The 140778-nt window shown below is 56.0% G+C and overlaps 2 protein-coding genes and 1 long non-coding RNA gene across 8 annotated transcripts; 2 read left to right on the top strand and 1 right to left on the bottom strand.

The window, feature by feature from the left end:
- COMP (cartilage oligomeric matrix protein) lies at positions 40646–48482 on the top strand. 2 transcript variants are annotated; one of them, XM_018051452.1, is made up of 19 exons: positions 40646–40754; positions 41002–41087; positions 41490–41541; positions 41972–42141; positions 42842–42979; positions 43254–43328; positions 43424–43582; positions 43670–43774; positions 43859–43966; positions 44172–44331; positions 44871–44989; positions 45231–45283; positions 45376–45557; positions 45760–45938; positions 46060–46108; positions 46346–46542; positions 47256–47428; positions 48051–48190; positions 48273–48482. In XM_018051452.1, the coding sequence occupies exons 1-19, from the start codon at positions 40676–40678 to the stop codon at positions 48317–48319; spliced, it is 2271 nt and encodes a 756-aa protein (XP_017906941.1). In that variant the 5' UTR covers positions 40646–40675; the 3' UTR covers positions 48320–48482. The 2 variants fall into 2 exon arrangements, with proteins under 2 accessions (XP_017906941.1, XP_017906940.1); XM_018051451.1 differs by lacking the exons at positions 40646–40754; positions 41002–41087 and having other exon boundaries at positions 41238–42141; positions 48273–48473.
- On the bottom strand, positions 48844–134448 carry CRTC1 (CREB regulated transcription coactivator 1). 5 transcript variants are annotated; one of them, XM_018051456.1, is made up of 16 exons: positions 134264–134448; positions 82314–82430; positions 81112–81159; positions 79470–79607; positions 78334–78395; positions 76404–76498; positions 74387–74472; positions 71068–71108; positions 70371–70591; positions 65808–65941; positions 63520–63672; positions 63361–63411; positions 61224–61328; positions 56212–56298; positions 55473–55653; positions 48844–54155 (listed from the first exon to the last, which is right to left on the bottom strand). In XM_018051456.1, the coding sequence occupies exons 1-16, from the start codon at positions 134387–134389 to the stop codon at positions 53944–53946; spliced, it is 1857 nt and encodes a 618-aa protein (XP_017906945.1). In that variant the 5' UTR covers positions 134390–134448; the 3' UTR covers positions 48844–53943. The 5 variants fall into 5 exon arrangements, with proteins under 5 accessions (XP_017906945.1, XP_017906942.1, XP_017906946.1 ...); XM_018051453.1 differs by having other exon boundaries at positions 63361–63672; XM_018051457.1 differs by lacking the exon at positions 81112–81159.
- LOC102191786 lies at positions 134569–136958 on the top strand. The gene is made up of 3 exons (XR_310113.3): positions 134569–134808; positions 135405–135531; positions 136308–136958. It is a non-coding gene; the product is annotated as an uncharacterized LOC102191786 (long non-coding RNA).

Raw genomic sequence — 140778 nt, 5'->3', positions numbered from 1 at the left:
CAACTTTTTCACTCTCCTCTTTCACTTTCATCAAGAGGCTTTTTAGTTCCTCTTCACTTTCTGCCATAAGGGTGGTGTCATCTGCATATCTGAAGTTAATGATATTTCTCCTGGCAATCTTGATTCCAGCTTGTGCTTCTTCCAGCCCAGCGTTTCTCATGATGTACTCTGCATAGAAGTTAAATAAGCAGGGTGACAATATACAGCCTTGATGTACTCCTTTTCCTATTTGGAACCAGTCTGTTGTTCCATGTCCAGTTCTAACTGTTGCTTCCTGACCTGCATATAGGTTTCTCAAGAGGCAGGTCAGGTGGTCTGGTATTCCCATCTCTTTCAAAATTTTCCACAGTTGATTGTGATCCACACAGTCAAAGGCTTTGGCATAGTCAATAAAGCAGAAATAGATGTTTTTCTGGAACCCTCTTGCTTTTTCCATGGTCCAGCGGATTTTGGCAATTTGATCTCTGGTTCCTCTGCCTTTTGTAAAACCAGATTGAACATCTGGAAGTTCAAGGTTCGCGTATTGCTGAAGCCTGGCTTGTAGAATTTTGAGCATTACTTTACTAGTGTGTGAGATGAGTGCAATTGTGCGGTAGTTTGAGCATTCTTTGGCATTGCCTTTCTTTGGGATTGGAATGAAAACTGATCTTTTCCAGTCCTGTGGCCACTGCTGAGTTTTCCAGATTTGCTGGCATATTGAGTGCAGCACTTTCACAGCATCATCTTTCAGGATTTGAAGCAGCTCAACTGGAATTCCATCACCTCCACTAGCTTTGTTCGTAGTGATGCTTTCTAAGGCCCACTTGACTTCCCATTCCAGGATGTCTGGCTCTAGGTGAGTGATCACACCATCGTGATTACCTTGGTTGTGAAGATCTTTTTTGTACAGTTCCTCTGTGTATTCTTGCCACCTCTTCTTAATATCTTCTGCTTCTGTTGCTGCTGCTGCTAAGTCGCTTCAGTTGTGTCTGACTCTGTGCGACCCCATAGATGGCAGCCCATCAGGCTCTGCCGTCCCTGCGATTCTCCAGGCAAGAACACGGGAGTGGGTTGCCATTTCCTTCTCCAGTGCATGAAAGTGAAAAGTGAAAGTGAAGTCACTGAGTCATGTCCAACTCTCAGCGACCCCATGGACTGTTAGGTCCATACAATTTCTGTCCTTTATCGAGCCCATCTTTGCATGAAATCTTCCCTTGGTATCTCTAATTTTCTTGAAGAGATCTCTAGTCTTTCCCATTCTGTTGTTTTCGTCTATTTCTTTGCATTGATCGCTGAAGAAGGCTTTCTTATCTCTTCTTGCTATTCTTTGGAACTCTGCATTCAGATGCTTATATCCTTCCTTTTCTCCTTTGCTTTTTGCTTCTCTTCTTTTCACAGCTATTTGTGAGGCCTCCTCAGACAGCCATTTTGCTTTTTTGCATTTCTTTTCCATGGGGATGGTCTTGATCCCTGTCTCCTGTACAATGTCACAAACCTCAGTCCATAGTTCATCAGGAAATCTACCTATCAGATTTAGTCCCTTAAATCTATTTCTCACTTCCACTGTATAATCATAAGGGAGTTGATTTAGGTCATACCTGAATGGTCTAGTGGTTTTCCCCACTTTCTTCAATTTAAGTCTGAATTTGGCAATAAGAAGTTTGTGATGAGCTACAGTTAGCTCCCAGTCTTGTTTTTGCTGACTGTATAGAGCTTCTCCATCTTTGGCTGCCAAGAATATAATCAGTCTGATTTCAGTGTTGACCATCTGGTGATGTCCATTTGTAGAACCTTCTCTTGTGTTGTTGGAAGAGGGTGATTGCTATGACCAGTGGATTTTCTTGGCAAAACTCTTATTAGTCTTTGCCCTGCTTCATTCCGTATTCCAAGGCCAAATTTGCCTGTTACTCCAGGTGTTTCTTGACTTCCTACTTTTGCATTCCAGTCCCCTCTAATGAAAAGGACATCTTTTTTGGGTGTTAGTTCTAAAAGGTCTTGGAGGTCTTCATAGAACCGTTCAACTTCAGTTTCTTCAGCGTTACTGGTTGGGGCATAGACTTCGATTACTGTGATACTGAATGGTTTGCCTTGGAAATGAACAGAGATCATTCTGTCGTTTTTGAGACTGCATCCAAGTACTGCATTTCAGACTCTTTTGTTGACCATGATAGCTACTCCACTTCTTCTCAGGGATTCCTGCCCGCAGTAGTAGATATAACAGTCATCTGAGTTAAATTCACTCATTCCAGTCCATTTTAGTTCACTTATTCCTAGAATGTTGACATTTACTGTTGCCATCTCTTGTTTGACCACTTCCGATTTGCCTTGATTCATGGGCTTGACATTCCAGGTCCCTATGCAATATTGCTCTTAACAGCATCGGACCTTGCTTCTATCACCAGTCACATCCACAACTAGGTATTGTTTTTGCTTTGGCTCCATCCCTTCATTCTTTCTGGAGTTATTTCTCCACTGATCTCCAGTAGCATATTGGGCACCTAATGACCTGGGGAGTTCCTCTTTCAGTATCCTATCATTTTGCCTTTTCCTACTGTTCATGGGGTTCTCAAGGCAAGAATACTGAAGTGGTTTGCCATTCCCTTCTCCAGTGGACCACATTTTGTCAGACCTCTCCACCATGACCCGCCCGTCTTGGATGGCCTCACGGGCATGGCTTAGTTTCATTGAGTTAGACAAGGCTGTGGTCCTAGTGTGATTAAATTAACTAGTTTTCTGTGATTATGGTTTCAGTGTGTCTGCCCTCTGATGCCCTCTTGCAACACCTACCGTCTTACTTGGGTTTCTCTTACCTTGGACGTGGGGTATCTCTTCACAGCTACTCCAGCAAAGCACAGCCACTGCTCCTTACCTTGGACGAGGGGTATCTCCTCACCGCCGCCCCTCCTGACCTTGAACGTGGAATAGCTCCTCTAGGCTCTCCTGCACCTGCGCAGGCACTGCTCCGTGGACATGGGGTTGCTCCTCCCGGCTGCCGTCCCCGGCCTAGGGCATAGGGTAGCTCCTCTCGGCCGTTCCTGCGCCATCGCAGCCTGGCACTCTCGGCCGCTGCCCCTGACCTCGAATGTGGGGTAACTCCTCTTGGCCACCGCCCCTCGGGCATGGGGTCCTCCGGCTTCTGCCCCTGACCTTGGACGTGGGGTAGCTCCTCTCGGCCTCACTAAGTGTGCCGGTCACAGCCAAGACAGCCCTCCACAAAAAAAAAAAAGAAAGAAAGAAATCTTCTCCAAAATGTCAATAACTCTGAGGTTGAGAAACCCTGGTGTGAAGCAGACACAGGGATAGCATTGCTTGACAACCAGCACCTCAGAAATTCGGAGAGTAGGAGGGCTGCCCATCTTCCAGGAGTGGAAACAGGCTCAGAGCAGGCGCAGCAAACCCAGGGGACACTGAGGGTGGGATTCACTTGGTTTTGTTCTTTTTTTTTTGATCATCCAGGATAATCTGTCCCAGAAGGGACAAAGGGGCTTTTCAAAAGGACCTGGGCTACCCGCTATGGGTGCAGGCATCTCAGATCCGTCTCCAAGGATCCCAGCCGCCACCTCTGACGGACCCTTAGCCTGGAGAAGAATGTGGGCAGAACCAGGCTTTTGCATCTTAACACAACTCCAGGAACTCTGCTCAGCGTTCCGTAATAACCTATATGGGAAAAGAGTCTGGAAAAGAATGGATAGATGTATATGTATAATTGAGGCACTTGGGCTTCCCTGGCGGCTCAGTGGCAAAGAATCCGTCTGCCAAGGCAGGAGACATGAGCTCAATCCTTGATCCGGGAAGATCTCACACGTCTCAGAGCAAGTAAACCGGTCTGCAGCAACTATTGAGCCGGTGCTGCAGAGCCCACGTGGTACGGCTACTGAAGCCTGCACGCCCTGGGGCCCGTGCGCCACAGGAGAAGCCTCTGCAATGAGACGCCCGCACACCGCAACTAGAGCAGCCCCCACTTGCCACAGCTCAAGATAAGCCTGCCCAGCGCTGAAGACCCAGCACGGCCAAAAATAAATAAAATAAAAAATTTACAAAGTTAACCACTTCACAGTACACCAAAACTAACACAGCATTATAAATTAACTATATTATAACATAAACTAAAATAAAAACACACTCTACGCAGAGCACTTCTTTACAATATCACACGAAGAGGATGAAAAATAAAATAATACTTGATCTAGCCACATTCTCACCACTGGAGCATCCGTGGCCACTTTTGTTTATTAGGTTACTAGTCATTTTTAAAAGCCTATCAAGCAGCCATTGGTATTTGCCCCTCCACCAGGCTGTCTGGTGTTCCCCCAAGAGATATGTCCAAGCCTTCACCTCCAGAATCTGGGAATATGCTCTCCTTTGGATAAAAGAGTCCTTGCAGATGTAATTAAGTGAAAGATTACAAGTGACATCACCATGGATTTAGAGGGAGCCCGGAACCCAGCGACAAGTATTAGGAGAGACAGAAAAGGAGGAACACAGAGGAGGAGACCATGCAATAACGGAGGCAGGAGCCACAGGCTCAGAAATGCCTGGAGTCCCCAGAAGCTGGAGGAAGCAAGGAAGCCTCCTCCCCGAGAGCCTCCAGAGAGAGCACGGCCCTACCAGCACCCTCATCCTGGACTTCTGGCCTCCAGAACTGCGAGAGAATAGAAGTCCTGTTGTTTTAAGCCATCCAGTCTGTGGTGGCTTGTTACAGGACTCCCAGGACATTACTGTTCCACCCGATGACCCTCATTTCGAGCCCCCTGTTCAACCCTTGTACTGTATGCTTCATAGTTCTAATAATTATTAAAAACGCATATGCACCTTTACTTTCATTGTATAAAAGGGCATCAGGCTGCCTGTGACCTTGAGGTCACTCTTTTTCTATTTCTGAGCTGTGGCCATATTGGCACTCATCCCTCCGGGCATACTTTTTTTAAAAATTATTTTTATTTATTTATTTTTTATCTTTGGCTACACTGGGTCTTTGCTGAGGCATGTGGGCTCTTCGTTGCTGCCTGGGCTTTCTCTAGTTGAGGCGAGTTGGGGTTACTCTCCAGTTGTGTGCAGGCTTCTCACTGGCAGCTTTTCCTCTTGTGAAGCACGGGCTCTACTTGCAGCTCACATGCCTTGTAGGTGCCGCTCTAGAGTGTGGGCTCAGTAATGATGGCACACGGTCCCAGTTGCCCACACGCCCAGGAGCATGTGGGATCCTAGCTGCCAGACAGTGACTGAACCCACATCCCCTGCACTGACAGGCAGATTCCTAACCTCTGGACCACCCCGGAAGTCCCCCTCCAGGTTTGATTTTTTATGGCTGTATAATATTCCACCACCACTATCCAACATTCAGGCAGATTCCAGGTGTGGACACCTTCAATACGTCTAGCAATTTCTCCAGTATGCGTCACAAGGCATGTGAGTATTCCACTTGAGGAGGAAGAACAGGGTGGCCACTACAACATGACTGCCCCCTCAGAGCTTTCTATGAATTTCCAAGAAGCCCCATTCCCACCACACTGGGCAATTTTTGCCAACGACTAAGGTCCGTCTAGTCAAGGCTATGGTTTTTCCAGTGGTCATGTATGGATGTGAGAGTTGGACAGTGAAGAAGGCTGAGCGCCGAAGAATTGATGCCTTTGAACTCTGGTGTTGGAGAAGACTCTTGAGAGCCCCTTGGACTGCAAGGAGATCCAACCAGTCCATTCTGAAGGAGATCAGCCCTGGGATTTCTTTGGAAAGAATGATGCTAAAGCTGAAACTCCAGTACTTTGGCCACCTCATGGGAAGAGTTGACTCATTGGAAAAGACTCTGATGCTGGGAGGGGTTGGGGGCAGGAGGAGAAGGGGACGACCGAGGATGAGATGGCTGGATGGCATCACGGACTCGATGGACGTGAGTCTGAGTGAACTCTGGGAGTTGGTGATGGACAGGGAGGCCTGGCCTGCTGCGATTCGTGGGGTTGCAAAGAGTCGGACACGACTGAGCAACTGAACTGAACTGAACTGAGCTGGATGCAGCAATATATCTCAGGTTATTCTAAATTTTTAAACGCAGTTCACTTAACGTAAAATTCACCACTTTGGCTATTTTTCTTAAACGGCATTTAGTAGACTTACGCTGCTGTGTGAATATCAACTCGCTCCAGAACGTTTTCATCACCTCCAAACATACCTTCAATGCAACTTTAGAGCAAAACTAAGCTACTGTTTGATTGGTACTTAATTCTGTTTTTATACTTGAGTTTCTTTCTTATTAGTTTATCTTTGGCTGTGTGGGGCCTTCCTTGCTGCACAGGCTTCTCTCTAATTGCAGCAAGCAGGGGCTACCGTTGGCTGCAGTCCCCTTGCTTCTCCTTGCAGGGGCTTCTCTTGTTGCAGAACGCAGGCCACAGGGCACGTGGGTTTCAGTAGCTTTTGCAGGTGGGCTCCATAGTTGCAGCTCCTGGGCTCTAGAGCAGAGGGTCAATAGTTGTGGCACACGGGGTTACTTGCTCCAAGGAATGTGGGATCAAGGATCAAAACCGTGTCTCCCATATTGGCAGGCAGATTTGTTACCAGTGAGCCACCAAGGAAGCCCAGTATTTAATTCTGATTTGTTTTTCCTGTTTGGGAAAAAACAAAATGTATACATGGGGTAGAGGATCCTTGACTATAAAAGTATCATATTACTGATGCTGGAAAAGAAGATAATCAGACAAAATAAAAAAGTAGAAAGAATATAAAACCACCTGGAGTCTCAGAGCACAGTGCCCCCCATGACCCCCTCCCCTAGTTGGCCAACATGAATAAGACTGACACCAGCAAGTGTTGGCGAGGACCGGGAGGAACCGGAACTCCCATCCAGGCCACTGGAAACGCAAACTGCTGCAGTCACTTGGAAAGGCGATTTGGCGGGTTCTTCAACAGTTAACTTGAGTCAGCCACTCCCTTTCCTCAGGATTTACCGTAGAGAAATGAAGGCAGGTGTTCACAGAAGACCTGGTATACGAATGCGCACAGTGGCTTTATTTATTAGCAATCACACCAAACCGGAAATAACCCCAAATTTCACCTTCAGGGGAAGAGATGAACACACCATGGAATACTTCCCAACAATGAAAAGGTGTGAACTGTCGACACTCAAGCCACCGGGATGCACCTCCAGCCCATTATGCTGAGTGAAGGAATCCAGATGCCAAAGGCTACGTGCTGCGCGATTCCTTTCATATGCCATCCTAGAAAGTGCAAAGTAACGTAAACTGACAGAAAGCAGGACAGAGGCTTCAGGGGAAGGGATGAGAGGGAGAGAGGGATGTCAGGGGCGGGAGAGAACCTTTCGGGGTGCTGGCCGCGTTCACTGTCTAGACGCAGAGACAGCTTCACAGGTGTAAGCATATATCAAAGACATCAAATTGCACACTTTAAAAATGTGCACCTTTTTGTACGTCCGCTTTAACTGAATAGTGCTGTTTTAAATAGCAATGTCCTTGAGAGTATTATATGAAAAACGTATGTGGTAAGAAATGTGTCGGAGAAGACAATGGCATCCCACTCCAGTCCTCTTGCCTGGAAAATCCCATGGAGGGAGGAGCCTGGTGGGCTGCAGTCCATGGGGTCGCTCAGAGTCGGACACGACTGAGCGACTTCCCTTTCACTTTTCACTTTGATGCATTGGAGAAGGAAATGGCAACCCACTCCAGTGTTCTTGCCTGGAGAATCCCAGGGACAGGGGAGCCTGGTGGGCTGCCGTCTCTGGGGTCGCACAGAGTCGGACACGACCGAGGGGACTTAGCAGCAGCAGCAGCAGCCAAGAAATGTGTATGGTAAGGAAAAAATTATAACAAAGGAGACTTCCCTGATGGTGCAGTGGCTAAGAACCTGCCTTCCAATGCAGGGAGCACGGGTTTGAGCCCTGGTCCAGGGGGACTGCACGTGCTGAAGAGCAACCAAGTTCAGGTGCCACGGCCGCTGGGCCTGCACTCTAGCGCCCACAAGCAGAAGCTGCTGAGCCCACGTGCCGCAACTACTGAAGCCCGCTTGCCTAGAGCCCCTGCTCCCCGGCAAGGGAAGCCCCCGCAGTGAGAGGCCCGTGCACCACGATGAAGAGTAGCCCCCACTGGCTGCAACTGCAGAAAGCCCTTGCCAAGCAGCGAAGACCTACCAGCCAAGGAGAAATAACTAAAGAAAAGAAAGAAATGTAACAAAGGAATTCAAAGTTGCGACTCACAGATACTTGCATGCGCGTGTTCATAGCAGCCCTGTTCACAGTGCCCCGAGGGTAGAAATAACCCAACTGTCCATTAGTGGATGAACGGGTAAAGGAAATGTGCTCTGTCCACACCATGGAATATTACTCCGCCATAAAAAGGGATGAAGCGCAAATACACCTTAAAAACATTGTGTTGAGCAAAAGAAGTCAGACCCTAAAGGCTGTGTGCTTGCATGTTGTGAGATTCTATTTCCATGAAATGTCCGGAACAAACAGATCCGCAGGAACAGAAAGCAGGTATTAAAGATTAACTACAGGGGAGGAGAGGGGGTGATGGAACTTATTGCTTAATCAGCCCTGGAATTCTATTTGGGGAGATAAAAAGTTTTGGAAGTATCAGACGGTGATGCTTGCAGTACAGTCCATGAATGTACTTAATATTAATACCATTGAATTGTACAGATAAAATGGTGAATTTTATGTTAGGTATATTTTTCCACAAAAAAAAGAAGTCTAAAAAGAGGGCTTCCCTAGTGGCTCAGTGATAAAGAATCCACCTGCCAACGCAGGAGATGAGGGTTTGATCCCTCGTCCAGGAAGATCCCACACGCAGCACAGCAACTGAGGCCGTATGCCACAACTACTGAACCTGTGTCCCAGAGCCTGGGAACCATAACCACTGAGCCTACGTGCCCTAGAGCCTGCGCTCCGCAACAAGAGAAGCCCCCACAGTGAGAAGGCGGCACACCGCAGCTGGGGTAGCCCCCGCTCACCTCAACCAGAGAAAAGTCCGCACAGAGCAACGAAGACCGGGTGCAGCCAAAAATAAACATATAAAGTCATTTTTAAACTTAAATTTAGGTAATTTCAATCACCTAGGGTAATCGAACAAGGTAAATTTCAATTCAAAAGAATAATACTTACCTGGTGGTCCTGCGGTTGAGACTCCACGCTCCCAACGCAGAGGGTCCAAGTTCAACCCTGGTCAGGGAGCTAAATCCCCCATGCCACAACTAAGACCTAGCGCAGTCAAACAGATAAATATTTTTAAAAATGCAGTACACGGCTGTGTTGATGGATTTGGGGTAACGAAAGCAAGTCTGGGTTTACATTCCCACTCTGCTCTCGGTTTGCTGTGCGACCTCTCCCAAATGTCTTGGGCTCTCTGCGCCTCACCTGTGGAATGGGATTCTAGTGGTTCCAACACTGCCGCAGTGTGTTCCTCAAAGGGGGGCAGCAGCCATCAAGCACCAGTTCTCAGTTCTTTTCTTTGTCTACATTTTAACAATTCAATTGAAATATTTTTTTAAAAAGGGACTTCCCCGGTGGTCCAGTGGTTAAGGCTGTGCAGAGGCTGCAGGTTCAATCCCTGGTCTGGGAACTAAGAACCCACATGCCACGTGGTATGGCCAAAAAAAAAAAAAAAAGAAAGAAAAATTTTTTAAAATTTATTTCAGACCATGCCAAAGTCCTGACAAGCCTCCACCACAGCTCAGGCTGGATTCCAGGTAGATCTCAGCCAACCCCAGGGCTGTCCCACTCAGTGACTTACCCCAGCACAGATCACACTCCGGAATTCGCTTGCCAGTCCTGAATTCACAACTCTGCCCCACATCTCAGTCAAGCTCCTCCTTGAGTTCCATGCCAGCCTCCAAGTCCAGGAAAATGGAATTCTTCTTTCATACCAAGAGAGGTCCCTCGAGGGTAAGCAGCGGCCATGGCTGCTCTAGGGAAATTCCATGACTTTTGGGGAAAAAAAGACATTTAGGATCTTAGCTTTCCCCCAGCCCAGCCTCTCTGAAACCCCATCTGCTGGGGTCTTGGCTCCCACACAAGTGGCCCTCACCAGCATGCCTTGCTGAGTTGTGGCCAGCCCGGGCTGACTGTGGACCCCACTGGGGGCTCTCCCCAGGAACAGTGGGTGCTTGTGGGTTTCCCTGGCACTGCCCCCCCCCACCCCGCGGCCCCATTCTTGCTTCAAAGGAGCCTCTTGTGGGACACGGATCTGTGGCCAAAGCCCCAGTGATGTTGGTAGGGAAAGAAAAATAGGCCTGTGTGTATGTTCTCTGGCCTTCCTCTGCTCTCTGAACAGCCTCTTTGAAGGTGACGATGGGTCACAGCAGGCCTTGGGTGGGGGGGACAGCAGGCGGCCACCTTGATTCTAACTCAACCACAGGCTGCTTTTTTGGGGGATACACTGGGATGTCTGGAGAGGTGGGTTTTGGCCCGGCCTCAAAGGTCCAGTTCCCAAAGAGACTCAAGGCTGCTATTGTGGGTGGCAAGGCTCCGGGGAAGAAGGCAGCCTCCAGGGACCCCCATCCCTTCACACACCAGGCTGCAGGCTGGGATATATTTGGGGTGGAATTTCACTGTGGCTGTTTTAGAAGGTGTTGGGGTGGGAAACGAAATAACATCTCCCAGTGGGCCCCGACCCTGGCCCCTCTCCCCACTTCTCAGATATAGCGCAGCTGCTGCAGAAAAGTTCGGCTGTTCCTCAAAAAGATAAACACTGAACTGCCGTATGACCCAGAAATCTCACTTCTGGATGTATATGCAAAAATACTGAAAGCAGGGTCTCAAAGAGGTGACTGCACACACGAATTCACAGCAGCTCTAGGCACAGTCTCCAAGAGGTGGAAACAATCCGAGTGTCTGATGAATGGATAAACAGAAGGTGGGGCCTCCATACGGTGGAATATTACTCAGCCATGAAAAGGAGCAAAGCTCTGATACATGCTGCAGTGTATTGAACTTTGAAAATATTATGCTAAGTGAAAGCAACCAGACATGAGAGGCCACACGGCATGTGAGTGTATTTCTATGAAATGTCCAAACAGGCAAAGTCTAGACAAAGCAGGTCAGTGGCTGCCAGAGGCTGGGGGAGGGGATATGAGGAGTGACTGCTTAGTGGGTACAGGGTTTCCTTTTGGGGTGATGAGAATGCTCTGCAACTAGAAAGAGATAACGGTTGTACGCATAGTTGATGTATTAAGTGGCACTGAATTGTCACTTTCAGTTCAGCCGCTCAGTCGTGTCTGACTCTGCGACCCCATGAACCGCAGCACAGCAGGCCTCCCTGTCCATCACCAGCTCCCGGAGTCCACCCACACCCATGTCCATTGAGTCGGTGATGCCATCCAACCATCTCATCCTCTGTCGTCCCCTTCTCCTCCTGGCCCCAATCTTGCCCAGCATCAGGGTCTTTTCCAATGAGTCAGCTTTAAGTGGCTAAAATGGTCAATTTTCTGTCGTGTATTTTACCACCAGAAAAGAAAGAAAGGAGGTAGGGAGGAAGGAAAAAAGAAAGGACTTCCCTGATGGCCCAGTGGTTAAGACTCTGAGCTTCCAGCGCGGGGGCTGTGGGTTCCAACCCTGACCAGGGAACTAAGATCTCACATGCAGCACTTTTGTGACCAAAAAAATTTTTTTGTTCAGGAAAGAGAGAAGAAACTAGGTCCCTGAGGGGTAAGGTGGATACCTGGAAGTAAGCTGTGTGCAGAGCCACTTTCAGAGCAAGGTGTAACTGCAAATCCCTGCCCAGATGTGCCCAGAAGGTGAGCGGATGGAGTTAGAGGAGACTGCGTGAGTTTCCTGCAGCTCCTGTAACAAAGTATCACAAACTGGGAGGGGGTGTTTAAAACAACAGAAATTTATTCTCTTGCAATGAGGGAGGCCAGAGGTCCTATTCTAAGCGGCAGCACAGTCACACTCGCCTTGAGGGCTCTAGGGGTAGTTTCTTGTCAATTCCAGCTGCCGGGGGCTCCTGGCCTCTTGGCTTGCGGGCTCCAGGCCTCTTGGCTTGTGGCTTCATCACCCTCATCTCTGCATCTGTCTTTACATCACATCCTCTTATTCTGCCTCTTATAAGGACACTTGTCACTGGATTTAATGGCCACCCAGATAATCCAAGATGATCTGATCTTGATATCTTCAACTTAATGGCACTTCCAAATACCTTTACTCCAAATAAGTTCACACTCACAGGTTTTGAATAGACATGGCTTTGGCAGCGGGACCACCATTCTACTCTCTAAACTGATTATTGCTTGCATTTACGGAGGGATATCCAAGACTCAGAGGATAGAAGCTATTTCCTTGGGGTCACTCTGAAGCGTCTCACTCAGACCTGGGCAACATTGAAGTCCCTAGGAGGTGAATGCAAGGCCCAGTGACATTCACAAATTCAACGTGACTCCCCTAGGGCTGTCCACTGAAGCTTGAGGCGTGGGTTGGTGGTGGCCTGCTGCAGGGTTGGGGGCATTGCGTGTGGCAGTGTGTACACGGGAACTTTTGAAGAAGGCCACCATTATCTTCATCACCTCCGCCATAGTTTGGTCTCAGGTCAAACAACAAGGAGGGAACACAACCTGTTTTCAACAGAAAATTGGATTAAAGATTTTCTGAGCATGGCCCCGCCCATCAGAACAAGACCCAGTTTCCCCTACAGTCAGTCTCTCCCATCAGAAAGCTTCCATAAGCCTCTTATCTCTATCCATCAGAGGGAGACAGAATGAAAAACACAATCACAGAAAACTAATCAAATTGATCACATGGATCACAGCCTTGTCTAACTCAATGAAACTATGAGCCATGCCGTGTAGGACCACCCAAGACAGATGGGTCATGGTGGAGAGTTCTGACAAAACGTGGTCCACTGGGGAAGGGAATGGCAAACCACTTCAGTATTCTTGCCTTGAGAACCCCATGAACAGTATGAAAAGGCAAAAAGATAGGACTCTGAAAGATGAGCTCCCCAGGTCGGTAGGCGTCCAATATGCTACTGGAGAAGTGTGGAGAAATAGCTCCAGAAAGAATGAAGAGCCAAAGCAAAAACAGTGTCCAGTTGTGAATGTGTCTGGTGATGGAAGCAAAGTCTGATGCTGTAAAGAACAATATTGCATAGGAAACTGGAATGTTAGGTCCATGAATCAAGGCAAATTGCAAGTGGTCAAACAGGAGATGGCAAGAGTGAACACAGACATTTTAAGAATCAGTGAACTAAAATGGACTGGAATGGGCGAATTTAATTCAGATGGCCATTATACCTATTTCTGTGGGCAAGAATCCCTTAGAAGAAATGGAGTAGCCCTCATAGTCAACCAAAGAGTCTGAAATGCAGTACTTGGGTGCAGTCTCAAAAACGATAGAATGATCTCTGTTTCCAAAGAAACCATTCAATATCACAATAATCCAAGTCTATGCCCCAATCAGTAATGCCAAAGAAGCTGAAGTTGAATAGTTCTATGAAGACTTAACAAGACCTTCTAGAATTAACACCCCCAAAAAAGATGTCCTTTTCATCATAGGGGACTGGAATGCAAAAGTAGGAAGTCAAGAAACACCTGGAGTAACAGGCAAATTTGGCCTTGAAGTGCAAACTGAAGCAGGGCAAAGTAACAGAGTTTTGCCAAAAGAACACACTGCTCATAGCAAACACCCTCTTCCAACAACACAAGAGAAGGTTCTACACATGGACGTCACCAGATGGTCAACACCGAAATCAGATCGATTATATTCTTTGCAGCCAAGGATGGAGAAGCTCTATACAGTCAGCAAAAACAAGACCCGGAGCTGACTGTGGCTCAGATCATGAACTCCTTATTACCAAATTCAGACTGAAATTGAAGAAAGTAGGAAAAACCACTAGGTCATTCAGGTATGACCTAAATCAAATCCCTTACGATTATACAGTGGACGTGACAAAGAGATTCAAGGGATTAGATCTGATAGACAGAGTGCCTGAAGAACTATGGGTGGAGTTTCGTGACATTGTACAGGAGGCAGAGATCAAGACCATCCCCAAGGAAAAGAAGTGCAAAGAGGGCAAAATGATAGTCTGAGGAGGGCTTACAAATAACTGAGAAAAGGAGAAGCTGAAGGCGACAGAGGGAAGGAAAGCTATTCCCATTTGGATGCAGAGCTCCAAAGAATAGTAAGGAGACATAAGAAAGCCTTCCTCAGCGATCAACGCAAAGAAATGGAGGAGAACAACAGAATGGGAAAAACTAGAGCTCTCGTCAAGAAAATTAGAGATACCAAGGGAACATTTCATGCAAAGGTGGGCTCCATAAAGGACAGAAATGTATGGACCTAATGGAAGCAGAAAATATTAAGAAGAGGTGACAAGAATACACAGAAGAACTATACAAAAAAGATCTTCATGACCCAGATAACCATGATGGTGTGATCACTCACCTACAGCCACGCATCCTGGAATGCGAAGTCAACTGGGGTTTAGGAAGCATCACTACAAACAAAGCTAGCGGAGGTGATGGAATTCCAGCTGAGCTATTTCAAATCCTCAAAGATAACAAATTTAGACAGCATTTTAAAAAGCAAAGACGTCATTTTGCCAACAAAGGTCCGTCTAGTCAAAGCTATGGTTTTCCCAGTAGTCAAGTATGGGTGTGAGAGTTGGGCCATAAAGAAGGGTAAACACCAAAGAATTGATGCTTTTGAACTGTGGTATTGGAGAAGACCCTTGAGAGTCCCTTGGACAGCAAGGAGATCAAAGCAGTCAATCCTAAAGGAAATCAACCCTGAATACCCATTGGAAGGACTGATACTGAAGCTGAAGTTTCAATACTTTGGCCACCTGACGTGGAGAACTGGCTCATTGGGGAAAAACCCTGACGCTGGGAAAGATTGAAGACAAAAGGAGAAGAGGGCGGCAGAGGATGAGATGGGTGGAGAGCATCACCGATTCCCTGGACGTGAGTTTGAGAAAACTCCGGGAGATAGTGAAGGACAGGGAAGCGCATCACTTGGGTCATTTCATTCACTCTCCTTGGCCAAGCAAGGACTTGCATAATCAGCACTGTGTAGGCAGAGACTGAAGCTCAGAGAGGCAACGTCACTGGGGCCACACAGCTGGGAAGTGTCTGTGGTGGGAAATCACTGCAGATCTGTTGGAGTAAGAATGCCTTTAGCTTCCAGAAATTTCATGCTTGTCAAATGTCTTGTGGAAACTACAGTCTCATTACCAGCTCCCTTCTCCTTTCCCCAGAAGACCTTATTTCTGTTCTTCAAAAGCACTTCTGGTCTCAGGGCCTTTTCATAGGCTATTCCCTCTGCTTTGAATGGTGTTCCCCACATCCCTGACTTACTAACATCTTCAGATCTTGGCTCGGATGTCAGGTTTCAGGGAAGCCTTCGCTGGCTTTCCCAAGATGATCAAATCACTCTTTTTCGCATGTATCATTGAACTGATTCTCTCTTCTCCCAGATACAACTTTATATAGTGTGTCTGTCTTTCTCCTGCCTCCCTTCCCCTTGTGAAGTATTGTGAAACTCTAACCTGAAGTCTGTGAGTTTCTGGAGGCTGTCATATAAATGACTACAAATGGTGGCTTCCAACATGAGAAACTTATTCTCTCACAGTTCTGGAGGCCAGAAGTCTGGAATCAGCATGTCAGCACGGGGGTGGCTCCCTTTGAAAGTCTTAGAGAAGGATCTTTCCTTGCCTCTCCCCGATTCTGGAGGCTTGAGCCTGGCTTGGCTTGCGGCAGTATCGCTTCAGTCTCTGTTTCCATCTTCACATAAAGTTCTTCTCTGTATCTGTGTCCTCTCCTCCACTTTTAAAATTTTTATTTATTTGTGTACGGCTGTGCTGTGTCTTCGTGGCTGTGTGTGGGCTTTGTCTAGTTGCGGCGCGTGGGCTTCTCGTTGCGGAGCACGGGCTCTAGAGCACGTGAGCATCAGTAATTGTGGCACACGGGCTTAGCTGCCCAAAGGCGCATGGAATCTTCCCGCAGCGGGAGTCAAACCCGTGTCCCCTGCATTGGCAGGCAGATTCTTAACCACCGGACCACCAATGAAGTCCCTCCCTGCATTTTATAAGAATAGCAATCATTGGATTAAGGTCCACCCTGCTCCAGCATGACCTCATCTTGATGACAGCTGCAAAGATTCTTTTTCCAAATAAGGTCACATTTGTAAGTGACAGGGGTTAGGATTTCAACTTATCATTTCCCAGTCAAGTTCAGCCTATAAAGAGGTCTACCACACAGTCTGGCTCTCTGAACGTTGGTTGAACAGGTAAGTAAATGATATTGTATTAAGACTCCTTTCCAAGTTCCCACTAGTCCTCAGGGCATGGCCTTAGAGTTTGGCTCTGTGTGTGAAACTCGAGGGCTGCTCTCTCCCCAGCCTGAGTGAATTTCACGAATATCTGAACTATGCCTAGAGGGCAAAAACTAGCCCCCACCCCAAACCGGGAAAGACTATGAACCAGTACATCATAGCAACAGTAATAATAATGAAAAAAGAGGGCTGAGATCTAAAGCAAGATAAAAAAGCAAACAAATTGAAAGGCCAGTGAGAGGCGTGACTGACTTTCGCATTAGCCCTCTTCTAAGTGTGAGAGATAAGGCTGAATGGCTGGGGATGCACTGATCGACTCCGTGTGTGTGAAAGCCCCGGTGGGCAATTTGGGAAAAGGGACTCAACGTAGAGATGCACAGATCACTCAGCTGAGGCTTTGCACATCCAGTCATTTACTCAGATGAAGTCACATGGCCACCCACGGGGTGCGGTACTGGGATCTCTACTGCCGTGTGGGAAAACCAGAAGCTACGTGTGCAGAAGGTGCTTAATCAGAAGGGTCTGGTGAGTCAACTGCTGTGTGCCCTTACAATAGAATCTTATGTAGCTTTCAAAAAGGAGGTAGACGGACTTCCCTGGTGGTCCAGGGGCTAAGACTCTGAGCTCCCAAGGCAGGGGTCCAAGTTCCATCCCTGCTGAGGGAGCTGGATCCCAAAGGTGGCAACTAAGAGACTGCATATCACAACTGAAGTTCCAGCACGCTGCAGTGAAGATTGAAGGTGCTGCACGCTGTGACTCAGAACCGGCGCAGCCAAATAAATAAAACAGAAATAAATATTTTTTTAAAAAGGAAGTAGAGAGATTGTCCCTGGTACTTTGGTGACTAAGAATTCACCTTCTAGATGTATCACCCACTGGTGATACACTGGGTAAGAATTTGCCTGTCAATGCAGGGGATCCAGGTCCAATCCCCGAGCAGTTAAGAGTCCACCAGCCAAAACCGCTGAGCCCATGTCCTGCAACGGCTGAAGCCCATGTGCCAGAGCCTGTGTTCCACAGCAAGAGAAGCCTCCACAGCGAGAGGCCCACGCAACGCACCTGGAGAGCAACCCTCACCCTCCGCAGCTAGAGAAAGCCCTCGCACAGAAACGAAGACCCAGTGTGACCACCGATGAAATTAATTATTAAAAAGAAATAAATGCCCTGCTTAACCTTAACAGAGGAAAAAGAGTTTCCTTTCCCGTGCATGGGAAGTGGGTTTGAGCCCTGGTCAGGGAACTAAGCTCCCACATGCCTTGGGGCAGCTACGGTTGCCCACCACAACTAGAGAGCCTGCATGCTCTAACTAAGATCCAATGGAGCCAAATAAATAATTTTTTTAAGGAGGTAGAGAAGATAAATAACTAAATAGGTGGCAAGTTCCTAGAAATGTTAAACCCAGTGACTGCATGCTAAGCCACTTAAGTTGTGTCTGACTCTTGCGACGCTATGAACTTGTGGCCCACCAGGCTCCTATGTCCACAGGACTGTCCAGGCAAGAATACTGGAGTGGGTTGCCACACCCTTCTCCAGCAGGTCTTCCCAACCCGGGGACTGAACCTGCCTCTCTCGTCTCCTGCATTGGCAGGCAGGTTCTTCACTTCTAGCACCACCTGGGCAGCCCAACAGAGCTACCAGCGCTTCTGCTTCTAGCAACAGGTTCCAGAAGAACCGGGAACAGGGGCCCTGAGAAACACCTGCGAACAAATGTCCATAGCAGCACAAGCCGTAAGATCCAAAAGTGGGAACAGTCCAAATGTTCATCGACAGACAAATGAACAAACCGTGATGTGTCTGTGTGTGAGATAATAGAAAGTGTGTAGATAGATTTCTGCCACCGTTCCTGGCACAGGAACAGCAACAAGAAACTCCTGTCACCCACTAAGTGATAGGAGCACCCGGAGCATCTTTTGTTCCAATGAAGTGATTCTGGTTGGGCTCCTGGATGGCAGCTGATCACCAGAAAGATGGAGCCATGAGTAGAAGATTGGAATTTTCGATCTTACCCTCTAAGCTCCAGAAAGAGAAGGGGGGCTGGAAACATAGTTAACAATTGACCATGCTTATGTGAGGAAGCTTCCATAAAAATTTCAACAGTATGGGGCTCAGGTTCCAGGTGTGTGAACACATCCACACAGAGGGAATGATGCATCCTAACTCCACACAGACAGTTCCTGTGCATAGGACCCTCCCAGACCTCGCCTACGTCTCGCTTCATCTGGCTCCTCATCTGTGTCTCTTATCATAACCTTCAATAAACTGGTAAATGGATGTGTTTCCCTGAGTTCTGTGAGCTGCTCTGGCACAAATTGAATCCAAGTGGGAGAAGGTCATGGAAGCCCCTTCTAGTCGAGTCAAACAGAAGTTGTGGGTAGCCTATTACTTGTAACTGGCCTCCGAAAGGAGGGGCAATCTCATAGAACTGAGCCCTTAGCCTGTGGGATCTGATGTTTTCTCCAGACTGACAGTGTGAGAATTGAGTGGAACTGTAGTACACCCAGCTTGTGTCACAGAATTGCTCAGTTTGCGGAGGAATGATGCATAGAGCTGGCTGTCAGAAGTGTTGTATGATTGTAGTGTGTGAGTAAAGGAGACATACAGATGGACTGGGTTTTTTTTCTTGTACAACGTACAATCCAATATTATTCAGCCGTCAAAAACGAGTGGAGACTGTCACGTGCTGCAGCATGGACGGAAGCATCATGCTGATGAGAGAAGCCAGACACAGAGTGTGTTGTTCTACGTGTATTAAATGCCCAGAACAGAGATGAAAAGCACGTCAGTGGTTGTTAGAGCATGAGGGGAAGGAGGGAGTCGGGGGTGGCTGTTCAAGGCTACCGGGTATTTTGTGGGCTTGATAGAAAATGATTAGAAAGTGGAGAGAAACAACTTCCCACCATAAAGCACGGGAATTATATCCAATATCCTGTGATAAACCATAACAGAAAAGAATATATATATATATATAAGTGAATCACTGCTGCACAGCAGAAATTAACCCAGCAGTATAAATCAGCTATACCTCAATAAAATTAAAAAGAGAAAGCAGAGAGAGCTGGTGATTGCACAGCATTGTGGATGTACTAAGTGCCCCCTGAATCATCCACTTTAAGATGGTGAATTGCATGTTAGGTGAATATTCCATGAAAAGGGGAGGAGCAGTGCTGTGAGATGTGATAGGGACTGACTTCTGGGATATGTTGTAAGTGAAAAAAAAAAATCACAGCACAGAACAGGGCACACGAGGTCTACCCCTGTTACCCCACGCGTGCAAACAACAGGGAGGTGGACGAGTCCCTGAGAATATGGGTATTTGTGGAAGGAGCGTAATCCAGGGACATCGAGAAAGGATTAGATGTGCTAGAGGTTTGTTGGAGCCCCCAGAGGCCATCCCAACAATGCAGGTGTCACCCTGAGAGAAGAGAGGGAAGGAAAGGGGATGAAGAGAGGCTCCAGTAGGAGCAAGGAGAAGGTTCCTGCCAGGTCAAAGTACTCTTCCCTTTCTTAAAGATTTTATCTTGATGTGGGCCATTCTTAAGTCTCTTTAATCTGTTACAATATTGCTTCTGCTTTAATTTTTGTTCTCTGTTTTTGGCTGTGAGGCATGTGGGATCTTAGCACCCTGACCGGGTATCAAACTTGCATCCCCTGCGTTGGAAGGTGAAGTCTTAATCACCTTGCAAAGTCCCAAAGGACGCTTCCTGATCCAGTTCAGTTCAGTCCAGTCACTCAGTTGTGTCCAGCTCTTTTTGACCCCACGGACTGCAGCACGCCAGGCTTCCCTGTCCATTACCAACTCCCGGAGCCTGCTCAAACCCCTGTCCATCAAGTCAGTGATGCCACCCAAGCAGCTTATCCTCTGCCGTCCCCTTCTCCCACCTTCAATCTTTCCCAGCATCAGGTTTTTTCCAGTGAGTCAGTTCTTTGCATCAGGTGGCCAAAGTATTGGAGTTTCAGCTTCAGCATCAGTCCTTCCAGTGAATATTTCTGATTTAGGTCCTGCCTGATGTCAGCGTTACCCTCTGTTGCTGATAAGCTGGAGCATTCCAGATCATCACAGTAAATGGCATGAACCACGTACCACTCCTTCTCTGACCCATGGTCCTTCTTGTCGCTTGCCTACCACGTGACAAATGACAAAGGCGGCTGACGTTAGCTGGCTGGGTCCCGTGGTCCGTGTGGCTGTGCCAAGCCTTCATCACGGCGGGTGATTTCCGTGCGCTGTTGATGCTGATACAGGAATTCCTGTGCTTTAGTCCACTCTTGACTGTCCATCGATGCCTCTACTCCAGACCTCCTTGACTTTTTAAAAATTAATTAATTGATTAACTTGGCTGTGCCGGGTCTTTGCCGCAGTACGTGGGATCTTCTTTACATTATGCAGGGTCTTTCGCTGTGGCACCGGGCTCAGCTGTCGTGGCTTATGGGCTTAGTTGCTCTGTGGTGTGTGGTATCTTAATTCCCTGACCAGGGATCAAACACTCACCCCCTGCATTGGGAGGCGAATGCTTAACCACTGGACCACCAGGGAGGTCCCCTCATTGCAGTTTTGATTTGCATTTCTCTGATGGCCGTTGAGCGCCAATACATTTTAGGCCAAGTATTTTCCATGTAGGGGCTTCCCTGGTGGCTCAGCGGTAAAGAGTCCGAATGCAATGCGGGAGATGGGTGTTCAAACCTTGGGTCTGGAAGATTTCCTGGAGAAGGAAATGGCAACCCACTCCAGTATTCTTGCCTGGAGAATTCCATGGACGGAGGAGCCTGGCGGACTAGAGTCTGCGGGGTGGCAAAAAGTCAGGCGCAACTTAGCAATTGCACCACCGCCACCAAGGAGAGACTGAAGTGAGAGTGAAGTGAAGTGCAAGTCCAGCTCTCTGCGACCCCATGGACTGTACAGTTCGTAGAATTCTCCAGGCCAGAATACTGGAGTAGGTAGCCTCTCCCTTCTCCAGGGGATCTTCCCAACCCAGGGACCACACTCAGGTCTCCCGCCTTGCAGGTGGATTCTTTGCCAGCTGAGCCACAAGGGAAGCCTGACTTAAGGGAGATGGCAACCAAATACAGACTTTGTCTGGAACCTGATTCTAACACACCAGGTGTAAAATGTCATCTTTTGCGACAGCTGGGGAGATTGGGAGATGGGTGGTGCAACGTGGGAGCCTATGGAAATTCCCATTGTTTTTCGAGCCAAGTGGCAGAGGCCTGGGAGTGCTTTAAAATAAAGTAAAAATACATTGAGAATAGAGTAACCTTGAAAACATCATGCTGAGCGGAGGAAACCAGCCACGAAACCCCACATCATGTATGATTCCGTTTATATGAAATGCCCAGAACAGGCCAATCCACAGAGCTGGAAAGCCAATTAGCTGTTGCCAGGGACTGGGGAGGAAAATGGGAGGGATTGCTCATGGGGATGGGGTTTCCTTTGGGGGATGAAGGGAGTGTTCTAGAATAGAACTTAGAGAGAGGTGATGACTGCATAACACTGTGAATATATTAAACATGTTGAATTGTACACTTTGAAGGGCTTCCCAGGTGGCACTAGCGGTAAAGAACCCCCCTGCCAATGCGGGAGGCATGAGAGATGCAGGTATAACCCCTGGGTCAGGAGGATCCCCTGGAGGAGGGCATGGCCCGCTCCAGTATCCTTACCTGGAGAATCCCATGGACAGAGGAGCCTGGTGGACGAGTCTGTGGGGAGGCAAAAAGTCGGACACGACTGAAGCCACAGCACACACATGCCCGTTTGAAAAGGATACATTAACTAAAAATTATGGTGAGGTATCACCTCATACTGGTCTGAATGGCATCATTAAAATGGCTACAAATAACAAGTGCAACAGAGGGTATGGAGAAATCGGAACCCTCCTACACTGTGGGAGGGAATGGAAGTTGGTGCAGCCACTCTGGGAAACAGTATGGAGTATCTTCAGAAAGCTAAAAGTAGAGTCGCCATACAATCCTGAAATCCCGCACCCGGGCGTATATTCAGACAAAACTCTAATTCAAAAAGGTGCGTGCACCCCAGTGTTCACTGCAGTACTATTCACAACAGCCACAACGTGGAAGCAACTTACGTGTCCATAGACAGATAAATGGATAAAGAGGTGATACATGTGCTCAGTGGAATATTACTCAGCCATAAGAAATGAAACAATACCGTTTGGGGCAGCATGGATGGATGCAGAGATTATCATCCGAAATGAAGTAAGTCAGAAACGGAAAGGCAAATACCATATGACATCACCTATATGGAATAAAATACGACACAAATTAACCCATCTATGAAACAGAAGCTTCCCTGGTAGCTCAGTTGGTAAAGAATCTGCCTGCAATGCAGGAGACCCTGGTTTGATCCCTGGGTTGGGAAGATCCCCTGGAGAAGGGATAGGCTGCCCACTCCAGTATTCACAGGCTTCCCTTGTGGCTCAGCTGGTAAAGAATCCTCCCGCAATGCGGGAGACATGGGTTTGATCCCTGGGTTGGGAAGATCCCCTGGAAAAGGGAAAGTCTACCCACGCCGGTATTCTGGCCTGGAGAGTTCCACGGACTGTGTAGTCTATGGGGTCACAAAGATTCAGACACGACTGAGTGACTTTCACGAAACGGAAACAGACTCACAGACGTAGAGAACAGAGCTGTGGTTACCAAGCAGGAGGGATGGGACAGGAATGGATTGAGAGTTCGGGGTTAGCAGATGCAAATCAGCAAATACAGAGTGGGTAGGCGAGGCCCCACTGTACAGCATGAGGAACTATATTCAGTGCCCTGTGATGAACCACAATGGAAAAGAATACGTAAAAAAAGACTGTATTATATGTATCGGGCTTCCCTAGTGGCTCAGACAGTCAAGAATCTGCCTGCAATGCAGGAGACCTGGGTTCAATCCCCTGGAGAAGGGAATGGCAACACACTCGAGTATTCTTGCCTGGAGAATCCCATGGACAGAGGACCCTGGCGAGTCCATTGGGTTGCAGAGTTGGACACAATCGAGCGACTAACACACACACACACACACACACACACACACACATATACATGCTGCTGCTAAGTCACTTCAGCCGTGTCCAACTCTGTGTGACCCCATAGACAGCAGCCCACCAGGCTCCCCCATCCCTGGGATTCTCCAGGCAAGAACACTGGAGTGGGTTGCCATTTCCTTCTCCAATGCATGAGAGTGAAAAGCGGAAGTGAAGTCGCTCAGTCGTGTCAAACTCCTAGCGACCCCGTGGACTGCAGCCCACCAGGCTCCTCCAACTCCTTCCAGGCAAGAGTACTGGAGTGGGTTCCATTGCTTTCTCTGATATATATACATATATATATGTATATATATATAAAACTGAATCACTTTGCTGTACAGCAGAAATTAACACAACATTAATCAACTATACTTCAGTTTAAAAGAAGAGTGCATTGTAGGTTGTGTGAAAGCTGTTTAAAAATAATGAAGAGGGTAAAGGAAGCCTGTGAGGCCAATGCTTGACAATTTAGAATCTGAGAAATGGGTCCATGGTGCGGGTAATATATGATTCTCTCAATTTGGCGGTATGTTTTAACATTGCCTGGAGAATCCCATGGACAGAGGAGACTGATGGGCTTACAGTCCATGGGGTTGCAAAGAGTTAGACATGACTGAGCGACTAACACTTTCACTTTTTCACTTTGAACATTTTTATAATGAACAATGGGAGTACGTCATGGAGGATGACGGACATCATTAAACCAGTGATTCTCACCTGCTCTAATAGAGCAAGACCCAAGTGGCTGGCAGCCCTCAGTGATACGTCCTGGCAGGAGGTGGACCAGGGGCTTAGTCAGGGCCTCAGGCTGGGCTGACTACAAGCTGGGGCCAGGACCCAGACTCCAGTCAGTAGGACAGGACAGCAGTCACTCAGGCCTGAGAATTCCCTGTGCCAATGGAGTTTCAGCAGAAGGTTTGCCAAATCATAGAGGGAATTAACGTGGACAGTTCCTGGGCACACGGTCCTGGGGCATTGTCAGCTGATTTCCTGGCTACCTGGTTCTGGGTGGGTCAGAGTGGCTTCTTGGGTCTGAATTGTCCAAAGATGGGTTCATGTGTGCCTGGTTTACCAAACTCAGAGTAATGAACCCAGCTTTGCTGCAGAAAAGGGGGCTTCCCTGATAGCTCAGTTGGTAAAGAATCTGCCTGCAATACAGGGGACCCTGGTTCGATTCCTGGATCAGGAAGAACTGCTGCAGAAGGGATAGGCTACCCACTCCAGTATTCTTGGGCTTCCCTTATGGCTCAGCTGGTAAAGAATCTGCCTGCAGTGTGGGAGACCTGGGTTCAATCCCTGGGCTGGGAAGATCCCCTGGAGAAGGGAAAGGCTAGCCACTCCAGTATTCTGACTTAGAGAATTCCATGGATTGTATAGTCCATGGGATCACAAAAGAGTCGGACATGACTGAGAGGCTTTCACTTGCTGCAGAAAATAGGTTTGAGGTTTATCAAACAGTTCCACATGGAATTTCTATATGATCCAACAATTTCAGTTACAGGCATAGACCCAGGAGAAGTGATGGAGAAGGAAGTGGCAACCCACTCCAGTACTCTTGCCTGGAGGATCCCATGGACAGAGGAGCCTGGTGGGCTACAGTCCATGGGTCACTAAGAATCGGACACGACTGAAGGGACTTAGCAGCAGAAGCAGGAGAAGTGAAGACACCTGTTCAAACCAAAACTTGCACACACATATTCAGAGTGGCGCCGGTATGGAGACGAAACAGCATCTACCAAAAAGCCAGTGGGTCGGACTTCCCTGCTGGTCCAGCGGTTGAGAGGCTGCCCACCAATGCAGGGGTTGTTTTTGTCGTTCAGTCGCTGAAGTGCCCAACTTTTTGCGATTTCACAGACTGCAGCACACCAGGCCTCCCTGTCTTTCACTATGTCCCCTGAGTTTGCTCAAATTCATGTCCATTGAGTCGGTGATGTCATCCAAGCATCTCATCCTTTGTCGCCCCCTTCTCCTCCTGGGACACGGGTTCAATCCCTGATCCGGGAAGATCCCACATGCTGTGGGGCAGCTAAGCCTGTGAGCCCCAGCTACTGAGCCCGCACATGGCAACTCCTGAAGCCCGTGCTCCACAACAAGAAAAGCCACCACAAGGAGAAGCCCAAGCGCAGTAGCCCCTGCTTGCAGCAACTAGAGAAAGAAAAAATAAAGAAACTAGCTTGCCTGGAGAATCCCAGGGACAGGGGAGCCTGGTGGGCTGCCGTCTATGGGGTCACACAGAGTCGGACACGACTGAAGTGACTTAGCAGCAGCAGCAGCTTATAAGAATGCTTTATTAAAACCAAAACCAATGGGCCAATGATGAAATCAAAGAGGAGATCTTAAAATATCTTGAGACAAATGATTACGAAAACACAGTCGTACAAAATCCATGCAGTCAAAGCAGTTCTCAGAGGGACGTTCATGGCAATCTAGACGATAAAAGGGGATGAAGCCCCAACACACCTCACATCGTGGATGGACCTCAAAACCATTACAATGAGTTTAAAAAGCCAGACACACAAGGCTGCATGTCGTGTTACTCCATTTATGAGAAATATCCAAACAGGTAAATCCGTAGAGACAGAAAGCAAATTAGTGGTTGCCAGGGGCTGGGGGAGAGGGCTGGGGAGTGCCTCTTAATGGGTGCTAAGTTTCTTTCTGGCATGATGAGAAAGTTCTGGAATGAGGCAAAGGTGGTGGCTGCACAACATTGGGAATGTACTAAACGCCTCTGAATCGTTCACTTTAAAACGGTGATTTCTACATTTTGGGAAGTCGGCCGCAATGAGACAGAAGAAGGTGGCTTTGGAACTGCTCTGCCGGTGTTGGGTGCTATGCCTTCTCTTACTTCCTGTATCATCTCAAGACAGCTGCCTCCTTCCCTGACCTCCTTTTTTAAGTTTTGGCCATGCCACGCGGCATGTGGGATCCCAGTTCCCTGACCGGGGATTGAACCTGCACCCTTTGCATTGGAAGCTCAGAGCCTTAGTCACAGGACCGCCAGGGAAGCCCCCTGGGCCCCTTTGGAGCCCTGTGACCTGGGGGTACTGTAGCACACTTTCCCACCTGATTCTGGTCTCCACTCAAGGACAGGACAGTCCCCACTTATTCCTATGTCCCCAGCACCCAAAGACACCAGCACACAGTAGGGGCTCAGCAGGTATTTGTCGAATGAATAAATGTTGGGAAAAGCACGAGCTCCCAGCTTTACCCTGAGCCTCTGCTTTGCTGGGGACTTTCTACCCCCATCTGGGGGACAGAGGTGAATGGGGGGCTTTGCTTGGCTAGGAAACCCTGATAGAGCCTGGGCCTCTAAGGAGGGCCCAGGAGGCAAGCAGGGTCCGAGCCGCTCTGCTGAAGGAACTGCGTCATGACACGGCCTTTCCACTCTGCGGTCAGCCTCCCAGCCCCTAGAACCATAAAACAGCCCTGCTCGGACTGGAAACAGTTTCTTTTTAATATATTCCTGGAGGCATTGGCAGGGCCTGCAAGGAAAATTCCAGGGGAGTAAGGAGAGAGGTCTTTGGCATCCACTGAGGGCCTGGAAGGGGTAGCCAGGCCTAGGGCCGGGGGGACCCAGCTGTCCTCAGGGGAGGCCGAGGGGCAGCAGCAGGGCGATGATGCTATCGGGGTGTTATCTGGGCCTGGGAGGCTCCTGAAGACCAACCGACCTCCCTGAGTCCTGTGGTGGCGCAGATGGCAAATGGCCTGGCCCGTCAGAGACAGTTCTCCACAGGAATTCATATAAAGCTGCTCTGAGATGTTCCCAGCAAATATGAGCAACCCGCAGGGTGCTGACGTCTAAGGAAGGAGCCTCCCAGCGCCCAGCACAGCGCAATGGGGTCCACACACCTCCTCTGTCTTCCTATTGCCCCAGGATGAAGTCTAGACTTCATTGTCTGGCCTATCTCCCCAGCCCCCTGCGCTCCACCACACCCAGGTCTGGGAACACAGCCTTGTTCTCACCACCCTCAAGCTTTTGCCCACGCTGGTCCCCCCAACCTGAGCAGCCTTTGCAGCCTCTGACTGGTTTATTCTCATAGCTCCTTCAGCTGGAGCTTAGATGTCCCCTCCTCCTGGCCCCCCCATGGCTGCACCCCAATCATATCTCCAAGCATCCAGCCATGCATTGAGAGTGAAGTTCTTGGTTCTAAATCCTGGGGCATTGCTGGGAAGGTTACGGGGCCTCAGAGGGGTAGATGTTCCTGAAACCTTGACATTGGGGCTGGTATATCCCTTTGTCCTCGAGAAGACAGCATCCATTTACTGTGTTGGGAGTGATGGTGCAGGCTGGGGATAAAAGACTGTATTTCTGTGAACATACACACAAAGAAGATAATTTCAAAGAGTGAAGAATGTTTGGAAGAAAGTTGAGTGAAGGTAATTTTGCTCAGGAGTTGAGGAGGCCTCCTGAGGATGGTGACATTTAAGCTGAGATCTGAAGGGCAGGAAAGTACCTTGTAAATAGGAAGAATGAGAATTTCAGACAGAAAGGATGGCTCGTGCAAAGGTCCTGGAGTGGGAAAGGGCGTAGCTGTTGGCAGAACAATGAGGAGGCCAGTGTGGCTGGAACAGGGTGAGGGAAGGAAGAGATAGGCGGGAGGGATGGGATGAAGTCGGATCAGGTGGGGCCTTGCAGGCCACAGACAGGAGGTGGAATTTATTCTGAGAGTAATAGGGAGCCATGGAGGGTGTGTGAACCAGAGAGGAACAGGATCTGATTTATGGATCGGAGACATCCCCTGCGGCTCTGCTAGGGAAGTGGGGGCAGTGTCCAGGTAGGAGTCAGCAGGGCGGAAACCAGGGCCAGGCTGCAGGGAGGAGCACATTGCTTGGATTTGTATGTTTTGGAGGCTGAGGGGACGAGGGCTGCTGACAAACTGAGCGTGGTGGGGGGTGGAGGGAGGAGTATCAGACGCGGCCCAGGCCTTAGGCCCAGCGTGGAGTGGATGGTGAGGCCGCTGGGAGACAGACGGCCTGGGAGAGATGACATCACGGTACCAACAGCCGTGCCTTGGGCATGCGGTCAAGGTGTCTGGTTGGCACCACATGCCTGGGCCAGGCTGGTCGGGCTCCAGGTAGAACCATGGGCCCTGTGGGCCAAGAGTGGCCTTTGACATCAGGCCTGGAGCAGCTCCACCTGGGAGAGGCAGGCAGGGGCGCAGACCCGGCCGTAAACCCCCAGGCTTTGTGCAAGCAGGCAGGGCTCAAGTTTTCTCCATGCGGATCCTTTTGTTCCAGCTGGAAACTGGGACCAAGTCGAGAAATCCAGACGTGGAGTTGGAGGCAGCCCCGGGACCGTGCGGTCTGGGGAGGCCTGGCGTCCAGGCATCCGGCGGGTCAGGCCTCCGTGCGGCATCACTGGGCATAGCCCGGTCGGCTGTGGGGGGCAAGAGCGTTTCAGCGTCTGGCTGCAACTGCAAAGGTTAAAAAAATAATCACCAGTGCTGAGGCCTCACCCCTCTTGGTGTCAACCTAAGCGCTTGGTGGAAAAACAGGCCGCGGGCCCCCCGCCAACCCACAGAGCTGAGACCCGCCCAAGGGCCTGTTTAGGAGTGGTGACAGGGGTCAGGAGGGCAAAAAGCTAGGTCCCAACATTTCTCTGGCCATGAACGGTGACTCAGTTTCCCATCAGAAATGGAGGCATTGCTCTGCACTTGCAAGGCCTCCTGAAGCACCAGTTGCGCGTCCTACCCAGGACCCTGCACTGGGGACCAGCCCCTCAGGCCAGCCAAGGCCCACCCTGTCCAGAGGCCCTCCCGGGCCCATGGGGCAGGGTCTGAGATTCCCTGGACACGGACTGTCACGTGTCTGGGCCTCAGTTTTCTGTCTCTGCAGGAAGGAGAACAGCAGCCCCCACCCCAGGGTGTCAGCATTATCCCCATGATAACTTCCTCAGGTCAGACCATTCACAACCCAGCTTGGCATCCCGTGGACGAGACCCCAGCGGTCCTAAACCTTCCAGAACAGGGGCACAAGTCAGCGGCTTAAAACCAGGTGGGGTGAGAACCAAGTTGGAATCGCGTTCCAGTCTTCTGATCCCAGTTGCTAGGAGGAAGTGGTTCAAGTGTGGCTTAAGAAGTGGGGACAGGGGCTTCCCTGGTGGGTCAGTGGTAAAGAATCCACCCACCAATGCAGGAGACACGGGTTCAATCCCTGGTCCCGAAAGATCCCACATGTCACAGAGCAACTAAGCCCATATGTGCTCCAGAGCCCGGGCACCTCAACAAGAGAAGCCGCTGCCTGAGAAATTCATGCACGGAACTAGACAGCAGCCCACACTCTACCCCAACTAGAGGAAAGCAGGCCGCCGCAGCAACAAAGACCCAGCACTGCCAAAACTAAATTAAATAAATAAAATTATTTTTAAAAAAAGAAGTGGAGACAAGTGGCGGGGGCAGGGGAGGGATGGGGAGTTACTTAACGGGGACAGAGTTTCAGGTTTTCAAGCTGAAAGTGTTCTGGAAATGGATGGCAGGGATGGTTGCCCAACAACGTGAACACATTTCATGCCAGCGAGCTATACACTGATCATAATGGAAAGTCTTATGTGATGTGTTTTTTTCCGATCATTGTTTCTGGCTGCGCTGGGTCTTCATTGTCGTGCGTGGGCTTGCTCTAGCTGCGGCGAGCTGGGATTACTCTCCAGTTGTGGTGTGTGGGCTGCTCATTGCAGTGGCTCCTCTTGCCGGGCTCTGGGGCACAGACGTCAGCGGCTGCGGCACGTGGGCCCCAGAGCACGCGGGCTTCGGTAGTTGTGGCAAGAAGGCGCCGTAGTTGCAGCCTGGGGGTTTCGTTGCCCCATGGCACGTGGAATCTTTCCAGACCAGGGATCAAACCCATCTCCCCGGTGCTGGCAGGCAGATTCCTAACCCCTGGACCAGCAGGGAAGTCCGTGTTACATGTTTTTACTACAATAAAACATAATTTTAAAAACAGAGGGGTGGGGTGGGGGGTGGGGGGAAGGAGGCTGAAGACAAAGAGGCCGTATACAGTTACGACTGGTTCAAGTTGCTGTATGGCAGAAACCAGCACAACATTGTAAGGCAATTATCCTGTGGTTGGAAAGAAAATGGCGAAGACTAAATCAGATCTGCTTCTACTTTACTGTGTGGCCCTGAGCAAATATCTTGCCCTCTCTGGGCTTCTGTTTGCTCCCTGCTTCCTTCTGTTTTCTGCCCTGGATTATGGTCGCAAACCCGACCTTCATGATTCCTTGTGATTCTGTATTATCCCATTTCAATACCTCAGGGCTTGAAGTGGAGCTGGGGGAGCGAGGGAGACAAACCTCAGGTGAGCAGCCTTGGCATGAGCGATGGGAGGAGAAATCGGTGAGCGCGGCTCCCTCTGCCACCGCCAGCTGTTTTTAACTAATAAGACTGGTGGCAGCAGCCGTTCCAGGCAAAGCCTGTTTCCTTGTGATGTTCAAGGTTGCCTGGTACCCAGGGGAGGTCAAGAGGCCAGCAGAGGAAGGAAGGGCCTGGGCTGGGCTTGGAGCTGCCCCCAGTGGCAGGGTTCCAGGGAAGCCTGGGTCAGAGCTAGGACCGCCACCCTCCCCACAAGCAGAAGGTAACAAGAGGCGCTTTGAACACAGCGTTTGGAAATGGAGGCAGAGGATGGAGGCTTGGTACAGTACCAGGGTCACCTCCCTTACAGATGGCATCCGACAGCCTGTAATCCCAGAATGGCTACTAAGGCAGGAGGCAGGTAGGGGGTCCAGTGTCCACTGTTCGCCTCTGGTGGCGTCCAGGAGGGGCTGACCCCTTTCCCCCACCTCGAGAGGATGACTTCAGTGTGTGGCCTCTCCAGTCAAAGCCCTGCACCTACAGACAGAACCTGAACTGGGCCAACAAGCTTCAGTCCTAAGGTCTCTACTAGGCCTCGCGGGAGAAAGGTGCTCTGTTCCTGCTGGATGGTGGGGATGGGGAAATTTAAGCCTGACCCATCTTTGCCACTCCAAGAAGCAGGAAGAAGGCTGATGAGGGAGAAGCAAATCAGAACCACAAGGAGACATCACCTCACACCCACTAGGATGACCGTAATCAAAAAAATCTAAAAACCAGGTGCTGGCAAGAATGCGGAGAGACGGAAACCCTTGTGCATTGCTGGTGTGTCACGTGTTGCAGCCGCCGTGGAAAACAGCACGGCGCTTCCCCAGAAAGGGAACGGAGCTCATCATAGAATCGTAAGACCCAGCGGTGTCACCTGCAGGCTGAAAACAGGTGTTCAAAAACTTGCACACACATGTTCACAGCGTTCTGTATTCACAACAGCCAAAAGGTGGAAATCACCCAAACGTCCATCAACTGGTGAACGGATGAACACAGCCCGGTCTGTGCGTCCAGTAGAAGGCAATTCTGGCACAATAAGGCATGAAACTCTGATACGCGCTACAACGGGGCTGAGCCCTGAAGACAGGCTGAGTGAGGGAAACCAGACACAAAAGGACGCATGTTGCATGATTCAATTTATACGAAATGTCTAGAACAGGCAAGTCCACGGAGAAAGCAAGCAGAGTAGTGGCTGCCAGGGGCTGGGGGCAGGGGGATTGGGAGTGACTGATTCTGGGGACGGGTTTTCCTTTGGGGAGAAGATGAAAATGTTCTGGAACTAGATAGAGCTGATGATTGCCTGATATCACAAGAGTACCAAAATCTACTGAATTGTACACTTTGAAATTTGTTGAAATGACTTCCATGTCATGTGTATTTTTTGACAATTCTTTGAGGAGGAAGACAGCTGACAGAAACAGATCTTGAAGGTATCATCTGGGGTTCTGGATCCAGCCATACCTGAAGGTAACCCTGATGCTAACGTAAGGCAGCAAGGGATGAGCTTTCTCCCCTGTAACTTGGTGTTTCAGAAAATCCGCTGTTTTTGTTCACACCCATGTCCCCATCGTGACGAGAGCTGCCCTCCCTGCAGGTGCCGGGGGCTTCGGGAGGGCTGGAATCCCCTCCCTGGCCCTCTGCTTCCCCATCTGTAAGACAGAAGGAAGGGAAAGTTCTTTCATGACAGCAATGCCAGGCCCAGTGAGCACTCACTACGATCGTGTTTGGTCCCCACGGCAGCCCCATGAACAAGAGGATCTGAGTTCGGCAAAGGGAAGGAATTGCCGAAGCCCAGGCTCCCACCTTCCATGCTCAAGCACGTTGAGAAACAGGAGGATGGGGCTGGGGAAGCCCAAGAGGAAGCCCGTTTTGGTGGTGGCAAGCTCACTCTTGCCAGCAGGCTTGGGTCTGGATCTCAGCTCTCACCCTCGTGATCCGGGCCAGCAGTCTTCACCTCTGGGCCTCAGTTTCCCTCTCCAAAACAGATTGGTTATTCCGGGCTTCAGGTGTCAGGTCTGCTGGGTGAACAGCCCCTGGAGAGTCCATTAATGCACGGGTATGTCTGGTGCAATCCGAGCTGGGCTGTGACTCCTGGCGTGGGCAGAAGCAGTGCTGGGGGGCTGCTTCCTGTCGCCGCCACCCGGAGGCGATGCAGCCAGGATACAGCCTCCCCCCCGAGTCATGTTGCTGTTGGCTTTTAAGAGGATGTGGATGTAGAAGGAGCCCGTTGATTCTTTTTCCACTTGCTGCTGAGCACTCGGCGTCCCGGCGCGCCTGGCCGGAGGCTGGCACTGGTTTTCGGCACCTGGACAGCCTCACTTGGCCCTGGCAACAGGGGACTCGCTGAGTGTTTGGCGGCTGGCTGGCTCCAGGCCTTGATGACGGCGTGGTCCTTCTCTCCTGTGGCTGCCCTAGGGGTGGAGAGAATGTGCCTCCAAGCTTCCGTGGCCTCTGAGAGCCTCCCTGGCCGGCCAACAGGTGAAGGTGGAGCCGAGGCAGTGTTTCTGATGGGCTCAGTTCTGAGACTCCATCTGACGGCACCTCCTATGTGGGATTTCTGGGTGCTGTGTCTCAGGCCCCCTAGGATTCTGTGGCTTCCGCCATCCCACGGTTCTGAGCTCCTGTTGACTAGAGGCCGCATCCCCTGAGTCTGTGGGCTTCGATCACTGCAGTCCCATGGCCCTAGGATCCCACAGTGCCACGGCTCGAGCTTGCTGTGGTTCCAGGGCTCCATTAACTCTCAGCGCTGTGCCCCCACCATTCCTTAGCTCTGTGACTCCTGTTCTGCGGTCCTGGGATGCCTGGATTCACGGGAACTTCCTGACTTTAGAAAAGAGTAAGTCATTCAACTCAGCAGGAAACAGTCAGGAAAACTCATGGAGTGGGTGTTCCAGTGACCCCTCTCCCAGCACCCTGTGGGCCAGCAACAACAGCGGCATCACCCCTTTTCCAGAGGGCTCCATGCACTGCTCAAAGGTTACCCCAAGAGTTGCTGTGGTTTGGCCATTCCTGGGTGGGTTTGGGGCTTCCCAGGTGGCTCAGTGGGTAAAGAATCCGGCTGTGACCAGGAGATGCAAGAGGCTCGGGTTCAATCCCTGGGTCAGGAAGACCCCGCGGAGGAGGGCATGGCAGCCCACTCCAGTATTCTGGCCTGGAGAATCCCATGGACAGAGGAGCCTGGCGGGCTACAGTCCACAGGGTCACAAAGAGTCAGACACGACTGAGCGTGCACGTATACACGCGAAGGCGGGTTTGACTGAACACCCAGTGCCCCTCTGTGGGGCGGGAACAGACACACAGGCCGGCCAGCCTGGTCTGGCCTGAGGGAGTGCCATTTAAGTCGGGGTAAGTAAGGGTCAGGCAGGGAAGAGCAGAAGCAAGAGTGCTCCAGGCGGGGGGCAAGGCCTGTGCAGGTGTCCTGACGTACGGAGAGACCTTAGAGTAGGAAGTTCAGAGCCGGGTGGTCAGCGTGGCTTGAGGGAGCCACGCCCGTTTACATTTCTTTGTCTCACGTAAAAGGTGAGGGAGACAGAATGGACAAAGGCACCTGCTGTGTTTCACCTTCTCTCTGGATTGACTTTTCCAGTGACTCTGAATGGGGCTGCCACATAGCTCGAGAGGCTCCAAGGAGAGGTATCTGTCCATTTGTCCATCCATCCTCCCATCGGTCTGTGAAACATCCATCCACCCAGCCACCTCCCTATCTATCCCTCTGTCCACCCATCTGCCTGCCTATACATCCACCTATGTGGCCACCCCATCCATCCACCCATCCGTCATCTATCCATCTCATCTGACTGTCTATCCATCCATCCCCTGATCCAGCCAGTCAGGTTATCTTCTATCCAACTATCCATTTATCTATCCATCCATCCGTCATCCACCCATCCATCCACCCATCTATCATCTACCCATCCATCCACCATCCGTCATCCATCCATCTATCCACCATCCGTCATCTATCCATCTATCCACCATCCGTCATCTATCCATCTCATCTGACTGTCTATCCATCCATCCCCTGATCCAGCCAGTCAGATTATCCTCTATCCAACTATCCATTTATCTATCCACCCATCCATCATCTACCCATCCATCCACCCATCCATCATCTACCCATCCATCCACCCAGCCATCCACCCATCCATTCACCCATCCATCCACCCAGCCGTCATCTACCCATCCATGCACCCATCTGTCATCTATCCATCCATCCACCATCCGTCATCTATCCATCCATCATCCGTCATCCATCCATCCATCCACCATCCGTCATCTACCCATCCATCCACCATCCATCATCTATCCATCTCATCTGACTGTCTGCCCATCCATCCCCTGATCCAGCCAGTCAGGTTATCCTCTATCTAACTATCTGTTTATCTACCCATCCATTGCATCTGTCCATCCATCCATCCGTCATCCATCCATCCACCATCCGTCCATCGCTGATTTGTTCTGATACGTCCATAATGTGGGAGACGCAGTGGGACTCAGCGGAGGATGCAGTCACATGGCCGTGCCGTTCATCTGTGTCCCTGAAGCATGGTAAGTGCCGTGATGGACACTTGAGGCCCTTTGGAGGCCAGAGTAGCTACTAACCCAGGTGGACAAGGAGGAGGGCATGATCTTAAAGGGGAAACTGCACTTGGGAGCAGTCACTGCCCAAGTCAGGGCCTGGAAGGCAGAAAGAGATGGGGTTGGAGAGGTCCATGGAGCCCAAACATGGCTCAGGGCTCTGTGTCTACACAAGGCTCCCATCACCACGTCACTTGTGGTCCAGCCTTCTCCCCTCCATCATCCCCTTGACCCTCTGCTCCAGCCACACCTGCCTCCTCCTATGTATCAGACACATCCCCCGCCCCAACCCCGGAGGCCTTCATCCTTGCTCTGCTCTCAGCCCTGGATACTCCTTACCACCTGGAACCCGCTCACGTGTTCAGGCCTCAACACTAACACTCCCTGGCACAGCGGTCTCCCCGACTCCGGGGCTCTGTTTCCCAGCCCATCCTGCTGCAGCTGGTATGCACTTGTCCACCTCCAAGGCCCCGTACCGCCGGGCTGAGAGGCTGAGCCCACCGTCGTCCCATCTGCTTGTGCAGAGGATGATGTTATTTAATCTCATCCTATTGTCTGCGAAGCATTTTGGGGCGCCCACTGCAGGCAGTGCTCCCCCTCTGGGGCTGGGGCTTCTCCCTGCCTGGTAGCCTCCCTCCCACACTGGCCCGTGCACCTCTGGGCCTCTGCCTGCCAGGTGGCCAGTCGGTAAACACACCCCTCCCTCGGCCTCCTGCCGTCACTGGCTTGAACAAGGGCCTCCTGTTGATGAGCTGAGGCGGCAGCTGGAAGCAGACGAGGAGGAATTGGGGGCAGGGCTCTGTTTCCTGTGCTCTCTGCTGCCCACCCACCCACAGGGGCCCCTCTTCCTGCAGCAAGGCTGTGTGCCTTCCCTCTCTGAGCATTCCCCAAATCAAGGAAGCATGCTGAGACTGCCATGCTGAGCCTCAGTCTGCCCACCTGTAGAGGGGGGATGAGAGCAACCACCAGTATCGAGAAGTGCCAAGTGGGCATTCACCCTCGGCGATGGCCCATACTCTGTGGAGTGTGTTTCTCTCTGAATACATCCACTTCTTACCTATCAAAAAAAAAAAGTGCCGGGTGTAGTTTTCATGGATTAATGTACTCGGGTTTTATGATGAGCCTCAGAGGCTGGGGCTCTCATTGTCCTCATTTCACTTGGATTTTTAGTGCCGCGGATAAACTGCAAACAACTTTAGGCATTTTCATGTTTCACTTCATTAGACAGAGAGAAACACAGACTGAGGGAGAGAAGCAAACTTCTATCGTGAGCCCGTAGGCAGTCGCGACACAGACACTGGTTTGCTTTGCTGTTACCTACAAAACGCTCATTAAATGTGAGAGGGAAGGAGAAAAAAGCAGGGCGGGCATTTGTCCAGCCACAGTTATCCCTGGAAAATTCTGAAGATAATAGTGGTGTAAAAGCGTTCTCAGAAGTCAGTGCCCATTGAATGCCGCTCCATTAAATTCCAGTTGGTTCCTAGTGAAGTCCTTTCTCCCCTAAGGCAACTCTGCAGTCCATTGTCTAAACTGGAGAAGTAAAAATCTACGTTACTATTAAAAGTAAATCTACTTTTGAAGGTACCCTCCCCTACACCATAAAAAAAAAAAAAAAGATAAGAGGCACAGAGATGCTAAGCACTTGTCTGAAGCTGCACAGCAGAGGTGGGAAATGAAACTCTGGGTCCTGGTGCCAGAGACCGAGGCTTCCTGGCCGTCTCCTGCTGCCTCCCACGATGGTCAGCTCCTGCCCCCTGAGGCTATGAGGAGAGGGGACAAAAAGGGAAAACCCACAAAAGTGACGTGGCAAGGTTTTGAGCCCTTGGCACTTACTCATGGCACCCCACTCCAGTACTCTTGCCTGGAAAATCCATGGATGGAGGAGCCTGGTGGGCTGCAATCCACGGGGTCGCTAAGAGTTGGACATGACTGAGCGACTTCACTTTCACTTTTCACTTTCACGCACTGGAGAAGGGAATGGCAACCCACTCCAGTGTTCTTGCCTGGAGAATCCCAGGGACCGGGGAGCCTGGTGGGCTGCCGTCTATGGGGTCGCACAGAGTCGGACACGAGTAAAAGGACTTAGCAGCAGGAGCAATAAAATTGTAGCCATTATATTTATTGTTATTTTCCTCTTTATCACACCTTTTGGAGAGCCTGAGATAAATGACGACACAGTCAAGGGCAAATGGAGGATGGGAAAAGAGTCAGGGCTTGCCAGAGTTCACAGAGCAAGTCAGGGTGGGTCTGCCAGACTCCAGTGCCCAAATGGCACCCCTTCTGCCCCACCGCCCCGCTCCCCACCGCTTGGTCCTTCTGGAGAGCTGGGTCCAGCTGGGCCATCCAAGGCAGGCTGGGTCAGGCTCCTCAGCTGCGGATCCAGCAGTAGCTAAGTGGCCTCCCTCGCTGCTGTAATGAATTCCCCAGACCCTGAGGCTGTGGCTGGGCCCGCCCAGGGCAGGGCGGCTGCCTTCCCGACATACTTTCCCTCTGGATTCACAGGAGAGGCGGCTGGGCAAGCGGGGGGCGCCCACATGTCTCCTGGCCCAGCAGAACTCTGCCAGGGAGGGCTCTGAAGCCTCATCACACAGGCACCAGCCCCTCTGCCCAAGCCTGGCCAGGCTCCCGGAACCGCTGGGTCTAACGTGGTGGGAAGGGGGGCTGGCTGGGGCGCCAGCCAAGGGCTCAGGCCAGGAGGTCCCAGGCAGCAGTCTTCACAGCTAATGAGGGGCCTGGGTTAGCACTTCTCATCTACAATCTGTGACCAAGGGCAGAGAGGGGTGGTGTGAAGGCCTTAGGGGTCCTGCCTTCTCCAGGTCTAATCCTGGCTGTGTGACCTTGAGCTGTCTCATTCCCTCTCTGAGGAAAATGTAAGTAAGGACATCCTGAGGTATAACTGACATTGTGTATAGGTTCCGTACTGTATGATGGGCTAACACTGGAGGCAGACACTGAGCTCATTCAGTCCTCTCAGCAGTGATCACTCCCACTTTCTCGGTGAGGCAGCTGAGGCACAGAGAGGTCAAGCAACTTGCCTTAGGTCACACAGCGAGGCTTTGCCCAGCTGACATTCGGACCCAGGCCATGTGGCTCCTGAGTCTGTCATACGGTACAGCGGTAGCAGGGGTTACTGTTATTAATAGTAACGATGGTGCATGAATTATAAGAAACAACATCCGTGTGCCACTCATCGTGGCGGGGCTCTCTGCAGGCCCAGGGCCCCCGGGAACGGAGGAACGGAACAAAACACAGACATCCCCAGTCCCCTGGGAGAGCTCATCCTTTCTCTGCTGGAAGCACTCTGTCAGGCATCCTAGGGGAATGTCACGCAGCCCCTAAGCCGTGCCCAAGAAGAGCAGGGAGGGCTTCCTGAAGGAGCGGGCATCAGAGCCAGATCGTGGAGGAAGGAGAACGGTATTTGGGATGGTGGGAAACAGCAGGTACAAGGGCCGGAAGTTCACCCAGAGTGAGTGTGTAATGTGAGGCTGCCAAGGTGTGCGAGGGAGGAGGGGGCTGCTGCCTGGAAGTGGGATTTCAGAGCCAGCGGGATCCAGAAAGCAGGGACATTAAACCAGATTGCCCGGCTGCAGGCCTCTGCTGTCTGATCTGCAGCCTGGGACAGCCTCAGGACTGCCGCCTTCGCCATTCCCTCTGCCTAGAAGGTTCTTCCTCACAGCTCCCCATGGCCCAGCCGTGAACACGGCCATGCGTGTCCACGCTTCCCGCCCCATGCCAAGCCTGTGGCAGGGGCTTGGCTCCCATGGGCCCTCGTCCTAGCTGCATGAGGCACACGCAAGCCTAGAGGCCCTCCTGGAGCCGTGGTTTTCCCAAGAATCCCAACACCAGCCGGGAGCGGCCCCCAGGTGTGCCGGATGCCAAGGGAAACAGGAGGTGAGCTCATAGCCCTGCCACAGGCATCAGGGCACAGGCTTCACTAGAAGTGCCCAGGTTGGGATTGGCTCTTCCTATTCAGCCTCCCCTCCAGACCCACCACTCTTCACTCACCCCTCTGTGGCTCCCCATTGCCCTCCGGAGACAGCCCAAGCCCTGTACCACCTGGCACCAGCTCTCCTGAGCCCCAGGATTTCTCTACCCTGAGATCAATCTGCCCAGCAGACCAGACTCACTTTTGTCTCAGGGCCTTTGCACATACTGTTCCTCTAGCTAGGATGCCTTTCAGCCATCTCTTTATCTGGCTGTGGTCTCCTCACCTTCCTGGTCATAGCTCTGTGTTCCCTCCTCTTCTAAGAAACCTCCCCAGACTCCCCCTGATGCCCCAAGCTGGGTCAGGCACCTTCTTGGAGCTCCCACTGCTGCCTGTCCCTTGGGACGATTATGGTGGGCTCCCCACGAGGGAGGAGCCCAATCTGGCTTGTCCACTTCGTGTCCCCAGCCTCCTGCAAAGGACATAGCACATAGCAGATGGTCAATGCGTTTGTGGAATGAATGAATGTGGCTGAAATATCCCCAACTTCAAGCTTCACATGTTTCTCTCTGCCAGAATTGTCCTACCTTTTTTATCCCCTGATCTGAGTCTTCCTGTCCTTTAGATTTCTTGCCACCTCCTCCAGGAAGCCCTCAGTGACCTCTCTGCAACCTCCCACTAGAACAGATCTGACAATGACCCTACCTTGGCTTCATCCCTGCCCCTCACAGTGGCTTTCAGCTATCTGCTTCGCCTCGCTGGACCTCAGTTTTCCTGCTTATAGAATAGAGGCTGCAAACACTGGAGGGTAGCAGTGTATAGGGTTAATACCAGAAAACAGAGGTGTTTTGTAGCTTAAGAGCATGGCTGGGCTGGGAGGATTTTCCTGATTAGCAATAATTTCTATTTTTGTTACAGGCTGTTCCCACAGAGCTGGACTGGCGCTCTGATGGTATGGGCAACGTCTCGACAAACAAGCACAGGGCCCCCCTTCAGACCTCCTCCCGCCAGAGTCCCTTAATTTGCTAGTCCTCCTGCGGGGAGGGACACACACACAGGCCGGTGCACAGGCTGGGGGACTGAGTGGGCTCCGGCCTCTGGGTGACCACGTTGTCCCCACTACCTACTCATCAACCAGAGAACTGCGGAGAGGAAAGACCAGAAAGGGGCTGGGGGAGGAGGTAACTCCTAATCTTAAGCCACTCTTGACTCAGTTTCCCCAATTGTGAACTGTGGGGAGCCGCTATGGGGCTCGCTTCGTTTCCAGCTATGCTGGAGGCTTGGAACGCAGCCGTCTCTCAAACAAGTGAATGAGAGGGCTGGAGGGCGGTCCTGACTGATTCCCCGCCCCACCAACCTCAGCCCAAGCCCCCGCTGACTCAGTTTCCTCGCCCGATCCGAGTTCAGCAGCGCTGGGCGGGGCCCTGAACGTGGAGGCCAGCGCCGTCTGTTTACCTTGTGGCTGGACGCTGGGCAGGGCCGCGGTGGGCCGTCCCCCGGGCCGGCCGCGCCGCCGGGATAAATAGGCCGCTCGGCCCTCGTGGGCGGCAGAGAGCGAGCCGCAGTCCAGCTCCCCGCCGCCGTCATGGTTCTCGCCACCGCCCGCGTTCTCTTGCTCACGCTGGCTGCCCTCGGCGCATCAGGCCAGGGGCAGATGCCGCCGGGTAAGCCCCTCCTCCCCCACGCTGTGCCTCTGACCCCCAGAGGGACAGGACTCGCTGGAGGCCTGGAGTCGCGGCTCCTTGAGGCTCGGGGAAAGTTCACCGGGGCGTGCCGGGTGGAGACAGCAGGCAGTGGGGCAGAAGCTCAAGAAATGGGGTGGGCGTCAGGGATCTCTGAGGCGGCGGGGTGAGGAGTGGTGATGGGGGTCGCCGGTCCCCGACGCCCCACCAGCGCCCCCTGTCAGCGCAGGTGGGGACCTGGGCCCGCAGATGCTACGCGAACTCCAGGAGACCAACGCGGCCCTGCAGGACGTACGGGACCTACTGCGGCAGCAGGTGCCGGCCGGGGTTGGGGGGTTGGGGGTCAGGGGAGAAGACAGAGATTTGGAAGAGGAGGAAGTGGGTCTCGGAGGCAGGGGAGGGTGGGGGAGTGGGAAGGGACCGGAGAAATTGGTCCTGATGGAGGTGAGAGGGGCCGAGTTTATGGAAAGGTGGGGGGGGGGGCGGTCTCAGGGATGCGGCGTTCTACGGGAGAGGGTACGGATCCTTGAGGGGAGGAGGAAATCCCAGGGAAGGAGGAGAAGGGGCTGGGAGAGTAGGGATCTGGGGGTAGGGAGTCCGTGGGGAGAGGGTCCGCGACGGTGGTGTCATGGGGAAGGAGTCTGAGAGAGGGAGAGGGGGGACCGGCGGGGGAGAAGGGTGCCCCGCTGACCACAACCCATCTCCCTTGCACCAAAGGTCAAGGAGATTACGTTCCTGAAAAACACGGTGATGGAGTGTGACGCGTGCGGTGAGCGCAGCCGGGGCGACGGAGACGGGGTGGCCGGGGAGCGAGAAGAGATGGGGAGACAGAACAGATCCAGAGAGCAGAGGACAGACCGGGAGCAAAAGAGAGAAGAAGACAGAGGTTGACAGAGATGGAGAGATTGGATGAGAGATGGAGAGAGAGGAACAGAAAGGAGAGAGAGAGACTGTGGGAGGGGAGACCCCCAAAAGAGCCAGAAACCTTGCGAGAGACGCTGGGAGGTGGAGTCGCGGAGGGAGAAGCGAAAAAAGACAGTCGGGCGCAGAGATCGAGAGACTGCAGAGACCTGGAGAGACGAGCGCTCCGTACGGGGCGGGGTCGCGGAACAGCCAGGATGCTGCCTGGATGAGAGCGCTGTCTCGACAGGCTCCACCCCTGGGCGTGGCCTTAACCACTCGCGCCCCACTCCCTGCAGGGATGCAACCCGCGCGAACCCCCAGTCTGACGGTGCGGCCGCTAAGCCAGTGTTCGCCCGGCTTCTGCTTCCCCGGAGTGGCTTGTACCGAGACAGCCAGCGGCGCGCGCTGCGGACCCTGCCCCGAAGGTTTCACGGGCAACGGCTCGCACTGCGCCGATGTCAACGAGGTGCGTCTGCCGCCACCGCCCCGAAGAACCCCCAACGCTTGCCCCACAACTCCCCACCGCCCCGCCCCGACGACCTCCTCGTCCGCTGGGGGTCCTCCGGGAGAGGACTCCCTCACCTCCGGGGGCGCACGTCCAGACGACCTCTCCACCGCCGGGGGACAGTCACCCCTACTACGCCCCTCTCCACCTAGGATGCCCACCCTGACGACCTCCTCCGTAGCCAGTGACGTCCACCCCGACGACTCCCCTACAGTCGGGAGTGGTCCGCCTCAACGACCCCACTCACCACCGCCCGGGGTGGCCGACCCCAGAGACCCTTCCACCACCGGGGTCCCCCCGCCCCGGCAACCTCCTCACCGACGGGCACGCACACCCCGACGACCACTTCCCCCTTCCGCTGGGGACGCCCGCCCTCAAAATTTCTTCCCCCGTCCATGAGCATCCAGCCCACTGGGTCCCAGAAACAGCCCCACTCCAGGCAGGCCCTTCTCCTCGCCTGGTCTTGCCCTTTCCCACATCGAGGCAAAGCCGTGTGTGACCTGACCTCTGGGACAATAGCCTCTGCCCTACATGGCACCCCCTCCCTCCTATAGCTAGCTGATGACCCTTGAGCTTTACAAGTCCAATAAGCCCTAAGGCGCCTCTTTGGGGGAGGCCCAGCTCCTCATCCTCTGATCCTCCTGGGCCCTTCCTCCTCCAGTGCACCGCCCATCCTTGCTTCCCTCGCGTCCGCTGCATCAATACCAGTCCCGGCTTCCGCTGCGAGGCTTGCCCACCTGGGTTCAGCGGCCCCACCCACGAGGGCGTGGGGCTGGCCTTCGCCAAGGCCAACAAGCAGGTGAGGGCCGTCGGGGGTTGGAGAGCCGGGAGGAGCATTTCGAGGTGGGGGGCATTTTGTTAAGTAAACTTCAGCCTCGCAGCCTGCTTGGCTCCAGGGGCAACGGATGGGGACAGGAGTCTGGGGAAGAGGAAGTTAAGGGTTTCCCATCAGGGATGGTCGGGACTGGAGGAAAGATTAGGGAAGAGGTAGGATTCAGAGGATTCGTGACTCGGGTGGGAGGTCTGGGGGTATCTGCCTGGGAGCGTTGACCAGTGCGCTCTCTCCCACCCAGGTTTGTACGGACATTAACGAGTGCGAGACCGGGCAGCATAACTGCGTCCCCAACTCTGTATGCGTCAATACCGTGGTAAGGCCTGGGAGGAGAAGGAAGGATTGAGAGATGGGGAGGGTGGGGCGGAAGCGTCAGGCGGCGGGGGCTGACCTCCTGTGGCCCGGGCTCAGGGCTCCTTCCAGTGCGGCCCGTGCCAGCCCGGCTTCGTAGGCGACCAGGCATCAGGCTGCCGTCGGCGGCCACAGCGCTTCTGCCCTGACGGCACGCCCAGCCCGTGCCACGAGAAGGCCGACTGCGTGCTGGAGCGTGACGGGTCGCGATCATGCGTGGTGAGTGCGAGCAGGCCAGGAGTAGAATGGGATGAGGGTGCGGGTGTAGGGCCACGCCAGAGCACCCACTGACTACCCCACCCGCAGTGCGCCGTCGGCTGGGCTGGCAATGGGCTCATCTGCGGCCGCGACACAGACTTGGACGGCTTCCCAGACGAGAAGTTACGCTGCTCGGAGCGCCAGTGCAGAAAGGTGGGTGCGGCGTGGAGGGCGTGGCCTGGCAGGGTGGGCGGGGCTGCTGGCCACGCCCCCAATGCCCGTTGTGCCCACCCCTAGGACAACTGCGTGACGGTGCCCAACTCAGGGCAGGAGGATGTGGACCGGGACGGCATCGGAGACGCCTGCGACCCGGACGCCGACGGGGACGGCGTCCTCAATGAGAAGGTGGGGCAAAAGTGGGGGCCCGGGAAGGACCGGGTGGGGGGGCGTGTCTCCGGGTGACGGGTGTGGCCTCAGAGGCTGATCTAGGGGTCCCAAAGGACTGAGGTGGGGTCCATGCAGAGGAGGCGGGGCCTCGGAGCTGGACAGTCTGGGGAGTGACTTTTGACTCTCTAGGACTGCCTATCCCCTAACCGGCCCTCACCTCTAGGACAACTGCCCGCTCGTGCGGAACCCAGACCAGCGAAATACGGATGGCGACAAGTGGGGCGATGCGTGCGACAACTGTCGGTCCCAGAAGAACGACGACCAGAAGGACACAGATAAGGACGGCCGAGGCGACGCCTGCGACGACGACATAGACGGCGACCGTGAGTTCTGGGCGCGCGAGGAGAGGAGAGGAAAGGGCGGGCACCAAGGGGTGGGGTTTGGCTGGAGGTGGGGCTCGGCCTCTTCTGGAAGCCGGAGCGAGTGAGCTCGCCTAGGGCGCCAGGAACCGCTGAACCTGCTCCGCGCACAGAAATGCAAGCTGAGAGGCCAAGGGAAAGAGGGAAGACCTTTTGGAGGAGGGAAAGGGGGACCGTGCGTTAGATGCTGCAGGGGAAAGAGGACAGAGCCGTGAGCATGGGGGACAGGGCCCCATGGAGGAGGTACCATTTTCACAGCCGGGCAGAGACCCAAGGTGGTGCACACGCTGAGCCAGCCCCTCCACCGCTCCATCCATTTAGTCTCTAGGAGGCTGGCTGGGGACTGGGCACGAAGACTTGGTTTAACTTTGTAGTTATTGGGAACCAAAGGTGGAGTGGGGTCTCTGTCCCAGGCTAATCCCAGGTCTGCACCTGCTCTGCTGAAGTCAGCCTGGCCCCAGCCCCATCTGGGGATCCGGTTCTGTTTCCTCTGCTTCTCGCAGGGATCCGAAATCCGATGGACAACTGCCCCAGGGTGCCCAACTCAGATCAGAAGGACACTGATGGTGATGGTGTAGGAGATGCCTGTGACAACTGTCCTCAGAAGAGCAACGCAGACCAGGTGAGTGTAGGCCAGGCTCCAGCTGGGGCAGACCCCCAGGTGAGTCCCAGGCTGGTTAGCAAGACTCCAGCCCAGTCTGAACAACTTGGCTGGGGTTGGGGCGGGGGGAGGGGGGTGTGCGGGTGGATGTTGCTTGGGCTCAGGAAGATCTTGGCTCTGGAACTGGGGGTGGGGGAGAGGCTTCTGAATTCTTCTGCCCTGATTATGAACGTCTGTATCCTCCCCCTCCTCTGGCCCCCAGAGGGATGTGGACCACGACTTCGTGGGAGATGCTTGTGACAGCGACCAAGACAAGTAAGCAGGCCATCCGGGGCTGAGGTGGGGACCCAGCGTGGGCAGCGCCCGACCCGGCTTTCGCCTCACTGTCCCTGGTCCACCCACTCTAGGGATGGGGATGGGCACCAGGACTCGATGGACAACTGCCCCACAGTGCCCAACAGTGCCCAGCAGGACTCAGACCACGATGGCCAGGGTGACGCCTGCGATGACGATGACGACAACGATGGGGTCCCCGACAGTAGGGACAACTGCCGTCTAGTGCCCAACCCAGGCCAGGAAGACATGGACCGTAAGGCCGGACGCAGGTCCTGTGGGGCAGGGCCAGGGTGAGGTTTGGGGTGGGCATGGTGGGGGCAGTGGCACTTGTGAGCCGAGCTGGAGGCGTGGCCTGGGCAGGGCCAGTAGCTTGTATGGGCATGGCCAGGCCTGGGGCGGGGCCTGGAGCTCATTCTATCATTGCGGGGGGGGGGGGGCCTCCCACCTCCTCTCAGGGGACGGCGTGGGCGACGCGTGCCAGGGCGACTTTGATGCGGACAAGGTAGTAGACAAGATCGATGTGTGTCCGGAGAACGCTGAGGTCACCCTCACCGACTTCCGGGCCTTCCAGACGGTCGTGCTGGACCCTGAGGGCGACGCGCAGATAGACCCTAACTGGGTGGTGCTCAACCAGGTGGGGGCGGGGACTAGGCGGGAAGTGGGGGGAGCCCAGGACCACCGCGGCGGGTCCTAAACTGGGGGCGGGGAGCCCAGTCCTTCTGGCCTGATGCCCTTCGTCCTTTGAACCTCACCAGGGTATGGAGATCGTGCAGACGATGAACAGCGACCCAGGCCTGGCTGTGGGTGAGAAGCGGGGGGGGGGGGGGGGGGGGGGGGAGCAGGCCAAGCCATGCAGGGAGCTGCCCGGGGGGCGGGGCCGGAGGAGAGGCGGGACAGGGGCGGGCCTGGACTCGGGAAAGGCGGAGCCAGGCTAGGTGGTCTGGACTCTGGGCTTGGGCGTTCTGTACTCCGAAGGGGCAGGGTTCGGGGACGGATCCGGATCCCGGTAGGACAGGAGCTAGCGTGCCTTCTTCTCCCCAGGTTACACGGCCTTCAATGGCGTGGATTTCGAAGGCACGTTCCATGTGAACACTGTCACGGATGACGACTACGCTGGTTTCATCTTTGGCTACCAGGACAGCTCCAGCTTCTACGCGGTCATGTGGAAACAGATGGAGCAGACGTACTGGCAGGCGAGCCCGTTCCGTGCGGTGGCAGAGCCCGGCATCCAGCTCAAGGTGCTGGGCCCTTCCTGAGCGCTTGGTTTCAGCGCCGTCTCTGAGGCCCCCTGCCCTTCCACAGACCCACAAGCCTTACAGTCCCCGGCATGATCCTACGGACCTCGAAGGCTTTCTACCGAAATCCTCCCAGTTCCTCCCACAGGTCCTCAAACATGCCCCCAGGATCCCCTAGTCTTCCTGTGGGCATCCAAACCGCCTCACAGAGCCCCAGGCTTTCTCGCAGGTTCCAAATCCTCCTGCAGACCCCCTAGAATAGAATAGATCCGCTCAGTCGTGTCGGACTCTTTGCAACTCCATGGACTGTAGCCTGCCAGGCTCCTGTGTCCTGGATTCTCCAGGCAAGAATACTGGAGTGGGGTGCCATGCCCTCCTCCAGGGGATCTTCCAGACCCAGGGATGGAACCCCCATCTCTGGCATCTCCTCCATTGCAGGCGGGTTCTTTACCACTAGCGCCACCCGGATCCCAGTATTTCACTGAAACCCTAAAATTCCCTAAATCCTCTAGACTCTAGTTTATCCTACCGACCACTGCTGCTCCCTATAACCCCCCTGTAAACCTCCATGTGGCCCTCAAGGCTTCCTTGGGGGGTCTCCCATCCAGGCATGCCCGGGACCCCCACCACTCCTCTGACTCAAAGCTCCTTGCCCGTCTGGGGGCCTCGGTGGCCTGCATGGCCCCTGACCCCTCTCCTCTTCCTGGATGTGGTAGGCCGTGAAGTCCTCCACAGGCCCTGGGGAGCAGCTTCGGAACGCACTGTGGCACACGGGGGACACAGCGTCACAGGTGCGGCTGCTGTGGAAGGATCCCCGGAACGTGGGCTGGAAGGACAAGACCTCCTACCGCTGGTTCCTGCAGCACCGGCCCCAAGTGGGCTACATCAGGTGGGAGCCCGCCCTCCGCCAAGGGGCCCGGAGTCCCTATTCACTCCTCGCTCTTGTGGGAGGGAGTTGCTTCGGGGGGCCTTGGTCCCCTTACCTGTAAAATGGGAATAATAGAGGCAGAAATAACTGTTTGGCCTTGGGGTATGATATCCCTCCGAGGACACGGGGAGGGTTCAGGTCTGGCAGAGAGCTGCTCAGTGGGCGGGCCCAGAGGGGGGGCGGGGCCAGAGGGGAGGCGGGACAGGGGCGGGCCTGGACTCAGGAAGGGCGGGGCCAGGTTGGGCGGCCTGGACCCAGGGCTGGGGGTTCTGAATTGTGCACATACATAGCAGAAGGTGGGGTCTCACCCACTCCCCGTTTCCCAGTCCCCACTCTGCGCTGCCAGGAAGTCCAGGCGCTATGTTTCGCATCTACTGTATGCGCACCCTGCACACCCATCGTCACACAGGGGAACTGAGGCTCAGATCAGGAGCTCCCTCTGTCCTGACTGTGGCCCAGGCAGGGGGAGACACAGTCCCTTCTCCTAGAGAAGAGATGCTAGTTCCCTGGGCAGGGTGCTGACGCTCTGAGAGGGGAGGGCCTGGCCTAGGACCCCGAGTCACGGTCCCCTCCTGCCCCGCAGAGTGCGATTCTACGAGGGCCCAGAGCTGGTGGCAGACAGCAACGTGGTCCTGGATACAACCATGCGGGGTGGTCGTCTGGGGGTCTTCTGCTTCTCCCAGGAGAACATCATCTGGGCCAACCTGCGCTACCGCTGCAACGGTAAGAGGACCCTCATCAGGGCAGGTGGGGAGTCTGCACCCCCCAGCCTCACCCGCCTCACCTGCTCACCCTCTCTCCACAGACACCATCCCCGAGGACTACGAGGCCCAGAGGCTGCTGCAGGCCTAGGGATGGGGTTGGGGACCCGCCACTGGGTGACAGCCACCCGCGCGGCTGCCCTCCCCATGGGAGGTCGTCAGCATCAGGCCCCAGCAGGCAGTTGGCCTGGGGGGAAATGAGAGGGGCTCAGGGAAGACAAAATAAAGTGTCTCTGTGTGGCGGAGGGGCTGGCTGTGGTCTCTGCTTTGGGGAGATGGTAGGGTTGAGTCTCTGAGGGGAGGCTGGCCTAGAGACCCCAAACTTAGGCAGTGGTGATGGGGACTGCCATTGACTCCCTGCTGACTGGCTGGGGCCCTAGCAGCCTGACGAGGTGTCGGGCTTTAATTTGCAGGCCCCAGGCCTGCTGCTTCGTCCCCTCCGTGCCCCTGGACCATCTGGCCTGGGATCCTGCGGAGTGTGTGTGAGGGCCTTAGGCCTGGGGGTCCGTGTTCATGCGTGTGTGGTCTCTGGGCAACTCCCAGCTGGCGCACCGGCGAAACCCACATCTCACCCTTGAGGCGGGAGAAGAGGGGAGGTAGAAAAGGGAGGCAGCAGAGACGGAAACAGTGACTTTTTATTATGTTTCATTACAAAGGATGCGAACGTACAAAGCCGACGGCGTCCGCGCCAGAAGGACGGGCAGGGGCTGGCCGAGTGCGCCCTGAGCGCCCTCCCCCGCCCGCCGTGGGCACCCAAGCGTGCAGCCCACGGGACGCCTACAGCACAGTGTACATGCTGGGGAGGGCAGAGCCAGCCTGGAGAGAGGGACACAGGCGGGGCAGGGCCGGGACTGCAGGGTTTGCATATATCAGTGGTACTGCCCAGCTCCTGGAAGGGGAAGGGCAGTTTCCTATGGAGGGCGTGGCAGGGTCAGTGGACCTCAGCTGCCAAAGCCCTCCCTCCCGAAGTCTGGTGGCAAGTGCCACAGCTGTGTCCCCTTGTCCCCAGTTGGCAGGAGGTCAGAAATGACAGGCTGGGCATTGACTGCCCCCAGATTCCACAACCCTGTGAGAGGAGGGCAGCCCACGTGTCTGGCTCCTGGGGACAGGGTGCTGGGCGCTGGTCAGAAAGTGGGGAGAGCTGCCTGGAATCAGCTCCTGACATCTAGCCCCTGCCTGCTACCCTGCCTTGGATGAGTCTAGGACCCAGATACCATGGACCTGAGCCCTAATGACAAGAGGGAACTGAGGCCTGGGTCACAAGAGTCTTGCTCGCCCCCTGGTGCCTTCAGAGGTACCCCAGTGCCCAGGCACTGGGGCGGCAGGTCACCCCGCCTCTGCTAGGGGAGAATTCTTATCTGTGGCCCGGTGCCTGTGGCACACCCATGGTTACGAGAGGTACCTGAGGCCCACCAGCCAGGACCCCCAAAAGCTGAAGGAAACCAGAAAGAGCTGGCTCAGGCCAAACTGACGAAGGAACGTCCCAGGGACCCCATCATACACTGTAAGACCCCCCCCTCCCCGGGCGTAGGGGCCCAGGGTCCCCTGAGAATGGAACAGGGTGGAAACAGACCAGGCTGCCCACTCACCCCAGACAGGCCTCCCAGGGCAGGAGAGGCACCCAGTCCCCCCCGCCCAGCTCTTCAGGTTGTGTGGCGGGGTTGCAGGCTCAGGCGGCCACAGACCCCTCACCTGAAGCATCACGCCCAAGAGCACCAGGTACCCTTGACCTGGCACCTCGGTGCCCCAACCCCACGCCAAAGGTACCTGGGGCCTCTGACCACAGCTCCCTCAGAAGCCAGGGAGGGTTGGGGGGGGGTGCTCCCGTTTTGTCATGACTGGGGTGGGGGCAGAGGACGTGGAGGGTCTTTCAACCCCACCAGGCCTCACCACGCCCAGCCCGCACCCTGGGGTGGGGATGCCTTCTTTGGACATGCGGGAAACTCGGAATCCCGAGTGGGGGCAGGAGGGTGGCAGCAGGTCTGGTTATGAACTAGCTCAGGGTCGGCCCAGGCATGGAGATCTGGGGAGAAGTGTGGCATCCCAGGAGAACTCAGCCCCCAGGAGGTCTCTGGGTCCACAGAAGGCCCTCAAAGAGCAGTGCTCGTAGGGACTCTTCAGGCCCCAGCCGTGGGAGCCCTGCCCAGCCCCACCACGGGCCTCACACCTTCCCCCATCTCCCATGAGCAGGCCACAACCAGCCCGCACCTGGCACGCAGCCCCTACAGCAGACAGCTACCCTGGCAGGATGGACAGATGACACGGGACCTCTCATCCTCCATGCAAGGGTCTCACCAGCATCTGATGGACAGACAGATGGACAGCCACTCTCGCCCACCCCCATGTAACACATGGGCCTCATAATGGCCCCACTTAGCCAGCCATCCTCCTCGGAAGTTGGCTGCCTGAAGCAATCAGGCCCAACACACCTAGGATGTCATAACTCTCCTGGCTCAACCCTCAAACTCCACAAGTAGATAACAGTACACAAAAGCCAGCCAAGCACCCAAAGCCCGGCTCCCAGCCCCTGTGCACACCCGCCAGGCAGGCAGGTGGCCCTAAGGCCAGTGGAGAGGCTGGAGGTTAGCACAGAGGTGGCATTACACACCCACCTGCCCCTGCCTTCCAGCCTTGCAGGCCCGGTCCCAGAGAGCTGTGTGGACCACAGTTGGGGTGGGAGCTGGACCCAATGCTATCAGGGTCCCTTCTGCTGTGCGCCTGTCCCCAGCAGGGAGCCTGGCCAGCTTCTGGGTACTACTGGCTGTGGGTCCCCAAATTTTGCTGAAGGATGGATCTGCCCCCTGAGCTTTCCACTGAGGGTCTCAGGGCCCTCTACCCCAAGGGGCTGGCCCCCACCCTTCCTGCCCAGGAGAGTGCTGGGGGGAGCAAGGTGAGCCGGGAAAGTGGAGGGGGCGCTGCCGTCTCCCCTCTGGTAATGGCACACGTCCTCACAGGTACCTGTGACAGGGTGTGACCCCCAAAGAGACCCGCCTTCTCCTCCTCCAAGTCCACCCTGGGCACTGCAGGGGGTGAAGCTGAAGGGCGGGGGTGGGGCAGGGATACAAACCCTCCTCCCTGGAGAACACAGAAAGAGGCTGACCCCAGGTCTCATCCTCACGGGGGGACACGCTCCCCAGCCCGGAGGCTCAGAGGACAGGGGGCAAACCGAGGCATGGTGCGTGCTCCCGAGGGATGGATGAGGGGAGCTCAGCCACGGCAAGTGAGGGCGCGGTGGCGGGTCTGTGTACATGACGCAGGGGCCCCAGCTCACCCCTCACGGCGCAGCTCGCCTGGAATCACAGTATTTTCACATCACAAGTCAAAGGGCTGATTGCCCTAAGCTGTCCTTTTTCTAAAAGTCTTGGCAATTCAAGAATACTTAGAGAAGTGATATATAAGAAAAAAACCCAAATCCCCTGTTGTAGCCTCCCCCTAAAGGCCTGCCCAGGGCTAGGAGGGGGCAGTGAATCCTTTGAGGATGCTTGGCCGCTGGTTTCTGGCTGGGTCCCCTCCCCAGGAAAGCTCTGCATCCACGCCCCTCATGGGCCAAGGCTGCCGTGTTAATACAAAGTCACCTGTGCTCCTGGCCAAGGGATTCGAGAAACGGGCCACAGGGCTGGACCCCCCTCCTTCCCTGCCCACCTGCACCAAGAACCCAGTGCTGGGCAGATGGGAAGTGTGAGCTGACGGGGTTCCCTCATGTGGTCCCCTCATGGGGTCCCCAGTGCCTTGTTTGAAAGTTGCATCCAGGAAGGTTGTTTGTAATTTTATTAAGGCCATTTTTTTTTAAAGTTCTACATACAAGTCTAATGGTAATCAAACCCTTCTATGTACATGTAGTTCTTCTTAAAAAAAAAAACAAACAAAAAACAGTCCCCATTCTTTGCCCCCAGACCCCGCCACCCAGAGGACAGGCCCCTGACCTGGACGGACTGACACTGTGCCCCCCAGCCAGACGACAGCGGTGGAGGCCAAGTGACAAAGGACAGGGGGCTCCCCGTGGGTGTGGCCACCTGGCCACTTGGCTATGTGCTAACAGCCCAGCTGGGGAACGAGGGTTGGTCACTAGGATCTGGCTCCCACAGACACGAGGCGGTGCTCCGGAGACCCTGTCGGAGGTGGAAATGCACCAGGCAGGAGGGGCCAGCCTGGCCGGCAGGCAGAGGAACAAGAACGAACTCAAAACGCGGTGTCGGAGGGAACCAAACCGAGGCTCGGGTTCCGGGGCCTGGAAGGCAGACGGCCGGCCTCTGCTGCACCAGTGAGCCCCACAGACGGTCACCTGGGCCTCCTGAGGCACTGTGAGAAGCACCTGGAAACCAGCCTCTGAAACGCACTCTGCTATTTGCCTCCAAAGCCAGCCCTGCCGGAAGTGGCCACCGAAGAGATGGTGGGAGAGGGTGAATGCTGGCTGGTTCTCGGGGCGGGCTCGCTGAGGACAGGCTTTGTCTCTGGGGCGCCTCAGAGCAGAGGGGCCGCAGCTGCCGCCAGCCATGGGGTCTGGGACGGACCCGCCCTGAGCACTGGCTGCCACCTTCAGGAGACCCTTAATGCAAGCCGGGGCTCCTTCCCGGAAGTCGGTTACGAGACCGGAGGGGAGGCACTTCCGGCCGCTGCCGCCAGCTTTCACCGGAGTGTCCGCCCAGTCCAGCCTAACCTCACGTCCTTCTGGTTTGGGATAACGGAGCAAAACTAAAAAGACAGGAGATGCAGCTCAGACCTGAGCAGGCAGCAGGCTGCTTCCAGTTAGCTCACAAGTATTATAAGATTGGATTTCTAGAGTAAAAAAACAAAACGCACATGCTCTCAGGCAAGCGTTGGCTTGGAGGGGCCAGTTCCTCGTCCACAACCGTGATGCAAATATAAACCGAAAGAAACGAACGAAAAGAAGCGCAACGAAAAATGCCCTGGCCACCCCTCCCCACCCCATTCTTTAAATAATAGAAACAGTGACCACAGCACAAAGATGGAAACAAGTTGCACGCCCCCCCCCCCCCCATATATCTGCCTCCACGTGCGCCCGGACAGGCTGGGGTGGGGTTTCACAGCACAGGGGGCCGCAGAGGGGCCTGGCCGGAGGGTGGGGGGTGGGCGGGCGAGGCAGGGACCCTGGAGGAGACTTAGCGGCTCCCCGGGCTGTTCACATGTCCGCATCCCACCTCCGTGCGATGGATGCTAGCGTTCTGTGTGTGCACAGAAATATAAAAGACAGCAGTCCAAATAGTGTTTATTTCGCTTCACGTCCGCCCCCCTCTCTCTGGCACTTTCTCCCTTTGGCAGGGTGGGGCTGGCTCGCTACCTATCCAAGGGCTGGGGGCGCGGGCAGGTAGGGGGACCAGGGACAGAGGAAGGCAGTGAGAGCTGGACAACAGTCGCAAGATGTACCTCAGCCCACCACCGTCGCGGAGCATGGTGCCCACCGAAGCTGGCAGCCCTGCCCAGCACGCTTTCCGCATCTTACAGGGGATGAGAGAGCAGGGAGGGTCCGCGGGGGCGACGACGCGCGGCCTCACGCGGGAGGTGAACGACCGGGGTGGAGGGATGGGGGGGTCGGGCAGGGGGCGCTTGGCGGCATTGCAAGCTCAGAATCACAAGCTCGGCCGTTTGCGAGGGACGGAGCGCCGCTGACCCCAGGCTCGGGGCGATGCCGTCGGGACCACTGGCCGGCGGGGTGACAGAGCCGGGGGCTGGGCGGCCATGTGCCACGCGACCCGCTCACAGACGGTCCATCCGGAAGGTGTCCTCGGTGGCCGGGTCGGCCAGGACCATATCTGGGTCATTGAGCATGTGCAGTCCATCCAGGGTCAGGGGGTCAATCTTGAGTTCGTCCAGGGGGAACTGGTTGTCAGAGTCGAAGCTGACATCACCGACCCCGGCCAGCGTGCTGGTCAGTTCTTTAGAGAGGCTGGGAGGGGACTCTCCTGTCACTGGGGTGGGGGGTACACACAAAAGGCTCAGCTTCGCCCTGGCCCCCGGCACCCCCACTCTGCACCTCCACAGCCCCTGTCAATGCTCAGGCTGCACCTGGAAGCTCACCTGAGTGGTCTGTGCTGCTAAGGACATTTGCAGTGTCTGGGGATATTTTCAGTCGTCACTACTGGAGGGAATGCTACTGGTGTTGGAGTGGAGGCTGGGGATGCGGTGACGCTGCTCAGCACCCCACAGTACACAGGGTGGTGCCAGCCCACACGTCAGGGTGCCAAGGCCAGGATGCCCTGGGATGAGGTTTGTGACACAAATCAGCGTGACCTGAAGGGAGCAGGGGGCCCCTCCGACTCTGCCAGGCAGTCTGCCCTGAGTGCATCAGGGGACTTGGCTGTGGGCCGGAGGGAAGGCCAGGTTTCTCCGCAGAGACCCAGGTTCAAACCTGGGCTCTTGTGAGATCATGGACCTCCGTTTCCCACTCTGGGAAATGGACATACAAGTTCTAGTCTTTCTGGGCTACTGGACAATCACAGAGGCCTGATCCTTCTTATACAACCTCCAAGGCCAAGGCCTCTGCACTCAAGAGTATCTCCTGCAGACTCTGGGTCCGGGCAGGTGGCCCTGAGTCTAGTCCAGGCTGTGGGGGCTCTGGAGAGAGAACCCTCCCATTCTAGAGATGCCAGCGGGACTGCATAAAGGGTCTCATCCTCAACCGCATGTCAGCCCTGGCTTATGAGGAAACTGCTTCTTCTTTGATAATACCTAGAACCTTCAGGGGCATGACAAAGGGTGGGGAGAGAAGACTGGAAGGTCTGAGCAGGGCTGGGTGGAGATGTGTGTGTGTGTGTGTGTGTGTGTGCGCGTGCACGTGCGCACACGTGTACCCGGGCACTGTGTGTGTGTGTGTGTGTATGTGCGCGTGTGTGCCCGGGCACTGTGTGTGTGCATGCCTGGGCACTGTGCTAAAGCTGCTTGGGGATGCCCAACACGGTATGTGTGAACTCTTATGTGTGTGTGGCTGCACAGGACAAATCCCACCGGGCATGTTCAGCTACTGGGGCGCACACGCTTGGGCACGGGGTGAAGGGCGGGATGAGTGAGTGGCCCTGTCCCGCCCCTGCTCTGTGTCCCGTCCACTGGGCCGAGTCCAGGCCTCAGTATGTGTGCCCCTGGCCTGCACCCCAGAAGCCCAGCAGAGTCAAGGGGGGGTTCTGGCCTCCGCGGGTCTGCACAGAGGCAGGGGCTCCATCTCCCCCTAGGCTCCCACAAAGACACTGACGTCAGGACCCGCCGGAAGACGCCCTGACGGGTGGCCTCACCTGTGAGGATGATGTTGGGGATGCTGCTGTGGCTGGGGTAGCCGAGCTGCTGCGTGTCCGGCAGGCTCCCGTGGCTGCCCGTCAGGCCCATCATGGCCGCCTGGGAGTAGTTGAGCGTCGATCCTGGGCTGTACAGGCTGCTGGAGCTGATGGCGTTCTCCATCATGTTGAACTGCTCCAGCTGGAGAGGAAGCACAGGGGTGTGAGCCAGCTCCCCCAGCGCTGGCCGGCCAGCCCGTGGCTGTCCGGCCCACCCGCCCCATGGGACACCCAGCACACCCATGCTGGGGGCTGCCAAGCACGAGTCGCCCTGCCTTCGGGGCTCCCCATCTCTGAACCTGCCTGGGCTGGCCAGCACACGGCCCCGTCCGAGCGTGTGGAGATGGATGGATGGATGGATGGATGGTTGAAATGAGTGAAGAGCTCCGGGTAGCAGTCCACCCTTTCCATGCGCACACCCCCTCCGCCCCGGGGTCCACGCAAAGCCAGTGCAACCTCCCGGCAAACCCACGTGCACGGCCCACACCAGGGCACCGCTGTCAGAGCCACTGCCCATCCCTGCCAGCGCCCGCCGCCTGCCCTTCCTCCCCCGCTGTGGGTGGCCTCGCTCTTCGGGAAGGGTGCAGACACGGGGGGCCAGGCCAAGCCACCCCCTCCAGGGCCGGGGCCGCCGCAGCCCGGGGAGCGGGCCGAGGAGTGGGCGGGGTCTGGCGAGCGTCTGCGGTGGGCGCCCGCTCACCTGGTGGGACAAAGCATTGGCCTGCCTGGCCGCCATCTGCTGCTCATAGAATGAGTCCCCAAACACGCCGCCCAGAGTGGAAGAGTGCTGCAGACGAAAGAGAGGCCCGCTGTCGCCAGGGCTCCCGACCCAGGCAGCGGGGTGAGGCCGCCGGGGGCGGGGCGGGGGGGGGGCAGGGTGAGGCCGCCGGGGGCGGGGCGGGGGCGGGGCGGGGGCGGGGCGGGGGCGGGGCGGGGGCGGGGGCGCCCGCGGCGGGCTGCACCCAGGCCCGTCCCCCAGGGCCTCACCGCAGGCCTGGGTTGGGAGAAAGGGGAGGCCTTCGGAACTTCCCGGAAGATGCTCGGAATGTGAGAAGCTGACCCTGTCCATCTCAGGGCCTCTGGGAAAGCCCGTGCCCCCTGCGATGGAGGGGTGCACGCCTAACCTCAGGACGATTGTTCCTTTCCACCACCTGATCCCGGGGGGCCTCTGCACCCCAACTTCCCTCAAAGTCCCATCCCATCTCCTCTCTGTGAGCCCATTTTCATCAGACAGAAGCCAAGGGGCCACAGGGCCCAGGAACCCCTTGTGACAGCCCAGAGGAAAACGTGTGATTGGGGCAGGGCGGGAGGGTCTCTAGACTTCCAGGATGCAATGAGTACCTTGTCAGACAAGGGAGACACGGGACAGAAGGCAGGCCACACATGCGGGCAGGAAGGCTTCACAGAGCAGGACGAGACAGGTACACAGAAGGCCCTGCCCCCTGGCCCCCACGGCTGAGAGGGCAGAAAGCCCCACTCCTGTTTGCCCAATGCCAGCTGGGGCAGAGGGATGGGGCTGCTGGGAAAGCAGCAGGGAGCTCCTGCCCACTCCTGAGATGCTGCCAGCGAGGTGGCAGGAGGGAGTCTGGGGGGACGTAGAGGGGAGCAGAGGCGGAGCGGTGTGCGTGGCCAGCTCACAGCACAGGCAGCAGACCTGGGGAAGCAAGTCCCCAGCCCAGCACGCGTCCAGGTCCAGAGTCTTCACACACCACAGACCCTGGACCTCCTCCCTTGGAGTGCCCTGTTCTAGAAAGGTCCCCGTGTTCTCCGACAACTACCAAAGCATGACTCTCAGGCCTCCACTGCAAAGAAGAGTTGGTCAGAAAACCAGCAGCCACTCTGAGTGTCTAGTGGGCTGAACACAGAAAAGGGACAGCCGGCCACGTGGAAGGCGGGGCGGCTCCTGGGGATGGACACGCCACTAAAACACCACGGAAGAGGTAAAAGCGCTAACGGAGTAAGGAGGGAAAAAGCTAACATGGCAAAAGGCCACCTCTGCCCTAAAAATCGCCGGCTTCAGGTTTGGAAAAGGGGGCGGTGAGGCTGCTGGAGGCGGCAGGTGACCACCTCGGCTGAGGCTGGGGGCACGCCTCTCCGGGGCACCTGACCCTGCGGCCCGGTCCTTGGCCTCAGAGAGCCCCAGTGCACACACAGGAGACCCCAGCTTCTCTTGTAAAGCTGCCATGAGGGTCTGCCAGAAAGGTCTGCTCAGAAGGAACCAGAGAGGGAATGGAATGGGCCCAGTCCCAGCTGCCTCAGGTTCCAGCAGCAGCTAGACAGGTAAGACATCCACACGAGGGCAGGCGTGGCAAGCTGGCTGCCTCGTGCCGCCAGGGGAGATGCTGGCTGGGCTGGGAAGGCGGGGGCTGACCCGGGCCCAGGGGGCTGATGAACGCCTCCTCTGAGATCCAGCTTCAGTGGGAAACCCCGTCTGCCTTCTGCCACGGTTTGCCCCCAGGCAAAGCCCCTGAACGGGGCTGAAGGGCCTCCCAGGGCCATCTTCACATCTGAGCGAGCAGCCTTCCTCCCCTGCCGGCGCACAAAGGATGAACAAACGGACACACAGACACGGGCTTGATAGGACAGCAACGTGCTCTCTGCTCAGGACGGACCACTCTGGTCCAGGCGAACCTCTCCTGAGATCTGTTCCACTGTACCCTTCCTGTGCCGCCTCATGCACGAGAAGGGCCGCTACTCAGAGACCAGCCCAGGCAGGCTGCCCGCCCTGGCTTCTCCTGCCTGGAGCAGCGTCTCCTGTTCCCACAGCCCTCCAGCATCATGTGACAAGAGCAGACGCAAGCGCGCAGAGCCCACAGGATGGACGGGGAGCGCGCGGACACCAGGCTGGCCCTCGGCGCGCCCTGAGCTCACCACGCCTTTCCCGTCTTCTGCAGAGCCAGGGGAGAGTCCCAGCCCCTGGCTGCCGTGGGTGGTGGAGCGAGAGGCCCTCTTGTGTCAGTGAGCCTCGAGAACAGCCTCAGGTCCCCCCAAGGGGAAGGCCACTGTCCTAACACACAGGGCCTGGCTCAGGGCGTGCTGAGAGCCTGGCAGACAGGGAGAGTGGGGCACGCCCCCCACAGCCCTGCCTGAAGGAACAACCCCTTCTGCTCTGCCCGGGAAGGATGAGACGTCAGGGACTTGGGCGCTGCAGTGACTCTGAAGTCTCTCGACTTGGTGACATTTTGGGGATGGGGTGGCAGGGTCCTGGGGAGGCTTCACTGCTATGGCAAGAAGCTTTGGTCCCAGATGTCAGCTTTTCAGGAACCCCTTACCTGATGGCGGGTTCTGGACAGAATGCAGCCCAAAGGGGAGCAGCACCAAGGGGGATTCTGAGGAACGTACGTGTGTGTGTGTGTGTGTGTGTGTGCGCGTGCGTGCGTGCGTGCGTGCGTGCGTGCGTGTGTGTGTGTGTGTGTCACAGATCAGGAACCTGTGCTGTGTCAGGGACCCTGCGTGTGCGTGTGACTGGGGACCTGTGTCGTGTGGGTGTGTGTGCCAGGGATCAGGGTCCTCTGTGTGTGTGCATGTGTGAGATTGGGGACCTGTGCTCTGTGTATGTCAGGGAACCTGTGCTGTGCGTGTGTGTGAGGGAACGTGTGTGTGTGTGTGTCAGGGACTGGGGACCTGTGTTGTGTGTCTATCAGGAAACCTGTGTGTGTGTGTATGTGTGTCAGGGATCAAGAACCTGTACTGTGTGTCAGGAAACCTGTGTGTGTGTCAGGGATCAGGGACCTGTGTGTATGTATGTGTGTATCAGGGGTCAGGAACCTGTGTGTGTGTGTGAGACTGGGGACCTGTATTTGTGTGCCAGGGAACCCTGTGTGTATGTCAGGGATCGGGGACCTGTGTGCCTATGTGTGTCAGGGATTGGGAACCTGTGTGTGTGCGTGTGTCAGGGATCAGGAACCTGTGCTGTGTGTGTCAGGGAACCTGTGTGTGTGTGAGACTGGGGACCTGTATTTGTGTGCCATGGAACCTGTGAGTGTGTCAGGGATCAGGGACCTGTGTGTGTATGTGTCAGGAAACCTGTGCTGTGTGTGTGTGTCAGGGAACCCCTGTGTGTGTGCATGTGTGTGTGTCAGGGAACTTCTGTGTGTATGTATGTGTGTGTCAAGGATCAGGAACCTGTGTGTGTGTGTGTCAGGGAACCTCTGTGTGTGTGCGTGTGTGTGTCAGGGATTGGGAAGCTGTGCTGTGTGTCAGGGAACCTCTGTGTGTGTGTGCGTGTCAGGGAACCCCTGTGTGCGTGCATGTGTGTCAAGGATCGGGAACCTGTATGTGTGTGTCAAGGAATCTCTGTGTGTGTGTGAGGAAACCCGTGTGCATGCGTGCGTATGTCAGGGAACCTCTGTGTGTCAGGGATCAGGAACCTATGCTGTGTGTGTGTGTGTGTGTGTGTGTGTGTGTGTCAGGGAACCCCTGTGTGCGTGCATGTGTGTCAGGGAACCTCTGTGTGTCAGGGATCAGGAACCTGTGCTGTGTGTGTGTGTCTGTGTTTGTGTCAGGGAACCTCTGTGTGTGTGTCAAGGATCAGGAACCTATGCTGTGTGTGTCTGTGTGTGTGTGTGTCAGGGAACCCCTGTGTGCGTGCATGTGTGTCAGGGAACCTCTGTGTGTGTGTGTGTCTGGGATCAGGAACCTGTGCTGTGTGTCTGTGTGTGTGCATGTCAGGGAACCCCTGTGTGCGTGCGTGTGTGTCAGGGATCGGGAACCTGTATGTGTGTGTCAGGGAACCTGTGTGTGTGTGTGTGCGTGTGTGTGTCAGCGATCGGGAACCTGTGCTGTGTGTGTCTGTGTATGTGTGTGTCAGGGAACCTCTGTGTATATGTATGTGTGTGTCACAGATCAGGAACCTGTGCTGTGTGGGTATGTATGTGTGTGTGTGTGTGTCAGGGAACCTCTGTATGTGTGCGTGTGTGTGTCAGGGATCGGGAACCTGTGCTGTGTGTCTGTGTGTGTCAGGGATCGGGAACCTGTGCTGTGTGTTAGGGAACCTCTGTGTGTGCACGTGTGTGTCAACGATCGGGAACCTGTGCTGTGTGTGTGCATGTGTGTGTGCATGTGTGTGACTTGTATGAAGGGAACCTGATCTGACGGACACGCTCTAGCCCTGCCTGCTGTCAAGGGTGAGCCTCGGGCTCCTCATTCATGTGAAGAGGACGAGGACCTTGGATGGGCCACCAGGCCACTCAGAGAAGCTTCCCAGGCTGGAGGCCTAGAGGTGAGAGACACACCTTCACAAGGGGTGGAGGGCACTGAGAAGCAGAGCCCCCGCACAGGCTGGCTGTCACTCAGCTGTTCCCCAAAGTGCGGGGAGCACTCCCCCACCTGCAGAAGCCTGGAAGCAGGAGGTCTCGGGGGCAGACATGGGCAGAGACGGAGCACAGGCTGCTGGAAGCCTGCTCCGAGCCGCACGCTGGGGTGAAGCTGGCACTGGCGTCACTGACGTGAATGGGGAGCCCGCCACCCAGAGCGGGGACTCAGCACAGACTCCAGAGGTGCTGTGGGAACGTGACAGCTCTGGGGGGAGGGTGCCTTCTCCTTGGCCACTGCGTAGGATGGCTGCGCCTCACCGGTCCCCACCCCGATGGAGTGAACAAGATGGGGTGGAGTGAGACAGGAGGCACAGATGCTGGACAGGTGCACAGGGGCCACGCTGGGGGCGCCAGCCAGGCTGGAGTTGGGGGCGGAGGAGGGGGCGGCGTCCCTTACTTGCGGGGAGCTCCCAGGGGAGAAGCCTTGATTGGAGACGGGCGAGGTGGGAGACTGGTTGGCTGGGGAGCCGGCGCTAGTGCGGTACTGCTGCAGAGCCGGTGCCTACGACAACAGACAGGTCAGGACGCTCACAGGGCCCCGGGCCTGGCCTCCCGGGCCTGGCCGCCCCCGGTCCAGTGCCTGGCAAGGCCCCCACCCCTCAGGCAAGCAGAATACCGGGCATCTGTAGGAGGGCACCTGAGCCCTGGGCCGGAAAGGGGCCCGGCCTCCAAACCCAAGTCTGGGAGGGGTAGGAGCACACGGTCAGAGTCCAGAACCCAGCCTCTCAGAGTTGCCTTGGGGGCTATGGAAGGGCAGAGGGGTCGGCCTCTACTCAGCAGGTTTAGAGCACTCACACGAAGGCACACCAGTACCCATACACACATGCACACAGCTGTACACACACCCGCACACACGCTCGGGCAGGGGAGGCCCCAGGGAGTGAGACGCCTCGCGCGATGGCAGCATTGGGTGCAGAGGAGGGGTCCTGGTGCCCGGCGGCCACTAGCACCCATGTCGCTTGGGACCAGCCCTCTGGGTAACGCACAGACTTCTAAAGGGCAGCCACCTCTTCACTTGAATGACAAAGGGTCTTGGTGTCTCACCAGACCCCTGGGGGCCAAGACCTGCTAGGCCAGGACCTGAATCTAGTCCCCGCTCTGGTCCCAGCCAGGGCAGCCCTGCTGTGTGTCTCCCGGCAAGCTGCTTGACCTCTCTAAGCCTGCCATTTAATGAGACCCAGCTGGCCGGCTCAGGGCCCCCTAAGTACTGCGTCTCCTTCATTTCTTCAGCGGCCCGAGAAGTTTGGAATAGGGGTTGAGCCCAGACAGGGCAGGGGGCTCACGCAGCAGGGTTTGAGTGTCCGAGACACAGCATGGTCGCTTGGCAGTGACCAGCTCAGGTCTTCTCGGGGTTGGGAAGATGAAAATGATCAGAGGGACATTCTCCTCACTTGAGCGGGTGTGTGGAAGCTCACAGAGGCCGCCTCTGGAGCCCAAGCCCCGGGCGTGCCAGCTCCCGTGGGGGTGGTGGGTGGATTACCCCACCACAGGGTCCTAATTCGAGCGCTTGGCTTGGGTACCCCATGCCTCCACTGTCCCTCCAGCTCCACCGCAAGGTTCTGCCACTGTAGGGTGTCATGGGACGGGGTGCCCCAGGCAGCTCCACCATCAGAGCCACCCCTGTAACTGCTGTGTCTCTGCCAAAGGCAAGGTTTGGGTGCAGTCCCGTCCTAGGGACCCCTGAGGTCTACCCTCTGAGGGATCAGAACGGCTTGGAGGTGTGAGCCTCCCCCTGTTCGGGGACCTGCCGGCCCTCTCCGGCCCAGGAGGCTTGTTCTTTACAGAACACACAGTGTTCTGATGACATGTACCCTGGGGCTGCTGGCCATGGGCCCAGTGAGCAGGGAGGGCTGGCTGGGCCCCCAGCATGCGTCCGTTTCTCTGAATGTGGCCAAAGGTAGCTGTCACCACTCCCTTCCCACCAGGGCAACCTAAATAAAAGTCTGAACAGACAAGAAGGTTTGCAGGTGCTGTCAAACCGCCCCCAAAGCTAGCATTTGTTACCCTGTGCCTGGTCCCAGGCAAGGGGGTCCCACGGGCTGAGCTGCAGGCCCTGGGCCCAGGACACTGTGCTGTAAGAACCACAGAATTGGTTTCACCCCTTCTATTCCTCCCAGGTCATCTCTACCACTCTGGCTCCTGGAAGTCCATTCCCCAGCCCCTGCAAGCTGTGTGCGCCCTGCCTCTGAGGAAGCCTTGGGTGGGAAGGGCTGAGGGGGGCATCCAGGCCCATGGGAGGGGGACACAGGGTGGCCCATGCCGCGTGAAGTTTGGGGCACCTGACCCTGCTCATGCATCAGTTTCCCCACCTCTGCGAGGAGGACAAACTTGGCTTGAGGACTTCAGGCAGAATTCCCCATTGAGCCCCTGGCCGCAGACAGCGTGTGCCTCTGCTCCGACCCCTGGCCAAGCTGGCCTCAAAACAGAGCCTCGAGGTGGCTGCAGATAAAGCCAGGAGCCTTGATGGCCCCCCAGCCCCCAGGTTCCTCCTGCACAAGCCCCCCCGCCCCAAGCCAGGCCCCTTCCCGCCTTACCGAGGCAATGTCGATCCCCATCGGTGACTGGCCCGCGTTCTCTGGGGGGGACTGGGGGAGAGAGGACGGTACCGTGACCGCGAGTGGGGGCAGCTGGGGCCCCCGTGTCAGGCTGGCACTTGGCATCAGGGAGCCGCCCTGGGGGAGGCCGACAGGCACCTGCGGGGGCTGTGGGGGCGGCTGCTGCTGGGAGGCTGGCGGCGGGGGCGGCGGGGGCTGAGGCTGGGGTGGCGGCGGCTGCTGAGAGCCCGCCTGGGTGAAGAACGCGTAGGGCAGCTGCTGCTCCAGAGACAGGGCGTCCATGGCCACGGCCTGGAGGGAGAGGAGGGCGTCAGGCAGGAGGCACGCTCAGAAGTGGGGGCCCCACGGCCCGGTGCGTGTGGTGGCAAAGTGATGGACAGACCAAAGGGTGTCCCGACTCTGGACTGGGGCAGCAAAGGCTGAGCGGGCAGCCCTCCCCCAAGGGCCACGGAGGATGGGGCTGCAGCTCGGTGGGCCTGCCCCCAGCGGGGTTTTCTCCCCACATGCCAATAGGGGGCACCAGTCTCCATATCTGCAGACAGAATCCTCTCCTCTGGCCCTCTGAGCTGGAGCTTCCCTGCTGCAGGCAGGCATGGGGCGTGCACTGGGGAGCTCAGTGGGGAGCCAGCACCTGGCCCCTGTGGAGTCCTGTAAGGGGAAGGAACCCCCTCTAGCCACCTGCAGCCAAGGGGAGGCTGGTGAGGAAGGCGCTGGCGCGGTCACTGGGCAATGACCAGCTCTGGGCTCTCTTAGGAGTTGGTGAGGAAAACAACCAGAGGGAAGTCTTTAACACTCATCCACCCACACGGGCAGCTCCCCAGGCAGCCAAGGGCTCCTGCCTTCTGAGGGAGACTGGAAGTGTCGGGGGCTACAGGATATAAACGCTAAGTGGAAAGCCTGGACTCCCATTAGCCGGTAGGCAGTTTGTGAACAGAGGAGTTTTCGCAAGAAGGCAGGCCTCAGGGGTGGGGCACGGCGGGGAAGGGAGATGAGGCCGGGGTCCCCCAGATGGAGAGACAGAAGACGGTGCCATGAGGAAACATCCTCGGCTCTGGCTCCTGATCTGAACAAGAACTAGATAAGAGGTTCTTAACCTGGTGGGAGAACAGGGCCCAGGCCAGGCATGGGAAGATGTATTAACAGAAGAACTATTGTTAAATTTCATCTTAGGTGGACAAGACCATCAGGGTCATGTTAAAAAAAAAAACCATTATCTATTAGGGACTATAAAACAGTCAACATGGAGAAATTCCTCAGAACACACAAACTACCAAAATGGACCCAAGAATCTGGAAAAGGAACTCTGAGTAGATTGGTATCAAAGGAGACGTCAGATCAGGCACCACAAACTTTCTAATGCAGATCTGTCAAGACTGCAGCACCTACACTCAATTCTACCAAACATTCCAAGAAGTAACATCGATGCTTCTCGAACTCTTCAAAAAAACAGAAGAAGGGAGAACACTTCCTAATGTTTCCAGGAGCCTGGGCTAAGTAAAAAAGATAAGATTCCAACTGCAGAAATGAGAAAAGAAAGGGGGAATGTAACTTGACAGAAATTAAAAGGATTATGAAAGAGTGGGCTTCCCTGATAGCTCAGTTGGTAAAGAATCCAACTGCAATGCAGGAGACTCTGGTTCGATTCCTGCAACGGGAAGATCAGCTGTCAAAGGGATAGGCCACCCACTCCAGTATTCTGGCCTGGAGAATTCCATGGACTGCATAGTCCCACGGGGTCGCAGAGTCAGACACGACTGAGCGACTTTCACACACACACTGCCTACAAACGGGCTTCCCAAGTGGTGCTAGTAAGTAAAGAATCCACCTGCCACTGCAGGAGACTCAAGAGATAAGGGTTCAATCCCTGGGTCAGGAAGATCCCCTGGAGTAGGGAAATGGCACCCCACTCTAGTATTCTTCATTGGAGAATCCCACAGACAGAGGAGCCTGGTGGGCTGCAGTCCATGGGGTTGCAAAGAGTCGGACAGGACTGGGTGACTTAACCCACAGACACTGCCTATGAACAGCGACGTGCCGGCATGGGGGACAACCTTGATGAAACGGACCAATTCCTAGACACAATCTACCCAAGAAGCAGGTGAAGGAAAGCTGGTAAAGAAAAAAAGACTCTCTAAATATCACATTTTGAGAGTTGGGACATGCCAACGAGCTCCTAAAGAAGAGACTAGCATACTAAAGAGTGGCCAGTCACACAGGCACAATCTATCAGCCGAGATGAACCCAGGGGACTCCAGGCCACTTGATTTCTGCATTCCCCATGTCTTTGAAAATTAGACCACAAAAAAGCAAAAAAAAAAAAAAAAAAAAAGGAAGATTTTTAAAATTCTGCTCCCTGAGAGGAGCATAAGGCCTCCCAGACAGGCACACTCGGGCCCCACCTCCCCTGCCCCACTGAGCCCTCGCACCTGAGTGATGGGTGACAACGGGGACAGGGTGGGCGACACCTGCTGGGCCTGCTGCCGCCTCGCCTCTGTGCTCAGCGACAGTGGGCTGACGCCGGCCGGCCGGTGCTGCGGTGAGGAGCCAGGCGTGCTCAGCCCTGAAAGGGAGGGAGGGTGGGTGTGACGCCAGCCACTGGGATGCGGGCAGGAGGCACTCACATACGAAGGGTCACTGCTGAGGACAGCCCATTCATTCAGACAGGTACCAGCAAGCGCATCCTGATCGCCAAACCCGGGGTGCCCCCCTGAGGCCCTGACCTGAGGCTCCCCCAGCGCAGCAAGGGCTCCCACCTCCAGCGCTGGCCAGCACGCTCCCCAGTGATCCTGCCATCCCCCCAGGAGGGGCGTGTCCCATGGGCCCAGCCAATCAGCACTTCCCCCGCTCTGGGCTACCACATGATTGGCTCCTGGATGGACACATGACCAGGCGGGCCAAATGAGATCCTGCCCAGGGGCTTTTGATGGAATTCCAGGAAGGGAGGTCGAGTTGTGTGAGGGGTAACCACAAGGGAGCTGAGGGGCAGAAATAGCACCTGAGCCCCAGAAGCAGCCATGCTGGCACTTCCTGGTTTCAGGGGACAATGAATCCCCTCCCTTTTCTTTTTGCCTAAAATACCTTGCGTTTGATTAGCTCCAAAACCAAGCCAGTCTTGCCTGATGCTCCATTTTCTTCCTGAACCTCATCGTTCTCCTCATCCTCATCCCTCCCCAGGACTGCTCCTTCGGATAGCTCCCCTCTTGGCCTCTCCCCGCAGAGGGCACATCCATAACCTTCTCCCCCGCCTCCCATGCACTTGCCACACTGCAGCACCAACCCCACTACAGTGACCCCACTAGAATAACTCAGTTACTTTTATCTGTTTCCCGCTGGAGCGCTCCAGGTCGCCCCTTCCTTCCCTCACTCTGGCCCCCTCCCCCAGCAAGCTGATCCCTGGATGTGTCTGTTGGGAAGGAGCCAAGCGAGGTCAGGTTCAGTGTGGCAGCAGCTGGGGCCTGCTGGCTGGTCTTGGGGTACAGGGCCAGGAAAGCACAGGCCCCCTGACGCTGGGAGCAGGAGGGGTGCCCTGGGGGCCTGGCCTGATGCCCCCAGACTCAGTTTCCTTGTCCCTTCCAGTTCACCGTGAGGCCCCAGTGAGGCGCTGAGCAGGCTTGGAAGACAGTCTGGCTTGCAGTCAAGGCCAGGTGAAGTTGCCTGACTCACCAGGGGAGCTGGGCCCAGCCCGTGGAGGGCACCAGATCAACTTTATTCCAGCCGATGAGGTGGCAGGTTCAAGGGTGGATGAGGGTACAGCCCGCACACACTCCGGAAGGGAGATGACAGGCAGCCTTCCCTCCAGCCCGAGGCAGCTGTTCGCTGGGGCCGTGTCATCGGTGCAGGGCGAGCCCAGTCATGCCTGCACTTCCCTCTCAGATGCCCTGGTGGCTCCACTCAGCTGGACACCGAGGTGGGCGGCGGGGGCTGACAGTGCAGCAAAGCCCCCGGGGGCCAGTTTCCACACAGACCCTGGGCCCAGAATCAGGCTGCTGCCAACACAGCAAAGTCAAGGGAGCCGTGCACAGAGGCCCAGGCGGGTGGCGTCTGGAAGACGCCCGCTGAGGGCGCCCTGGAGTCAGGACCCTGTGCTGCCCCCTCGTCTTCTCCAAGCATCCAGCACTCCACTCGTCCAGCAGGCCAAGGGATGCTTGCCGCCCTCAGCAGGAGCGGATGTCGGGAACTGATACGCACGAGAGGCAGATGCCAGGGGTGAGTAGGCTGGAGGGACGACAGGGCCAGCAGAAGCCTGCCGCCAACCAGAGAGCTCGAGTCCCTCTGAGGTGCAGGACCTTGGCCCACCACACTGGGCCTGATTCTTCCAGTGAGGCCCGAAATCCAGGTTTCTACATGCATGTTTGAATGTCCATTCAAAGCATCACACACACAGTCGGAGGCCAGCCAAAACACACTGGGCGGTTAGGCTGCCCGCCTCTAACGTCTGTGCTGAACACAAGGGAGGTTTTTAATCCTCTGCCTGGCTGCAGTGAGCTCCGGGCCTCACAGGAGGGCAGGCACCACCCCCGAGACACCAGCTGGGCCTAGGGGAGCCTTGCTGCCGAATTCCTTCAGACAACCTGGATCACCTTTGGGAAAAGAAGTGGGGCCAGCTGGCAGGGAGGCCAAGCGTGGGCAGGGAGAGCTGCTAAGGGAGGGCAGGCTAGGTGGCAGGAGCCTGGCCTGGAGGCATGCAAGCCCTCTGTGCAGGGCTGGCTGGCCCCAGAGGTGTGCTGCGAGGGAGGACCCCAGCCTGTCCACCTCCCACGCCCGGGAAACGACTTTAGCAAACGTGGAAGGAGAGAGAGGGGCCTTCTTCTTCCTCCCTGTCCTGACTGCAGGGTGGGCCGGACAGGCAGGGGGAGGGGGCGGGCTCCACGTGTGCCAGGGGCCGGGTGGTGGCTCTGCTTGATGTAAAACGCACTGGGAAAACGAGGCCTCGGCCAGGCAAGCTGCTGTGGAGTGGCAGGTTCGCAAACAACCGAACACATGTCAGACATTACTGGGCCGATGCGCCGAGCCAGGCAGGCTGGGGTGTGGGCCCCGCTCGGGGTCTGCACTCGGTCCTGCATCTATGGTTTTCACATGTGTTGTGTTTTCTGTGCTTGTTTAGACTCAGCTCCGGCTGGAAGTGCGTGGCTCCTAGGCGAGCGCTGGGACTGCGGGTGGGGGCGGGGCTGCCAAGGACCCTCGGGCAGAGGGGGTGGTGCTCTGGAGGCTGCTGCAAGGCACGAGGAGAAAAACAGGGGCCAGGAAACAGTGACCCGGCGTGGGGGGCCCTCCCTAGCAGCCCCAGAGGCGACCTTCCAATTTCTCGCCTTGCACAGGCATGTGGGCACTGCCCACCCACTGGTCTCTTGGAGGGCCCAGGATCTTGGGGTCCCCTGAAACTACTTGTTTTGTGTTCCGGGCCTTCCCTGGAAGAGGGGGACAGGGGCATGGCCAGGGCAAGTGTCTTCTGCCTGATGGCTGAGCCAGCTTTTCGCTTGAACACCTAGGGAGCGCGTACCGCCCTCAACAACCCTCACCTGCCCCCAGCCCTGCCCGCATCAAACCCAGTAATGACTCCGGGTTCCTTGCTCTCCTTCACTCCCAACTCCACCTGGCTGCAAGGCTGGCCCACTTCACCCCGAAACCTCTCTGCACAGCTGCCCAGGGGCTCCGCCCTGGCCCAGGGGCTGCCGCCCATTCTTTACAGTCGGCTTCCCCAGAGGAATTGCGGCCAATGTGAATCTGAGTGTGTGATTCTCAGAAAATCCTGCGTGGCACCGCCCAGCAGGGGGGAGCGCGGGGTGGAGGTGCAATGGGTCTGTGGACAAGGTGAGTGTGGGGCCCAGGCTGTGGCTCTGGGGCTGAAGAAGGGCATGATGAGGTGGTGCTTATCAACCACTGAGTCCCAACACACGTAGGGACACGTGTGAGTCCCCATGGCCCCTCTTGCCTGTCCCGCCACTAGGCTGCTGGGGGACTGCCCCTTCTCCCTGTATGCAAACCCACACCAGCAGTCAGCATGGGTCCAGGGGTCACAGCAAGGACGTGTGAGATCAAGGCCCAGCCCAGGGGATGATGAGAGCAAAGCAGTGACTTGACAGCAGCTGGGTAAGTGCAGAAAAGCCACTCGGTGTGAGAAGGGGCAGGTCATGGGCAGGGGGTCAAGAAGCCTGCAGAGGGAGAGCGGGTGTCTGAACAGGGGATGGGGGGAGGAGCTGGAGGAGGGGGGTCTGTGGGGGAGGGGCAGCATGTGCCAGGGTGCCCTGTGTAAGCTCACTGGCTGGAGAGGAGTCGGGGTGGGGAGCAGGATTAGGGGGCTCCCAGGGGCCTGAAGCTTTCTCTAGGAGGAAACTGGAGACCTGTGCAAGGGCCTGACCAAAAGAGTCGTGAGCTGATGGCCATTCTGGGTGGGGGAGGGGTGGGGGACCCAGCACGTGGGGGCCACAGAGGGGAGTCTGGGGTCCTAAGTCACAGGGGCACAGTGCCACTGGAAGTCCTCAGGAGAGACAGGGCCAGGGTGGCACTGGGGGTTTCTGGGACACTGGGACTGTGAAATATCCTCAGGGATGGATGGCTGCGCAGTATGGAGAGCTGGCTGGGCTGGAGTGTCCTAAGCTGGCAGTCACAGTGGGGCACGGGGAGCGGGGAGGGAGGTGAGAAGGGGGAGGGAAGCGGTCGGGGCAGGGCGAAGAACGGATCAGTCCTGTCCCTCGATGAGGGGGGCACATGGGGAAAGCCTGGCCCACTCCAACTCCCTGAAGCCCCCAATACGCCCTAAGAACCGTGGTCCAATCCCTGGGGGCATGTGCCTTCCCCGCCCCGGGCCTCTGCCCAGATGCCCTTCCCCTTGGGTCGGCCTGGCAGCCCCAAATCCCCACGGTGGACTCTGCCCTCGACCCCCATGAGCTGGCTCAGCCCTCACTCACACACACATGCGCGCGCGCGTGCCATCCTCACTGGAGGGGCAGCCCGGTCGGGCAGGGGCGCCCGCCGCCCGGCCAGCTTACCCTGGCCGGCAGCACCGATGCCCAGGTGCGTCAGGTTGGCTGCCAGGTTGCCGGTGCTGCTGGAGCTGCTCAGCGCGGGGAAGGTGGGCTCCTCGGGGTCCAGCGGGGTCGGGAGGGGGGAGGGGAAGTGGATGTTGGTCAGGTCAGGCAGGGAGCCCCCCGTGTTGTGGGTGGCGGGGATCAGGGCTGTAGTGTTTTCCTGGTCGGCAGATGGAAAGATGCTGGGGGGGGAAAGGCCAGACAGAGGGGAGGTGAGCTCTCAGGACGGCAGCTGGCCTGTTCTCCCCCAGAAGCTGTGGTGGGGGCAGGAGAAGGCTGGTTACGAAAAAAAAAAATCAGCAGGTGCAAAATGACACCCCACAATGAGGCGCTGCTCTGCTGGAGAAACAGCTACCAGCACCTCCAGTGGAAACTGAGGAAGAGGCTGGTGGCTCGGGGCTGAGGGGAAGGGCTTCCCACTGACCAGAAAGGGGTGTGTCTGAGGTGCAAGGGTGCTGGGGCTGGGGAAGGGGCTCCGTCATCTGAGGCAGGCAGGGGCAGGAGTGTCCCCCAGCGTGGGGCTTGCTGGGTGGCCGCCAGCAGCACAGAGCCCTTCTTATCAGGAGGTATGGCCTCATGAGGGGATGGGAAGACCTGGGGTTGTCCAAGTAGCCCTTGGTGGCCTTGGGCACACAGGGTGGGCCCTGCTGAGACTTACTTGATTCCAGGAACCTCGCAGGACTTGGGCCTGGGCCCCGTCTGAAAGAGAAGACAGCAGAGCCTGAGCCGGCTTCCTCACATGCACTGCACCCCCTCACAGTATGGCTGACCTCCCTACAAGGGCTAAGAAGTACTCCACAAGAATTGAGTTTACTGGGACTTCCCTAGTGGTCCGGTGGCCAACAATCCAGTGGCAATGCAGGGGACACAGGTTCGAACCCTGGCCTGGAAACTCAGATCCTACATGCCATGTGGCAACTAAGCCCATGAGCCCTGGAGCCTGTGCCGCACAACAAGAGAAGCTACTGCCGTGAGAAGCCTGCATGCAGCGACAAAGGCCCAGCGCAGCCAAAATTCAACAGACTAATTTAAAGAAAGAAGAAAGTTTAGTCTCAGATAAAGAGTATATGGCCCCAAAGGACAGGAGGAGGGGCTGCCCCAGACATACCCAGGGGCAAACCAAGAACTGTGTGGAGATGGCTTTCCTACAGCCCCCTCCCGGCTTCACTCTACCTGGTAAAATGGGCATGGACCGGGGTGCTGTGGTCCCGTCAGCAGGCACTGGGGAAGCAGAAGAATCCTGCCCGCTCTTCACGTCCGAATCCCCTGGCGCTGTACTATGGGTGTTGGCAGCCAGCGGGGGCGGGGGCAGGACCACTGAAAACCCACCCAGGTGCCTGGAGGCTAACACCCTACATCACTCCTGAATCAAGGCAGGAGGGGCTCTGGTGGCAGAGGCTCCCGCTGCTCAGAGTCCCTCTGTCCATGGCAAGGAAGGACATCACAGGGAGAAGCCTCAGGAGGCTCAAACCGGATGCCACAAATAACACGGAAGATGCCGACCACGCCCCCTGCTGACCTGCCTTCCAGTGGCGTGGGGGCCTGAGCTGTGATTCCCAAGGGGACCCTGCTGCTGGTGTGCTCCCTGGCCCACGCTGCCCGGGGACGGACACTGTGGCTGCCCTGCAGACCAGCCCCGGGGAGAGGGTCCCGGAGAAGCTCTGCTTCCTCTTCCTCTTCTGTGAACCCAGGACACTATCCAAGAACCAAAGGCTCCAGGCAGGGTCCCTAGACTCTCGTCCAAGGACAAAGAAGGAACTCTCTTCCGTTGGCAGTGGACATGACTGGGCAGAACCTCGCATGCCAGCAGAGGGCTCGGCTGAGTCATGTCCCCTATTCGTCTCTGCCTCTCAGGCCCTCGGGCACACACTCCCGGTATTCTTTAAGGATTATCAGACAAGAACGTGGACACACCGGCAGAGGGCTAGGCCTGCCTTCCACGCGCACAGCCAGTGAGCTGGGGGGTGGGGAGGAGGGAAGGCCCAACTGGCAGTGATTGGGGCACCGGAGGGGTGGCATGTGACCACCCGGCGTTTAGCCCCTGCAGGGAATGCCGGAGGAACGGGTTTCTACTTGGCCATAGGCTCCTTAATTCCGTGAGTAAACACTCGCTTCATTACCAGATTATTTTTTTGCAAAGTGCTTTGACAATGACTTTTTCTAAAGAGTCTTTTCAAACGCATTCCACGGATGTTTATGGGATCCTAATGGATTTCTAAACAGTACGAAGAATTCACCCATCACCCCCCGTCCCACCCCCAACGAATCCACAGGAATTCCTTTGCCAACATCGTCACAGATGCATCGTCTGGTTCCGCGGCAGTTAAAAGGAGTGCCCCCAGATGCTGGGCGCCACACCCTCCTCTCACTCCCTTGCTGCTGGGGCTCCTTCCCTCCCCAGCTGAGACACTTGCCATCTCCGCTGGCTTCACAGCAGCAGCACATTTGGGCAGGTGCAGGGACCCCGCTCTCCTTACTGATGCACCTCTCTGCAACCAGACGTTTCAGTTACTTTTTCCTTTGGGTTGTTAGAGTTTCAAAGGTTTTTACCGAGTAGGAAAATCATGTGTTCCTCAGGCAAAACTGGAACATGCGGACCGGGTCAAGAGAGCTGGCCACACCCGCGCGTGCGTCTCCCCAGGGCCTGGTCCAGCACATCCAGGGATCTGTGGGCGTCTCTGTGTGTCTTGTGCCTTTCTAAACAGCTTTATCCTCTTTCTGCACACCAGTTTTCTCACAAGTCTCTCATGCCTTTAGATCCCAACTCACACACACAGAGCTTTCCACACGAGGGCCTGAGGACAATTTCCTTACAGCTCCCCCACTGGCAGACAGTCAGGCTGTTTTCAGTTGATTTCAGAGGCTCTGAACACACGCCTTCATGAGCACAGTGCTGTCTGCTTCATCACCCCCATCATCCCCCTCTGAGTTCCTGAAGGGAATGAGCGATTTGAGTTGCTGCCCCTTTTACTGCAACTTGACCAGCAATAGGTGTCAATTCTTTTTTTTCACATTCAAAATCGCCTTAGTGTTAAATGCATTTTTGTTCTATTCAAATTCTTTGAAATCTATTCATGGCACAGATTCTATCTTATCACCAGATCTTTTTGTAGGCTGAAACTGAGAAATTTGTTTCTGGACCTAGAAATAATACAGAAATCTCAATCCAACTGGGAATTCCAAGCAGACTCTGTACTGCAATAAAAGCTCCAATTATTGTGCAAATAAACAGAAGTTTATGTTTAAAGAGGACGATAAATGACGATAGTTATCCAATACCATGGGTTAGTAGAATGACCACAGGCTAAGAATTATGTAGTGTAGGTTCTAAACCCTAAGTATCTTCACAAGCTTGCGCACATCACCTAACCTCCCTGGCTTCAATTTCTTTTTTAATTGAGATATAATTGGCATATATTATATTAGTTTTAGGTGTACAATGTAATGACTCTATATTTGTATATACTGCACTGATCACCACAATAAGTCAATAGTTAACGTTCATCAGTACATGTAAAAACAGAGAATGCTTCATGAATCTGCCTGTCATCCCTGAATAGGAGCCATGTTAATCTTCTCTGCATTGTTCCAATTTAATACACGCTATCAAAGTGAACATGGATTTTAATTCCCTACATGGTTTTTCCCAGTGTTAACAGGCCTTCTGTTAGTATTCAAGGCCTAACAGGTTAAAGCTAAATGAGGTTTGGGGAATTCCCTGGCAGTCCAGTGCTTAGGACTTTGCGCTCTCACTGCCAAGGGCCTGGGTTCAATCCTTGGTTGGGGAACTAAGATCTTGCATGCTGGGAAGCAAAAACAAAACAAAACAAAACAGAAAAGAATGAGGCTCACATTTCAGGAAAGGAGATGTTCCCCCAACATACTATTTCACCATCTTCACTTGGGTTGTGCTTCTCAAAAGGAATTTTTTAAAGGTCAGGAAGGGAAGCCACTTTCAAAAGCGCTTACGCTCTTACCTTCTTGGTGTCCCATCCTTGCTTGGAAAGATTCTTGTCCGTCTCTGATGCGGTCTCCTCCATACCCGGGACTGTTAACAGCAAGACTGGGGTGGGGCGGGGTTGGAGGAGAAGCAGAAAAGGGATCTTTGCAGCCTCGCAGTGGTACCAGGTGGTTCCCGACACACAGCCCAACTGTGACATGACTAACTGCCCCAACAGTAACTTCTGGGGATTGTACTAAAGAACAACAAAGCTTCATTTTTTAAAAGTTAAAAAAAAAAAAAAAAATCAGAGGACCTGTGTTTTAAAAAGAAATGAAACTGAAAGCTCTGGAGCTCAGGGCGGGTGTGCCTGCTGCCCCTCACAGGGTCCACTCAGGCTTCCGAGGCCTCGAGCCACAGAGGACCGCTGAGCGTCTCTCCCAGGAGTGGCTGTCTTGCCCCAGGTGCCCCACCTGCAGCCCTGTGGACACCGGTCTCCTCCTCTGGGCTGTCAGCACCCAGAGGCTGGGCCCCTTGGGGGGGTCCTGGCACCGAGCCACGGAGCTCGACAGAGGCTGAGGCCCACCCACCCATGGCAGCTATGGCCCCGTGAATGACCTGCAGGGCTAACCGGTCCCGGAGGGAAGGAGCGGAGAAAGGAGCCAGACGGCATCACTCAAGGCCCTGGAACCAGCTGCACCTGAGGCTCCTCTCGTTAACCCTTTCGGGTAAGGTGAGAGCAAACACTTCATGAGAGCCAATTTCTTTATGCCTGTTGAAGGCTGCTTTTCACCTGGAATAGCAGGATTAGGAACCTAGCCAGATGGGTTAATTCCTCCTTCTCAAAACCTCGACGAGGGCATGGGAGGTCAACCAGGCTAATCCTACACTCTGTTTCTGCCTGGGCCCCTCCTAGAGGAACAGAGAGGTGATGTGTTTCCCGCCCCTGACCCCAAGGCCAACAGGACTCAGAGTTGCCATGGGTCACAAAGAGTCCCTGGGAGGGCAAAGTCCACTTGTCCATGCCAAAACCCCAAGCCTCTACGGGGACCTCCCTCAGGGTAGACCGTGCTCTCTAAGCTCCCTCCAGCATCAGGAGCAGGAGGGCGTGACAGGCGCGCTCTCATCCACCCAGGAGTCTGGAATCCTTGCTTTATTATGGAGACATTCCCTTCCGCGATCTCACTGCTGGTGCCCAATGAGCTGGAAAGGTCATATGAGCAGGGTGCCTGCCAGCCGAAGGGTGAAGTTCTGGTGTCCATCCTCCTCCTATCAGCAAAACCTCCCCGGTATGTTCACATACTCGCACAGTGAAATGCTACCAAAAAGGTGGGAAGCATCTGGACATCAGCGTACATGATTCATTCTCTGGTTTCAGGGTCCTGGAGCAGGTCAGGCCCACACGGGTTTCGAGGGCTGGCCTCACAGCATCACACTGCCCTCTCGGGGTGTCACTGCCCCAGTTTTTAAGATGCTGTGTACCTTCCTGGAAGGTCCCAAGGACACTGCCTCCACACCTGGCTCCAAGGAAGGACCAGGGCCTGGGTACAGATCTGCCCCGGCTAGAGGTGTGTGCATGACCAGAGTGCACCTCTCTTCCACTCACTAGTTCAGGACGGACCTTAGGGACCAAGCGGGTTCTGAGCATCAGAGTCAGGAAACGATCCAGTGCAAAGCCAGGGACTGAATGGCACCTGAAGATGAACATCTAGCCCCAGCTGTTGGTCACGAGCTGATAAAAGCCCCTTCTGCTTGGGCTTGCTGCTCCCAACATTTGAAAGAATCTGCAAGGACCCCTAGACTGTGAGGTCTTGCCCTGAGTCCATCAACAGAAGCCAGTGTGAGTTCACTGGGACTGTTTTCTCTGCCCAGAAGACCCCTACGCATCCCTCAAAATCCAGCTCAAGCAGCACCATCTCTGGAAGTTTCTCTGAACTCATGTTATACAGCATTGGCTGAGTCTTCCTTCTTAGGTCCGTGACCTCTGAGGGCATAGTGGCCACCTACTGGACTTGCCTGACCCTAGGAAAGGTGCCCGTGGGCTCTGCCGATACCTCTTTTCTGGTGCGCATCCTGGGACCCACCCGTAAAGGGCTCTGGCTGGGTGGGCGTTATTGTGCTCTGGTGCAGGGCGGAGTCAGAATTGGTCCTAGGGAGAGGAGAGAAACAGTGAGACTCAGGCCCAAAGGGGACAAAGGGAGAATCTTGGCTCCACTCCACCTGGGACCCACACGACACAAGAGGGTGACAGCTGTGGGACATTTTTGTGAGCTGCAACCTGAGCAAAACCCTGAAGAACCACAACAGTGACCATGGTTTTCGCCTGCAAAGGCCCTGCCCGTCCCTGCCCCTCGGACGGGCATCTCAGCTTTAGGCAAAGGGTGGTGCCTTCATGCTGAAACCCTGAAGAGAGCAGGCCTGCCAGTCCCACAGCAGCCATCACGGAGGCCCCACCAGTGACAGATAAGCCAAGGAAGGTCTTGCTCCAACCAACCCGATGCTGCCCAGCACCCAGGAGGGGCTCCAGTCTCTGCCCCAATGACACACTACGCCTTGAGCTGCAGATGCCTGGAGGGAGGCTGCCTAAGAAACCAGAGGCAGCCTTGGGAAGCTGGGCCGACACACAAAGGGCAGGACCAGCTGCACCGCCACCGTGGGGGTGAGAGTAAGAACCATGTGCACCCGACAGGAATGTTCCAGACGCTGAGAGTGACGTGGAGGAAGCCTGGCTTAGGGCCAAGAGCAGACGACAAAGGGCGGTGCTGTCTCTGACCCTGGGGCTGGATGAGCAATGAGGAGCTGGGGGATCCTGGCCCCCCCCACCAGCTGTGTGTCCCTGAGCAAGTGTTCTGACCTCTCTGTGTTCTTATGCCTAAAAATGGGGAGAATAAGAGCCCCAACTCTATAGAGCTCTGTGTGTCCTACATCAGTTGACACGTTATTGACTGGAGACGTTATCAACGCCACAGGCATTCGTCTCTGCAGAAATCCCCTGGTCAATAATGTGTTAATGTATGTGCTGGTTGAAATAGGACCTAGGCTATGACTACGTGGTCATAAATGGTGGGCATTTAACTGTGTTACTCAGTTACGTATATTTTGTGGTGTTTTTTTTTTTAACAGCTTGCTTACTTTTGATCTTTGTTTCCTGAAATCACCTACGTATATTTTTTTGTGTATATGTACTACAATAAAGCTTGCCTTTTTAACCATTTTTAAGTATACACGCCTGTGTCATTAAAGTATATTCATGTGTGTGCCCATGTGTGTGTGCTAAGTAGCTTCAGTCCTGTCTGACTCTTTGCGACCCCATGGACTGTATCCCGCTAGGCTCCCCTGTCCGCGGGGATTCTCCAAGCAAGAATGGTGGAGTGGGATGGCGTGCCCTCCTCCGGGGGATCCTCCTGACCCAGGGATCAAACCTGTGTCTCTTCCGTCCCCTGCACTGGTAGGCTGGTTATCACCAGCGCCACCTGGGAAGCACCAAGTACATTAACACTGGTGTGCAAATATCAACTGTGTTATTGTGAGTATTTAGATTAGCTATATTGCTGTTGCTGTATCTTCCTAGATGATGACATTATGGGTTTTCTTAATCTTCTACATGTATTTATTTCCCTGATTTTCTAGTAATATATAATACTGTTCCAGTCACATTTTCTATGGCTTTTTGGGAATGTGGGAAACAATCATAATGGCACATTAAATGAAATAAAGCAAGTGACGACACTGACTATTCCATACAATCCCAACTTTGGTAAAAAAAAGAAAAGAAAAAGAAAGTCATAAATCAGAGAAAGGAAAAAAAAAAAAAAAATCCCTGGAAGACCCCAAAACTGTGACCTCATTGTTACAGGGATAGAGCTGATTTCTAGAGTTTTGCCATTTTTAAGGGACTACATCTTGGTTTTCCAAGCACAACCACGATGGAAGTATTGCTTTGTTTCCAATGAGAGGGCTGGGGGTTGGTTCTGGGTCACTGACCTTCTCCAGCTGGTGTCCGCAGGTGGCGAGAGGTACACGGTGCCATATGGGCAGCTGTCCACGTGCATGTGAGTTAAGGGGATGGTGCTGCTGGCTCAGGCCCTCCCTGAGCCCCAGGAACCCTGCATGGGCCAGCCCGAGAAGCCAGGCTGCTGGGAGGCTGCGAACAGCTGGGGCCTCGGGGCGGGGGGCCTTTCCTGCCTGGCTGCTAGCAGCCCCCAGGGTGCAGCCCCGTCCACCTAGCACTCAGCACTCACCCCCTGCAAGCGCACGTGCGGGCTGCGCCCCTTCCAAGAGAGGCCTCAGCCGTGAAACAGGGGCCCGTGGGGGCGGGGGGACTGCAGGGAGTCTAGTTCAGCTGACCCCGGCCTTGACTCTTAATTCCGGGCTGACGGGGTGGCTCCCGGGGCCCCGAGCGCTCAGTCTGGGGCCCAGCTGCTCAGGCTCCCCCAGCCTGTGGAAACAAGAGGCAGGAAAGAACAGCCTTCTCTGTGCTCAAGAGCTGGGCTTCCCAGGAGCAGCCACTCGGACGCTGGGGGCGGGGGAGGCTGGCTGGCGAAGCACCAAGGGGCAGCCAAGTTGGTGGGGGGTTGGATGGGGGGATTCTTGACAGTCTTCTCTGCTTGGCCAAGGTGCAAAGGCAAATTTTGTGTCTTCTGATAGCCTCCCTCTGATCTGTCTGGGTCCGGCTCAGGCTCAGATCCCCCTCAACGCCCCTGCCTTGGCTGGGCTGCCCTCCGTGTGGCCCCCAGAGGGTTCACCACCATGGCCCTGACGTGTGGATGCCCGGCTCACAGCTTTCCTGGGCCCCCTGCCCAGGCAGGCGTCTGAGTGTGCCCTCCCAACGCATCCCAGGCTGTATGCTCCAGGGGTCTCTTCCATTTTCACTGTGCTCCCCTAACCCCCCGCCTGGCTAAAGTCGCCTCAGCTTGCACTGCCTCCTCCAGGAAGTCTTCTGGGGTTGCCATGTGATTGTACGCCCTTCCTGGTGCTGCCCAGTAGCCCTGGGAAGACTGGACCAGCCCTGATTCCATCATGGTGTGGGTAGCAAGCTGCGCTGTCGGCTGAAAGCGGTCCCCACCTCCATCTCCACCCCCACCCCACCCCCACTGCCCACATCCTCTGGGAAAGGATATCTGCCTTCCGTGTTTGTCCACTGACAGGGGTCGGCGATGCGGGGAGCCCAGCCGGCCACGCTCCCGGTACACTCTGTCCACTAGCCCATGGTGCCGGGTAGTTCGGCTGGTGTCCAGGCCCGAGGACTGGAACGGTGTCTGGGGGTGGGGAGGGGACCGATGCAGGGAGGGAGGAGAGGAAGAGAGGGAACAAGAAAAGAGAGGAACCCACACCACGGTTATCCACTGTGATCCGAGATCTGACCCCCCAGAATCTGACCTCAAGGTCCCCCCAACAGCCCCCCCCCCCGCCCGCCTCTGGAGACACCTTCGGCTATTCCAGATGGGCCTCCTTTCCTCTGGGGCCCCTGCCCCCAGCCTCCGAGCACTGTGGGGGGGGCGGCGGCGAGCCGGGGGTCCCAGGCTCCAGGGCGGCAGGCGTGCAGTGCGGCCGGCATGCACGGGCCAGGCAGAGCGGCGCAAGCTCGGGGCCCGGTGCCGGCTGGGGTGCCAGGGTGCAGAGGGCCCCCCTCCAGCCTCGCCAGGTGCAGACGGGCCTCCGCCCTCTCTCTCCGGGCCTGGCCGACCTCCTCTCCCCACCTACGTCATCCCTGGAGGGGCCTGCCAAGAGACAGCCCCAGGGCTTCCAGCCCAGGACGTCAGGGGCCCACCTGGCCAAGTTCTGGCTCCCTGGAGGCTCCTCGGCGAGCCTGGGGCTGGTCTTGATTGAGGCTCGACCCCCGCGCACCCTCCCCCACGGCCTTGTCCCAGCTCCACCGGGAGCCAAGTGCAGGCGCGCTTTCCGGAGCCCTGGACCACAGCTTGGCCGGACGGGGCTCCCTTCCAGAACCTGGGGCTGGCATGAGGCCCCCGGTCAGGCCCTGCTCCCACCCTGGAGGTCCCCAGGAGCCTGCTCTCCGCCTGCCTTGGCGCCACGGGGCCCCCACACCATCTGACGGGGGCAAGACTGGCAGCCGTGGACTAGCTCTGGACGCAGCTACCGGCCCCCTACCCAGCCATCTGGCCCTTGGGCCCTTTCTCTCTTCTCTGCGCAGCCAGGCGAAAAGCAATTTCCTTGGGAAGCCTGCTCCTGGCGGCCTCATCGCTCTGCCCCACCTGTCCGAACACCTCAGCTAGCACTCGGGGCTGACTGCTCTCCCTGGCACCTGGGGACCCTTCTTTCTTGGACCCTGCCAGCTTGGGTCTTTACGTGTTTCTGCTTCCAAAAGGCTGCAGGCCCGGGAGACGGCAGCAACCTCACCATCCAGGCATGGGAACCAGAGGGCACAGGCCGTTCATCTCCTCCGAGATGCCTGGAAGCCCAGAGGGGAAACTGAGGCAGCTGAAGCAGAGCCAGAGGTAGAGAGCAGCTCAGACCAGCCACAGCCCCGCTCGCCAGGCCAAGTCTAGGACCTGCGCACACGTGTGTGTGTGTGCCACAGGAACGAACCCATGCAGCGTCGGCGCGCATGCTTGGATCCCCAGGGCAGGGGTCTCTGGACGCGCCCACACGCACTTCCCCAGACCAGGGGGTGCAAGGCAGATCTGCTTCCACTGGCAGAGGGGACACCTCCCACGGGGCCACGAGGGCGGCCGCACAGGAGTACCTAGCGCCCGCGCACGTGCCGGGGATGCCGAGACCTCAGCCCAGGGGCTCATTTACCAGAGAGACAGGAGCCGCTGCCAGAGCCTCCCCCAGAAATCCGCTGGGCTGAAAATGCAAAGAACCGAGACTTTGAGACACTCCTGCCTCGCCTGGTCCCCCAGCGGGAAACCCAAAAGGCCCCCCTTGGCCCTCGGGGGCCCTACGGTAGCCCCAGACCAAGCTTGGGGTGCCCAGAGAGACACACTCCTTGAGGAAGGAAGGGATGGGGAAAACAGAGGAAGGGGCGAGCAGGGAGGAGGGGAGAAAACCCACCAAGCAGGGGCCCTGGCCAAGATGAGCACGACTGCCTGGTGCATGTGCTCTGACGCGGAGGCCATCGGAGGAGGCCCTGGGGACTGAGAGCTGAGCCAGCTGGACCCCGAGCCAGCCCGTGGGATCCGGGGCCCCGTCACATCCCCACAGCGGTGCAGGAGGAGCACAGCTGGGGAACGAACGGGACTGAGCTCCCTGCGGGGCCGACCCAGCTCCACCTGGCCTGTCAGCACGCACACGGACGTGGCTGTTTCTGGGGCTCTGTCCCAGCCACGGGACAGGTGTGTGGCCGCTCAGTGGACCTGTCGCTGCAAAGCCCAGACACCATGCTGGGGGGTTGGGGGGCAGGCAGCTCTCGGCCCGGCTCCTGGGCCCACCATGCCCCCACTTCCACTGCAGATCAGGGCAGAGGGACCGGGCCCAGGGGGAGAGGCAGGCGGTGGGCCTTATCTCTTCTTATTTACGATAAGGATGTGCGCGGCAGCTATGCGGCCTGCGGGAGCCGCGCTGTATGCGTCTCTGCCAAGAAACGTTTGCAGACAAGTGGGGTCAGGCCGCGGGGCGTCCTTCTGAGAACTGCTGGGCGTGCGGATTAGTGAAGCGGGACGGAGCCAAGCCCCAGAGGCCCTGAGCGGTTCCCGCTGCCGCACAGCCGGCCAACAGGTGTAGCGGCTGCCGAAATGCTCACCGCCAGACCTTGGCCTTGCTGCGGGGTCTGCTGACTGGGGACGGGCAGGGGGGATCCAGGAGAGGCCTGGTCAGGCCATCCCCGGGGAAGGAGTAGGCGGGGGGGGGATTTGTGGCAGGGGGACAGGTGGCAGCAATTGCCTGGGGATCCCCGACGTTCACAGGCTGGCATACAGCCACTCTCGCGCAGTGGACAGGGTGGGCCTAGCCTGCAGCACACCCCAGGGGGGAGGTGGCGTGGGGGAGGGGTGGGGGCTCACCTGGAAGGGCAGATCCACGGTGCTGCTCCCAATCTGGTTCACGTTAGGCAGGGACCCGCCATAGTACTGGCCACGGCTCGGGCCCAGCTGCAGGTACTGGGATTTCTGGAGCTGGAGCTGCAACAGAGAAGCTGACAGCTATAGTGGGGGGAGGGAGAAGACACCTCCGGAGCACACTCTGCGGAGCGCCATTCCCAAGGGCTCTACGCGTGACACCAGGCGCAGAGGATGTGGACTCCCGCAACTCAGATCCTCAAAGGAGCCGTGAACCAGCAGAATCAGACCCAAGATGCCCCAGGTGGCCCACCCCAGGCAGGGAAACTCGCCCCCCCATCCGGGAGGGTGCTGCCTCCGTGAGCTTGAGGGGGCCTCACTGGCTGCTTCGAACAACTGGTAAATAAGCAAGAGTATCAGGTGGACCTGGAGCCTGGAGGCCTGAGCAGGCGGCCCCTCACCCACCCGGGGGAGCCATTTCTTATCACGCCAAAGGCTGTGTTCCTGGGGCGCGGGCCAGAGGCTGCGAATTTACGCCCGGACACGGGAGAAATTGTCTTTCCACTGGTCTGAATCAGAGGGGCCGGCTCTGAAGTGCAGCGCTGGCTTCTCAAAGCACAGCATGAGCTGGCCTGCCAGATCCTGCCTGAGTCCTAAGGAGTCCGGCCCAAGCCCCCAGGCCCCCTCTGCCTGTCCCACCCGTCTCACCCACTAGAGAACCTTCATCCAGGCTGGCCACATCCCTGCACGGTCCTCCGCCATTCACTCACATGTGGATTTGTCCCCCTGGGCCAGGACTCAGAATCAAGAGCCCGGGGCTCCCTGACCGGTCGCAGCTGCCTCCGAGCAGGGCTGGGACCTGGCCTTCCCTCGCCAGAGCATCCATTCCACTTTGCCAGGAACAGCAGAGGCTCCTGACCCGGCTGACACCACCGGTGGCCTTCGGGCAGGTCCCCGAGGCCCATCAATCTGCCCTGGGATGCAGTGCTGTGACAGAGGGGCGGCCGCTGGGCACCAGGGGAGGGGTGGGCGTCCGCCCCGGCCGGCCGGGATGGTTGCTAGGGTCGACAGTGTGTACACAACAAGAGCAGCTCACGTTCCCTCACAAACAGCTCCTGGCAGTGTGCCGCTCGCTGGCCGCCCACGCCGCCCCACTCTCCCACGCCAGCCCCAGCTTCCTGGGGGGCCTTGGACACCGGAGGGGGAAGCGGAGCTCAGGAACTGGCCGCTGGCCCGGCTGAGCACCTCACCCAGGTAAACAGCTGTTTCCTGTGAAGGGCGGCAGGGCCGGGAGGGAGCCTGACCCTGCTCCATGCCTCACGGGTGGCTCTCAGGCATCTGTGGACCCAGACCCTGGCTCCCAAAGCTGGAGATGTTCACCATGAACACCCGGGTCCCTCCTCCCCAGGGCCCTGGGTCACGCAGGATGACACAGGCCAGCCCCTGGTCAGGAGGGGCCAGGCGAGGCCAAGCAGGGTGGGCTCGGGTGTCCTTGGACCTGAGACCCACCCCCCAGGCCCTTCCAGTGTCTGAGCCACAGAGCAGGAACCCACATTTATCCCCACCTCTCAAGTACCACCTGGCCCTGGAGGCTACAGCCCCCTCCTGGGCCTCAGTTTCCCCTCCCATAGAGTGGGCTGTCCAGACTGAGTGTGTGTGTGCATAAACACCAGGCGTGTGATACAGGAAGTGCTCACATCATACCCTCTGGGCCGAGGGAGCCCAGAAGGGGAATGCACTGCTCACGGCTGTGTGTCTGCGATAATGCTGGCCCTCCTGGCCATCTCGGCCAGAGCCTCTCCTTTCCACAGGGGCCCCCAAACCCCATCCACTTTGTTGCGGGAATGTCAGGCTTTGTGGTACAGCCTCTGGAGTGGACCCGGTGTGGGGCCCCTCTCTTCCTCTGGGGAACCCCCGTACTCATTCTTGGTTGTATGTGGAGCGCCACAGGCAGGCCTCCCCCGGTGGCTCAGTTGGTAAAGAACCTGCCTGCAGTGCAGGAGACCTGGGTTTGATCCCTTGGTCGGACCTGAGTTGGGAAGAGCCCCTGGAAAAGGAAATGGCAACCCACTTCAGTATTCTTGCCTGGAGAATCCCACGGACAGAGGAGCCTGGTGGGCTACAGTCCACAGGGTCACAGAGAGTTGGAAAGACTAACACTTTCACTTTAGAGTTAACCTGGCCCAGGGCTGTTTGACCTTTGCTCCCAGCTCCTGGGAAGTGAAAGTCCTGCCACATAAAAGTGTGTTTGTTTGCCTGGGGCCCCGGGCCACACTGGGTATCTCTGCTAACAGCGTGGGCAAGCGTGGGGGGCTCAGGCCACTGAGGTTCTCGGCTCTTCCTCTGCTGGGGCTGCATCTGTATGGTGAACCCCAGTGAAACCCTGGACACCAAGGCGTGGGGAGATCCGTGGCTGCCGGCCCCCGGCGTTCCACCACACACTGGTGCTGGGAGAAGCAAGCGCTGTCCACGTGGCTCCAGGGGGAAGGGAATCTCCAGCTGGGTTCGGAAGTCCCCTGGCCACTGCGCCATTCCAACTGTGACCTGCACCCTTTCACTGAAGCAGACCATGACCGAGGGTGTCCCTGGCAGTCTGGTAGTTACAGAATCCACCTGCCAGAGCAGAGGACATGGGTTGGATCCCTGGTCCGGGAAGATCCCACATGGCACCGGGCAAGTAAGCCCGTGCGCTGTGCTCTAGAGCTCACGATCTCTGATAAGAGAAGCCACCCCCTCAGAAAGGCCAGGCGCCGCAACTAGAAAGGGCCCCCGCCTGCTGCAACTAGAGAAAGCCCGCGCACAGCAACAGACCCAGTGCAGCTGTAAATAAAAACAAATGCATAGATAGAACTAAGAAACAGACCGTGACCGTGAGTACGAAGGTCTTCAGTGACTTCTGAGTCCTTCCAGTGAACCGGTGAGCTGTGTGTAGTGTTCTTTTTTTTTTTTTCTCAGTTGCTCAGTCATGTCTGACTGTGACTCCAAGGCCTGCAGCCCGCCAGGCTCTTCTGTCTCTGGAATTCTCCAGGCAAGAACACTGGACTGGGGTGTTCCAGAAATGGCAAGGAAATGTTGCCATTTCCTTCTCCAGGAGATCTTCCTGACCCAGGGATGGAACCCAGGTCTCCCGCACGGCAGGCAGGCTCTTTACCATCCGGGCCCCCAGGGAAGCGCTAATATAGTATTGGGAACCCTCAGTCTCTGCAGCTGGTGTCAGACGTGAAGGTGGTCTTAAGGGCCCCTTAACTTTCGCAGGGGCTGACTGCTGTCCCATGCCTGGCCAGGAAACCCCAGGAGTAGGCAGACGCTGGGATGAGGAGGTGCCAGCCTAGGCTCCACACGTGGGCCTGATGCCTCCAAGGGTGCCCAAGGAGGCCAAGAGAGTGATGCTACCGGGCAGGGTCTGACCAACTGCTGGACACAGAGCTCAGGCCTCTTCCCCTGTCAAACCACAGTCCTTCCTGCATCCCTCTGCCCAGAGAGAGGTTCTCGAAAGTACTTCCTACCCTACCCTCAGCCTCACCATAAACCCAGCATCCAAGCCAGGGTCTAACACTCCGCAGCACCTGCTGGTGGAACAAAGGAGCACAAGAACCCGTGAGTGAGTACCAAAATGAATAAGTGAACAAGCATCAAGGCTCCCGTGCTCGGGAGCAGACGTCCACGAACCAGGCGACCGCTCCACTCGGAGGCCACACGAGGACCCTTCAGGACAGCCCCTGCTGCCCTGGGGAGGCTTGGGACTGCCCCTCCCCTTGCCCCGCTCTCGTGGGTTTTGGCGGAAGGCAGCACGGCAGGGTGGTGACACCTGGACAAGACCTGCTGGCATGGAGGAGCGGCGCCTCTCAGGCTCCCCTTAGCTTCTGGCCCAAGGGCCAGACAGCCTGGGGCCCAAGACCAGGCTCCCCCGCTGTGAGCGCAGGCCTCACTCCAGGTGCGGAGGGCGGGCAGGTGCCCTCTCACTCACTCACAGGGGCCTCCCTGCCCTCTGCTCTCCCCACTCCTCACTCCTTCCAGGCGTCCAATCCCAAAGCACCCCGAGTTGTGCTCCCCACCCCAGGGAGCCGCCTGTGACAGCTCCACCTCCACATCCGCCCTGGAGGGGCCTCCCTGACACCTCACTCAAGGAGCAGGCCCCCCAAGTCACCTTCACATGGGCCTCTGGCCTTGTTGTTGCTGTTGTTGTAAGGCATGTGGGGTCTTAGCTCCCCAACGAGGGACTGCCTGTCTAAGCCTGCATTTGAAGCGCAGAGCTCTAACCACTGGACTGCCGGGGAATTCTCCCTGTTGTTGCTCTTAACCTCCGTTTTCATTATCAAAGGTTCAGGTTCACAGAAAAACTGCGAAGAGGGTAGAGGGAGGTCCCGAATTGCCCAGCCAGCTTCCTCTAAAGCTACCCTCTTCCTCCACTGAGTTAAAAGGGATAAAATCACAACAATAAGAGCTCCACTGACCCAGACTCTTCCGACACAGCCCTTGGTGTGTCTAGCCACACCTGCGCGCTCCACAGTGCCTGGCCCTCGACTTCCCTACTGCTGCAGCGGCTGAGACTCTCTGCATCCAAGGCAAGGGGGTGGGTGCGGGCCCTGATCAGGGGACCCGCATCTGGACCCCCATCTGGAACCCGCCTGCCAGTGCACGGGACACGGGTTCGATCCCCGGTCCGGGAAGATCCCACGTCGTGGAGCAACTTAGCCCACGCACAGCTACTGAATCTGTGGGCTGCAACTAGTGGAGCCACAGCAATGGGAAGCTCGCGCAGCGCAACGAAGAGTAGCCCCCATTCAGGGCAACTAGAGAAAGGCTGCTCACAGCAACGAAGACCCAGTGGAACCAAGACTAAATACACACTAAAAACAAAAGACCTTGTGTGCCGCCACGAAGACCCAGTGCAGCCAAATAAATTCAGTATTAAAAGAAGACAAACAAATGCCTGACCTGAGACCCTGTCTAAAGTCCCCATCCTGCCCCCACCAGGAGGTGGGCCCCCGAGATTCCCGGCCTGCCAGTCACAACGTGTCTGGTGCCGACCCTGCATGTGGCCACACCGGGGCCACACCGGGGCCCCAGGCAGTGCTGCCATATATCTGGCCTTGCCTCCCACCAGCATTCTGCAGCCCCAGATCTTTCCAGAACGGTCCAGTTCACGCCTCTCAAACCTTCCTGCTCTCAGGTGTGAACCAACCAGCCAACTCCGTGGGGCCACACCCTAGGGTCAGAGATGGGGCCACAACACAGAGCCAGAAGCACAGCACTGAGCTTAGCCACCCTCTGGCCAGCATCTCCCCACCCCCCGTGCGGCAGACGGCACCCCAGAGCACCCCCACCATGGGGCACAGAGCCCTTCTCTGTGTCAGCATATTTAAGCATCACAAATGCCCTGTCTTAAGTATCCCGGGCTGACTGTAACAAATTCCCATCAAGTGGGTGGCTTAGAACAACAGGAATTCACTCCCTCACAAGTCCAGAGGTGAAATCCAAGATCAAGGTGTGGGCAGAGTTGATTCCTTCCAGAGCCGCGGACGGAGGATCCATCCCCAGCCTCTCTCGGCCTGAGGGGGCTCCGGGTATCCTTGGCTCACGGCTCCAACCTCTGCCTCCGTCTCCACACAGCCTTCACCTCTGTGGCTGTGTCCCACACCCTCTCCTTTCTCTCAGAATAATACCTGTCATTAGATTCGGAGCCCATCCTATTTCAGAATCGTCTCATCTTGGGACCCTTAATTACATCCGCAAAAGTGCTCTTGCCAAGGAAGGCCACGTTCCCAGGCTATGGGGTGAGCATGCGGACATATCTTTTGAGGGGACACAACGTAATCTAAGACAGGGCCTTTGAGGGGGTTCCCAGATGGGAAAACTGAGGCTGAGCAGGCAAAGGAACAGCCTAGGGCCACCCGGCTCACAAGTGGGCAAGCAGGGCAGGGATTCCACTCCTGGAACCTGAGTCCTGGATAACCTTGCGGACCAGCAGGTGGCTGGGATCGCAGAGAGTCACAGAGGCGACGTCACATCACAGACCAGAGCACACCATCTTGTTTGGAAGCTTCGAGTCAGAAGCATCAACCCAACCATGTCGGCTCTGTCAAGGTGGGGAAGCGGCACAGGCCTCACTGTAGAAAGCCCCCTCAGGGGCCTTCCCTGGCGGCGCTAGTGGTAAAGAACCCCTCTGCCAAGGCAGGAGACATCAGAGACGTGGGTGTGATCTCTGGGTCCCATTCCTGTATCTTGCCTGGAGAATCCCATGGACAGAGGAGCCTGCGGGCTACAGTCCACAGGGCCACAGAGAGTCGGACTGAAGCGACCTAGCCTGCACACACGCGTGCACTGCAGGCCGAGGGTTCGATCCCTGGTTGGGGGAACTAAGATCCCAAGTGCCTCTGGGAAACCAAGCCCCCATGCCGCAGCTACAGTCTGCGCAGCACAGCCAAAGGCTCCAGCACGGCAACAAAAGGTTCTGTGCGCTGCCACGAAGGCCCAGCACAGCCAGAAAGTGAGAAGACTCTTTAAAAGGCTGCCTCAAGTCCTGCCTTCGCCCTGGGGCCCCTGTCTTTAGGCAGGAAAGCCCCACTGGTCCTCCCTGACACAGCCTGAGTCAGGACCGACCCCCCACACCCATCCCCACTGCCCCTACAGAACGGTGGGGAAACGGTGACTTCTCCAGCTTCCCCCAACCCCCTTGCTGGCAGGACCTCACGGGGACAGAGTTGCCCTTCGAGGTGTGTTTCCCATTTCTATGTCCACACCCCTACTGGGCACGGCCCGCCCACATCCTGGCAGCATCTGAGAGGCTAGGAGGAGTGGGGGCCACAAGGCTGGGGCACGACTGGGGGCCAGTGGCCCTGAGAAGGCATGGCAGACGCAGTCACCCCCCCAGGGTAGTCCCAATCCTTCGCGAGACCCCACAGGATGCAGCGAATTCCCATCTGTCAGCTCTTCCCAGGCCTCGCTCTCTGGAAGGAGCCAGCCCTGCTTGGGCCCATCACAACCACCATGGCAACTGGCCAGCCTCCTAATGAGATTAAGGGGAGTGGCCACACTGAAGGCTGAGCTCTGTCCTGCAAAGCCAGGGCAGGCGCGGGGGCCACAGCACAGGGTCCGGGAGGAGCCTCGAGCTCTGAGCAGACCTGTTCCCCCCTCTCGCCATGAAGGCCTACACTATCTGGCCCCTTGCTCACCGCACTCCGCCCACCGAGGGGGCTGCCTCAGGGCCTTTGCACTGGCACTCCCTCCTCCAAGAGGCTCCTTCCGCTGGGCCGGCCCAACACCTCTCCACTGTGGAGTCACCTCCACGGCTCACTCTCCAAAACCACTCGAGGTCTATCTCTTCCCATCAGACCGTCAGCCCCGCGAGGACCCTGGAACAGCGGTGTGGCATGGCCTCCCCGTGGAGGCTGAGAGACCAGACGCCGGAAGAGCCTGTGAGTGCAGAAACGATGACTGTGTGCTTGGAATCCCAGGCGGGGCCCGTGTGCCTCCTGTGCCCCCGTGGGACAGAGCACCCTGCCTCTGGGGCAACTGAGGCCCAGGGATGAAGGACAGCTTCCTGGGTGCACGGCCAAAGAACCACGCATGAGAGGGCGGTGGAGAGCAAATCCATCGAGAGGTCACCCTTTGGGGACCTGAGTGCTGAGCAGAAGCCCAGGGGATTCTCACACCCTGGCCTGAAGCCCCGCCCACTGGGCTCCCCAAGGCGGAGTCCTCAGGAGGTTGCTGGCGTCAGAGGGGCCCTTGAAGGGGCCACTTTTGGAGGCTGCCCACAGGAAGGGAGGGACCTAGGCTTTGCCAGGTTCTGCAAGCATTCCAGCAGCCGGAGGGGCCTTTGCAGGGAGCCCCCGAGAGCCCCTGAAAGGACCTGACTCTGAATCCCGTGGAGCTGCTGCTGCGTTCTCCAGAGCCAGTGTTCCCCACGGGTGCCTGTGCCCCACTTTTGTCTGGCTGTGGCCCTGCAGGTTCTTTCCAAGGAACTGGCCCCAAGAGGCTGCCCAGTCTCAGCTGCTCCAGCACCAGACCAGAGTTTGAGGAGGGGAGGCGGGCCCTCCCAGGCTGCGTTCCCCACAGCCGTGGGACGACCTGTCTCTCCCCACACCTCTGCTGCCCACCCCGGGAACGAACACCTAAGGCTCGGGCAGACTGCTGCGCCGGCACACGCGCCCAGCCAGGAAGGCCCAGGATTGCTTTTCTCTTTTTAAACTTTTTCCTTTCTTTTTTTATCAGTCACGCAACAGAAAGTGAACCACTTTAAAGTGCACAAATCAGTGGCGTCTAGTACATTCACAGTACTGTACGGTCCCCACCTTTAGCTAGGTGGAGAGCATTCTCATCACCCCAGAAGAGACCCAGTGCCCATTAAGAGTCGCTCCTTAGCCCCCTCACAGCCCCACAACCACCAACTTGTTTTCTACTTGTCTGCTGCTGCTGCTAAGTCGCTTCAGTCGTGTCCGATTCTGTGCGACCCCACAGACGGTAGCCCACCAGGCTCCCCCGTCCCTGGGATTCTCCAGGCAAGAACACTGGAGTGGGTTGCCATTTCCTTCTCCAATGCATGAAAGTAAAAAGTGAAAGGGAAGTCGCTCAGTCGTGTCCGACTCTGTGCGACCCCATGGACTGCAGCCTGCCAGGCTCCTCCGTCCATGGGATTTTCCAGGCAAGAGTTCTGGAGTGGGGCGCCACTGCCTTCTCCATTTGCCTGTTTCTGACATTTCATGCAAAGGGCACTGGGCTTCCCAGGTGGCGCTACTGGTAAAAACCCAGCCCATCAACGCAAGAGACATGAGAGGTGCGGGTTCGATCCCTGGGTCGGGAAGATCCCCTGGAAAAGGAAATGGCAACCCACTCCAGTATTCCTGCCCCAGAAATCCCATGGACAGAAGAGCCTGGCAGGCTTCAGACACGAGTGAAGTGACTCTAACACGCACAAAGGGGATCACACACTATTTGTCTGTGTCTGGCTTCTTTCTCTCGGCGTGTTTTCAGGGTTCATCCGCCTTGTAGCATGTGTCAGAGCGTCACTCTTTTTTATGTCTGAGTTAACATTCCACTGCACGGATGGACCACGCCGTGTTTATCCATTCATCTGCCGATGGACGTGTGTCGGCCCACCTCCTGGCGACTGTGACTAGTGCTGCTGTGGACGTGCATGTACAAGTGCCTGCTTGAGTCCCTGCTTTCAAATCCCTCAGGAATACACCTACAGGGAGAACTGCTGAATCATACGGTAACTTCATATTTATCTTGTTAGGGACCGCCAGACTGGCTTCCATGCCACCACACCATTCCTACAGCAGTGGACAGGGTTCCAATTCCCCCCCCGTCCTCACCAACACTGGTTAATTCCTGCTCTTTTGACAGTAGCCATCCTGACGGTTGGGAGGGGGTACCTCATTCTGGTTCTGATTTTCATTTCCCTGCTGACTACTGATGCTGAGCATCTTATCATGTGGTTACCGGCCATTTGTGTATCTTTGGAGAAATGCCAAGTCCTTCGCCTTTTTAAAAACCGAGCTGAATGTTTTTTTCCTTACTGAGTATATATTCTGGGTCTTTTTTTTTTAATTGGAGTATAATGGCTTTACGATATTGTGTTGATTTCTGCCGTACAACAATGTCAATCAACTATACGTATTAGTCGCTCAGTTGTATCCAACTCTTTGCAAGCCCATGGACTGTAGCCTGCCAGGCTCCTCTGCATGGGATTTCCCAGGCAAGAACACTGGAGTGGGTTGCCATTTCTCTTCTCCTGACCCAGGGATCGAACCCGGGTCTCTTGCTTTGCAGGCAGACTTGAATGTCTGAGCCACCAGGGAAGCCCTTGGTTAATCGGCTATATGTATGCCTATATCCCCTTAAGCCTCCCTCCCAACCCCACCATCCCACCCCGCTAGGTCATCAGAGGACCGAGCTGAGGTCTCTGTGCTCTAATGCAGCTTAACATTCTGAATCTCAGCCTCATCTTAACGTCTTGTCAGAGCCTGGTGGGCCACAGTCCACAGCGACCTAGCACACGCGCACAGCTCCATGGTTTGCAGACCTCTTCTTCCTCTGCCTTTCCATTCTCTTGACAGTCTTCTGACGCACAGACGCCTCAACGCTGACAGGGTCCACTTCCGCCCTTGTGCTTGTGGTGCTTCCTCCTAGGAATTTTGCAGGTGGTCCTCTTCCATTTCGGTTCTTAGTTCATTTTTAATTCACTGTCATTGGGAACGCCCTGTGAGTAGGACTCCGCACTTTCTCTGCCGAGGCCCCGTTTCAATCACCAGTTAAGGGGGACTTTCCTGGGGGCTCAATGGCCAGGACTCCCTGCTCCCACTGCAGGGGGCTCAGGTTCGAACCCTGGTCAAGGGTCTACGAACAAGTGCAGCCAAATAAGTATATTTAAAAAAGAAAATCCCTAGTCGGGGAACTAAGACCCCACCAGGCAGATGCAGCCGAAAATAACAACTCACTGTTGTTAACTTTGTTGCTACCCCAGCCCCACCCCAGCATGGGCCCCCACACCAAGGGAGGGTTCCACAGCCAGGGGAGGCCAGGCTGACCCCCCCGGAGTGTGCCTGGTACGCTGGAGTTTCTCATGACACGTCGGCTGAGCACAGGAAGGAATAGTGAATGAGTCAGGGAGTGAATGAAAGCGTCACAGGCAGGCGGCCGAGCTCGGATTCCAGGCTGAGTCACTCCAGCCCCCGGCCCCTGGCTGGTGGAGACACTCCCCAGCTGCCTCCTTGCTCGTTCCCAAAGTGTAAATACAGAACCAGATACACAAACACCGAGTGTGCCTCGGAATGCCTTTAATCAGACTCGGCTGCCGCTGCCAAATCCCCAACCCTGGCGGAATCAGAGGGCCCACTGTGAGCACGTTTTGTTTCCTTCGGCGGTGGCGGCTGTTGAGCCCAGACGCTCGGGCTGGGGAGGAGGAAGGGTCCCTCGAGGTCTGAGTGCAGCACAGCTGGCGCCTGGGGGCCTCTCCCCCGGCCCGCCAGCCAGGCGCCCACTCTGGGTGGGACCCTGAAGCAGCCCTCAGAGGGAGAGGGCTCCTCTCCACTTGACAAGTAGGGAAACTGAGGCCCTGGGGGAACGACAGGCTCGCGAGGAGGCCACCTGAAAAGGGGACGGGGCCTCCGGTACGATCCAGAATCTTGCCCTGGCAAACTGCAACTTCCTGGTGGCCCAGAAGGCCGTCCCATGCCTCCTGCCTCTGGGCCCTTGCACCCACCTTGCCCTTTTCTGGAACCTTCCATGGAGCTCCTTCTCATTCTTTGGGTTTCAGCTCAAACATGACATCCTCAAAAAGCTTTTCCTGACCCCCTCCTTCCGAAATAACCCTCTGGGGACTTCCCTGGCAGTCCAGTGGTTAAGACTCTGCACTTTCAGCACAGAGGGTGCAGGTTCGATTCCTCGTTGGGAAAGTAAGATCCCACGTGCCATGTGGTGAGGCAAAAAAAAAAAAAAAAAGCTCAGGCCACCATAACCAAATCCCACAGAATGGGCGGCTTGTATTTCTCACAGCTGCGGAGGCTGGAGTCTGGGAGGAGGCTGCCAGCACGGCCTCTGGTGAGCACCGTCTGTGGGAGGCCACCGTGGCCCAGGGTCCTCGCGTGGCCTTTCCTCAGGGTGTGCTCAGGGGCAAGTCTCCCTCTTAAGAGGACACCCGCCCTATGGACTCAGGACGCCCCCTTATGACCTCATGTCACCTGAAGCACCTCTCAAAGCCCCATCCTCCAGCTCTGGTCACACTGGATGCTAGGGCTTCCACACAGCAATCTGGGGGCCACAATCTGGCCCACAGCCCCCTCTCACGGGCAAGCAGCTGGCCTGTGTATGTCTGGTGGGCCAGCCAGCCTGACAGCTGGGGCCCTGCGTGCCCAGCCTCCGTGAGCGCCTAGGGGACCAGCTCTCGTCCCCAGGAAGGGACCATCGACAGCTGTATCTGGAGCTGGGAAGCCCAGAATCGCCCCACACCCCGCGTCCTCTGAGATCACCCTCGGCTGGCCAGGCCCAGGCAAAGCCAGGGAGCCCAGGACTCTCCCAGCAGAAGCCCCCAGTACAGGATGGGACGGCCTGCGAAGAAGGGTCTTCTCTGGGCCTGGGCTTGGAGAGGCCGGAAGTCAGTGAGGCAGAGGTGACAAGAGACGCGTGCTGTCCCCGGGGCTGCTGGCAAGAGAGACACGACGGGTGGGAAACCACAGCTGGCGTTTCTGGAATCAGCTGCCTAAAGGCAAGGTCGCGTGCCTGCTCACCAGGGGCATGTGTGAGGCAGCACCAAGGAGAAGGCCCAGCCTGGGGTGAATCTGCTCAGCCCCTCAACTCGGGCTGTAGGCCCACATGGAACTTCAGGATGGGACCTTGTCTGAAAACAGCTTTTGCAGTTGTGATTAGTTAAGGCTCTTGAGATGAGGTCATATTGGGTTTGGGCAGACCCCTAAATCCAGTGACTGGTATCCTTACAGGAAGAGAGCACGGAAGACAGGAAGGAGGCCAGGTGAAGGTGGAGGCAGAGATCAGGGGACACAGCTGCAGACAGGAGCCTCAAAGGCTTACCAGCAGCCCCCAGAGCTGGGAGAGAGGCCTGGGATGGGCTTCCCCTCGGAGCGCCGAGAAGGGTCCAACCCTGCCCACATCTGGACCTGCGGGCTTCCTGTCTCCAGAACCATGACGAAAGAGAGCTCTGGGTTTTGTTTTTTCCTGTTTTTGTTTTGAATCTCTGTTCGCATGCTCAGTCGCGTCAGTCGTGACAGGCTCTTTCCCATCTTTCCAATCCCACGGACTGTAGCCCTCCAGGCTCCTCCACCCGTGGGACTCTCCAGGCAAGAACACCAGAGTGGGTTGCCATGCCCTCCTCTAGGGGGTCTTCCCGACCCAGGGATCGAACCCGAGCCTCCTGTGGCTCCTGCAGCGCAGGCAGATTCTTTACCGAGGAGCCACTGGGGAACCTCTGTTTGGTAGTGTCTAATGCTTGTGATTTTTTTTTTTTTTTAACTGCACTACGCAGCGTGTGGGATTTTCCCTGACCAGGGATCAAACCTGTGCCCCCGGCAAGGAAAGCATGGAGACTTAACCACTGGACTGCTAGGCAAGTCCCACTGTTATTGAATTCTTACATCATTATTAAATTCATTTTTCCCCCCAAAGCAGACCGCTTTTATTGAAATATAGCTGACTTACAATATTGCGTTAGTTTCAGATGTAGAGCAAAGTGATTCAGTTATACAAACACAGACATATACACACACACACACACACACACACATATCCATTCTCAGATTCTTTTCCACCGTAGGTTATTACAGTGGAACTGAATACAGTTCCCTGTTCTATATATCAGTAGTCGGTCCTTGTTGTTTATGTTATATACAGTAGTGTGTATCTGTCCTTCCCAAACCCCTAATTTATCCCTCCCTCCCTACTCCTTTGGTAAACAGAAGTTTGTTTTCTAGGTCTGTGAGTCTGTCTCCACTTTATGAATTCATTTGTGCCTTTCTTTTGGATTCCATACATGAGAGACGCCACGTGGCATCTCTGTCGGGCTTGCTTCACTGAGTGGAACACTCTCTCGGTTCATCCGTGTTGCTGCAGACGGCATTACCTAACTCTTTTCTATGGCTGAGTAATACTCCACGTATAACTGTACCGCATCTTCTTAATCCAGTCATCTGTTACCGGGCACGTGAGCTGCTTCCACATCTTGGCTATCGTAAACAGTGCTGCTGTGAACACTGCGGAGTATGTATCTTTTCAAATCAGAGTTTTCATCTTTTCTGGATACATGCCCAGGAAGAGACTTCAGTGGTTTCAAGCCTCCCGGTTTAAGGTTTTTTGCTGTAGCAGCCTCAGGAAACTAACTCTGGGGGCCCAGAGAGGAGGCAGGGCCTCTCAGAGCTGAGCTTGGGAGAGGCAGGGCCCTTGAGAATGGATGATCAGGGAAGGCCAGATGATGGGAACCTTCAAGTCAATACTCCACGGTGCAGACTGATCTAGTAAGCGTCCAGGCAGAGGGAGTATTAGGGGCAGAAGCAGAAGCCCAGGCAGAGAGGGAAGAGAAGGCCAGGCCGGCTGTGGTGGGCCGTCACTGCAGTGGTGAGGAGGGCAGGACTGATGCCCAGACCAGAAGGGCACAAGGAGGCAGTGAACGCCCAGGTGGAGACCCAGGGGCAGGTCCACCACAGCGGCCCTGACAGGCTGGGGTGGGGGCGTCTTGGCACACTGGGGGCTGCAGAAGGGCCTCTCCCTGAAACACGCTCCTCCTGGGAGGTCCTCAAGGTGTCCTCCCCCAACTCTACGCCAACCCCACCCCAGGGTCCAAGGGGCTGCACTGCACGGGGCCGCAGGGATGTGGGGTCTTAGCGGGTGCAGAGCTCAGCCGGGACTATACGCCTGCCTCTGGCCTCCATGCGGGCGCCACCCCCAGGGAGGGGCCTGGGAGCCTGAGCAGGGTGGTGGCCGCCAGCCCGGGCACCACACACTGATCTGGGGCCACAGCCTGTCACTGTCAGGCCCACAGGGGGCCCGTGTTTGCTCACCCAACCCTGCCCTATACACGCCCGACAGACTCTGGAGAGGTGGGAGGGGCCCCAGGTGGGACGTAGGGGAGCCATGCTTTACAGGCCCAAACGCAGGGCGGAGACAAAGCCCAGTGTGCCGGCAGGACAACCAGACGCTTCTCCCTGCTTCCACAGCCCGGTGTCCGTGGGAAAGGAGGCCGACTACCCCACAGGCCCAGGAGGACCTGCACGTGAGCGCCGGCCCCGAGCCCATCTGTCCGGGCGCCACGTCCCCAGTGCCTGGCTGAGCAGCCCCCAAGGCAGGCAGCCGAGCCCAGCACACGCTGAGCTGAGGTCCCTTCCAGACGGCCAAGCGCACCGGTTGCACCTGTGCCCTCAGGAAGCTCTCTGGCCTCCATGGGGGCTCCTTAGCCCTGGCCCAGCAGGAGGGTGTGGGGGAGGCCTCGGGGCTGGGTTGGGAGGGAGACTGGAGGCCAGAGGGGCTTCCCAGAGAGAGACCAGCAGAATGGAGTGCATTTTGAAAGCAGATCAGGCTTGAAGAGCTGCCTGTTTCTATCCTGACTGTGGTCTAACTAACATGACTCAATTTCTGGAGCTGATAAGATCTAGATTTCTGATATTTTAAAGTCCAAATCCCTTAGACATTGCAGTTCTCTTCTGGTTTTGCTTATCTACAATTCATTCCGTGCAACTAATTAAGCTGAAGAAGCCTGGGAATGAAGTTTGGAACAAGGTTAATAAAGTTCCTTGCCTGCTAACTAACAACAAAAGGACAAGAAAGAGGGGGGCATTCCAGACAGTGCCTGCTCCTGAGCCCTGGCATCGCACTGGGCAGCAGGGCCCAGTGGGAGGGGGTGCGTCTATGGGGGCACAAACCCTGACCCCAGGCCCCCTACGTCCACCCCCTACCCTGAGGCACGATACCAGCTTCCTGGGGCAGACCTAACAAATGACCACAGACAGGATGGCTTAAAAAACAGGACCCTCAGCGTTCTGGAAGCCAGAAGTCTGAATTCAAGGTGTGAGCAGGTTGGACCCTTCAGGAGAGAGAATCTGTCCCAGGCCCCTCTCCTGGCTTCAGGTGGCTTTCAGCAGTCACTGGTGCCCCTGGGCTTGGAGACATGTCACCCTGATCTCTGCCTCTGTCTTCACAGGGCCTTCTCCTGTGTGACTCTGTTCTATCTTCTTAGAAGGACCCGGTCACTGGGTTCAGGGCCCACCCTGTTCCAGGATGACCTCACGCTGACTTGAGGTTCTTTGCTGTTTCTGTTGTTTAGTCACCGAGTCGTGTCTGGCTCTTTGCAACCCCATCGACTGTGGCCTGCTAGGCTCCTCCGTCCATGGGATTTCCCAGGGAAGAATACCGGAGTGGGGTGCCATTTCCTCCTCCAGGGGACCTTCCCCAACCTGGGATCGAACCCGCGTCTCTTGCACTGACAGGCAGTTCTTTACCGCTGAGCAGTCGAGGAAGCCCAGAGAATGAACTAGTGGGCTAATAATTAAAAACGACCTGGGAGTTCAGGCAAAGAGCAGCTGAGAAGCACTACTCATTTCTTCGTTCTCCTCTCGATGGGACGAGACTGCCAGAGATCCTATTTCCAAATGAGGTACCACGCACAGTTTCCGGATAGACACGAACCTGGGGGGACTTCCCTGGTGGTGCAGTGGCTGAGACTCCATGCGCACAGTGCAGGGGGCCAGGGTCCAACCCCTGGTCAGGGAACTAGATTCCACACGCCGCAACTGCGACTCGGCGCAGTCAAATAAGGAAATGAAAAATGCTGTTCAAAGTGACAATAAACATATTTATTTTAAAAAACTAAAGACTAAAGAAGAAGTTGAGGGGGTGGGGCCACTCTCTAACCCCAAAGTCACCCAGTCCTGTGTCCCCGTGAGCCCCACACTAAACACGGTCCCACAGTGGCAGCACCTGAAAGCCCCAGCCCCAACCTCGGTCCTGAAGCCTGCGGGCCCCCGGGCGCTGTTCCCGCCTTCACTTCCTCTGCTGTCATCGTAGGGTTGAGGGTGAGGCCAGGTTGGCACACAGACCCGCCCAGCACATGTCAGCCGCGGAGGACATGCCCAGACCCTGAGAGGCAGGTAGCCAGCAGCTCTGCTAGGAGCCTGGACAGTGCTCCTGCCCCGTGCCTGCAAGCCCACTTCTGGGAACTCTCCTGGGGAAGGTCACCCAGGAGGCAGATTTACGCACGAGGGTATTGTCCTGCGGCGTCATCGATAAGAGCCCAAGACGAGGGGAAGGACCGAGGCGGGGCCTCACCTCTGAGAAGAGCAGGGGACACGTGCGCCCCAGGGCAGGGGGTATGGATGCTGGGGAGTCCTCCTTCTATCACCATGTCTGGACCATCTCTGTGGCTGGTCCCTGCAGACGCAGGCTGACCCGGGAGAAGGCTGGGCCACCCCCTTTCCAGGGAGTTCCCAGGTGGGAACAGAAGCTGAAATGTGCGGGTTGCGGGGTGGGCCACAGCACCAGGCATGCCCCATGGGGGACTTCCCTGGAGGTCCAGTGGTTAGGAATCCAGGTTCCCAATGCAGGGGGCCTGGGTTCAATACCTGGTCAGGGAACCAGATCTCACAAGCCGTAACCAAGAGTTCGCATGCCCCAGTGAAGATCGAAGATCCCGCGTACTGTAACTAAGATCCAGGCAACCAAAATGCATTAATTAAAATGAATTTTTATTAATTAATTATTTTTAAAAATTAACAATCCCCATGGAGTGCAGGGGGAAGTCCAGGTCAAACGAAAGGCCACAACAATCCACATAACCTGGGCACTGAGGCCACCTGGACTCAAGGGGGAGACCAACACACCCGGTTCATCCTCAACAATCCGGAGACTGACGTGAACCCGAAAACGGGCCAGTGGGATCGATGCACCCAACCGTGACGGGTTCTGGGGGCGGGGCCCCCCTGGAGGCCATGAGGGACCCCCCAGCTGGAGGCTCTGCAGAGGTCAAAGAGGAGGCTTCCCCCTACCCAGGCCGAGGGGCCTGGGGAGTGGTGAGAGTGTGACCTCACATACGAATGGTGGCTCACAGATGTCTTCCCGGTGTCTTTGGAGGGTGCAGAGGGGCACCTCCAGCTCCAGGCAGGCCTCCCAAAAGGTTGTGGGAGGAGAAAGCATGCTGGGGTGATATGAGGGGATGCTGGGTGGGCAATAGGGTGAGAAGCCCCTAAGTGACAAGGGCAGTGGAGATAGATGGTGACAGCAAGACCTAAGGGGCATCTTCCTACACCCCAGCCAGGTGCTGTCTCAGCCCCTGATGCAGGTCAGCTCGGGCACAGGCAGCGGGTAAACTTGTGCCCCTAAAAACTTAAGTTCACATCCTCACCCCAAAAACTGGAGACTCTGACCTCATTTGGGAAGAGGGTCTTTACAGATGGAATTAAGTACCTTGGGATGGAGAGGTCTTCCTGAGTTATCCAGTGGGCCCTAAATCCAATGGCCAGTGTTCTTATAAGAGACAGAGAGGATGGCGCTTCCCTCGTGGTCCTGTGGCTGAGACTCCATGCTCCCAGGGCAGGGGGCCTGGGTTCCATCCCTGGTCAGGGAACTAGATCCCACATGCCGCAACTAAGCTATCACTGGCTGCAACTAAAGACCCCAGCTGTCGCAACTAAGACCCTGCACAGCCAATAAAGGCAGAGACAGGAGACACACCAGGAGCAGGCCTCAGGGAGAAGAGGCCGCGACTGGGGAGACGCAGTCAAACCAAGGAGCGCCGGAGCCGCCAGAGGCTGGACAAAGCCACAAAACTCCTCCCCCAGACCTTCAGACGGAGCCACGCGCCTGCTGACACCTCGATTTCAGACCTTCGGCCTCCAGGGCTGTGAGGGAATAAACTGCTGGCTTAAGCCCCCCAGGCTGCAGAACCGGCTTCAGCAGCCCCACGACACCAGGAGCCACGGATGGCCCAGGTCAGGACGGGCGCGGTGGGTGGGGGGGTGGGGGCGGCAGGCCTTGAGCCCCTCCCCCACGCACAGACGGCGACCGATTACCTCTTTCTTCCAACTTGAAAATGAACCTGAACTCCAGCTGGCCCAAAGATCAGCAAGCCACATATGCCCACCTCAGCCTAGCAGCTGTCACCGCGCTGCCACCTCAGGCTCTCTCTCTTCCAAGTGGCAAGGGGGCCCTGAAGATGTGGCCAGGGTGCCCACGTGCCGGCCCGGCTTCCCTCTGGGCCATACCAGACCCATCACCCCGGGGGCACTGACTCACGACCTGCCTCCTGGGGGGCTCCGAGGGGACAGAGACCAGGAGGAAACCATCTAGCTCCATCAGGCACCACCCGCCCCCTGCTCACAGGCCCCTCTGACCATCCAGGGCACAGGGCTCTCTAGGACACCCACCCCACCCCCGCACCCCGCCGGCCACAAAGGGCCCTGAGGCAAGAGACAAAGCAGATGAGCAGGTGCCCCTGGCCTTCCAGAGCTCCCCGCGAGCTCCTCCATCCAGCAGGCACCAACCCCATTGCCGGGAGCACTGCCCTGAACCCGACACAGCCAGGAACTCCTGACACTTGAGACGTCAGGAGGGCGCCGCCACATGTCCCGAGAGGTCAGGCAAGCCAGGGCCAGATCCAGCTCAGCACCTGGTGACCCCAGCAACGTGCACACCCACCTGCCCTTCCCAGGGGCTTTCTCCTCCATTCCTGAGCGGAGCTCCAAGGGGCAGGGGCACTGGGGAGGATGGAGACAGGAGTGGGGAGACTTAAGGGCAGATGCAAACACGTTTACTAATCACGGATGCACTGCTCACAACTGCCAGAAGGCGGACACAACCAACCCGATGAAGGGATAAAAACAGACGTGCTCCAGCCGCCCCATGGAATAGTACTCAGTCATAAAAAGGCCTGAAGCGCTGACACGGGATGTGACGAGGATGAACCTTCCAAACAGGCTGAGTGAAAGCGGACAGACGCAGAAGGCCGCAGCGCATGAGGCTCCACTTACACGCAGCGTCCAGGGGCAGTGAGTCCAGAGACAGAGGACAGATCACAAGTTACCAGGACCTGCCAGAGGGGTGTGGGGAGTAACAGCGACTGCTAACGGGGGCCGGCTTTCCCTCTGAGATGACAAAAACGTTCCGGAACTAGACAAACAGGACAGCCATCCAACACTGTGCATTTACTAGATGCTGTTTTATTCACTTAAAAATGGTGAGTTTGGGGAATTCCCTGGCAGTCCAGGGGCAGAGACTCAGCACTTCCTCTACAAGGGGCACAGGCGCCACCTCTGGTTGGAGAACTAAGAGCTTACAGGCTGAGCAGTGCGGCAAAAGAAAAAAGTGGATTTTATGTTTTGTGAACTTCACCTCAGTTTACGGCCATCCTTGGTGTTCCCTGGCTCACGGATCCATCACACCCATCGCTGCCTCCACCCTCACAAGGCCTTCTTAAAAAGACACCAGTCGCTGGATTTAGGGCCTGCTCAGCTCCCGACGACCTTAAGATCTCTGACGCGGTCACACCTCCAGGGATCCTTTATCCGAAGGTCACAGTCTCATGTTCCAGGGGTTAGGACTTGGACATACGTGTTTGGAGGACACCATTCAGCTTACTCCAAGAGGGTTGTCATAAGGCTGACAGCCTGTGTCTGTGCCAATCCCCTCACCCCCCAAACCTGCGGACTGCCACACTCCAGCCCAGAGACCACAGGCAAACGCACACCCTCTCGGCCTCAGCCAGCTCATCCACAGCACGGGGCTGGGCGTGCCTCCCTGGCAGGATGGAGGAGCGGTCAGGATGGTTCTCACAGGGAAGCACCTCGTGCTGGGACACGGCGAGTCTGCACAGGGACACCAGGGGTCCACCGCACATGCACATAGACCCCCAGCTCTGTGCCCCAAAACAGAAGACCCCACCCACCCCTGGGGCACCCTCGGCCTCACTGGGACCCAGACGCCCCCCAGCACTTGAGCATAAGGACAGGCCACATCGCTGTACCTCTCAGGGAACTGGGACCTCACCAAGAGTCGGTGGACATACTTGGTGGAGGGTCTGCTATGGACTGAATTGTGTCCCCCGCCCGCAAAATATACAGGCTTCCCTGGTGGCTCATATTATAAAGAATCCATCTGCAATGCAGGAGACCCGGGTTCACTGGGTCAGGAAGATTCCCTGGAGGAGGGCACAGCCACCCACTCTAGTACTCTTGCCTGGAGAATCCCATGGACGGAGGAGCCTGGCGGGCTACAGTCCATGGGGTCGTGTCCAGTAGAGTTGGACACGGCTGTGGACCAACACTTTGAAATACGTGTCCACAACCTAATGTCGGGAACCTGGGAACGTGACCTTATCTGGAGACAGGGCCACTGCAGATGTCCTCAGTTAAAGCGAGGTCGTACTTGAGTAGGACAAGCCCCAAGCCAACAACAGATGTCTTTCTTCTGGCATGTACGAGCTTAGCTCCCAATCGGGGATCCAACCACCGGGGAAGTTCCAGAATCCTTTTTTCACCCCCATTTTTTAAAGATTTTTTTGGTCACACTGTGCGGCATGTAGGATCTTAGTTCCCCAAGCGGGGACTGAACCCAAAATCCCCTGCAGTGGAAGCGCGGCGTCTCAACCACCGGCCCGCCAGGAACAGTCTCAGACAACTGGTGTCTTTGCGAGATGAGGAGTGACATAGACACGCGAGGGGCAAGGCCAGGTGGAGACGGAGAGAGGCTGGGGTGACGCGGCCACAACACAGGAACACTGAGGGTGCCAGAAGGTGGGCCAGGCAAGAAATGATCTCCCAGTGCAGAGCCCTCGCAGGGGGCACAGCCCTGCCCACACCTCGCCCGGGACCTCTGGCCTCCAGAACACGAGAGGACCCAGTTCTGCAGCGGATTCACCCAGTTGGTGGTGCTCTGTTATCACAGCCCCAAGGCTATCATAAAAGCACCAAGACAAGGCCGAGTTTCCACTCGTGCGTGGGTGCTGTACGCGGAGAGAGACAGACGACTCTGAAACTCAGAGTTTCTTCACCTTGACCCTGAACACACATCGCATCCAGAACGTGTGACCATGTGTCTCTGTTTGTAGCCGGAAAAACGGACCCTTTGCAATGGAATCTTTCACAATAGCTATCATTTACTTGGCTGCACCGGCTCTTGGCGGCAGCACACAGGACCTTTAGCCGTGGCCTGCAGGATCTAGTTCCCTGACCAGGGACTGAACCGGGCTCTCCTGCACTGGGAGCATGGAGTCTTAGCCACCCAACCACCAGCAAAGTCCTGCAGTTTAACCTTAAATCTCATCACCGACAGGAGGACAAAAACCTCCAGCCGGGATGCCGGCCCCTGGAGTCCGGGGCTGCCTCTCAGCAAGCAGCCCCTCAGCCCAGGTGGGGAGAGGAGCCTGACTTTACACTCGGACGGGCCACAATGGGTCCCGCGCCTCCCTCTGCCCCTGCCATGAAAACCTCAGGCTGAGTTTATGACAGGTGCCTGAGCCGCTTCGGGGCAGTGGGGCCCCGGTTGCAGGGGAAAGCGCAGGCTTCTGCACGCCGTGGGGGTCAGCACCCGGATCCCGGGCGCCGCAGGGCAAGCCGCCAGCAGCTGCTTCGGGCCGATGCCAGACAAATGACTTCTGAAAATGGCTTCCACGCAGAACTTGGGTTCTGGGTTGAAACCGCCTCGCCCAAGCAGCTCCTTCAACGTTGCCTCCCCACCCAGGATGGCAGGGGCCGCAGGAAGATAAGACAAAAGCGAGATGCCCTCATTACCACGGGCCCAAAATAGCTTTTATGCTCCATTTTTTTAGACATAGCACAACTCTGGAGTTACATAACAACACTGCATGTTGCTGTGTGGTCCGGGAGGCAAGATCCTGGACCTTTGCAGGCCCACCCCGTGCCTGTTGAGCCCTGGCCTGAGCCCCTAAGACCTCCAGCCCCCAGAAAGGCCCTGGATGGCACCCGCTCCACCCAGGAAAACGGACAGGGTCAGCCCCAGGGCTGCCTCCCTCAGGCCACACTCTCGGCCTGGTGGACACGGTGTCCAGGGGTCATGCCCTCCAGGGAGAAGACCGCAAAGACAAAGGCCCAGAAAGGTGACAAGGGTCACCCTCAAGCTTCTGGGGACAAGCAGCTGGACAGGCAGACACGAGGGGGAGGTCATGAGATGGTCAGGCCAGAGAGGTGGCCGCAACAGGCTGGAGAGGCCTGAGTGCAGGCCAAGGAGGCGGGGATGGACAGGGAGCAGGAAGTCTCCACGGCTTCTGTCCCTCTCCCTGTCACTTCCATGAGCAAGCCCCAGCGGCGTCCCCAGCAGGGCCCCTGCGCACCCCTGCCCCGCTCCCCACCACGTCCCCCCACACCAGGACGCCCCACAACTTCCTCCCCAACCCCCCACCCGGAGCCCCCTGCACCACTGCCACCAAGAGCGCCCTTCTTTCCTGCTTTAATTCAGTTCAAACTGCGTCACGCTCCTGTTTTAAACACACCAGTAGGTTGCCATCCCACTTAGAAATCAAAGCCGACCCCGGTTCGGCGGCTCCTGGACAAGCTAAGAAGAGTTACCACGGGAGGCGGCTGTTCTACTCCCTGGCACACACCCCAGTCAAACGAAGACCAACGCTTGCACACACGTGTTCATGACGGCCACAAAGCAGGAAGCAACTCCCGGGCGCAGGGATGAGAAAACGGATAAACAAAACAGGGGCCGTCCACACAATGGACTATGACTCAGCCGTGAAAGGAACGAAGGCGCCGACACAGCGTGGACTTCGAAAGCACCACCGAGCGAAGGGCAGCAAGACTGCGAAGCCCACGTGGTGTCTGGGTCCATTTATACGAAAGGTCAGATCAGGCAAGTCCACAGAGACAGAGAGCAGATCAGTGGCTGCCTGGGGCTGGGGCTGGAGCAGGGGGTGGGGGTGACTGCTCAGGGGCTGGGGTTTCTTCCTGGGGTGATGGGAACACTTCCGGACTAGGTGGTGGTTGCACCGTAAACACACTAAAAGCCATTCAACTGTTCCCTTGAACATGGCTAATTTTACGTTATGCAAAATTCACCAATAATCCATCAGTCGATGGAAACGGAACCTGAACCCGTCACAAGGCTGGCCGTGCCGTGCCATCTTCTCCCTGCCCCGCCACTGGGGTCTCCTTTCTGCTTCCTGAGATGGCCACATGCCTCTTCCCTCGGAACCTCTGTCTGTCCAGCCCCTCCTCCTGTCCACGCTCAAGCCCCAGCTCTGAGAAGAGCTGTGCCCCAACCTGGGCGGGGTCACAGGCCAAGCCCCCTCCTCCCAGAAGCCCAGCCTCACCTCAGAGCCCTGATCTGCTTCTGGCCCAGCCCTCAGCCCTGCCTCCTTTGCTGGCCCAGGACAGGAGGAGAGTCTGCAGGCCTCCAAGCCCCCTGGGGTCACGGGGGGCTGCTGACGAGGGCAAGGCCAGGCTGGCTGCTAGACTCGGGAGGCGGCCATGGCCCCGCCCCTGCATGCGGCGTGGGGCTGCAGCCCTGATCCTCGTCACCGTCCTGAGAAGACCAGAGCCGGGCCCTAGGGCCGCGCTTGACCCCCAGGGCCACCCCTCAGAGTCCGGGAAGAGGGAGGAGCCCTCCCCTGGTCCCTGATTGAAGCCCACTTGGACCCCAAGTCCCAAATCCAGCAGCGTCTTCTCAGCCTCCATCTCACACTTGTCAGGATTCCCACAAAGCCTCCCACGCTCACAACTTCCAGCCCAGTGCCTGCCCCTCTCCCAGAGGGGCCACACAATCATCCAGGTGAGACAAGCACGTGCCTTCCTCACATGTGTGTGCAGAGGCAGGTATGCACATCTGCACGCACGGGCTCGCAGAAATGCACCCACAAACACCCAGTACTGAAGGCACACACGTGCACACACACCCACACTACGCATGTGTGCCCACCCATCCATGCATACGTGTGCTCACCAACTGGTGCACACGGACCTGTGCACACACTCACGCCCCTCCCACTGGGACTGCACCTGAGACACGCCCCCATCTCGCTCCCACACCTGCAGCAAGAGCACGCAAGGCCCTGCCACTCCCCGCCTCACCTTCCCTCACCTCCTCTGTCCACACCCAGCTCCAAGCACCCCCCTACCTCTGGTTCCACAAATGCAGAAGCTTCCTGCTTGGGGCCCCAAATCAACCCTGCAGCCTCTGTGCAGGGGGACACCAGAGTCACGCCAAACTGCCCACCCGAGCAGGTAGGGCCTGGAGTGCCTTTTCTCACCCGGCCTCTGACACTGACCTTGAGCAGCACCCTCTCCCAGCACATGGGCACTGCCCCTACACACCTGCCCCTGCCCCCAGCTCTGTGGGAGCCACGGGTCAGCACCACCTCCAGCACTGACCCTCAGTCCCGGGTCCTGCTCCCATGATGGTGGGAGTGGGCGCTGTGCACACAGTGGAGCCCCCAGGATCTCCCCACCCACAGGCCAGCAGGGGGCTTGGCCCTTGGGGTCACCCCTCCCAGCCAGCTCAGTTGCACAGGCCTCAAGCTGTGAGTCTGAGAATGCAGATGGAGCTCCAAACAGCAGCAAATCGCAAGAGGCAGCAGGAGGGAACACCAACCCGTGCCAGGCTCAACCAGGGAACTTACTACAGCGCTGAGCAGGGTGGGGCGAGCAGGGCACACTTGCCCTTTAGCCGCCTCAGAGGAACGCCAGCCCTGGGGGTCCATCCGCACACAAACAGCGCTTTCTCCTGGATAGGAAAATACCCTGGATATGAAAATGATGCAAGCACAGGTGTGACCCCAGTGCTCTGCGTTTGGGTCCAGGGTCTTCACTCTGGTGTTGGTCTTTAAGCCACATTCATGTATTACTTATCTTCCACTGTGGGTTGAGGGCGTCCCCGATGGCGCTAGTGGTAAAGAACCCGCTTGGCAATTCAGGAGACGAAAAAGACACAGGTTCGATCTTTGGGTCAGGAAGATCCCCTGGAGGAGGGCATGGCCACCCACTCCAGAATTCTCCCACGGACAGAGGAGCCTGGTGGGCTACCGTCCATAGGGTAGCAAAGAGTTGGACGTGACTGAAGCGACTTAACGCACACACACGCGCACACTGTGGGTTGAACTGCGTCCCTTAAAAAGATGTCCAAGTCCTAACCCATATACCTGGAACGTGACCTTGTTTGAAAAGAGGGTCTTTACAGATGTCGTCAAGCTAAAACGAAGTCATGTTGGAATGGGGAGGACCCTAACACAGGGACGGCAGCCCTCACGGGAGAGCAGGAAGGGCTGCCCTGGTGGCCCAGTGGCTAAGACTCCGCAGTCCCAATGCAGGGGGCCCAGGTTCGATCCCCGGTCAGGGAATTAGATCCTGCATGCTGAAACCAAGACCCAGTGCAGCCACACAAACAAATGTTTTAAAAAAGAAAGAGCAAGAGAGGAAAGAACAGAGACACAGAGAAGGCGATGTGAAAGCAAGAGATGCTGTGTGGAAAGCTGTGGCCACAAGCCAAAGAATGCCTGACGCCCCCAGAGGCTGGAACTGACAAGGAGGGATCCTCCTCTAGAGCCCACAGAGGGAACCAACCTGGGCACCATCTTGGCTCTGGACTTTGGCCTCCAGAAGCATGAGAGAATAAATGCCTGCTGTTTTAAGCCACCAGGTTTGTGGTTATTTCTTGTGGTGGCCTCAAGAAAGCTGAAGGGGATGGCAGGGGACAAGACGGTTGATGGCATCACTGACTCGATGGACGTGAGTCCGCGCGTGCTCTGGGAGGTGCTGAAGGACAGGGAGCCCTGGCGCGCTGCAGCTCATGGGGCCACAAAGAACTGGACACGACTGAGCGACTGGGCAACAACAGGAGGCTGATAAACGCGGCACCTGGACTGTCCTGGAGCCTCTCGGGGGCCCCCCGAGGTCAGCTCCAGTGGGGGAGCGAAGGCACCAGAGCCCAGCGGCAGCAGGAAAGGCCCTAGAGAGGTGCTGAGGGGAGCACAGAGGTGCAGGCCACAGGAGGCAGCCTGCAGGGGGGCCCCGAGGCCATCTCCACCCCTCCAGGTGCGCAAACAACACCCCTATTCCTAACCCACCGTCCTGAACACAAAAGCTCTGCAGAGACCCTTCTGCTGCGTGTGGGACAGGCCCGCCAGCGGTAACACGACCAGCAGAGGAGAGGCTGCTCCTGTTTGCTCACAGAACATCAGTTTTGCTTTGAACTTGTTCCAGGTCCACACTGTGACGCTGCCCAGACCCCACGGCATCTGCACAGGCCCTAGACCACCTTCCTAGAGATGGAGCAACATGATGCCGGTGATTTCCCTGACCCCTTCCTTCTCCCTGCTTCCCAGCTGTGTAGCTTGCCTGGGGGCCAGTGGGGGTTACTGTGTGAACCCCAGTGAGCACTGCTAGTCTGCTGCCTCTGGGTGGGCCTGGGAGTAAGGGGAGGCGGCCGGCATGGGCTGCCCACTGGAGGCACGCGGCTGCGTGTGGGTTTCCACACTCGCAGGCAGCACTGCACGAGCGTCCAGGAGCACCTCCCTGGGCTTGCAGTTAGGTGTGCATGGAGGGGTTTCCCGCTCTGGCCCACGCCCTGGGGCTCTGTGCCTGGTGTGTTATGCAACATCTCTGGGCCTTTATGTCTTCACATATAAATGGAACATTCCAGATGGACCAAGGCAGGAATCCCAGCCTACAACGAGCCCCCAGACACTGAGCTAGGAGAAACTAGCAGTGAGCCTCACAGTTACAGAGCTGCAAGCAGACAACTCAGACCTCCACAACATAAAATAATATAAAATAGCCCCCAAGCTAGGGTGCGACAGAGAACACGGGAAGGGTGCTTTGCAAGACCAACTGGCTCTTGGAGGACGGTCTGGTGGGTCCTCAAAAATGAAAGAGAATTACCACATGACCCAGAACAGAGCTCAGGGGTTGAAACAAAAGCTTGTATGCCCATGTTCAGAGCAGCACCGGTCACAGTCACCAAAAGGCGCAAACAACACACACGGCCACTGACTGAGGAGAGGAGACACAAACTCAGTCCACCGTGCTGCGGGCGAAGCGCTGACCCACGCCACACCGCGCTGTAAACTCGAAAACACCGCGTCTCTGCCCCGGCGGGAAACCAGGTACACAGCCCAGCGGGACAGGACTAAGAGCCCAGAATCAAGCCCCGGCATGCACGAACAATCAAGACAGAGGAGCAGGACTTCCCTGGTGGTCCAGAGGTTAAGAACTCACCTGCCAAGGCAGGGGACAGGGGTTCCATCCCTGGTCCAGAAAGGTTCCACATACCGTGAAGCCCACGCACTCTAGAGCCAGGCTAGGCGGTAAGAGAAGCCGCCGCAAGGAGAGGCTTGTGCAGACCCCACCTGCCACAGCTAGGGGAAGCCGGCACGCAGCGACAGAGACCCAGCACAGCCAATAATAAATTAATTTTAAAAAATTAAATGTCTGAAAAAAGACCAAAGGGCAAAGAATACACAATGGAGAAAGGACAGTCTCTTCCATAAATGGTGCTGGGAAAACTGGACAGCCACATGCAGAAAACAGACCACCATCTCATACCATACACAAAATATCATCTCCAAGTGGATTAAAGACTTAAATGTACGACCTGAAACCATAAAATTCCTGGAAGAAAACATAGGCAGTACGCTCTGTGACATCAGTCTTAGCAGCACTTTTCCAGCTATGTCTCTAGATAGGAAAAGGAAACAAAAGCAAAAATAAGCAAAAGGGGCTCCGTGAAACTCAAACGCTTATGCACAGCAAAGGAAACCATCAACGCGACGAACAGACAGCCCACAGAATGGGAGAAGATGCTTGCAAACAACGTATCTGCTAAGGGGTTAATATCCAAAATACACAAGGAACTCAGACAACAACAAGACAACAACAAAAGCAAAAGGAACCCAGTATAAAGATGGGCAGGGCAGCAGAACAGACGTTTCTCCAAAAGAGACATACAGCCGACCAACAGGCCGTGCGAAGATGGTCGACATCCCTAACTAGTTAGTTCAGCTCAGTCGCTCAGTCGTGTCCGACTCTGCGACCCCATGAAATCACAGCACACCAGGCCTCCCTGTCCGTCGCTAACTCCGGAAATGCAAAACTGCAGTGAGATCTCATCTCACGCCTGTCAGAATGGTTATTATCAGAAAGGCAAGAAATGAAAAGTGGCTGGCCAGGATGTGGGGAGAAGGGGACCCTCATGTACTGCTGGTACAATGTAAGCTGGCACAGCCACTGTGAAAAACAGTATGGAGGCTCCTTTAAAAAAAGTCAAGACTAGGGACTTCCCTTCTGGTCCAGTGGCTAGGATTCCCAACGCAGGGGGCCTGGGTTCGATCCCTGGTCAGGAACTAGATTCTAAGTGCTCCACTAAAAAACCTTGCATTCTGCAAGGAAGATGGGGGCGTGCGTGTGTGACACAACCGAGACCTGGCTCAGCCAAGAGTATAAATAAAAATATTCTCTAAAATTAAGAGTAAAAGCACCTCATGATCCAGCTATTCCACTTCTGGGTATTTATCCCAAGAATCTGAAAACACTAATTCAATGTATGAAATTTAACTGAATCACTGTGCTGTACAGCTGAAGCTAACACAACACTGTAAGTCAACCATACTTCATTAATAAAGGTACACATATATGTCCGTACCTGTAAGTTCACTGCAGGGTCACTCACAACAGCCAAGACACACAGACAACCTGAGTTCCCATCAACAGACGAATGAATGAATAAAAAAGATGTGGTGTATGGGTACAACAGAATACTAGCCAGCCATAAAAAAGAATGAAATGTCATTCGAAACAGTATGGATGGACCTTAAGGATGTCATGCTAAGTGAGATACGTCAGATGGAGAAAGACCAATACTGTATGATTTCACTCTTACGTGGACTATAAAATAAATAAATAACCAAACAAAAACAGACAGATACAGAGAACAGAGTAGGGGTTACCAGAGGGGAAGGAGCAGGGGGTGGGGAGGGAGAAATGGGTAAGGGGAATCAACCCACTGGATGGTAACTAAATTTTTGCAGGTGCACAAACTATAGGGGAAGGCAGAAATAGAAATATAATGTTGTACACATTAAACTTACATAAGGTTATAAACCAATGTCACCTCAATTAAAAAAAAAAAATTAAAAAGAAAACAATGACAGAAGCCAGACACGAAAGGCCACGTACTGTGCGATGTCACTTATACGAAGCGTCCAAAACAGGCAAACCCACAGAGACAGAAAGCAGGTTAGTGGTTGCTGGGGGACGAGGGGAAGGAGGAGGGCGTGACTCTCCTGGGGATGGGTCTCTTTCTGCAGGGAGGAAACGGTCTCGAACTAGACAGACAGAGGTGGTGGCTGCACAAACGCATATATGCTGAATGTCACTGACCTGTGTGCTCTAAAGCGGAAACTCCACGCTATGTGACTCTCACCACAACAAAACAATACACAAGAGAGAAGAAAAGCGTTCCCAAGGCTCTGGCAACGAGCAAAAGGCACATTAGTGAGGAGGTGAGCGGTGGATGAGACCCGCAGGCGCCTGTCCCGAGCCCCCGCCTGCAGGACCACGGCCTGGAGTGGGGTGGTCACCGAGGACCACGTTGCGGCGCAGAGCAGCGTCATGTAACCGGGCAGCTGCCACGATCCCACCACGGTCCCACACGTGTACACAGAAGAGAAACACAGACTGCTGATCGGAGACCCTGGGCCACGTGGCTTCTTGGCCATGGCATGCCCCGTCTCAGGGCAGCCCACGGTTGACCTGCTGGGCACCCACTCCAGGAGCTGGGGCGCCTCGGCCCACGTCAGAGCCTGTGACCTGGCAGGCAGCAGCACCACGGCCACAGCTGCAGCCTTCCTGGGGTCTAAGAAGCGTTTCAAAAAATGCAAAGTACTGGCCAACTTGTAAATTTTGTTTTTGAAATTAACTTAAACATCAGAATTTGCTGGCTCCTCCTGAAACGCTGAAAGTGCCAACAACGTGGGGCCTGGACTCTGGCTCACGATTTATTATCAGCCAGTGCAGGGCCACATTCCCCGCACCGGGTCGTGGGGTCAGCATGGGTCCCCTCATGCCCCATGTGTGAGCCTGGGTTGTGAGGGGTGAGCCAGCCTGAGGTCACCCAGTTGGCTGCAGACCCGGGGCTGCCAAGTCCAGCTTGTCCCTGCTGTTCTTCCCTCCAGCTCAGCAGCTGCACGGACTGACCCAAGGCCTGGAGGGAGGAAGACCCCACCCCACCCCTAGAACCAGGCCAACTAGGGCAAGAAGGTACAGAGGTAGGAGGCTGCAGGTGGGCCAAGCGAGGCCCGGAATGCAGGCCTCACCCTGAGCCAAACCCCTGGAAATACACTGCTGCCTGTCCAGCGTCTAACCACTAGTGGCTCCAGCCAGAGTGGACATTGGGAGGTCTGCAAGGCCCCAGGGAGGGGACAGTGGCAGACAAGAGGCCAGCAGCCAGGCCCAGGTCCACGTTTGCTCAAGAGCCAGGGCTTCCTAGGGGAGAGCCCACCGGGAGGGTCCACCAGGCACTGCCTGGGGCCTGTAAAACAGGAGGCCCAAACAGGCAGCTGGAAATATGGGGAGCCTGCCAAACAAGGGTGCTGGAAAGGGGGCTGGCAGGGAAGCCAGCAGGGCCTGGGAGGAACTCTGTAGCTCACTGCTCACTCATCAACATAAAGAGGTCCTGGGGCACTCCAGGCCCTGGCTGGGCGGTGCCCTGCAGAAAACAAGCAGGAAATGGGGCGGGGGCGGGGGGAGCAGGCGGCCAGGGAGGTGACCCTGGAGCTGGGAGGAGCACTCTAGGCAGGAGGCCCAGCCAGTGCAAAGGCCCTGGGGTCGGAGTGAGCATGACAGGGGGAGGGCCAGTGTGAAAGGGAACACGGGGCCAGGCCAGGCCACCCACCAGTGAGCAAGCCGGTGCGGGGGGCAGGGCTTGAACCTCATGGGATCTCACCTGGTGTGACGAGAAGCCACAAGCAGTACGAAATAAAGCCAGTGACCTTGGACTTCCCTGGTGGTCCAGGGACTAATACTCCACGCTCCCAATACAGGGGCTCAGGTTTGATCCCTGGTCAGGGAACTAGATCCCACACATTGCAACTAAGAATTCGCATGTTCCAACTGAGAGTTCACAGGCTGCAGCTAAAGAAGCTGCAGCTGAGATGTGGTGCAGCCAGAAAATAAATTAAGATTTTTAAATAAATAAATAGAGCCATGACTTTAGCTGTCTCCCTCTGCAGAGTGCCAGGGCAGGGAGGAGATGGACAGAGGAGTCAGTCAGGCAAGCGAGGGGCGGCAGGCAGGGCACAGGGCAAGAGGACTTAGACTCCCAACCCCAGCCCCCTTCCAGGATGGGGCCCAAGGCGACGTGGAGAGATGAGAGGTCGTGTAGGCAGGAGAAGAACTGCCCAGGGCAGGCGGGGCCCGGACGCTCGCCTGCCCAGGGACCAAGCGCTCGCAGCTGGCACCCCTCCCTGGGCGCACTTGCAGCTTCCCAGCAGGTCCCAGCCAGGTGTCAACAGGCAAATGGGTGCCCCCCAGTCTTCACCCACCACCCCTGGCGGGTCACCAGGCTCTTTCTGTCTGTCCTGCTCACCTCCCCATGCCATGCTGGCCAGCCTTCCTCCCAACATCTCCCTCCTTCTCACCCAGATCCCAACTCAGGCCATGCGACTGCTCCCTGAACAATTATGACAAGGGCCCCAGGGAGCTCCCTGGTGCTCCAGTAGCCAAGACTCAGAGCTCCTGATGGAGGGGCCTGGGTTCAGTCCCTGGCCGGGGAGCGAGGCCCTTCACACCACAGCTAAGACCTGCACGCATGCATGCCCAGTTGCTTCAGTCCTATCCGACTCTGGCCCTACGGCCGCCGCCCGCCAGGCTCCTCTGTCCAGGCGATTCCCAGGAAAGAATGCTGGAGTGAGCTGCCACGCCCTCCTCCAGGGGCTCTCCCCAACCCAAGGAGCGAACCTGCGGCTCCCGCATCGCAGGCGGATTCTTTACCACTGGGCCACTGGGGAAGCCCAACTAAGACCTGGCGCAGCCAAATAAGGCAAATAAATAAAAATAAATTTAAAGAGAGAAGAAAGGTGCTCCAGCGGTCTCCAGGGCCAGTCACCTGCCGCTCCCCTGCTCCAGCGGCTGTGCCCCTCACTGCAGGCTCCCTGCCAGTGCCCTCAGGATGAAGGCCCACGTGCCTTCAGGGGCACAAGGCCAGGACGGGCGCCCTCAGGTCCCCACCTTCTCAAGTGCACCCTCCCCCATGCCAAGCCTCTGCAGCTGCTGTGACCTCTGCTAGCGGAGCCCTCACCCACTCCCTGGGCAAGCTTCACTCAGGGCACCACCGAGCCCCATGTGGTCCCCTGCCCCAGGAGCAGCTGGAGCCTGGCACCTCCAGCACCATGCAGGCTCAGAGCAGGCCTCTGGACGAGGGGGGTCACCTCTCTAGCCTGATGCCCGTGGCTGCCCTGGCGAGGGGACCTCCCCAGCCTTGCTTCACTCCCCCCCCCCAGCCTCCAGCCTATGGTCCCCTCCCAGCTCCCTCCCAAATGACTTTTTAAGGACTCAGGGCCCCTGCTTCTCACGGGTTGCCCCATCTGGGGAGGCCCTGGATGCCGAGTCAGCTGGCAACACCAGCGTGCCACCTGGTCCTGCGGAATGCTCTTCATGATGCTCATGGGACCCTCCTCCACCCCAGCACCCCTCCCCAGGCTCACGTGCCCCCAGACACTCCATTCCACTCCCCCGCACCTCCCACCGCTGGCAGACGACACCATGACCTCTCCTGTGCAGCAGCCAGAAAGCCGAGGGCGGTCACGTTCTTCTCTGGGCCTCCAGCTGTGGCTGGCCTCATGGCCACTTCTCTGCCACCGCTCCTGGGCCCCCAAACCTCCCTCTCACCGTGGTCATGTTCCAGGCAGTCCCCCTCCACACTCCACGCCGCAGGACATGCCGTTCCTCCTCCTCTCAAAGACACTGTCGCTCCCCACCCGCTTCCTGTCCCACCACAGAGCTCTCCTCCTCCAGGCAGCACTCCTGGCTTGGCCTCGCCCTCCAGTAACCTCTGCTCCTCTCTCCGTCAGTAGCTCCTCAGGCCAATCGGCAGGCACAGTGTGTGCAGAAACAGTCCTAATGGCTATTCACACGCTGACAGGGTTGACCCCCTCCACAGCACATCTGAGGGGTGGCGATGGGGAAACTGACAGGGGCCAGTTATGTGATTGTCCTGGGTCACACAGCCGGCAGAAGGGGAGTGGAACTTCACACTGTTAGGATGGCAACAACACCCAAAGCAACCTTCAGAGTCAATGCAACCCGCACAAAAATCTCAACAATGTTTTTGGCAGAAATAGAAAAATCCACTGTAACATTCATATGGAATCTCAAGAGACCCCAAATAGCCAAGAGCATCGTTAAAAAGAAGAACAAAGTTGGAGGACTCACACTTCCTGATTTCTTTCTCTTTTTTTTTAAAGAATTATTTATTTATTTGAGGCTTCCCTGGTGGCTCAGATAGTAAAGAATCCGCCTGCAATGAAGGAGACCTGGGTTCAACCCCTGGGTCAGGAAGATTCCCTGGAAAAGGGAATGGCTACCTACTTCAGTATTATTCTTGCCTGGAGAATCCCATGGACAAAGGAGCCTGGCGGGCTGGTCCATGGGGTCGCAAACAGCCGGACACACACACACATTTGTTCATTTGGCCACTTTAGGGATCTCTGACCTTCATCGCCGATGAGAAATCTTTAGATGCGGCATGTGGGATCTAGTCCCCTGACCAGGGATCAGACCTGGACCCCCTGCATTGGGAACAGTCTTAGCCACTGAACCCCCAGGGGAGTCTCCTGATTTTTAAACTCGCTGCAAAGCTACAACAACCAAGACAGGGCGACACTGACATAAAGACGTGTCCACCAGCGGAGCAGGAGAGCGAGCCCAGAAAAGAGCTCTCGCGCACACGGTCAAATGATTTTCGACAAGGTTGCCAAGAACGTTCAATGAGGAAAGAACAGTCTTTTCAACAAATAGTGCTGGGAAAACTGGATGTTCACATGCAAAAACACTGAGGCTCAACCAATTCTTATATCACATACAGAAATTAACTCAACATGCATTCCAGACCTAAAGCTAAAACTGTAAAACTATAACTTTATAACAAAAACTATAAAATCTTAAGACTCCAAAGAAAGCAGAGGAAAAGTCTCATAACGTTAGATTTGGCAACGACTTCTTGGCTATCACACCAAAAGCACAGTCAACAAAAGAAAAATATATATAAATTGGACTTTCCCAAAATTGAAAACATTTGTGTATCAAAGGACACCATCAACAGAGTGAAAAGGCCCCACTCCCATGGAATGTGAGAAAATGCTTGCAAATCAAGTATCTGATAGGGATTAATATTCAGAATATATACACGGAACTCTAAAACTCAACAGCAAAAAACAACTTAACTCAAAAATGGGCAAAGTAACACTCACACAGAGAATTTGAAAAGATATATGCTCTCTTATGTTCATTTCCGCACTGCTTACAATGGCCAAGATGTGGGAACACTCTGAGTGCCCATCGATGGAAAAATGGATAAAAAAATGTTTTATATATATGCATTTATACATACATACACAGCACTACTCAGCCATAAAGAAGAATGAAGTCGCACCATTTGAGACAACATAGATGGATACGAGTGTTACGCTATGTTAACTGAGTCAGATGAAAAAAAACAAATACTGTATGATTTCACTCGTATCTGGAATCTTAAAAAAAAAAAAAAAGAACAAACAAAAACTCATAGAGAGAGAAATGACTAGCAATTTCCAGAGGGAGAAGGGGTTGAGGTGGACAAACGGGTGAAGGGCTCAACTGTGGCAATGAACGGTAGCGACCTGTGCTGGGGATCACTCTGCAGTGAACGCAGCAATGAACAAGAATGCTGTACACTTAAAACTTACATTAAAAAAAAAAAAAAAAGGGGCAGAGGACCCAAATAGATATTTCTCCAAAGAGAACATACAAATGGCCAACATGTGCATGAAGAGACGTTCAGCATTACCAATCATTAGGCAGACGCAAGTCAGATCCACAATGAGATGCCACCTCACACCCACAGGATGGCTGTAATCAAAAAGCCATACACAGAATGTGGTGCTGAGGGCGTGAGACAACTGGACCCCTGTGCCCTGCTGGCAGGAAGGCACAGCCCCCGTGGAAAACTGCATGGAGGTTCTCCAGAAAACGAAACACCGCGTGACCACATTACTCAGCGATCCTGCTTTTGGGTATGTGACCCCCGACATGGGAGCAGACATTTGTACATTAGTGTTCACAGCAGCATTACACACCACGGCCAAAAGGTGCGAGTGACCCAAGTGTCCACTGAAGAATCAACGGAGAAACAAATGAGGTCCATTCGTACAATGAAATATTATTCAACTTTGAAAAGAAAGGAAATTCTGACACACAGTGCTACACCATGGATGGACTTTGAGGACACTGTGCTAAGTGAAAACAAGCCAGTCACAAAAAAAACAAACATTATGAGTCAGTCCACTTACATGAGGTCTCTAGAGCAGTCAAATTCATAGAGACAGCCAGTGTTTAATATGAGAACAGAGGACTTCCCCGCTGCTCTAGTGGTTAAGAATCCGCCTGCCAATGCAGGGGACACGGGGTTCGAGCCTCAGTCCAGGAAGATCCCGTGTGCCGCAGGGCAACCGAGCCTGTGTGCCACAGCTGCTGAGCCCACGTGCTGGGGCCTGAGCGCTGCGACCCACCGAGGCCCAAGCGTCCATGCTCCACAGCAAGAGAAGCGCCGCAGCGAGAGGCCAGTGCGCGCAACCAAGAGCAGCCCCCGCTCGCCGCAACTGGAGGGCGCCTGCGCGCCGCGAGGAAGACCCAGCACGGCCAAGACTGAAGCTGTATACACAGAATCCCCCTGGCGATGCAGGGGTCTGGGGCTTGATCTCAGGAAACTACGATCCCACATGCCATGGAGCAACTAAGCCCTGACGCAGATCAAAAAATAAATCCTTTAAAAACAAACAGCACAAAATCAGACTCCCAAACGTGGAAAGGAGTGAACGCCACCCCCCCCCAGTAAAGCTGAATAGAGAGTTTCTAAGCTGTTTCCTGGCGACTGTCACGTGTCTAGTCAGGGCACGTGGGGGCAAAGGGCAAGACCCTGCCCTCACGGCTGCCCCCCGGGTCACCCTGGTGCCCAGGAGGTGTGAGGTCAAGTGCTTCGGGTGGGCACGTCATCCAACCTGTACGACTCTACATGTGGGAAACTGAGGCACAAGAGGAGGTGTCATCTGGGGGAAGCCAGCAGAGGCAGGGCTTTGAGCCACAAGAAAAGCCACTTTAGCCTTGCATGGGGAAGGAGAAAATGGGCTCTTGGGCACAAGTGACCCCTCCATCCCCACAGGCGCCTGTTACCCTCAGGGCTCCTTCCTCTGCATGCGCTGAGCCTACAGGGACGAAATGAGCATCTCCCCGGCACCAAGGCCACTGGCCCCATAAAGCTCTCTGGAGGCTGTGCACTGAGTCTGTGATGATGTAACAAGCTGCTCCCATCCTAATTACAGCCATCAAAGCCCTCCCGCCTGGGACAACAGAAGCAATCAAAACACCACAGGGCTCCCGGGTGCAAAAGGACCCGTGAGGAGGGCCGCCCAGGTTTTTGTCTCCAAGTCACTTGAGAAACACTGAACTTGACCTCTAAAGTGGAAGAGGCTCTGGTCAGCCTGGACCAGGGCACAGCAGCCCCTCAGAGGCTCTGGCAGGGCGGACGACCCTCGGTCTTGGTGGGGCATGCTCCGCCTCCCCGTGTCCCCCGCCCGAGGACTAGCCAGCCCTGCAGAGCCAGCCCTGGGCACTCTGCCTGGCTAGGCCAACACTTCCTCCCTGAGATTTCCGGGCGAAGGACCAGCTGGCACGCACCCAAGCACCCTCTGCGTCCAGGTGAGCTGCGTCAGATGCACAGAGGCAAACAGAGTGCTTAGGGTTTTCTGTTTTCAATTCTCATCAAAGTTTTGATATATAAACAATTTCTTTTTTTATTTAAAAAAACAAAAAACATGACAGAGTGCATCCCTGCAAGCCCAGCTGGCCAGGAAAGGCAGTCTGCAAAAACCCTCCTGGAGCTTCTCCCTGGGTGAGCATCCTTGCAGGAGCAGGGCAGCTCAGGAGGCTGGAACCAGGGATGGAGGCTCAGATGCTCCACAGCCATCAGGGGAAAAGATCTGTCCACAGCAGAGACTCACCCCTCTGGAGAGGAGACCAGACCCCGGCTTTGGGATGAAACCCTTGTGAGCATGGGACCGCCCAACAGAGAAGAAAGAATTTCACATATGAAATTAGAACTCAAGCCTCTTATCTGTTGTGGAAATGCCTTTCCTCATTACAAGGGCCACTGGAACATGACGTGAAAGCGATTTCATATAAACCTCCCCCGTCAGCCCCCTTGGGAACCAGCTTCCTGATTCTTGGGTGAAAGAACTTTTGCCAAGTCAGCAAGTCCTGGTCTGGAAGGAGCTGGGTGTTCATTCCCTAGCACGCAGTCCCCTCCCAGGCCCCTGCAGCCCCTGCCCTCACTCTCCTCAGGCCTGTCCCCATCTGGTGGCTGGAGGGGTCTCTGCTAAAACGACATCACATGTCACTGCCCTGCTCACCACCTTCCTGCAGCACCCCGCCACCAGACTCTGACCCATCACGGGGGCTCATGACACATCGCCCGCAGCTGGGCCAGACTCTCCCTAACAACAGGCCTCACCCACCTCCCCCCAGCTCCACGGTTCACTCTTGTGCCCTGTGGCTCAGCCTGAATGCCATCTCCCCGAGGGCCCCCCACTCCCAGCCCATTTCCCCCGCACAACCATGACCTCGGGGCGAGGACCAGCTAGCTGCTGGCATGGTTCCTCCCTGGGGCAGGGACTCCAGGTGACTTGTTCTATAGGGTATCCCCAGGGCTGAGTACTAAGTAGGTGCTCAATGAGTACTAACTGAATGAATCAACATTCCAGTCCAAGCCCTGGCCCCTGCCTGGAGACCTCACTGGGGGCCCAGTGCGTCCCATGTCCCCCGACCCAGGTCAAACAGGCACCATACTGCCCCAGGCCCTCCCCAGCGCCCACAGGGGTCTGCCAGTCCACCCCTAATACGTCGCACATGGTCAACAAACTCCAGGTTTATCCTTCAAACTGCAGAAACACTGGAGATCCAGGAAGACCTCACTAGCCGCCTGGCTCCGGGCCCCTCACCCTGGGTACACAGACATTCCCTGGGGGAAACAGGACCTCACGCCACAGTCCCAAAGCTTAAGGGGAGAAGCCGGACGGTGTGGTGGGAAGCTGGCCCTTTCAGAGGACACCTGCACCTAGAAGATTCCAGAATGGACTAGTGATAGGCCTGCCCTCAGGAAGGTCACAGTCCAGTGTCTGCTCAGTGCCTGTGGAATCCCCACTCAGGGCCGGCTGAGTGTATCTGCCTGCTGCCAAGTGCCTGCTGGGCACCTGCTGGGCACACCCTGTGCGCCTGCTGAGGGCCTGCTACATGCCCATCGGTCGTCCACTACTGCCTGCGGAGCACCTGCGGAGCACACTGTGGACCTGCGGAGCACCTGCGGAGCACCTGCGGAGCACCTGCGGAGCACACCGTGGACCTGCTGAGCACGAGCCAAGCGCCTCCTGCATGCCTGCCTTTGGACCACCCAGTGCCCGCTGAGTGCTGCCATCCGTTCCCCGCGCACACGCCTCCAGAATCTCAGCGACAGCAAGCACACAGTGAGCGGCTATGTGCGAGCCCCATTCCGGACACACTCCACGGGTTAGCCCATCTCAGTCTCACCACGATCCTGTGAGGCAGACAGCACCGTGACCCCCAGAGCCCCCCAGGGCTAAACTCACCCGGGAGGAGGCAGGAAGACACCCAGCGGCAGGCCCACTCCGCACCCTCGCCACCGCCATTCCAGGCATTTTCTCTCCTCCGTGCCCAGCTGAGAACCCTGAGGAGGAAGCCCCAGCTACGCTTCACTTCCATCTGGCAAATAATAAATATTGACTCTCTCTGAATCCTCGGCCCACGAGGCACGCGGTGGCTTCCTTGTTTGCGCACCTGGACCCCCAGCCAGCCGGCAGCACCAGAGCCACACCTGGCCGGGGCAGGGCAGACCCCCTGCTCTGGGACTGGGCTGGATGTGGTGGAGGGAGGGAGGCGAGGAGAGGGGGTCCAAGACACTCCAGCCAGAAACGTGGGGCAAACCCATCCAGCGAGCTCCAAGGTGAGCTGAGGCTGCCCCATCCCCACCCCTTTCTCCCCGGCTCCCCCATCACAGCTGGAGCAGCCCCACCTCACTCTCCTTGCTGCTTACCTCTGAATGAACCCTGCCGTCTTTACCTCTTTTGTTGCGGGTTAGTCACTAAGTCGTGTCCGACTCTCTGCAACCCCATGGACTGCTCTGCCAGGCTCCTCTGTCCACGGGATTTCCTAGGCAAAAGTACTGGAGTGGGTTGCCATGCCCTTCTCCAGGGGGTCTTCCCAACCCAGGCATCAAACCCACATCTCCTGCACAGCAGGCAGATTCTCACTGCTGAGCCACAAACGGAAGCCCCCATTATTTCCTCTGAACTGCCCCAAATTGGCCAACCCTCTGTCCTCACCATGACCAAGTCCAGGGTGCTGCACCCTCTCCCTGCTGCGGGGGCCGCGGAGACAGACACAGAGCGGGCCAGGCGCAGGGAGCCCCTGCGAGCCTCCCGGGCAGAGGAGTCAGAGTCAATATTTATTATTTGCTAGATGGAAATCAAGTATAGCTGGGGCTTCCTCCTCGGGAACACAATGAACCCCTGATTTGCAAAACACCAGGGGAGACCTCCACGATCCTCAACAGATGGATATGACTCGAAGCTCAGCCTTGGACAAGAGTCTTCAGTGGCTGCCTTAAGAAAAACGTGAGCCCCGGCTTCAGACACAGGGTCGATCCCAGCACCTCCACACCCAGCAAACCGCCCAGTGCCCTGCCAGGCCCTGGCTCCTCCTCTGTGCGCCCAGGGAAACCACGGGCTCGTCTCGGAGGGACTGCGACAAGTCGCTGGGCATTCACATCCGGACTCCGGCAAGTCTGGCCCCTCACACTCCCACACCTGTGTGTCGCTCACGTCACCATCCTGCTGGAAACTCCCATAACACTCCACGGCCCACCTACCGGGCCTGGCCTGGGGTCCTCTTCCCCCCTCACCCCTGCCTTCCGCCCAGGCCCCCTGCCCGTGCAGAGTCCTCAGCAGTCCCCTCCACACACAGGGTTCCAGCAGCCTGGAAGGTTCTGCCCTGCCTGGAGCAGTGGGCCAACACCCGGAGCCACGTGAGACAGGAGAAAACATGTAAGGGGGTAGGGGACTTGCCTGGCGGTCCAGGGGTTGGGACTGTGAGCCCAATGTTGCGGGGGTGGGGATAAGTGATTCCTGGTCAGGGAACTAGGATCCCACATGCTGCAAGGTGTGGCCAAAAAAAAAGAAAACATTTGGGGCCTGAGTCTGTCCGACTGGGGTCAAATCCCAGCTCTCCCGCCTCTAATGCTCTGTGACCTTTGCTCCCTGAGCCGCTCCATAAACCCAGGAGGAGGCCATCGGCCGCCGAGGGTGTTGTCAGGGCGCCAGGCTTGGGGTGTGCACCTCAGGGAACCAGGGGCCTCCACCAACCCCTTCGCACCTGCACAGCCCTGGCACGGGGGATGCAGAGCAGGGCTTCTCCGCCTGAGCGCCACTGGCATCAGGGGCCTCGTGGGTGCTGCCCTGTGCGGAGCAGCACCCCCGGCCTCCACCCACCACGGGCCAGGTGCACACCCTGCCCCGAGCTGCGACCACCCGAAACGCCCCCAGATGTGACCGAACACCCCCCGAGGCAGAGCCGGCCGGAGCGCGCACCCCGCGGGGCCCGTTTCTATGCCTCCCACCAGTGAGCTCCCACTGGGCTTCCTCGGTGGACCAGACGGTAAAGGACCTGCCTGCCATGAAGGAGACCCAGGCTCCACCCCTGGGTCGGAAGATCCCCTGGAGAAGGAAATGGAACCCCACTCCAGTATTCTTGCCTGGAGAACCCTATGGACAGAGGAGCCTGGCAGGCTATAGTCCATGGGGTCGCAAAGAGTCAGTCATGACTGAGCGATTAACACACACACCACTGCGGTCAGGCCAGTCTCTCCCCAGGCCAGACCCCAGCCCTGACATGCACATGACATTTTCTAAAAGGTCCCTGTTTAAAAAGAAATGCCCAACACCAAGGACTCTGCATCCTGACGCTCTCGTGGGACGGCACGGAAGGGAGACCATACCACCGAGCTGAAACCGGGATGCTCCCGGGGCCAGGGACGGCAGAGGAGGGCCAGCACACAGCCTTCCATGACATCCGCAGTGGGCCTGCTCGGGCCCGGAGTAACCTGAGCAACCCTGTACCCCCAACCAGGACCAGAAGGCCCACGGTGTCAAGAAGAGGCACCCGACACTGCGCCCAGGCCAGCCTTAGGAAGTGACGGCAGACCCTCCCTGGCCGCATGGACCACGTGACCACCACAGCACTCACCGAGGCCAGACAGCCCGCTCACTCATGCAATGGAGGCCAACCGTCACCCCCGGCCTGGCCAAGCCCTGGTGAGCCCGCTGCCTGGGCCTCCCAGCAAGGCCTGCGTGGCAGGGTCCTCAGATCTCCACTCAGAACTCGGGGCCCCACCCGAACCTGCAGAAACAGGATCTTGGGGGAGCCCGGGAACCTGCATCCTTCAGCTCTGAGGCGGTTCAGCAGCCCCCAAGAGTGGCGGAACCACTGCCCACCGCCTTCTCAACCTTCCTTGTTGCTCTAGGTCAGGGGGGCTCAAACTGTGGGTGAGACTCGTTGGCCCAGGGCCAACAAACTCCTCTGAAGGGACCCAGGGAAGCTACCTGCACCTCCTCAGGTCAGCAGGCCTCCGCCGCAATGATCCTACTGCCACAAGCAAGGCAGAAATGAATGGGCGTGGCCATGTGCTAATGAAACTTTCTCTGCAAAAAGCAGGCGTAGCTTGTTGAACCCTGGATTAACAGGTTATTAAGTCAATTTAGTGGGTCCCTGCTGGCATTTTATAATAAACAGAAGGGACCCAATTATATTAATTTTCCATACACACAGGGAGGGCTGAGCTCCTTGGAGAAAACTGTGTCAATTGTATGTTTGGTAGTGGCTGCTGGTATGACCCGAAACACAAATTTCTAACAGTGGGTCCCAGTCAAGGAAGTGAGAAGGTGGCCTGGCCTTGGAACCAGGCCCTGGGCGCCCATGCCGGACCCTCACCCAGCCACAGACATGTCTGGTTCCACACCTCCTGCAGGTCCAGGAGCATTTCTGGATTACCCCCAGCACATGGGTCCTCCGAGCACTACACACCCTGCCCGTCGGCTGCCACCTGGTCAATCCATCAGCCAGGCAATCGCACTATCAGGCATGTGCCCGCAAGGCAAAAACAGGGGCTTGTGCAAACACTTACACACACACGTTCACCGCAGCGCCATCCGTGACAGTGAGAGAGTGGAAAGAGCCCACACACCCACTAACAGGTAGCAGACAAGCTAAGGGTGGTCCACCCACATGGCTGAATCGTCACGTGGCCACAGAAAGGAATGCCCCTCGATACAAGCCACAGTGTGCAGAAACCTCAGAAACCTCACGCTGAGTGAAAGCAGCCAGACAGGAAAAGCCACGAGCTGCAAGGCCTCCTTTCCACAAAATGTCCAGAGGGCCACTCCACAGAGACAGAGGGCAGATGAGCGGTTCCTGGGGCTGGGGGAGGGGAGGCTGGGGAGTGACGGCTCATGGGGACGGGGTTTCCTCCTGGGGTGACAGGAATACTCTGGAACTAGAAAGAGGTGATGCCTGCACAGCACTGCGAACGTCCTAAATGCCACCGAAATGTACATTAAAGTGGTTCATTTTAAGTGAATTTCACCTCGATTTTTTTTTCAGGATTTTTTTTTTTAAGGTCACTCTGGGACTTCCCTGGTGGTCCCCTGGCTAAGACTCCGAACTCCCAGTGCAGGGGGCCTGAGTTCGATTCCTGGTCGGGGAACTGGATCCCACATGCCACAACTAAGAGTTCACACGCCACAGTTAAAGATCCCACGCGCTGCAGCAAAGACCGAGGATCCCAAGTGCCACAACTAGGACCCGGCAAAGCCAACTAACTAACTAAGTTAAAAATATATACATATTTAAAAAGAAGAAGGCAAGGGCCACTACAGTTTTGTTTTACAGTTTTTATTAAAGAAAAAAAAAAAAAAAAAAGTCACTACTCTGCACAGTTCTGAGGCCCTGGGCTGGCCACGAGCTTCGGAAGGGTTCTCTACACAGGACCCCAGATGAGCAGGGCCACTCATCAGTCCCCTGAGGGTGTGTGAGTGGAAAGGTCAGATCAGAACCAGGGCTCCCCAAAGACAGCCTCCTTCCAAATGACCACTGGACAGATTTATCTAGAGTGTGTCCCGTGTCAGCCGCAGAGACTCTGGCAACCAGCCTGATACGGGCTGTGCCTTTCACAGGGAAAGGAGCCGTAGGCCTTGCACGAAGGTGTATGCGATGGTGTCCCAAGGCTGCTGCCTTCAAGACAAGGACAGTTAATGGCAGGAAATATAGATTCCAGGGTCCAAGTCAAAAGAACAATGTGGGTGTGGCTGGAGAAACTCAGTCACCTTTCAGAGAAACCATGGCCCAAGTGGGGCCAAGTAGTCTCTGGTGAGCAACAGAAGGTTCCAGTTTGTGTTCTTAATTCCTTGTTTCAGACATATCATACATGCTCATCCCAGGGCTGAACACCAGTTCTGTCTCTTCCCAACTGGGATGCAGCTCTGGGCCTCAGTTGCCCCACTGGCCCACAGGCAAAGAAGACACCTCTTCTCCGTGGGCTGGCAGAGGGGGCAGGAGGGGGTGAGCAAAAACCACCCAGTGCCCAGCGTGGAGCAGGAACCAAGCCTGCAAAGAGCAAACGTGACCCACCCACCCAAAATCCTCATCCTGCACCTTTGCCACACTCTAATATTTATTTATTTTGTTTTTATTCTTTGGCTACGCTGGGCAGCTTGCAGGATCTTAGTTCCCCGACCAGGGATTGAACCCAGGCCCTCGGCAGTGAAAGCTCATAGAGTCTTAACCACTGAACTGCCAGGGAATTCCCATCCCCTGCCCCACTCTGACTGCACTCTTGGTCAGCTCCTTGACAACAAGATGCCCTCTCCTGGGACTTCCCTGCCTGTCCAGCAGTTAAGACTCCGCTCTTCCAATGCAGAGGGCACGGGTTCGATGCCTGGTCAGGGAACTAAATCCCACCTGCCACTCAACACCCCTCCTGCCCTAGGGCCCACGCTCCTGCTATTGTCTTTCCGGCTTGTCCACTATCCCCACCAGGCCCAGTTCAGAGTGAGAGGCCCCAGTTCCTGACAACGGGTGAAATGACAGGTTCACTTGAGGAAAACATGACCGAGTGAGCTGCCAGAGAAAGACAAGTGTGCACGTCTGCAGGTGACCCCTGAGGCCCACTGCATCACGGCGGCTTCCGCAAGGTACTCAGACTCTGCAGCCCAGGGAAAAGTGTCCTGGGGCTGCCACCATAAACGACTGCAAATGGGCGGAAGGCAGGGGCATAAAACAAGAGGAATTTATTTTTACACAATTCTGGAGGCCAGACACCCAGAATCGAGGTGTCGGCAGGGCCACAATCCCTCTGGAGGACCCTGTGTTGCCTCTTTCAGCTTCTGGGGGCTCATGCATCCTTGGCCCAAGGCTGCAACACTCCAATCTCTGCCTCCATCATGCACGGCCTCTCCCAAGTGAGTCTGTGTCTTCTCCTCTTTTCGTGAGGGTGCCAGTCATCCGATCACCCTAAATTCAGGACAAGCTCATCTAAAGATCTTTACCCTACTCATATCTGCAGAGACTTTTTTCAGAAATCGGTCACACACACAGGTTATTGGGCTCTGCTGGTGGCTCAGACAGTAAAGAATCCTCCTGCAACGCAGGAGATGTGGGTTCCATCCCTGGGTCAGGACAATCCCATGGAGGAGGGCATGGCAACCCACTCCAGTATTCTTGCCGGAGAATCCCATGGACACAGGAGCCTGGCGGGCTATCGTCCATGGGGTCACAGTCAGCCGGCCACGACTGAGTGACTAACACTTCACTTCACACGTTCTGGAGGGCAGGATGGGGCCCATCTTCTTCAAGGCCCCCATTCCACCCACGACTGGGCAGGCAGCTTACAAGCGGGAGCGCATGGAGACTGGGGCCTTCTGGAGGCGGGTGACGGTGCACCCCATGCTCTCCACAGAGCAGCTCGGCGAGTCCTGCGTGCGTGCGAGTGTGTGTCAAGGCTGCAGATGGCACCAGACACTTGAAGCAGCCGGCACAGAGGCAAACAGTGCCAAAGCCAGGACGGAGGCCAGGACTGGGGGCGGCCTCTACGCTCAGCTAACCCAAGACACCACCGCGCGGTGGCTGTGGCTCAGGGGCCTGGTTTCCCAACAGCCTGTGCAGAGCCACCCCCGTCACAGGGTAGGACCCGGAGAACACCCGCCTTCAGCACAGCGAGAGCCAGCAGCCCCAGCCGGGTCCCCATGGACCGCTTTGTAGGCAGGCTTTTCCTGGCCCAGGCGCTGCTCCCTGGGATGTTCAGTGATCGGTCACAGGCAGAGCCTCCTGTGTCCTGAGCCACTGGCAACTGGGCGACTCGCCCGCATCCCTTGCCCTCACCTCCCACATCCGATCCACCCACACACTCAGTCACCTCTGCTGCCAAAATATCACTGATACCCACTGTTCTGGGTCACTGCCATGGACACCTTCTCCATTCTCCAGCCCAAGGCTAACAGCGGCCTCTCACCCTCTGCCTGCTTCCCTTCTCACCTCTCCTGCCCATTCAGTTCTTGGCCATCTTGGTAAGACATGAAGCATCCTTAAATGATCAAATAGAGAGTCACCACTTGACTGAGCAACTCTACCCCATGGCACAGACACCCAGCGGCAAGGAAGACCTGCGTCTGTACAGGCAACCGGACAGGAACGCCCCCGGCAGCGCTACTCACAATGGCCAAAAAGGCAGGGGCAGCCCAGGCGTCCCCCGGTGAATGAACAGGCGCTCAAAATGTGGTGTCTCCACACAGTGGAGTATCATTCACCTTAAAGAGAAATGAGGCGGGGCTGCCCTGGGGTTCCAGTGGTAAAGAATTCGCCTGCCAATGAGGGCACACGGGCCTGATCCCTGGTCCTGGAAGATCCCACGTGCTGCGGAGCAACTAGGCCCGTGCACCACAACGCCTGAAGCCCCGTGCCTAGAGCCCAGGCTCCAAAACAAGAGAAACCACCACAGCAAGAAGCCACACTCCACAGCAAGGACCCAGTGCAGCCAGAAACGGAAAATTTTTTAGAAAAGAGCAATGAAGCAAGATGATGGAGAAAGCACGTAACACCACCGAACTGTTCATGATGCTTAAGACAGTAAACGCATGTCGTGTATGTTATACTGCTATTTTTCAAAAGGGAAGGGAGGCCTGATACACCCTACAACATGGGTGAACCTCAGAAACACACCGAGTTTATGTCTGAGACATCAGACATGTAAGGCCACATCTTGCATGATCCCATTTCTCTGAAACGTCCAGGACACGCAAACCCACAGGGATGGAGGGTGATCCATGGTCGCCGGGGGCTTGGGGAGTGACTGTTCATGGGGACGGAGGTTTCTTTTTTTTTTCCTAAGTATTTCTTTTTTAATATTTTATTATTCTCATTGTTATTTTCATTTTTCGGCTGTGCCAAGCAGCATGTGGGGTCCTGGTTTCCTGACCAGGGACTGAACCTGTGCCCCCCGCACTGGAAGAATGGAGTCCCAACCACTGGCAAAGCCAGCAAAGTCCCAGGGACAGGGTTTCTCTCTGGGGTGATGAAAACGTTCTAAAGTCGACAGGTGATGGTTATATAACTCTGTGTATATGGTAAAAACCACTGGATGGTACAGCTTCAATGACTGGTCGGAACATATTGGGAATGATATCTCAATAAAGCTGCTACAAAAACAAGCAAAGGACCAGGCCACTGACCATCACAAATCTTCCCAGGGCTCCTTGCTCAGGGACCGGTTTCATCTCTCCTCTCTCTCAACATGCACCTTCAACCGTGCCAAGCCCTTCTCACCTTGGGGTCTCTGCACCTGCCTCCCTCACAAGGGACAACCCTCCCCGGCATGGGGGGGGGGGCTCTGTCTCACTGTCCGAGCGTCAGCCTCCCACCCTAGCCATTCCTAGCACATAGATTTGCTTCTCTCCGAGAGCTTCTGCCTTGTTTATTTGGAGCAAGTCTCTCCTATCCCATGCTAAAACCACGCTGCCTCTCCAAGAACACGGTCCTCACATGCCTCAGTATGCTGCTGGCTCCACTGTGGTGCTGGGAAGACTCTTGAGAGTCCCTTGGACAGCAAGGAGATCATACCAGTTAATCCTAAAGGAAATCAACCCTGAATATTCACTGGAAGCTGAAGCTCCAATATTTTGGCCATGTGATGCAAAGAGTTGACTCCTTGGAAAAGACCCTGATGCTGGGAAAGACTGAAGGCTGGAGGAGTAGGGGGCGACAGAGGATGAGATGGTTGGATGGCATCACCGACTCAATGGACACGAGCGAAGATAGTGGAGACCAGTGAAGGACAAGGAACCCTGGTATGCTGCAGCCCTTGGGGCTGCAGAGAGCTGGACATGACTTAGCTACTGAACAGCAACCACCCTAGTACCTAGCACTGCCTCTGGGATATGCTGGGCAAGCAAAAATGTCATTTTGTGGAGTAAGCACAGATCAGGATTCTGAGGCCCAGAGAGGTTAAGAAACCCACCCCAAGTCACACAGTAGAGTGTCACAGCCCTCCCTGCACATCAGGCTGCCGAAGTCCAAGGATAAGGAAGGAAGGTTCACGCGCTCACCCCTCTACCCTGCTGCTCACAAGGGGACCTCACTCCCCACCCCCCGACCTGACCTGGTCCTTGGGGTCCCTGCCCCGAGTAACGTGACAGCATGGATGGGGCCCAGGCTCAACACCTGCCGGCCACCCTGTCACAGGAGGAGGCTCGGTGGGCACACCCATCACCACAGAAGACCACGGGCAGACAGAGTCAACACGAGTGGCGCCGCTCGCTCCGGGACGGGCGGCTGACCGGGAGGAGGCGGCGGCAGGCGCGGCGGCTCCCGCGCTGACCGCAGGCGGAGGCAGCACCGCAGGCTGCGGCCACGGGGGGTGCGCAGCAGGAGACCCGCCCCGAGCAGGCTCGCCTGCACCACATGCCGCAGCTGTGCCGCGCGCCACAGGCACTCCCGGGAACGGCTGGGAACCAGCCTGCCAGCCCAGCCTCAGGCGCAGGCAAAGGCCCACCAAGGGTGGGTGCAGAGTTTTGAACTATCTGCCCAGGCACATAGCTCGCACGCCCCTGCCCACACAGAGTTTCCTCCAAACCAAAGGCTTCTCGGCCCCGGCACTGCTGACAGCTGGGGCCAGATCACTGTCTGTGCATTGTGGGGTGCTGGGTGGCACCCCTGCTCTCCACCCACCAGACACCAGTAGCTGCTCTTCGCCCAGATGAGACAACCAGAAATGTCGTTGCCCAGTGTCCCCTAGGACAGAACTACCCCCAACAGAGAGCACTGCTCTGATTGTAACAGTCTAGTATAAGCTCACCTCTGCCCAGGGCCCACGCCCACCCCACCTCCCCAGCTTCCAATGTAAAGGAGGCCAACAGAGAGATGGGAAATGGTTCCCAGGGGCCAAGGGAAGTGCTGTCTGCAAATCTTAAAAAAGCTTTTCGAGGGACTTCCCGGATGGTCCAGTGGTTAAGAAGCCATCTTCCAATACAGAGGCTGCGAGTTCAATTCCTGCTCATAGAACTAAGATCCCACGTGCTGCGGGGCAGCTAAGTCCGCACACCGCAACTAGAGAGCCCTCGGGCCCCAACGAACCCCCAGCGCAGCCAAAATAAATAAACTTAATATTTTAGAATCTCTAAATCCATCAACCAATAAATGGATAAACAAATGTGGTCTGTCCACACCCAGGAATAGTACTCAGCTGTAAAAAGGGAAGAGGAGGACATGGCAACCCACTCCAGTATTCTTGCCTAAAGAATCCCATGGACAGAGGAGCATGGCCGGCTATGGTCGCAAAGAGTCAGACACAACTGAAGCGACTTAGCACATATAAAGGAAAGAAGTTTCCCGATACACGCTAAAACGTGGATGAACCTCAAACACACTACCCTGAGTGAAAGGAAGCAGACACAAAAGGCCACATCATGAATGATTCCATTTATATCAAATGTCCAGAACAGGTGAATCCACAAAAACAGAAAAGTTGGTGGCTGCCAGGGGGCTGGGGGAGCAGCAAATGAAAACTGATTGCTAACGGGTGAGGAGCTTCTTACGGGAGTGATGATAACGCTCTGGAATGAGCGGTGATGATGGCACAACTCTGTAAATATACTAAAAACCACTGAACTATACACTTCAAATAAGTAAATTATATGATGCACAAACTATATCTTGAAAAAGCTGTTATTTTAAAAAAATGTTTTCAACAAAAATTCATTTCCAACCTTACAGCTGAAACCTGAAGACTGCCACAAATGAGTGTGACCCCTTCTTCCTGTCATACCACATACACTGAACACCTACTGCATGCTAGGACATGCCGCATGCTGGAGACAAGATGAAGTGGACGCTCCTGTCCTTAGAAATCTTGGCGTATGGAGGACACTCAGGCTGCACACTGTCATTCATTCATTCAGCAGCCACATCCTGGAGCAGGGACAGGCAGGACCTGCCCGACAGCGAGCACCCAATTGATATGTGCTGAACAAACGCATGGAAATGGAGATACACATTCTAGTCTTTAGCTCAAGATCTCAAAGAGAAACAAGCAACTTATTAAAAAAAAAATGTCACCCCAAAATCCCACCCGAGGAATCAGAGACTGAGGCTCACATCACAAAGCTACAGTGGATCTGCCTAGAAGAATCAAATGTTAGTTGCTCAGCCGGGTCCAACTCTTTCTAACCCCATAGACTGTAGCCTGCCAGGCTTCTCAGTCCATGAGATTCTCCAGGCAAGAATACTGGAGTGGATAGCCATTCCCTTCAGGGGATCTTCCCGACTGAGGAATCGAACCCAGGTCTCTGCATTGCAGGCAGATTCTTTACCATCTGAGCCACCAGGGAAGCCCAAGGACAGTCAACTCAGATGCCAAATCCAGAATCCAGTGAAGCAGGTGTCTGTAGCTCCCACTCAACCCCTCCCCAAGGCCCCAGGGTGCAGCATGGAGGTCCCATCTCTCCGCAGGATCAAAGCAGAGATTTACTGGCACCTGTGCAAAGCATGCTCCCCTCCCTCAACCACCAGGAAGGGCTTGCAAGACACACTCCACAAAGGAGGCCACGGAGACCCAGGAGTCTGCACTTCACGGCGGTCGCCAGAGGGCTGGGGCCCTGAAGGAGAGCCAGGCCCCCAAGCCCAGCCACGACCAAGCCCCTGCTCCAGGCCCACAGCGGCTCCCCAGGCGAGGCTGGCAGGCCAGCTGGCCTGCCCCTGCACACCAAATGCACCCGCCATCTGACGAAGAACTGTCCCTCCACCCCGGTCCTGAGGGGCCAGGGGCCATCTGTGGCCAGCTGTCCCCTGTCCTTGTGGGAGGAACAACACCTGGTCCCCACCATATGGGCTGCACTGGGGAAGGGGCAGCTGTCACCACTCCAAGCTCCAAGACTGAGCCCAATCTGCCTTCCTGACCCCACTCAGGTCCCCACACAGGAGGCGCCAGACCTTTCCCTCAGATATCCAAAAGGGAGAAACACCTATCCCACCTCAGGTCTGCAAGTAGGGGCACCTGTCCTTCCCCCAACACTCAGGGAGTAAGTGCACAGATGACAGTGATGTAGAGACACCTGTCCTTCCAGGTAGCAAGGGTGAGGGGGCAGCTGTCCCCTTCAGGTACCAATGATATAGGAGCACCTATCCCAGCTTCCCAGTTAACAGTGATGCTTGCAAGCAGCACCCAGTTGAAGCGCCTCAGTATCGCTCCCCTAGGGAGCAGTGATATAAAAGCACCTATCAGGTAGCAATGTGGGGACACCTTCCCCCCCTCAGGTAACAATGCTGTAGCGGCACCTGTTCCCTCCAACTAGTAATGATAGAGGCTCCCGCTCATACAGGGAACCGTGATGTGGTGACACCTGTCCCCCACCTTAGGCAGCGGTGATGGAGAGACACCTGTACCCCTTCAGGTATCGATGATGTGGGGGCACCTGTCCCCGCCCACGACGCCCGGGGCGTGGGGACACCTGTCTCCTCGGGCCGTGCCAAGCCCCGCCCCCGCCGCGCGCCCCGCCCCCGCCGCGCGCCCCCCGCCCCGTGCACGCGCGGGACACGCGCCCCCTCCCTCCCTCTCCGGCCCAGAGGGGTCGGCGAGGGAAGCCCCCTTACCCGCGCGGCCCGCGTCAGGCTCAGGTCCTTCATGACCTCCTCGAAAGCCGCTGTCTCCTCCGCTTGCTTCTGGTTGTGCAGCGCGATCTTCTCGCTGAATTTCCGCGGATTGTTCGAAGTCGCCATCTTCTCGCCGCCGCCTCCTCCTCCTCCTCCTCCTCCTCCTCCTCCACCTCCTCGCCCCCCCACTCGCCGGTGCCACCACGCAAGCGCCGACCAGACCCGCGGGCGGCGGGCAGTGCGCAGGCGCGTCGGCGGGCGTGAGAGCGGCGCGTGCGCATAGGAGAGGCGCGCGACGCGGGGGCGATGGCGCATGCGCGCGCTTCGGCGGCGCGCTCAGAGGCCAGAAGGGGAGGTGGGAGCGGGAGGGCAAGGACTTCGGCGCAGGCGCAGTGAGCCGTCTCCTGGCCCGCTGGACAGCGGCTGCTTGGCTGTTGGCCATGGTCCGGGAGCGGACTGGGGCGCTGGAGCCCCTAAGAGAGTGACTCCTCGAGGCAGGTCCTTCCAGGTCACCAGGTTGGAGCAAGCACCCACTCCAAGGACAGGTAGCTCTCGAAGCTGAGCTTCGGCTCGGACCAGTCCCGCTCAGACACCAGTTCAGGGCATCGCTCATCCATGCATGCGTTCATTCATTTATTGAATGCCTATGTATGCCAAGCATACTGGGGAGACGGCATGAGCAAGGAGACGTGGTCCCTGCCCTCATAGGGTGCACAGTCGAGGAGAGGGGAACCAAACCCACCAATAAATAACCCAGAAACTGTTCAGATGGAGAGAAATGTGATGTGGAAAATAAAACTAGTAATGGGTAAAGAGGAGAGTGGGCTTCCCTTGTGGCTCAGCTGGTAAAGAATCCGTCTGCAAAGCGGGAGACCTGGGTTCGATCCCTGGATTGGGAAAATCCCTTGCAGAAGGGAAAGGCTACCCACTCCAGTATTCTGGACTAGAGAATTCCATGGACCATACAGTCCACAGGGTGCAAAGAGTCGGACGCGGCTGAGCCACTTTCAGTTAGAGGAGAATGATGTTAGGAAAGGAGGCTCCTGTGGCCTCCATGGTTTGGGGGTGTGATCAGTCACCAGCCCAAAATCCCAATGTCATCCTTAACACCTTTCTTTCCCTATTCCTATTCCCTCTCCAGTCCCTGTTCTCTGGATCCTTAAGCTCGGAAAACTGGAACTACAGAGCTTCGGCCTCCTCTCTGCGAATTTCTCCAGTCCAGTTTTACTCAAGGAAGTCCAGCTTTTTCATCGGGTGCTAAAGGACAGGTCCAGAAACCCCACCCAGACCCAGCAGTGAAAGGGAGAGCAGAATCTCCCCAATGACCTTGGGGTGGGGGCAGACCTAGGGAGGGGGGGACTCTGACATCTAGTTGTTCCTACCCAAGCAGAGGGACCAAAACCACCAGTGTTGGAAGTTTATATTCAGGAGGCTCTAGGGATTTCAGGGTATGGGCAGGGCAGAAATCAGGAGGGGCAGCCAGGGGAATTTGGGGTACCTGTAATTTCATAACAAGCACACTTTTTTTACCAGAGCGAGGGGTGGCTGGAGGGGACACTGATGGAAATTATAGAGGGACACCAACGTTTTCCAAACATGCTTTTATTTACATCTGGTAACATTTTAATGAAATGTCCACATTAAATACATACACATACACATTTTAATTTGGAATATTCTGGGAACTGCCATTTCATACTGTTAATGGGGTTCTCAAGACAAAAATACTGAAATGGTTTGCCATTCCCTTCTCCAGTGGACCACATTTTGTCAGAATTCTCCACCATGACCCGTCCACCTTGGGTGGCCCTACACGGCATGACTCATAGTTTCATTGAGTTAGAGAAGGCTCTGGTCCGTGTGATCAGTTTGGTTAGGTTTCTGTGACTGTGGTTTTCATTCTGTCTGCCCTCTGACCAGGATAAGAAGCTTATGGAAGCTTCCTGATGGGAGAGACTGACTGTAGGGGGTCGAAACTGGGTCTTTTTCTGATGGGCAGGGCCATGCTCAGTAAATCTTTAATCCAGTTCTCTGCTGAAAACAGGGCTGTGTTCCCTCCCTGTTGTTTGACCTGAGACCAAACTATGGTGGAGGTGATGAAGACAATGGGGAGCTCTTTCAGAAGGTCTCATTCATACACTGCAGCACTCAGTGGCCCCAACCCTGCAGCAGGCCACTGCCAAGCCATGCCTCCGCAGGAGACTCCTGGACACTCACAGGCAAGTCTGGGTGTCTCTGTGGGGTCACTGCTCCTTTCTCCTGGGTCCTGGTGCACACAAGGTTTTGTTTGTGCCCTCCAAGAGTCTGTTTCCCTAGACCTGTGTAAGTTTTGTGGTCAAATCCCACTGGTCTCCAAAGTGAAATTCTCTGGGAGTTCTTGGTCCCTTTGCCAGATCCCCAGGTTGGGAACTCTTTGTGGGTCCTGGAACTTTCTTAACACTGCATGAATTTCTGTGGTGTAATTGTTCTGCAGTTTGTGGGTCATCTGCTTGGTGGCTCTTTGGTGGGGTTAATGGCAACCTCCTCCAAGAGGGCTTATGCCACAGGCTGTGTGTCCCAGGTCTGCTGCGCCCAGAGCCCCCTGCCCCTGCAGCAGGCCACTGCTGACCTGTAATTCCACTGGAGACTCAAACACAGGTCTGGCTCAGTCTCTGTGGGGTCTCTAGGACCTGGTGCTCAAAAGGTTTTGTTTGAGCCCTCTGAGCATCTCTGGTGGGGATGGGGTTTGATTCTAAATGCAGCTTTGCCCCTCCTACCATCTTGCTGGGCCTTCTCCTTTGCCCTTGGATATGGGGTATCTTTTTTTGGTGGGATCCAACATTTTCCTCTCAGTGGTTGTTCAGCAGCGAGTTTTAATTTTGGAGTTCTAGCAGGAGGAAATGAGCACATGTCCTTCTAAGAATTGATGCTTTTGAACTGTGGTGTTGGAGAAGACTGGAGAGTCCCTTGGACTGCAAGGAGATCCAACCAGTCCATCCTAAAGGAGATCAGTCCTGAATATTCATTGGAAGGACTGATGCTGAAGCTGAAACTCCAATACTTTGGCCCCCTGATGCGAAGAACTGACTCCTTGGAAAAGACCATGATGCTGGGTGGGAAAGATTGAAGGCAAGAGAAGGGGATGGCAGAGGATGAGAGGGTTGGATGGCATCACCAACTCAATGGACATGAGTCTGAGCAAGTTCCAAGAGTTGGTGATGGACAGGGAAGCCTGGCGTGCTGCAGTCCATGGGGTCACAAAGAGTCAGACATGACTGAGCGACTGAACTGAACTGGGGACTGCCACTGCTCTGTTTTTAATATTTATTTTTATTTATTTGACTGCACCAGGTCTTCTTTGCAGCATGTAGGATCCAGTTCTCTGACCAAGGATCAAACCCAGACCCCCTGCATTGGAAACTCGATGTCTTATCCCCTGGACCACCAGGCAAGTCCCCTCTGCTCTTTTTATCCTTCTTGTTCATATTGTTTTGAGCACTTTCTTGGACTTCTGGCCTTTTTGCCTACTAAGTATCTGCCCCCTCTCTGGGGTATTGACAACCACCTGCCCTTCACTTCCTAACTTTCAGTCCCTGATTTGTGGTAGAGTTGGTCTCATGGCTCACTCTCCCTACAAAGTCTCCCCCTAAAATTGATAGTCTTGGCCCATCATCAGAGCCACTGCTCTGACCATCATGATTGGATGAGGGCAGGCACGTGACCCAGTTTGCCCAATGAGATACAAGTCTGGAATTTTTGTTTGAAGCATGGGAAAGAGAAGCACTGTCTTTGCTTGAGTAGCTGATCTGAAGGATAACACAGACCTCTGGTGGCTCAGATGGTAAAGAATCCACCTGCAATGCGGGAGACCTGGGTGCGATCCCTGAGTTGGGAAGATCCCCTGGAGGAGGGAAAGGCTACCCACTCCAGTATCCTGGCCTGGAGAATTCCACGGACTGTATAGTCCATAGGATCGCAAACAGTCAGACACAACTGAGTGACTTTCACTGCAGAGCCAGAGGTCACCACTTGAAGAGAGGAGGCCTGGGGATTTCCCTGGTGGTCTAGTGGTTAGGCTGGCGTGCTTTCACTTGAACAGCCTGGGTTCAAGCACTGGTTAGGGAACTATCCTGCAAGCAGCACACCACAAGTACAGACAAAAGGAAAAAGAGAGAGAGAGAGGGCGGGGCTTCCCTGGTGGCTCAGTGGTAAAGAATCTGCCTGCCAGGGCAGGAGACACGGGTTCGATCCCTGGTCCTGGAAGATGCCACATGCCGCCGAGCAGCTGGGCCCATGCACCGCGACTGCTGAGCCTGTGTTCTAGAGCCCGAGCTCCGCAGCAAGAGAAGCCGCTGCAGAGAAGCCTGCACGCTGCAGCCGAGAGTACCCCCCGCGCACCGCAGCTAGAGAAAAGGCCTGCACAGCAGCGGAGACCCACCACAGCCGGAAGTAAACAAATAAATAAAACAGAAGAATGAAGAGGGAGGTGACCTGAGAGGGAACCCACACAAAAGCAGACAGGACCAGAGGTAGAGATACTGTCAGAATTCCTGCATCTAGCCTTTCCCGAAGCTAGACACTCCTGCCTTTTCAGTTATATGAACCAATAATTCCCTCTCTCTCTCTCTCTCTCTTTTTTAGGCTGTGCTCGGTCTTCATTGCTGACCGCAGGTTCTTTATTGTGGTGCACAGTCGCCAAAGCAGGCAGGCTCAGGAGTTGTGACATAAGGGCTCATTTGCTCCATAGCACGTGGGATCTTAGTTCCCTGACCAGGGATCAAACCCAGTCCCCTGAATTGGAAGGTGGATTCTTAACCGAGCCATCAGGGAAGTCCCCATTCTCTTTTATACTGAAGTCGATTTGAAATCCATCTTTCCGTAGCACTGAGCCTGGAGCTTCTGGGAGTCAGATAAGGGGCTGGGCATTCTATTTATGTGACTTGTAGTTCCTGCCACTATCTTGTGAGGTTGGAGAGGAAATAGTGACAGAGAGCACGGACAGCAGCTGCCCATAGTCAGTTAAGTGCCAGACCAGGACTAGAACTCAGACCTGACAGCAGAGATCAGCTTCCTTCTCTACACCGGGTCTTGTAAGGTTTAAATGAGGTTAACATGTGTCAAGTGCCTGGCTCATAATAAGTGTTCAAAAAATGCTGGTTACCCTGATCACTTACATGTGGCTGTATTAAACTTGGTTCTGCACAGAAAGATGCAAGAGAAGAGATTTGGGGGGTAACAGCAGCCACAGCAAGGGGCCATGCCTACAGGGCAGAGGTGAGGGGCCTGTGCGTGCCCTCCTCACCCCCATTTACCCCACACCCCGGCGGTAACTTGATCCATCTGAAACCCTAGTGATGAGTCAGAGGGAGCCACAAGGCTGCTTATTGCGCAATGGCCGGACAGTGACCCAAGCCCTCCTCCTACTCCACTGACCCCCAGCCCCGAGGAGGGTGAGGCCAGGGTGTCTGGTGACCCAGGCAGAACCCAGCCCTGATGTTTTCACTTTCTCCCTTCATCAAAGGCAGTTTCCGCCCCGCAGTGTGGCCTGGGCAGGACTTCTGGAGCAGCTCACAGTCTCTGTAAAGCGGGGTGGATCGCATGCTCCGTATCACATTCAAGGGGAAAAAAACAAGCCCACTGTCTTCCCAGTGGCCCACAGGGTCCCTGCACACCCTGCGCCCTCACTCCAGCCACCCCAGCTTCTGTGCTGTTCCACCTCCAGACCTTTGCATGCGCTGTTGCCCCTGCCCACACTGCTCTCTCCCCAGATCCTTTCACGGCTGGCACCTTCTCATCTTTCAGGGCTCTCCTCTGACAGACCCTCCCCGAGGGCCCTATCTACAGCGTACCCTTGGATGTGCGTCTCACGACCCAGGACCGTCCCATTCTCTGAAGGCAGCTATGTCTTAGGGTACTGTCTGCTCCCCTATAGACTGAGCAGAAATTGGAAGCTAAAAGCCTGTTCACCCAGCTAATACGCTCCAGGGCTTGAATTTCCTGTGGGATGCAGAAAGAACACAGACACACCCAATTCACTACTCCTAAAGCTTGTTCTTTGTGGATGGCTCTGAGCACTGTAGGCTGCATTTTATATTCATCTGTGTTCCTTCTGTTTCCCTGGATCCCCAGGGCTAACACAAAACTAGGCAGAGAGAGGGCATTAGGAAGTGTTTGTTGAATGATTTGTTTTCTGACTAGGAAACTCCTATCTGTCCCTCAAAACCCACCTCAAATGTCCCCTCCTCCAGAAAGCCATTCCTGACCCCAAAGCAGACCTGTGCCTTCCTCTAGACTCACACAGCCATGGATCCTTCTCCAGCCAGCCCTGACCCAAAGGGATTGGGAGTATCCCATTCTTCAGAAGCTCCACTTGAGTTACAGAACACATCTGAATGTAAGCTCAGAGGCAAGTCAAATAAGCCACTTCTTGCTGCCTCCATGAAACAGTTTTCTCTGCTATGCTCCATAACTCCGCCTGGCCGCCTGTTTTCTCCGCCAGCTTCCTCTCCCAGCCTTCCCTTTCTTGTGCTCTCCAT

The sequence above is a fragment of the Capra hircus genome, chromosome 7 (genome assembly GCF_001704415.2).
Source record: "Capra hircus breed San Clemente chromosome 7, ASM170441v1, whole genome shotgun sequence".
NCBI lineage: Eukaryota > Metazoa > Chordata > Mammalia > Artiodactyla > Bovidae > Capra > Capra hircus.
Note: the sequence above shows the minus strand (reverse complement) of the source record. Positions and strands in the feature narration are given on the sequence as shown.

Excerpts from the sequence above, each read along its gene's own strand:
- COMP (XM_018051451.1), top strand. The coding sequence starts at position 41,689 with ATGGAGAGAGAGGAACAGAAAGGAGAGAGAGAGACTGTGGGAGGGGAG. Across the intron at positions 44,990-45,230 it reads AGAAGAGCAACGCAGACCAG|AGGGATGTGGACCACGACTT; the intron begins GTGAGTGTAGGC and ends TCTGGCCCCCAG. Across the intron at positions 45,558-45,759 it reads AGGCCAGGAAGACATGGACC|GGGACGGCGTGGGCGACGCG; the intron begins GTAAGGCCGGAC and ends ACCTCCTCTCAG.
- CRTC1 (XM_018051453.1), bottom strand. The coding sequence starts at position 134,389 with ATGGCGACTTCGAACAATCCGCGGAAATTCAGCGAGAAGATCGCGCTG. Across the intron at positions 55,654-56,211 it reads CCAATGCTTTGTCCCACCAG|CTGGAGCAGTTCAACATGAT; the intron begins GTGAGCGGGCGC and ends CTTCCTCTCCAG. Across the intron at positions 54,156-55,472 it reads CCCCAACATCATCCTCACAG|TGACAGGAGAGTCCCCTCCC; the intron begins GTGAGGCCACCC and ends CCCCCACCCCAG.